Here is a 144,179-nt window from a genome sequence, read left to right on the forward strand (position 1 = left end):
AACAAGAGAAAATCCAGGAAGGGAGAGCAGAAATAATCCTTAAGGATAAAAGCTGTACTTCTGAGAGATCTGGTGTTGAACAGAGGCATACAAATGGAGCACTAGCTATTCTCCTGGGATACGCTGTCGATCGAGCAGAGGCTCTCCTGCAGATCGCCACATTCAAAGTTTCTTTGGGTGCCGCAGGCGAGGAAGAGTTCAACCAGAGTCTATGTGCACCTACTGTAGCAATATCCCCTGGAATTCTGGGTGAAGACTAGGATGAAGATGAAGCAAGGTGCACTCCAAAATTCTCAACCAACCGACGCCTCCTGCAACAACTGCTTCTTTTAACCAAGGCAAGAGGATGCCATAAAAACACAGGTATTGAGATGAACCAGAGGAGAAGATGTTGGATGTCCATTAAGATTGTAAGTTGGTACTTTTCCCTCTACAGCCAGGATATTTAAAATGGTGTGGGGATTGTAGGCAAGTAGTGACATTCCAGATAAAAGTCTAGAAAAGTAGCTCAAAGAACAACAATTTAAGGACCCAAACACAACGGCGCCATCATGCCAGTTTGCCATCTTGCACCCTGATGCACTGAGGCTTCCTGTTCTTCGCAGTCTATCAGAAACAGGAAGAAGAGTATAAAAACACTCCCCAGGCCTATTGGCCAATGTCTCCGCCCCATGCTTGAAGCTGTTGCAGAGCTGGAGACCTCCTTCAGGGAATGACAGAGGAGCGTAACCACAGATCCTCCCAGCAGCTGTTAGACGTTTTAATGATCACTGCTCCCAAAGAATTTAGATCCCTGCTGTTGTTGCACACTTTTTTCATTCTTATAAATAGTATGATGATGTTGCTCTTTATGCATCGATACATATACACATTTTCATTTCCCCCCCTAAATGACCCTACTTGGCAGCAGGTTTCTTCAGCAGGACAATTAAACATTTAAATGGCCTAGTCAAAGCCTAGACCTCAGTCAATTTGAGAGTTAGACTTTTTCACTAGTGAAAACCATCCAAACTCAAGGAGCGAGAGCCATTAAGCCTTGATGAATGGGTAAAAATCCCAGTGGAGAGATGTGACAAGCTCATAAGCCCTTCTCTACCAAAAACATTCCAGTTTAATTCCAGGTTTTGAGGCAACAAGACAAGAAAAAGCCAAGGGGCTGAATACTTTTGCAAGGCACTGACTGTATGTGCATACTCTAAAGAATATATATCTAATTTCTACACATATTTATGATGATAACACACTGTGATGGACCTGATGTTGAGAAAAATCATGTAATAAATAAATAAATGAATAAAAAGAACATTGGTGTGTATGAAATGGGCCCCATGCAGGGCTTTATGTGCAGTTACACTCCTTTCAGGCAGTGATTTTATGCCACAGCCCTACAGATCTGCGACACGCAACTGACTATCATTATCCTTATCTGTCTATCTTTTTTTTTTTGTTGTTTATTGTTTATTATTATTTGAAACAGATTAGCAGCTTTATTTTCATTCTTTTAACACATGGGATTCCACATGTTCGGGAGCCGCACAGGACCCACCCACCTCCCGCGGCCCGTGATTGGTCCCTGCTGCTGTCATTCCCTGATGGCCAACGCCCCTGCCTCTCCTTTATTGTTGCCGGCCACAGAGCAATATCAAAGTCTGATATGGAAAAGGAGCCCAGCGACAGAGGTAAGGCTGACTACCGCTTTAAAACACATTGCTTCAAGCTGCTTCCATGCTGTTTGCTCCAGAGTGAAGTGGCTGTCAGAGAGCTCAGACAGCTGCTCTGTCTCTGTTAGGATGTGAGGCTCAGTTCATTGAGCCAGAACTGCTGCTGCTGCTGCTGGACCATCTGACCTGGCTGTGTGTTTGAAGCTTTGCCTCACCGCTTGGTTACATTTTCTTTATCTATTTGTTCATTTGTCGTATCTACATCTGCAACATCTGAATCATCTAGATACATGTTCCCCAAACATTTGTTTTTGCATCTATGGAGTCTGTGCTGTAAAGTTTAGAATAGGCCACGGCTTATTTGACAGAGAATACAGGGGGGGGAAAAAAGGCAAATTGAGGCGTTTTATGGGACAAGCTTAGCCGGTGTGAAATACAGTGAGGGGAATGGCAGTGTACACAAAGAGCCATGTGGCTGAGAGGACAGGATGGGAGGAGGAGGAGGAGGAGGAGCAGACAGGCAGTGTCTTCCTCCTCCTGCAGCCTGCCTCTAGCATCAGCAGCCCAGCAGGAGGGAGAAGAATGGGGGAGGAGCACTGACCAGCTGGGTCTCCTTCCAACACCCCTCCTCTGTTGTCTGTTACGGGCCAGAAGTCATCATTGAGTAGTTAACAGCAGGGCTATTATGCCAATGATTGGTTTAATTTCATTGTATTTAACTTTACACAGCTTTATTGTAACTTTAGCAGACTGCTTTTTTTTCTCTTAAGGTTTGTTTGTCCTTAGGAGAAAGCACGGGCATCAGCTTATGTGTCTCTCTCCCACCCGATCCACATTTGACTGCAACTGACTGCAAATAAAAGAGGACATTTAAGCAGCTCAGCCATTTTGGATAGATTAGGTTAATCAAACAATGTGCAGACAACTCTTGACATTGAAATGATTTGGCTGGAACTGATGATAGTGTAAAAATACACGTTGGCTCTGCAAAGGGATTTTAGCCAGGCCTTATGCAGCTGAATGTATTCACCCCTGTTTTTTAGCAAGATATACATATTGCCAATGGAATTTGTGTTAGATAGATGCAGGAAACACAAAATATTTACACCCTTTGAACTTTACCCCATTTCTTCCCATTTTAACTACAAGCTTCAATATATTTTATTGGGATTGTATGTAAAAGACCAACACAAAGCAGTGCAAAACTGTTAAGTGGACGGGAAACATTAAGTGTTTTTTTTTTTTTTTTTTACAAACAATAATCTGAGAAGTCTTTTGCAAATATGTATTCAGCTCACTTTACTCTGAGATCCCTGTATAAAAGTCAGTGTAACCAACTGTTTTCAGAAGTCAGCTACTCAGGTGAAGGCCGAGGACCAAAGCAGACAGGTCAGGGAGAGAGCTTTGGAGAAGTTTACAGCAGAGTTAAGTGGAGTTAAGTATGAGGTTCTTACTGAAACTAGAAGCCACCAGAAAACAGATCATCTAATCCTTTTTGTTGTGACAAAGGGGACAAAAAAAATACAAATACATTACGTTAAATTTAAACATTTTTAAATATTTAAAATGAAGGCAGCAGTACATGTCTTTCAGGGTAATTCAACAACACCAAATGTGTACAAAAAATGGTAAATAGACTGATCTTATATAGCAATTTTTCAGTCATACTCACCACTCAAGGCAACATTCACCCAATTGCACAAACATTCATAAACCAACATGCAGATTGATATGTAACTTGAGCTTAAGTGCCTTGCCCAGGGGCACATCAACATGTGACGGGGGAAGCTGGAATTGAACCCTGAATCCTCCAATTACAAGACAACTACTCAACCCATTGAGCCACAGTCACCCAAAAATTTTTGATTTGATTGATTTCAGGTGAGGTCACAAGTCTGCACAAAGGCTAATAATCTGGACTCTTCATACATTTACTGGATGGGTTTCAGTTAGTCTTTTATCCAAGATGCTCATTTAAATTATTTTCCCTCCTCCTGTTCTTGTCATTTCCCCCTTGTTCAAAGATTTGGAAAACAGTGAACAAACAGTGTCCAGAAATAAAAATCTGTCTGCAATGGCTTGCATGTTTTTAGGCAAAACTTTTGACCAACAAGCAAGAAACTCGGGACACCAAAATAAAGGTTTGACAAGTTTCTTTAGACCAGGTTTCTGACTGTATCTGGGTTTGGGGTGACCATTTCATTCTGGCAGGAGAATGGCTGTACAGTCAGATTACCCAGATCGATAACATGCTTATTTCACCAATCCAACCATGGCTTCCTTTTTAAAGAAACATGTATGTATACATATATACAAGAAAATAATTGCTATTTTCCTCTTTTGTATATTTGTACTAAAATGTCTTAATTGAAAGCAAAGCAGAAGCAGAGTCACATTTCTTGTTGAATGAACCTACTTGGTGATCAAAGCTGATTTTGACAATTACTATCAGTCTTTGATAGCTTCTTGAACTAATCCAAGGACATTGTCCTTGGATCCTGTACTGACATTACGGGTGTGACTTTGCATGTAAATTTAACATAATTCCTGGTGTACATTTCACTTCAGAAGTTGCAGCCAAGTAAAACAAGTAGACGTATTCAGAAGGCTGTCACCCCTTCCCAGTCCGTTCTACGTCTTTTTATACCTCAACAACTCTCTGAAATCTTTTTAGCTCTTGAGTTTGATAGATGGGGGATTAGGTTGATCTGCTTGTTCAAACAGGATGCGATGATAAATGCAATGCTCAACAAACATTTCTTTGTACTGTTCCACCAGTTTACTGAGGAATCTTTCAGCATGAGAGACACAGGTTTGGTTGGCTCTGTCAGGGCTCTCCAACGAGAGTATTCCAACCAATTCATCAACAGCAAGTACAAAAGGCCTTAGCATCACCAATGTGAATAATGTGAGAATTCAATATCGTTGTAGTTCCAGTCGGAACAAGCAGCTTTAGTTGTCCATGTTATTCTCAAAGAGCTGAGAGATCCGTGGAATATGATCTGGCATAGCCTGCTGTAATTAGCCAACATTTCATCTGGATATGTTCTAACAGGATCTGGTATTTGCACAACGGAGTAAGATAAGGGTTATTATCAAGGAAATTGCCCAAAGCCATCTTCAAAATGGCAAAATAACTCTCTCTACCACTGATCAAATTAGTTTGTGCATGAGAAGATTGTCGTTGCGGAGAGACTAGCATGGCTGGTAAACCAGCCCTGGAAACTGGCTGCGCATGCAAGGGATATTTGGAAGTCATTAATTATCAATTCCTTAATCATCAATTCATCAAGTTTAGCATGTAGAAGAGTTAAGCCTATTTACGGGAGCAGGAGTGAATATTTTGGGAGGAGGTTACTCATAAAGGGAAAATGTGGTTACATCATGTAAAGAAGAAGGAGAAAAGGCACATCTATCTCTCCAGTGAGATGAATCTCATCTATGGGGCCCTCTGTGGGTTTAGTGCCTTCAGTCCATGTGGTATGTTGTGGAGTTTGTCTAAAAGGACTGTTTTGTTGGAAAATAAATGTTCTGACCCTTTCAAATGTCCCTAAGTTGTTTTTAATGTCCATCAGTTGTAGGGGGGGGGGGGTGGTACCTAGCCAGTGCTGGTGATAGTGCCAGTCCATCACTGGGCAATAGAAACATACAGGACAGGCAACCACACACACCTGCCAGCTAGAGTAAGGCAAGGCAAAACATTTTATATAGCACATTTCAGTTCAAAGACAATGCAAAGTGCTTTACACTGTACCTGAAGAGCACCCACGGCTGCACAGGGTGGACATGCAAACTGTGCAGAAAGACCCCAGTCAGAGGATTCAAATCCAGGACCTTCTTGTTGCAAGGCAATCATGCTACGAGCTGTGGCATCATGCACAACAGCTTCCAATATGTTTTCTATTCTATAATTCTGCAGATGTGTTCTTTATTTCAATCTCCCCAGTCTAATGTGTATGGATCAGTCCCACTCTTTAGGCTGGAAAGGAAGGCTGGACAAGTTTCTGTAAACTTGTCAAAAAAAATTGTGTCAATTTCGGATATTTGTTTTTTAAAAGCTCTTTCAAACCCTGCATCACTTTCCTTCTACTTCACAGTTATGTGTTGCTTTGTGCTGCTCTGTATCATAAAAACTACAAACTAAGTTTGTAACGTGATCAAATTTGACAAAATATGAATGTTTCCCCAGGGATTTATGAAATCTGATGCAAACTGAACATTTCAAATATGAAGTGAAACCATTTCTGTAAAAGGCAATTTTTTTGCACTGTTATTGTGGATTGGATTCCTCATACCAATGCTGCTAAGAGACACAAAAATAACCCAAAGTTTTTTTAGAAACCCAAATGGTTGGTTGGCTGCAGCCAGCACTGATTTAACCTAACAGATAACAGGACCTGCTGAACAGTGCTCTTCTCCTCTGCAGCTTTGACAGACACATACTGGACAAGGAGATATTTTTCTATTTTTCAGTGCTGAACATTCTACCTTAGCTGACCTGAGTTCAAACTGAAACCTTAAACATCTTCAAACGTGTGCAACCTATTGTTTGTTCCTTTCCCAAAGGAACAAACAATAGGTGTGTGTGTGTGTGTGTGTGTGTGTGTGACCTGGTATTTGTTATTTCTGTAAAAGGCCAGGAAAGTTTCTCCACAGTGGACAATAGACAATGGTAGGCAGGCAGATTGTATACATCCTGTGGGTCTGTGTACAGGATGGAGCTGTCCAAACCAACAGCATAACCTGCAGTGTGTGTGTGTGTGTGTGTGTGTGTGTGTGTGTGTGTGTGTGTGTGTGTGTGTGTGTGTGTGTGTGTGTGTGTGTGTGTGTGTGTGTGTGTGTGTGTGTGTGTGTGTGTTCTTGTACTTGCAACTGAGCGAGAAAATGATTTGCTCATTTTACTAGTAAAGTGAGCACCTTTTTTCGGTCCTCACTTTCTTTCTGGGCTCGGGGTCTGGTTTAGGACTAAGGTTTCAATTAGGTTTATGTTAAGGTTAGGAAAATGTTAGGGTTAGGTTGTCCTCCTCTGTGGCAGAGTCATCAGAGAACTTCGGAGGGTGACAACCTGGTGAGGTGATGGAGATCTCTGCAGTGTAGAAGGCGAACAGAAACGGTGCGAGCACAGTGCCCTGCGGTGCTCCCATTCAGACTAGCTTTTTAGAGAGACAGCCCTGTGTTCTCACATACTGCGGTCACTCAGTGAGATAATCCAGTATCTACGTTGGCAGGTGGTGGTCCACTCCTGATTACTCTACTTTGTCCTTCAGAAGTCGTGGTTGGATGGTTCTCTTTCATAGCATTCGTTTCGTGTCTCACTATGGGGAACGCCTCCTGCGTGACCTCATCAGAAGCTCAAATGACATTACGCCAGCCCCGATTGGCTGGCAAAAGTGACAGTCTATGTCAGGAGGGGATGGGACCCTCCTCCTATATAATAGGCCGACATAGCTTCACTCGTCATTCAAAAACCTCTTCTCGCTTCTCACAGAGGCAACAACTGTCCACCTGGGCGCAGAGCTTAACGGTCCACAGAATTGGGTGCGCAACTCAAGTCAACGGGCGCTCCGCTCCTGGACGTACGGTTGTCGGAGAGAAAGAGTAGCAATACTCTTCTATCTGCTTAGTAGAAATACTAAAAAGAGAAAACTCCGGGGAGTAGCAATACTCCTTTAACACGAAGTATCACTACTTCAGACACGAGGTTTCGCTAGCATCGCGGCTACCTGGTAGCAATACCTGATAGCCAAACCAACTAGCAACCTCGCGGGTAGTAATACCTGAGGTGTACAGAGTAGCAATACTTTGTACATCCCGCTAGCTTCTGTCCCCCAGTAGCTGCACAAGCTCCTAGGGATACACACCACGCTAGCCACCCATAGCCCCAATAGCTAACCATGGCTACGGCTATAAACCCCAACGACGGGGGTAACGGCACGAGACTTTGTCCCTGCGGCAAAAAGATCTCAAGCTGGGACACTCACCCTGTGTGTGCGGCGTGCCTGGGTTTACACCATGCCCAGGTTGCGTTGACGTCCACGGATGAGTGCATCCACTGCGCAGCCTTTCCCCGCAAGCTGCTTCGCCGCCGGCTGGCCCGCCAGGCCAACCTGTCAGGGGGCGACCCGCTGATGAACGAAGCAGCCGCGGCGCAGGAAGGTGCGGACATGCCTGAGGTGTTGGCTGCCACACCTGGCCCGAGCTGGGCGGACGCAAGCCCCCAGCTCCTAGCCCCCGTTTCCCCGCTGCATGCGGTGGACGAGGATGACATGGGCGCTGCCGCTTCCTACATGCCGGGAGGAGATGCGGACTATGGGGACGACGAGTCGGCAGGCTCGGAGCTCCTGATGTCCGATGATGACGAGGAAGACTCCATCTTCCTCAGCAGTGCGAGCGGGGCTGCAAAGCCCCCCGCTGCCGACGGAGGTGAACAACCTCCGCCGTCATCTCCTCTAGATATGGACATGCAGGACATGTGCAAACGTGCGGCTGTCAGGCTCAACATCGCGTGGCCAGCTGTCCAAGCGGAGGTTGTGAAATCTCGCTTTGACGGAAAGAAGCTGCCAAAAGCGAAAAAGACGGGGAAACAAGTCCTGCCCATCTTCCCGGAGCTACTGGATGAGTTGGCGATCACGTGGAAGAATAGGCCGTACAGTGAGAAGCATCCCATCGCGGGAAGCTCCCTGTTGGACTGTGACGGGATGGAATCCCACGGCGTGCGCCAGATGCCGCCGATAGAGCCGGTGGTTGCGACCCACCTTCACCCGAAGACGTCCTCCTCGGCTCCGTCACTGCCCGCAAAGGCAGACCGCTTCCAGTCTAGCCTTACTGACAAGTGCTACAAGGCGGCGGCTCTGTCGACGAGAGCCCTCAACGCCTCCTCGATGCTGATGGCCTACCAGGCCGAGCTGGAGGAGGACATGACCAACAGACCAGACTCCGCTCTGTGGGAGGAAATCTGTGTCATAACGGACCACGTCCTCCGTCTCCACAAAGTTGCCATACAGGCTACGGGGAGAGCCATGGGTCTCATGGTTCTCCAGGAGAGGGCGCGCTGGCTCGGGCTCACCAACCTGGCAACCAAGGAGAAAGAGGAGCTCCTTGACACACCCGTCGTCCCCCAGGGTCTCTTCGGTGCTGCTGTCACCAGCATGCAGAAGAGATGTGAGGAGAAGAAACGGGATGATGAGGCGCTGAAGCTCTGCCTGCCGAGGAAACCTCTGCCGGCGGCTCCAGCAGCGCCGCGCCAGTCCTACGCGCAGGCTGCATCTCGCCCCATCCCTGCTTTCAGGATCCCCAAGGTGCCTAAAGCGCAGGCAGCGACTCAGGCCCCCAGAGGTCCCAAGAGTCCATGGGCTAGGAAGCAATCGCCTCAGCCCAGCCCTCTGACAGCACCTCCGCCGCCTCCACCTGCCGCCGCGTTGGGAAGGCGGAAGAAGCGGACAGCCTGACAGCCTCTCCTCAGGGGAAAAGCGAGCCCGTTCTGCCCCGTTCCTGGGCTGCTCGTTCCCCACCCAGCTCCGTTCCGGAGCCAGTTCAACGGGACTCGTTCCACACAGAATGCATGGCCGGGATGGGCATTCATGTTCCGGTGCCCACCCCAGGAAAAAGACAATGTTTGCAGTGTTGTTGCGCAAATGTGTTTCCCTCGCATTCTGTAACAAATATGTCCCGACGAGCGCATCCGGCCTGCGTGCCAAGGGCGCCGTCAAATGTGTTCGTGACAATAAAGAGAAAAGATATGTTGAAAAACAAATCAATCCTTTCTGTCATAACGCAGCCTGCGGGGAACAGCGTCCCCGCAGCTGTGACAACACAGTCCACCCGCGCGCACCCGCGCGCGCTGGTGCCGTCTGCCCGCGCGCACCCGTGCGCGCTGGTGCCGTCCGCCCGCGCGCACCCGTGCGCGCTGGTGCCGTCCGGGCGCGTATGTTGCATGCCACAACCCGGACAAGGCGCCCACAAGGCGGCGGGGACGGAGTTGCCGGTCAGCCCCCTCTCGCTGCACGGCGAGAGCTGGGCTGCCTGCACGCAGTCAAAGTGGGTGCTAAGAACGATAGAGAAGGGCTACAGGCTACAATTCAATGTCGCTCCGCCCCTTTTCAAGGGAATAATATACTCCCATGCTCAAGGCGAGTCCGCCAATATTCTTCTGGAGGAAATTTCCTCTTTGAAGAAGAAAGGAGCTATAAGGGTAGTTCCGCCCGGGGAATCCCACAGCGGCTTCTACTCAAGGTATTTCCTAGTCCCCAAAAAGGGCGGGAGGGGGCGGAGACCCATTCTGGATCTCCGTGCCCTAAACCGCTGTTTAAGGAAATACAAATTCAGGATGTTGACACACACGTCTCTGCTGCGGTTCGTGCGAGCAGACGACTGGTTCACATCAATAGACCTGAAGGACGCGTATTTTCACGTCCCCATATACCCCCCTCACAGGAAATATCTGAGATTTGCCTTCGAGGGGATATCGTACGAGTATGTGGTCCTGCCTTTTGGTCTGTCCCTGAGCCCAAGGGTGTTTGTAAAATGCACCGAGGCGGCAGTGTCTCCACTGAGAGAGCGGGGCATCCGAGTGGCGACATACATAGACGACTGGCTAGTGGCAGCCCCCACATGCCAGGAGGCGGCTCATCATACAGGTGTTCTTACACAACACCTCATGAGTCTGGGGTTTCAGATAAATGTGGAAAAGAGCACACTGATTCCCACTCAGCGAATTACTTATATTGGGCTCACTCTGGACTCTCTCCAGGCCAAGGCATCATTGTCCATGGAAAGAGTGGAGGCAATGCGTGCCAGTCTAGCGCTGTTTGGCAGGGGCAACATAGTTTCCCTCAAACAATGCCAAAGACTTTTAGGCCTGATGGCCTCCTCTATAGTGGCTATTCCTCTCGGACGGCTGTATATGAGAGGCATTCAGCGATGGGTAACCTCTCTGGGTCTGAACCCCCACCGACATGGCCATCGCAGGGTGAGGGTCTCAACAGAATGCTCACTTGCACTGCGGCAGTGGAGGAGCCCAGGTTTCCTGACACAGGGTGTCGCTATGGGAACCATTCAGGCAAGGAAAGTGATCACCACCGACGCCTCCCTGATGGGCTGGGGTGCCACTCACGAGGGGAGAGCGGTGAATGGGAGATGGCATTCTCACATGCGTTCTGCCCACATAAACTGCCTGGAGCTGCTGGCTGTTCACCTGGCTCTGAAACATTTCCTCCCTTGGCTAAGGGGTCACCATGTCTTGGTGAGGACGGACAACTCCACGGTAGTGGCTTACATCAACAGACAGGGGGGGCTACGGTCCCCCCAGTTGCACATGCTGGCACACAGACTGATAGTCTGGAGCAGCAAGCACCTACGGTCACTGAGGGCAACTCATGTACCGGGTGTTCTGAATTACGGGGCAGATCTGCTGTCCAGGGGAAACCCACTGTATGCAGACTGGATGCTTCACCCCCAAGTGGTGAGTCAGATATGGTCACGGTTCGGTCAGGCGACCGTGGACATATATGCAACAGTGGAGAACGCTCAGTGCCCTCTGTTCTTCTCCCTGCACGACCAGAGGGCTCCACTGGGCGTGGATGCACTGGCACACAGGTGGCCGAAGACCCTCCTCTATGCGTTTCCCCCTGTAGCTCTCATTCCCCCGACTCTGGCCAGAGTGAGGGAAGGGGGTCTGACTATGATCCTGATAGCCCCACGTTGGCAAGGAAAGCACTGGCTGGCAGAGATTTTTCAACTTCTCTCCAGCCCACCTTGGCCGTTACCACTACGCAGAGATTTACTGTCTCAGGCACGGGGGGAAATATTCCACCCCCACCCAGAGAGGCTAGCTCTGTGGGCCTGGCCCGTGAGTGGTTCAACCTGAACACGGTGGAGCTCCCTAATAGCGTTATTAACACTATTCAGTGTGCCAGAGCCCCCTCAACTCGGTCACTGTATGATAACAAGTGGCGCGTGTTTGAGAATTGGTGCGCAGGGTCACAGGCTGTACCTTTTCAGTGCTCTGTGACAGTGGTTCTGTCTTTCCTACAGGACCTTATTGAAAAGCGTAAAGCTTTCTCAACCATCAAGGTGTACCTGGCGGCTATTTCTGCTTGCCATATTGGCTTTGAAGGACAGACAGTGGGTCAACATCCTTTGGTGTGCCGATTCATGAAAGGAGCACGTCGTATGTTGCCTACATCTAGACCATTGGCGCCATCCTGGGATCTTCCCACGGTACTGGATGCGCTCTCTTGTTCCCCGTTTGAACCCCTGGAACAAGCAGAGTTGAAACCGTTGTCCCTGAAGACTGCCTTATTGCTCGCTTTGGCCTCAGCTAAGCGCATAGGTGAGATTCATGCACTCTCTACACATCGAGCATGCATCAAGTTTTCTAAAGGGAATGCTAGGGTCAGTCTGCGGCCTAACCCGGCCTTTATTCCAAAGGTGGTTGGCTCGTGCTCCCCCATAATACTGGATGCTTTTTACCCTCCGCCTTTCTCCTCTGAGGAGCAAAGGCGTCTACACACTCTCTGTCCAGTTCGCGCATTGCTGATCTATCTGGACAGAACGAGTGGTTTTAGACAGGGTGACCAGCTGTTTGTGTCGTGGGCGAAACCACACATGGGAAAGCCGGTGTCTAAGCAGCGCCTTTCCCACTGGATAGTGGGGGCTATTGCACTTGCATACACAAGCAAGGGCCTCCAGCCTCCTGCTGGTCTCCGGGCACATTCCACTAGAGGTCTAGCAACCTCCTGGGCTCTTTTTAGGGGAGTCTCTATTCAAGAGGTGTGTTCAGCTGCATGCTGGGCGTCACCCCACACATTTGCTAGATTCTATAGTTTGGATGTCACGGCTCCGACTATGGCACATTCGGTCCTCAGTACTGGTTCTTCTCTGAGTGCAGCTTCTCCAGAGTGAAGCATCAGTGGGGACAGTTGTCATCTTGACAGGCATGTCTGGCAATCCGGGAGTCAGTATTTTCCCCATAGTGAGACACGAAACGAATGCTATGAAAGAGAACTTAAGGTTATGGATATAACCCCGGTTCTCTGATTAGCATGAGTGAGTGTCTCACCAGACCACCCTCCTTGCTATGAAGCGAGGAAGAGGTGAGCTTGTTTTGAATGACGAGTGAAGCTATGTCGGCCTATTATATAGGAGGAGGGTCCCATCCCCTCCTGACATAGACTGTCACTTTTGCCAGCCAATCGGGGCTGGCGTAATGTCATTTGAGCTTCTGATGAGGTCACGCAGGAGGCGTTCCCCATAGTGAGACACTCACTCATGCTAATCAGAGAACCGGGGTTATATCCATAACCTTAAGTTTTGAAAGCGCAAAAAATAAATAAAAAATAAAAATCGAAGAACACCATTCTTACAGTGCTTGAAGGTTTCTTCAAGTGGGTCAGAGGTCGGTGTAGCAGAAAGTTGATTGCAACATTCACCCCGATGCCAGGCTGGCAGGCAAACTGCAGTGGACCCAGTAAAGACTCCAGCAGGGGGCGAAGATGGTTGAGAACCAATCTCTTGAGGGTCTTCAGCAGATGTGATGTTAATGTTACCTGCATGTAGCTGTTGAATTCAAGTAAAGCAGCATTTTTCCAGTAATCTTACTCTTCCTCCATCATGACTCAGAGCTCACCCTCATCCTATTATGCCACCTAGTGGTGAACAATGAAATTCAACTGCATTACCTGTTTGATCTCCTGAACAATAAAATACATCACTGAACATTAACTTTCATCAACTGCCTCTGTATATGATATCATAAGCATACCCTTAACTGTAGTTACCTAAACACTCAAAACCAAACCAAATATTTAAACAGTAAAGATACATTCCATAGCTCTTACATTTGAATTTACTGTGTAACAACATTACCACATGCAAAGTACAAAACCAGTTGTTTTTAACAAGCCTAAGATAAGTTCACCTGAATCTTAAAATGTAAGACACAACCACTTATTTATTTGTTTAACCCGGTTGGAAATCCTTTAACCTCGCAGGTTAAATAACAACTCTTGCACTCTTTCTTTGAACTATAAAGTCATTGTTTTCTGTTTTTGATGTTTTGGGTGGGATGTCTGCTAAATAGCATGACCTCCTGCCAACATTCCACCTCTTATTGTCTCTGAGTGAATAAGCACTTCCTCCAATCTGCTTTTCAACAGACAATAGTGGTGTGTACTTTGATGGGCCTTTTAAGACCTAACCCTAACCAGGTCTCCATGTCTGTACATTAGTTTCTTCTATCATCCATGACGATATCAGTGTACACTTTTGAGTTATCCTGATTTGTTCCACTGTCTCTTGGACCATAGTACATTTTTGGCTGCTTTCTAGAGTCTGGAAGTCTGGGGTGTCGCTCTGTAATTTTGCAGGAAATCTGTCACAGACACTTTTCTGCATGTGTTCGGTAGTCAGGATACTCTCTAGGAACTCAATTTTTCCACTATATCATTGCAATGTAGATTGTAAGCTCTGGTAAGCAGATGACATATTCCCCTTTCCGCACAAAAAATCTACAAAGGAAATGGAGAGGAACTGTGGCCCTCCGTCAGTCACTATCTAGTCAGGGTTCCCTTCTCTGCTTGAAATGGAGAAACATAATAATAGCATCAATAGTTATAATGTGCGAGAAACAACCTATGGCTATTTACTGTAATAGTCCACAAAAAACTTTAAGTAATCTACAAGATGAAGAAGCAGTTTCACAGGGACTCACGTGTCTAGAGACACTTTTTTTATTGTTTTTTTGTCCGCTCATCAGGCTGGTGAGGAGCAGGAGTTGTTCAAGTATCCCTCAGTACAGCTTGTATTAGTTACACTTCTGTGGAAAAGTTGGTGGTATTCAGAGGCCAGCTCTAAGGTGGAAAAGAAAGAAGTGTCTCTGAGCTCACTCAAAAGTTAAAAAGCAAATAACGCATTGCGTTTGCACATACAAGTTCGAACATTTTGGCTACCAAACAAACTCCGCTGTCACTGTAATATGTGTGGAGTGCAGGTAGCAAAAATGAAGGCTCACAGGCTTTGGTTTTTAGGCTTTAAGCCTTAATGTATGTGCCGTACAATGACCAATGCATTTTGTGCCATGTTCAATTGCTCTAATATGGACTTTAAAGGCTTTAACGGTGGCGGAAATAAACGAGCCAGACGAACGCAAAAGATGGACTAAAAGTGTAGGTTTTTGTACACATTTCTAATCATCACTATGTAGGTTATTTAATCTTAAAACCAAGGAAGTTGTCAGGCTCAGATTGGCTGCCCTGTGGGCAATAGCCAACAGAAGAGAGTAAAGAAACATGGAATCAGCCTGACATAAATGTTGTTTTGCTTAAATATTTCAAATGTGTCCAGGAATAACAGAAAAAAGGTGATAAATATAGTAGATGAACTATGAATTAGTGGAATTATATGCCATCGTATCACTTCACTCACGTTAATGTGGCCAAAACTACGCTTTATTCAGGGTTATTGGGTTTTGTTGGCAGTTTCTTAGGGATAACACGTCACAAAGGATTACAGAAATATATTATAATATATAATATATAAGTTTTACAGTAACACCTGATATTGCCTTTAAAACTACACCAATATATTCCTCTTTATCATCACAGTAAGGTGCGCTGTCTAAAAGTATTCATTCAAGCACATATCCCCATGCCCTGAGGCATCTCGAGACCGTCAACCCGTACGGTTGTTCAGAAGTGCTTTTGGGTGGCTGAGAAGCACCACGGCTGGTCATGGACCTAGAACCTAGAACAGGCCCATCTCAAACCTCCCCTTTATCAGTAAGATTATTGAAAAAGCTGTATTTCAACAATTGAACACCTTCTTAACTACGACCAGCCGCTTTGACGTTTTCCAGTCAGGTTTCAGTGCTCACCACAGTACAGAGACCGCCCTTATCAAGGTTTTTAATGACATCCATATAAATACAGACTGTGGAAGAACCACAGTGCTGGTTCTATTGGACCTCAGTGCAGCATTTGATACTGTCGATCACTCCATTCTGTTAAAGCGCTTGGAGAACTGGGTCGGTCTCTCTGGTACAGCTCTCAACTGGTTTAAATCCTACTTAAAGGACAGGGAATTTTTTGTATCAGTAGGTAACTTTACATCAAAGATGACAAAAATTACATGTGGGGTTCCCCAAGGATCCATCCTGGGTCCCCTCCTTTTCAATATCTACATGCTCCCTCTAGCTCAGATCATAAAAAAAACCATCAGTTACCATAACTATGCAGACGACACACAGCTCTACATCACCATGTCACCAGGTGACTATGAACCAGTTCAAGCACTGAATAAATGCCTAGAAGAAATGAATATGTGGATGTGCCAAAATTTTCTTCAACTGAATAGAAACAAAACTGAAGTAATAATTTTTGGACCAATAGAGGAAAGATCAAAAGTTAGCACACAGCTCCAGCTGCTTCAGCTAGGAACCACTGATCAGGCCCGAAATCTGGGAGTAGTGATGGACTCAGACCTGAACCTTCAAAAGCATCTAAAGACAATTACAAGGTCAGCTTTCTATCACCTGAAGAACATTTCTAGGATTAAAGGACTGATGTCTCAGCAGGATCTGGAAAAACTAATGCATGCGTTTATTTTTAGTCGAATTGATTACTGCAACGGTGTTTTCACAGGTCTGCCTAAAAAGTGGATCAGACAGCTGCAGCTGATCCAGAACGCTGCTGCCCGCGTCCTCACTAAGACAAAGAAAGTAGAGAACATCACCCCAGTTCTAAAGTCCTTACACTGGCTCCCTGTATCTCAGAGAATAGACTTTAAAATACTTCTGTTAGTCTATAAATCCCTGAATGGCTTAGCACCTAAATACATCACAGACTTGTTATCAGTGTATCAACCCTCCAGACCACTCAGGTCTTCTGGCTCCAGCCTTCTCTGCAGAACCAGAACCAGAACCAAACACGGAGAAGCAGAATTATTTCCTATGTTCCACTTATCTGGAACAAACTTCCAGAAAACTGTAAAAGTGCGGAAAGCCTGAGTTCTTTTAAATCAAGATTAAAAACACATCTGTTTAAAATTGCCTTTGACTGTTCTAGTTAAACAGTTTTACTGTTTAATGTTCTTTTTTTATTTCTACATTCTATCCCTACTTGCTTTTATTCTATTTTCTATCTACATTTTATTATTTTGCTATATCTTAATCATGTAAAGCACTTTGTATTGTCTTGTACTGAATTGTGCTATATAAATAAATTTGCCTTGCCTTGCCTTGCCTAGAACTTGCCTCCAGCCCCTTCACCCCTTATTGAAGAAAATACATGTCTCTCCCTCATCTTGGAAACAAGATGGCAGCACCTATGTTACAGGTGTAGCTGTAGCTCTTTTTATCTATGTGCTGCTTTCTTGTACCTATACTGACACCAGTCAGTATAGGTACATGGTCTAGATTTAGCACGGCCCGGATGTGTCTGGCATGGTCCAGTTCAGTTTGCAATCCATTTACACTCGAAAGTTATCTCAGTTATCTAGCTCGGACTGGTCTCAGCACGGTAAAAAAAGGGTTGTGTAAACCAGGGTTATCAGTTTAATATGCTCGGTTTATATGCTCACAGGGCATAGGAAAGGAATATAAGATATTGGGGTAATAAACGCAACATTTAGGCTATCACCTCACTTAAAGTGTCAACACAAATGTTAATCCCCCCACCCCACACACACACACACACACACACACACACAGAACCCCTAACTAATACAAGCGTTTTGATAAACAGGCATTTTCTGCTACATATACATCTCTCGTCAACATGCCAACAGAGTTATTAAATACATTTTTAGCCATAGAGATTTTGAAACAAAATAATCTGATTTAAAGACAGGATGATACATTTTTTACTATGCTTACTTCTTAACTTGTGAACTATGTTTCCAGCTGTATCTTAGAAAAAGATTTTTTCCTGTGTTATTTTTTTAATCCTTCTTCTTTGTCCAAGCAGTACAAAAAAACACAACATACGCATTGGATCAAATACTTACTTCCCCTACAGTAAATGTGACTGCTGAACGTACTTGGAACTACTTTTACTCATGTAATATCTTATGCATTTTTAATACTTTTATTATGTTCTGTGTTTTTCCCTTATTTTCCTGATATGCCCAATTGTTGTGGGTGTATTACATTAAATCCAAAATCCTTATGAAAGCATTGGCAGTAGTGATGTGATAAAACAGCTAAAGGCTTTGGGTAGAAAAGGGTACTTTTGCCAGTGACAAAAATGAGCAGGTAGAAGAAGTCATGTAATAAGAACAGACAAAGGTAAACAAACAAAGACTGGTGTCCAGATGAGAACAGAAACACAGCTGGGTTTTTGTGGTCCCCGTGACTGCTCCAGGGCCAGTGGTGTCTGGCATTTCCACTCACTTTTACTGGGGCAGGCGTAAGACGCCTTCATGCTAACTTTCCCACCTGCGTGCCAAACCACCCCTTGGCGCTTTCTTTATCTGTGAGGACAACATTAGGCATGGGTTTTTGAGCCTTGGTGAGGGTGTCAAACCCAAGACACGAGACCCAACAGCCCTCTGCATGGCAATATAGTAAAGAAGGAGGGCGAAGTGATCGTTGCTCTCCATTCGGCCTCCTCCATCCCTTCTGCTTCTGGAGTCAGTGGAAAGCGGTGAAGTAATTTCAGTTCATTCCTTCGCCGGATCCTCCAGGACACGTTGGAGCATGTGGTTTTGATTTTGTGCGCATGTAATTCCTCAGCCATGGAGAATACTGTTGCCTCCCTGTCAGTTAAAAAGGTTTAAAATGTGGCTGATTGGTTTTATCTTTATCCTAAAATAAACAGCGTTTCATAAATGAATCCCCTCTTTCATGGGCCTAATTTAAGTACTTTATCCTATTATTTCTTAAACTGCACCAATGGTGTTTTGTTCCTTTTTAGCATGTAGCAACTGTTCATTGTTGCAACATGCTCATCCAGAAGGAGTAAATGCTGCAACGCAAGGACTTGGAGTCAAGGACTGTATGCATCATAGAAAGAAAAAGCTATTTGAATAATAAACTGAATTTGACTGCATTGTTTAAGAACTGGGATAATTTGGAATCTGTAAGGTGTGATTGAGGAATTTTTGTTGCTTTATAAAATCAAGATAATCAGGGTAATTTGGAACTGCTGGAGGAGTTAACAGGAGGACTATGTGGAACTGAAATAATTAAAATAGGGAGCTGAACACAAACAAAACTAAAAGAGGGAAACAGTAATACTGAAGAAATTCAAAGCATTTGTCATTGTACATGTCCACAACAAAAATGACTGTATACCCTACAGCTTTTAAAAAAAAAAAAAAATACACACACACACACCAACAACAAACACACACACACACACACACTTTTAAAAATGAAAAATGTAGAAGAATTAAAAAACTGAACACAAAAAATATGAAACTCAACAAAAGCAATGGACTCAAACTATGGCAAAACTCTAAAGGCAATGATAAACAATTGGATGTCAAGACCTAACATTAGTACAAAATTCAGAAATGATATACATACATAAATACATAAACACAAATCAAAACCAAAATACCCAAGGATCATGACAACTCCATCGCTTTTCAGTCAGACATTCTCCACAGCATCAGGACCAATTTATTTGTCCTCTGAATGGGAGAAAGTTAACTTTCAGGCACAAGTCCATCCAGCTGGATTCAGACACTAAGGTGGAGATTGTCTTTAACAAAAAAAAAAAAAGCAAGACTTTATTCTAAGTTTTCTAAGTATTCTTTTGTTTTTCCATGGTGACTTTGAATGTGGACACAAACATGCAAGTTCACAGGTTAGTGAGTTTATTCAATTAGGTATGAGAGAATGGCAAGGGAGACCAAGAGAGTGCTGGTCTCCCACTCTGGACAGTGGGACAGATAATAGAGTATTAGGCACTGACAGCATGTAGGAAGGTGGGTAGAGCGCGGCGAAGGCAGACTAACGGGTTGGTGGTTGGTTGAAGCCCGGGGAGGCGGTGAAGCAGTACAGAGAGAGCCGAGGCTGGCAGACAGAGATGGTTTGTGGCGAACAGCTGCTGGTGGAGCATGTTCGCCACAAGCCAGAGCGCACAGATCTGAGTACCTGAAATGGGAAATCTTTTGTCCAAGGAAGAAACAATTAGCAGGGAGAAGCAGTGGTTCATGCAGGTCACATCCTCCATGGCCAGCAAATGGTTCTGTTGCATCTTCCCTCAGTCATTTCATCCAACCAAGCTGCCAAAAACTGCTTGGAACCATAAAAAAAAGTATTTTTTACATACTGTCACTTTAGCAGAAACAGAGAAGGAGTATTTCAAGGTCTGCTGCAGATGTGGGACTGATTCTCGGCAAGCACACAAAACAATCCCAATTTAAGAATGCTACACATTCAAGGTTTCATTGGATAAGACGTAGCAAAGTGAAAATACAGAAGCACTCACAAACACCAGGAAAGCCTGAATACCAAGCAGAGAGACAGGATAGTGAGAACACAATAAAGGGTAAAACTGTCTGAACTATGGAGGGTTATTGAGGAGCCTCTAGGGTATTACTGTTAAGTTGATCTAACTTTAGCAGTCTGCCAGTGTTACAGTTCATCTTGGATAAAGACCACAGGTCCATATGCAGTTTAGGAAAGCACATCATGCAACGTTATGTGTTTTGCAGAAAAAATGAATCTTCAATACACAGACACTTCCTTTGAACAAATTGAAACCTTGTCCAGATTGCAAACTATTTAGTGGATTTTATTGTCATTTATTATTGATTAGCTTCTTTATGATTTTGGTATTATATTTTTAGTTAGATTTGCAAGCAACTGTCCACTGTGATTACACACTTATTCAGAAAGAGTGAATGTTGTGTGTAGACACCTGATGCCATCTGTTGTGTTTCCTTAGAAAACATTTTAACAAATCTGTATGTATGATTTGATTGAACTGACTTTGTAAAACACCTTGAGATGACATCCGTTGTGAATTGGTGCTCTATAAATAATATGTAATTCAATATGATTTATTTCCTGTGTTCCTTCCTCTCAGCCCTTGTTAATCATTCCTGTCTTCCTCAGTTCTCTCAGCCTTTATTTGTCTCAACTATTGCTCATACTCATCTGATTGCTCTCACCTGCTCTCCATGACTTGTCTCCTTACTTTCCCCTGTATATAACTGCCTGTGTTTTCCCCTCTCATTTGCTGGTTTCTCCTGTTGTGCTTCCTCATTAGGTTGTTCTGTTGCATGCCTGTTGCTCCTTTGCAATCTGCTTTAAGTTCCTGCCTACTGGTATGTTCAATGTTCGTTAACTCCAAGTGTGGTGTTAGTTTCTCTGATTTTCATTATCAAATCCTCCACCTACCGCCTACTCTCCTGAAGTTCTGCCTGCCCTTCAGTCTAACTCCAACACTCAGTCTTTGACAAATTCAGTTTATCTACACAGCGGCAACTCACAACACTATCTCAAGCATGTGTTGTGAGTTGGCATACATTAGCAAACTCTGTGGAGGAAACCATTGGCAAGAACCATGGTTGTATCATCATGCGTGCATCTACGCGTGCGTGTGTGTGTGTGTGTAAGTGTGTGCACCTGTGATGAATAAGGTTTACTCCCAGATTTTCATCCGTGACAGCAGAAGGAAGCGAGGAAGAGCCGTATCAGTGTAGTGAGTATATCCTATAACCTACAAAAAAATGTTTTTGCTGCTATCAAAGTATTCGGAATTGCACTTAAAAGTAACAAAAACAAAAGTACAATTTTAACTCTGTGAGGAAAACTTTGGAGCAGACAGATCATAGTCTCGTTTCCCTTTTCCGCTTCTGTCCCCCACACAACACTGCAGTCCCTGCAAAGGCAGAGAGAAGCTGTGCTTTATTTTAATTTATTTATACCAACAGGAGTACAATAGAGTAGAGCCCAGTGGTGTGGCCCTCTCAGCTCTGCACCCTGTTGGAATAAGGCAGGGCCTAAGGAGCTGTAAGGCCTTCAGCTAATTTAGTTGTGCATTCTCCATCCTGTTTCTCCAGAGTCCAGACGAGTGGCAGGAAATGGATACCGCTTCTCTGCATTTGTCTGTTTGACCTATGCTGTCTTCTTGCCCCTGCATTTTTCCTCACAACTTCCCCTTACGTCATTGGGCTGATTTACTCAAACTGCCCCTAGCATATGGAAACGCGTCAAACTTAAAAACTTTAAATCCTGGAACTTGCAATGGAAAGGAGGGCTCATGTGTATCTGGTGAGTTCTGCCTTTTGCATTGAGTTTAAAAAGACTTCTCCTTTTTGGCCAGTTGTTTATTGTTGCACACTCAGTGGAACATGAAAAACGTTATGCTCGTAGTTCAGCTAAGCTCTGTGTTTTAATCACAGGTACAGCATGAGGCAAACTGACCAAATATCAAACTGTATCATGCTTTCCATCCCTAAACAATTCTATAAAACAAAAATCATACAGGCCAGACACCAACTGAAACACTGACTACTAGACACCAGGCAAAATACTTAGTTTACCCCCAAACCTTTTTTTTTTACTAAGAATCTGCACACATGGATGTCTGATAGTACTGTCTATATGTCCTGGTTATTATCATGACAAATTACTGCACAAAGCCATCTGTTTGACACTCATATTCAATGAGTGGACTCGACTTCAATTTCAAATCCGTATTGCTATTGGTTCAAAAGATGTTGTGACGTCACCCAGAAAAACTGACGCCAGTAGCTCTGCTGCTGTGGGGTATAAAAGAGTCTCCGTCTCATACATTTCTCCGTAGCAGCCTGGAGTAGGAATAGTCAGCTATATGATCTATCTATTGATTTTCAAGTTAGTGGTTAACCCTATTAGCGTAGCATTCCATTATTTATTTTGCATTTATTCACCTTGTTCTAGTAGCCCAGATCACATCCAGCCCTCACCTCACACACATTCCCTGATCTGCCAGGCACCGCCTCCTTTTGGTACATTTTTCAAATATTAAATATGGGCAGAGTAAGATGCTGCTACACTATGTTACACTTTGAACTCTCATATTGTGCTTACTATGTCCAGATGCTCTGGTTTTAAGCTGTCAATATAAAGACAGATCCAGTGTCATCCATATTATGATGGCCGGTTCATCATGACTGTAGTCCTGAGCACACACCCTCTAGTGTTTATTTTAGAACATCCACTTACACACTCCACTGCTCAGTGACTTTGGTGAGAACGATGATGGGACTTCCAGATCTGGACATCAGAGCTGGCTTGCTTTTCAACTGTGACGCACTGCCACCTGAGATTTACAACAGCTTGACGTCACCATCCCTCATACGCTTCCCGTAATGAAAAGTGAGACTGCGGTGCGAGCTTGCATGGAATAACATCATTTCCTAGACTGCTCCAGCAATGTGATGGCCGACTGACACTGATTTACCTTCATCTCGCCGAGCCTGCTTTTATTTCATAGTGTTCTCTAGGCCTTAAAAAAAGTATGAAACTGTGCCGTGTGAGTATTTGTTCAACCAAGGGTAATGTGAAGCATCTGGACATTTCAGGAATACTTGCAAGCCCTTACCCAGAAATGATGCATTGTTTCAGGAGGACTAAAACAGAACCAGAGGGGAAAGGAATAATTTCAACTGCCTAGTTTCCACCTAAGACCAGAGATCAGAAATCAAAATCAACATATTTATACATCCTTGGTGTTGAGCACCATTGATGTAATGGAAAACCAACGCGGGGATTTCCTATTCTCTGCTAATTTAATATCACTGGATTGTGTCTGTTCCTCATGGAAAACAGGCACGGACCTCATACACGTCACTTAGTGATTTAGCTGCTACAGGATGTGTCGCTGTGTTTCATGGCAACACTGCAACACTGCCAGCAGCTCTGGGATCTATAGAGGAAACACCTTTATTCACATTTCTAAGCTATAGCTTCACATTTTTGCATTTGACACAAATGAAAAGACAAATGCTTGTCTTCAATAGGTATATAGGTATACACAGCATCCTTTGATTGATGAAACTGCAAACATTACCTCTTGAAGTCCTTCTTTTTGTCCTTTGTCACGAAGTTGGAAAAAAGTTTTCTGAGACAAATAGTAACATGCCGTAGATGTCCTATCAGCTCCATCCGTATATATGTCAGAGAATATTCAGCACACCCAATAAGGTTAGTTTGTAACTTCGAATGGGGCTGTCTTTTAGACTGTTTTACTTCACAACTACAAGCTAGCTACCCAGCTAACATTTGATTTGTTATTTTTGGTAAAGCCAATGAGCACAGACTACACCCTGGTTTGACGAATTTATAAAGAGATTGGAAATTACTAGAAACGGGAGAACGGTGGAGATCATTTCAAGAACATCTGTGAGACCTAAACAGAACCTCTGTTTTGATTACGTTAAGCTTGATTGTGCATTCATTATGATTTCAATGCAATATTGTAAAGTCTTCACAAAACATCTGGTTAAGCACATTGATAGAGGAAATTCTCTCTTTTGATAGCTGCAGAACAGTTGTCAGTATTAGTGCCAATGGGGAAGTCTTTGTAGCCCTGAGTTTTTAAAGGTTCTCGTTACTGGGCCACTTCTCTCCTGGGTTTAACCCAGCTGACTTTTGCGCTCTCCAGGTTTAACAAGAAACAAGAAAATGAACAGCTCACCAATTTCAACAATTCTCCTTTTGTCGGGGTTGAAAAGGAGTCATTGTTATCGGCATTGCAGCATGTCTGAAAGTTTCCTGTATAAACAGCAGTCATTCCAACATTTCTAAGCGTCTCAACCTCAGTGAGGAGAAAACTCCCACGTTCTGATTAAGAGTTGACCCACCGAAGGTCAACGTAACAAGTGCCCAGTTTCGCTTGACAGAGAAATGTGTGCATGTGGTTTAGTGAGCTAGGCGGTTGTCTTTATGCGTGCAGATAGGTGCTCTGATTGGCTGCTGGGGGTGTGTGTGCTCACACAGGCTCCAACACACAGCTGTGTGTTTGCATTCGATTTCCCCCTCATCTGCACACAGACAGCCTTTGTCAGGCCAGGGGGAGTTTGTCCACTTTGCTGACCTCTTAGCCCAGAAACACAACAGAGGGAGGACCAGTTCTCCTCTGGGTTTCCAACGTAGAAGGTCTGTTTACTGGCTTTCCAGAACAGAGACCAGATTCAGCGGTCCAATAAGCCTGCTCATGTTTAGAGTCAGAACCTTTCAGTAGAGGCCAGGTTGTTATCCAGTGCAGCCTTGGCCATATCAGTAAGCCTCACTGAACCCTTCAGTAGGTCCAATAAATGCTACTGGCCTCGTTTAGTGTTTGGAGCAACACTTTCAGCAGTAGAACAGAAAGAGACGACTTAACTATCATCCTCCACCGGTTTATGTTAGCTACGTGATAATGTACTTTCCATCAGTCTCTTACTCAGTGACCACAGTCTGCTTGCTCTCAAACATGGAGATGTAGAGCAGACTGCTCACTATTGGTGAGCATTCTTCTCCTTGAGCATCACCAGGCTGTGGGGGCCTGGTTATACACTTTATACTTGATCAGGGTGCTGTGGGGTCCATTTTTAATGTTCAAGGTAACACAATGAAGCGGCGAAGGACAAACAGTTATCCATTCATTGCTCCATATGCAGTTGGAGTAAATGTTTCATATCACGCAGCAGATTTAGGTGCCACCATATTCTTGTCTCTTATAATTACTTAGTAGCTTTTTGCTTGTTTCCATTGACCTTTTCATTATCTATCTTTGTTAAAGAGAACCAAGTCTTCAGGGTAAGAAGGCCTTTTTGTCATCACCCTAATCTTTATCTCCATCCATATCTCTCTCAGATTCAAGTCAAGACTCTGACTGGATGCTTCAAAGTAATAAATACAACCTCATCTCACAAGAACCATGTAGGTAAAATGAAGATATTACTTTAAACCATAATCTGCCAGATGTATGAATAATCTTGGGCTCAACTGTCAGTAGATTAGCCAAAAACAAAGAAATTACTTCTAACAATACAATCCTATTAACAGTTACCCACTTTACATGCAAAGAAACATAGCCACTTCACAGAGCTTGCTGTCAGCTGAACAGCATCAACAGGTCCACTGGTGCTTCTAAACATCACAGATGCGGTCAATTACTTGAAATGCATAAGAAATCAGTACGGCTAAGTTGACATTTGTGGAGTTATTTGGCTACATAGTCTGTATGTCATCCAGTTGTGTGTTGGAGATGGACCGAAGTGCAGGCAAATGCTCAGAAGCCGGATTATAAAGTGGATGAAAGGTTTAATAAAGCATATGCAAAGTTACAGACTAGGCAGGCAAACACAAGGACCGGGAATAACATGTGAGAGCAATCAGCACAGGTGATAGCTATGACTGTGTCGAGCTGAAGGGTAGGGAGAGAGAGAGATAGCAGAAGACAGAAAGGAAGACTAACTAATGACAGGAACAAGAAGGAAGGAACAGAATCTAAACAATGCTAAAAAGGAGAAAGACAAACAGGATGCACGATCCCCAGCAACTTGAAAAATAATCAAAGACCTGGGGATCGTGGAAGTATAAGGTGAACCCTTTTGGAAGTATTTTTGCACTACTTTGACTGTGTTTATGAAATTTGCATAGAATTTGTCCAGGTACTGTATACTGAAGAATATTATTTTGTTTAGTTTTTTGCTCATGTCTTTTGTATGTTTTTTCAACTAAATATAGTTTTCTGTTCCCCTTTATTTTTTTGTGGCATCAGGAGCCATTTTTTGAAAAAAATAAAAATAAATAAATAACCCTTGCAATCATCACAGCTGGTATGTCCCACCTTAAACCATAATACTGCAACGTGATTGGACAGAACCGTTTTTGCCAGGGGGTCCAAATGGATGAGATGGGAGCGTGAGAAGGAGGATTTTCGTGTGTTTGTGAATGCACAAATATCATGAGAATTCAGCTTGCAGGCAAGGTTAGAGAATTGAAGTATATAATAGAACATCCAGTAGACACCGGTGGAGCTGATTATGGGTCCTCTGGGAGAATTGTGAAACTAAACAGATGTGATATGATGGAGGAGAAGCAATATATGCATACGTGGTTAGCTACTGAATGCAAGCAACTGTCCACTGTGGCTACATGTTTGTCCTGCTAAAAGTATTTCTACCAGTCAATGTCTCGATGCAATCAGCTGGGTTTCCTTGGATAGAAGATTTTTTTTAAGGCCATGAAACATCACCTCATATCCAATTCACATGAGTGCAATTATTTTATTTGAGTGTGGAAATAGCTTTATTTGACAGTTTTTTGTAAATGTTATACTTTGTGTCTATGTTTAATGTAATTATGTGTTGTAACTATGCTGCCAAGTGTCCTGGACGACCTTGGCAGCTAAACTGAAGAAACCATCTTCAGTGCTTCCTGAGTGAGTTCCAGTCTGTGTTAAAGAATATCCAGACACATCCCACAGGACACACGCTGGTGCCAAGTGTGAACAGGGCCCATGGCTTGGTGCGTGTGTGCTAATGGGGAACTATGTAGCGGCACAATCAAGGATTAGGCAAAAACACAGAGATGCTGAACAATTCCACTGATTGGTGGATAAGATCTCCTTTTTAAACCTTAAATGACTCGTAAGGTCAACAGTGAAGCTTTTATCTTCAATCAACTGTCCAATCAGCTTGAGGAAATTAAATCTTGATGTTGTGATAACATTGTAGTTTTGTGTTTTTTTCTTCTTTAGAAAACCTCATGAAGATATTTATAGCAGAAGCAGTTGTTCTTGGTTTCTGTACAAACACCTTTTTCTTTCAAAATCATCAGAATCAGCTTTAATTGCTAAGATTGTGACACAAGCAAGGAATTTGCCTTTAGTTTCATCTTATTCTCAAGATAAGATGCTAAAGGTCCGGGGCCAGTCGTGTGCCAGCGCATCGTGGCCCAGAGGGCTGCTGTCATCCAAGGAGAACCACAGGGGGCAGTGAAATGCGTCCCTTGAGGCAAAGAGGTCCACGTCCGCCCTGCCGAAGACCTTCCAGATATCCTCCACTACCTCTTGGTGAAGCTTCCACTCTCCTGGAAGCGGCTTCTGGCGGGATAGAAAATCTGCTGGCACATTCTCTGGCCCGGGGATGTAGGCTGCTCTGAGGCTGGCCAAGTATGGAGCTGCCCAGGTTAGCAGCTGTTGAGTCAAACACAACAGTTTCCTTGACCTGGTACCCCCTTGGTGTTTGATGTGGAAAAACCACAGCAGTGTTGTCTGACCTCACTAGCACATGCTTTCCCTGCAAGCCTGGGAGAAAGCTCTGATGAGCCAGAAGTACAGCTTGTAATTCCAGGACATTGATGTGTTCCCTGCACTGCCGCTGGGACCATGTCCCTTGTGCCATTTGGCCCCGCCAGGTTGCACCCCAGCCCGTGGAGGATGCATCCGTAAACACAACTTCCCGACGACCCGGGAGGGAGCCGAGCTGAACCCCTGTCGTCATAAACGCCCTGACCCTCCACTGGGACAGAGAATGAAGACACTGAGGCCCCACCCGAAGTCGTCTGAGACGATGAGTGTTCCGTGTGGAGTCCAGACCGAAGCTGTTCAACCACATCTGGAGGGGCCGCAATGACAGCAGTCCCAAGGGCACTACGGCGGATGCGGCTGTGAGCATGCCCAAAAGGCGAAGATACCGCACAAGAGGTGGTGCCATGCCACGCCTGAATTCCGGAAGGATGCTCAATACGCTGTTCACCCGCTGGGGTGACGGGCAAGCGGTCATTGACACAGAATCCATGGCAATGCCCAGGAAGACAGTCTGCTGTGAGGGAGTCAGACTGCTTTTCTCCATGTTTACCTGCAAGCCCAAACATCCCACATGATGGAGCACTAACCGGGTATCTCGGACCGCCTGGTTCCGTGTCGCGGCACAAATGAGCCAGTCGTCCAGGTAAGGGAGGATTCTTATTCCTTGTGCCTGCAGAGGAGAGAGGGCCGCTGCGACACATCGGGTGAACACCCTGGGAGACAGCGAAAGTCCGAACGGGAGGACCTTGAACTGGAAGTGCCTCCCCTGAAAGGCAAAACGAAGAAACCGCCAATGTGGCGGAGCAATTGGAACATGAAAATAGGCATCCTTGAGATCTATTGAAGTGAACCAATCGCCCGGGGAAATTGCCTGCAACACTTCCCTGATGGTCAGCATATGAAAAGGCATGACCTTCAGGTACGCATTCAGGCCTCTGAGGTCCAAGACTGGACGCAGGCCCCCCGTCTTCTTCGGAACCAGAAAATATATTGAATAAAAGCCCCCTGGATCCCGCAGGGGGTCCACAGGCACTATAGCGCCCTTGGCCAGCAAGGTGCAGATTTCCTGGTTTAGTGCCTGTGCCTTCACCGGGTCGCGGATCACAGTCATCCTGACCCGGCCAGGGACGGGTGGCCTGCGGCGGAATTGAACACGGTACCCCCTGGACAGTGTGGACAACACCCACAAATCTGGGGTGTGGGCAGCCCAGAAGCCGAGCTGTCCTGGGGTAAAACAACCGACCGCAGGCCCTAAGGCGTCATCTGCGGGCCCCCCGGCCCCTTGAAGGTTTGGGAGGACGCCGACCAGACTGCGTGGCTCGAAAGGAATGAGATGACCTTGCCCCAGCTTGGTCTTGAGCCTGGTTTCCGTGACCTGGAGCAGGCCTTTGGACCGATGTCTGGGCTGGTACCAGCCCCTGTGGCTCAAGGGAAAGAGATGGACGTGAAGGCCTCCACGAAGGACCCGCAGCTGCCAAAGTGCGGACAGGTTGGCGATCACGTCTTTGAAGGCCTGCCAGCTGCTGCCTTGTTCTAGAGGCCTGAGCTGTATGGTCCAATGCCTCCAGTGCTGCAGAGCCAAAAAGTTCCCCCGGAACGACAGGCAGGGCCCGAAGGGTTCTCCTACAAGGATCAGTAAGAGGCAACTGCGCCAACCAGACCTGGCGGCGAGCATGAACTAGCGTGGACAGTGTGCGTCCAAGCTCTCTAGTCATGAGAGCAAAGGCCTGCAGAGATGCATCAACCAGGCCTTGCGTGGCGTGGTCCAGTGGAACAGACTCCAGTGAGGAAGACAGGGCCAACATAAGATGGGAGAGAGAGTTCCCAATCCGGCCCATGCGGGCCCCAGAGTCATAGGCCTTGCAGAGAAGGTCGTCAGTAATGCGACACTGAGGGCGCGGACAACGCGCATTGGGCCGCAAAACCTCATCAGGTGGGACAATAAGAGAGGCAATGCCAGGTTCCACCGCTGGCATCTGCCCCAAGCCAACCCTGGGTGCCTCCTGCATAGCTGCCAGGACCCTGCCATCTGTTGTCAGACGTGAAAGCGCCTTGGTGTCTGACCAGCAAGCATGCAGCTCCCGTATATACTCCCCAGAGGGAGGAACCACAAAGGCAGTCTCTGATCTACTGCGCTTAAAGAAGGCGCTGGAAGCTGCAGGCTGGGTCTGAGGAACATCAATATGTAAACGGGCAAGAGCCGTTCGGATGGCGGCTGTCACAGACTCCCCCGTATCCTCCTGGGAGGCAATGGAATCAGACCCGGAGGCCCCGGAGCCCAGCTCCTGGAGGTCCTCACAGAAGTGGGTGCCAGAGGCCGCCACAGAAATAGCATCATCATCATCCATGACTGACACTTCATCCTGCTGGGGAGGGAGAGCCGTGCTGCCATCACCCCCAGCCTGAAAGGACTGGAGAAGGGCCTTCATTTCGGCCAGCTCCGAGGTGAGATGATCCACTCTTGTGGACAATCTCCCTGCATCAGTCTGTCTGGCTCGTTTTGGCGGCACCTAAGGTGCCGCCACAGTTGGCCGTTTGCACATCGTCTTTCCCGGTGGCAACAGACTATGCGGTGCAGCGCCCGCCCAGTCAGTAGGCTGCTGCAGCGCAGCCAACCGACTCAGTCTGACCGACCGGGGCATGACGGAGCAGTTGGGGCAGGCGTTATCCGACAGCGCCTCCCGGAGATGTTCCACACCAAGACAGGAGGGACACAAATCATGCCCGTCGTCGGGCTGAAGCGGAGCCAGACAGGTCGAGCAACACAAATTTTCCAGCATCATAATGCTAAAGGCGTGATCAGCCCGCCACCAACAAGAAGTCACCACGAGCAGGAAACGCCACCGGCGACTCTGTGGTAGGAAAACTCCCTTAGAGGTTTCGAACACAGCGTGAGCAGAAACGCCACCAGCGAGTCCGCTTGTTAACTAAGGATGAACTCCACGCGAGCAGAAAACGCCACTGGTGAGTCAAATAAACAAACTTATAGTGAACTCAACGCGAGCAGAAAACGCTACAGGTGAGTCAGATAAACAAATTTATAGTGAACTCAACGCGAGCAGAAAACGCTACTGGTGAGTCAGAAAAAAAAACTTATAGTGAACTCAACGCGAGCAGAAAACGCTACTGGTGAGTCAGATAAACAAACTTATAGTGAACTCAACGCGAGCAGAAAACGCCACTGGTGAGTCAAATAAACAAACTTATAGTGAACTCAACGCGAGCAGAAAACGCTACTGGTGAGTCAGATAAACAAACTTATAGAGAACTCAACGCGAGCAGCAACGCTACTGGTGAGTAAAAAGAACCACAAAATTACCGTGGTAACTCAGCACGAGCAGTAAACTACTGCTGAGAAAAGAACAAAACTTACCAGTTCATGTCGCGGCGACCGCAAATCTGGTAAGGTGAAAGCAGCTTGTGCAGCCCCTGGAGGGCGAAACTTACCCGCAGCTCCGACCAAACCCGGTCACGGGGCTACCAGCAACAAGCAGCTAGATTTAGCACGTGCTAAACACAGAAGCAGTCAGCTTCACACGACCATACCTGCGCGCGAGAAGAACGAAGGGATTGAACGCCGGGTGCCACGTGACTATATAGAGTCACGTGGGTCCCCGGCAGGTCACAGGTGACTTTGTTGTCATTAGTACTCGACCTGCGCATGCGCAAGAATGATCATTCAGTGCTTAAAGCACCGCCTCAGGCGGTCAGTAGGGATGAAATAGAACTAAAAACCTGAATCATTACATCAATGTTGACCTAAAAGTAAAAGTCTACCCGGTTTGTGTGCAGGATGTGTGGGGCCTTCAGAGATTTTAGCTGCCCTTTTCTTGGCTCTTGACCTTTACAAGACCTGGATGAGTCCCCAAATGATCCTCTCTGCAAACTTAATAGTTCATTGTTGTTTGGATCTGTAAAGTTTTGGAGATAGGCCAAACCACACAATGATGGATGTGCACAAAACATACTGAATAATGTTAGTCTGGAAGATGATCAGCAAGTCCTTTGGAAAATCCAAGGGCTCCTACCACACATCCACACCGACTGCTTTACAGCAGTGACCGTTACGGCTTCACAAACGGACATTTTTCCCCCTTAGCTGTCTTTGTCTTGTTTGAAGCTTTATTAAACACTTAATGTAACAGTTACATCTGCCACTACTTCCGTAAACTGCTGGTTGACGACTTCTTTCTCCTTCTGTTATCTGCGCATGTGGGTCACATAGGGGTCTTGAGCCATTCATCTTAATGTCTGATGGTGTTCATATTAAATTAGTATGAATGAAAATGCAAAAAATAAGATTTCAGCAACAAATCGTAATTGAGCATCAAGACCCTCTGTGTGGACATTTAAGACACTTAAATCTGTGCAGTCAGAGCAGGCCTGTATTTTCTCTGTACATCTGCTTTGACTCCAAACAGTCCTAACCATGGGCTTAGAGGTTTGTACATTTTACCTGTAAGTTTAGATGATGATGAAGCAGACAGCGGTCAGAGTCCCTTAGCTGGATCACCGTTTTCATCCCTGGTCAGACACTTTTGCACTATAAAATCCCTAAGAACAATAATCAGAGAGTCTGGGTTTTTTTTCTCCAAGTCTTTCATCAGTTCAGCGGGTTGTTTGTCACCCTCTGATGTGCGAATTAAAATGTTTACAGTCTAAAAAGAAATACTTCAAGTGAAGCGTACTTAACATTTTGACATCAGCACACCAATCTTCATTTATGTAAAAGCAGATTCCAGCTACTCTCTTTTATCCCAAGAGCTCTGCACTATGATCCGCTCAACATAGCCTGTAGTCTGGCATCTGTAAATCCACAGTTCGGGCTGTGCTCACCCGAGCCAGGTTTCGGGGAAACAGGAGGCGGCAGATCCGTGGAAGTCCAAGTTTTTAGAGTTGAGAAGCAGCACTTCATCCGTTTTATTAGCCAGTGAGCAGACATTAGCCAGGGGGATTGAAGGCAAGGGAGTGTGGAGTCTCTGTTGCCCAAGCTTTACTACTCCCCAAATAAAATCTTTCACTTCAGTACGTCTGAAACACATCTGAAAATAATTGACAGGGAAGGGGTGGTATTTTTTTCAGATTCATACCAGGGGGTCTGAATAACATGACAGTTTGATGGCTGGCTGGGGCCAAGAGAGTGTCCATATCATCACACTATCTCAATCTCTATTAGATTTAATAGCATCCACAGGGCCAAATAATGAGGTCACTGTTAACTTTAAAGTAACAGAGCCAAGATTGCATCCATCCAGAGTGAGGTTTCACTCAAACACACACACACACACACTGAGGGATGCTTACCACCATGACGCATGCAGCTTTTCATCACTTATTGTTTCAACAGACACACACTCCCTCGCTGTCATCGTATCTCACTCTGATAAGAGTCCCACAGGCCCAGCTGAAATCCTCCCACAGCAATTATCCAAAGTGGTAAAAAATGTGCAGAGCTGTTTTGTTCGTAGCTAGTTTTTGAAGAACGAGGTTAGTTAGGAAGAATTGTTTGTGTCAAGCTAACAATGCATTTTCAGTGCAACACATTAAATATAAAACATCCATCGTCCGTAGCTACTTGTTGCAGAAGGGGTTGGTGCCCATCTCCAGTATTCATTGGGAATAGACAGGGTACACCCTGGACAGGTCCCTGGTCCAGATCATACAGCTAGTTTTAAACAACAATCATTCAGTGGGACAGTAAAACCAGAAACAATGCTTAGAGTTGTTACAATGTAAAATTACATTGTAACAACGTAACAACAATCACTTCAAATACTTTGTTTCACAGCACAATGAAAAAAATCTCCTAGATTGAAGTAAACACTTCAATTATTACACAATGTGATTATCTTTCAAGAAAAAGATGCTTTTCGCTGATGTGTAAGAAAATGTAGTTTATTACACATAAACTCCTGGTTTTATTAGGTTATCAAAACTAGATGTTAGGCAGAGGGAGGATTCTTTCAAAAGTACTCTCACCTCTTAAACCTTTTCACATTTTGTCTCAATCCAACAATAAGTCCCCAGTACTATGTCTTCTGCAGTCTCTAAAACTAACAGGGTTTCTTCCAGGATTATCCTGGATTTAACTTCTTCTCATCCAGTCTGACCAGCTTCCCTGTCTCTGTTCAAGAAGAGCTTCCCTATAACATGATGCTGCCAACACCACGTTTCACTGTTGGGATGGGTTTACTCACATGATTTTAGTTAGAAGTATCAGAATTAAGGTGGATGGACACATATCTACGAAACACTTTTCCGATTTTTGTTAATTTCATTCCCCTTCATGAGGATGCACTTCTTTCAGTTGCCATTTCTCATAAAATACCAATAACATACATTGTATTTTGATCTTGTAATGTGAGAAAGGATTAAAATAAGTAAGAATACTTTTGAAAGCCACAGCACAACATCGTACTGACAGAACATTTTAACTTTACGATGCTTCATTGAAGAAAGTGCAAAAGATTGAAACTAGGAAATGCCTAACTGCTTTATGATAACTTGAATCAAAAGAGAAGCTGTCCTATATTCACTCTTGCACCGATGCTGTCCTACCCATGAAGACAGTGTTTTCTAACCAGAAACCATGGTTATACAGCATAGTGCAGTCACTGCCAATGGCCTGGGATGCAGCATACAGATTAGGAGACAGCAGGGCTAGAAGTGACCTGAAAAAGGGCATCCCAAAGGCAAAGCACAGATACCAGCAGCACATGGAGAAACCCTTCAACAGCAACAAGCCACATAACATGTGGAGAGGCATCAGGACTATCACAGATTACAAGCACAGCAATCAACAGCTCAGCAATGACTCAGCTCCCCCTGACACTTTGAAAAGCTTCTTCACACGCTTGGACACATCTTCTTCAGCAGAGGTTCAGCATTAGCCTCTCCTCCTGCAGCAGCACCAAGTGACATCTGCCTTAAAGAAGATCAGTATTACCAAAGCTGCAGGCCCAGACATGGTGTCATGCCGGAAGCTAAAATCATGTACCTACCAACCTGTAGGGGTTTTTCTCCCTGCAGCTCTCCATGATTCCTGTCTGACTCCTCCATCATTTAAACTGTTCCCAAAAAAAAAAAAAAAAAAAAATCACCTGCCTGCCTGTTGCTCTTACCCCGTCATCATGAAGTACTTTGAGAGGATCCCCCTATAGTACATCAAGGACGCCACCCCTGCTGGTCCTGGACATTATGCAACTCCTACAAGGAGAATCTCTCTACAGAGGTTGTTGTCTCATTAGCCCTTGATGCAGCTCTGACTCATCTGCAGCATCCCAACATCTATGTTAGGATCCTATCAGTGGACTTCAGCTCAGGCTTCATCACGTGCTCCCAGACATGCTGGGAAGCTCCACAACCTGGTATTATCCACTCCTCTCTGCTCTTGGATCAGTGGCTTCCTCACCAACAGGCCCCAGGTGGGGAGGATAGAGAAACTCACATCTGCCCCACTGATCCTCAACACTAGAACGCCGCAGGGTGGTGTATTCAGCCCTGCTCTCTTCACCCTCTGGTCTGCCTGACTGCTCTGCTATCCACCCCAGAAACATGGCTGTTAAGTTAGCTGACGACACCACTGCGATGGGTCCCATCTCCAACAATGATGAAACCATCTACAGAGAAGAGGTCCACAAATCTGACACAGTGGTGCTTCAGGATTAACCTTATCCTGAACACCAGGAAGACCAAGGAAGTCATAGCAGACTACAGGAGGACTGAACACGCTCCTCCCTGCATACAGGGGGAGGTGGTGGAGCGTGTGGAAATGTGAAAGCCCAGGAGCATGTGAAAGCTCCTGGGCATTAACATTTCCTCTGACCTCTTCTGGTGAAGAAGGCGCAACAATGGCACTTCTATCCCAGGAAATTGAAAAAAAAAAAAAAAAAATATATATATATATATATATATATATATATATATATATATATATATATATATATATATATATATATATATATATATGCCTCTCACTTGTGGAATGTCTGACAGGACAAATTGCTCCCTCCCCCAGTCTCCAACAAGTTCCACACTGGAAGTTTGCAATCCTGAAGGAAAACAAAAAGTATTCTAGCATCAGGTTACCTCAGCCTGTTCCCTATCCCTGTCCCCCAAAAACGTCTCAGATGGACTACTGAGCTAATGCTGTCTCTTTCTTACCCCGAGGGAAAGGGATGAGATTTTCAGCCTATGGCAGTGGTTCTCAGTCCTGGTCCAGGGCCCATTGTCCTTTAACTTTTAGACATGTCTCTGCCAGCACAACTGATTCATATGATTGCATTTCCTCCTCAGTGTACCATGAAGTGCTGCAGAAGCCTCTTAATGACTTTTCAGATAGGTGTGTGGCACAAGGGGAAACCTGACACAAGTAGGACACTAGGCCATGAGGACCAGGACTGAGAGACACAGACCTGGTTTGTGTAAGCAGTGTACGCAATGCGGCTTAAAGTGACATTGAAGGCTACACATACAAGCCAGAAAAAACAGAGAAAGCAGAACTCAATCACTACTTGAAGGGGGCTTTGAATTATTGATTCTTAAATCTTTGGAATGCACTTGAAGAAGATGAGAAGCAATTAAACCTTTTAAAGTCTTTTCTCCTACTTGCTGTTATCTCAGAATCTATATTCAGGGTATATTTAATTCAAAAGCTTCAAAATGTGTACTCTGATAAGTTACAAGTCTTAAACAAAACAAAATGAAACTTCAGGCCCAGCACTCGCATGGTTATCAATCGACATGGATGAAGGAAAGTGGACGTGATTGTGCAACGTTTAGCAGCTGCAGTGCAGCCTCAGATCCATTTCTTGTTCCGCTGTTATCAGTCATGGGTTTTTCAGGATGATTCCAAGCAAAATTTGTCTGAAGTTACATGTGAAAACACCAAATTAAAGCGTAACTATCTGAATTTTAAGTGTTTATTCACCATTTACTAGTGTGTGTTATGTTCAAGTTTCTATATTTTACTAATTGTTCTAAGTTTAGAAACCAGTTAAAACTGTATAGGTTCATGGTCACAGTTCTCAACTAAATTTGGAGTCCGAACAAGAGCAGGTTTATTTTCCCTTTTTCCTATTTTTTAGAATGAAACATCTGCAAAAGTTAGTTTATTATAATGTCATGCAATCTATTAACATACCAATTATTTCCTTAGGACTCTGCTCACATCTTTATTACTGTATTGATAAGGATGTATTTCCTGTGAAAACTGCATTTTAATATGGGCAGATTTACAAAAACGTCTCTTAGTTTCCTGCCTTTTTCCCTGTTTAACTATTGGTAATCAAACTAAGTCAGAACCTGTGAGCTGTTTTCATGCAGCCATTGTGAAGGCCCAACAATATTGTTGTTCCTCTTTGACATCCGTGCTATTTTTGTGGCTGCACTTATTGGACAGTTGCTACCTGAACAAAGCTCCCTCTCTGTGCCAAATGTAACTGGCATGCAGATGTGATGTGTGCGCCAAGAAAGCCGCGTTTACTTGCATCATAGAAGCAGAAAGTATATCCACTGTAGGTGAGATTTTCTAAGAAAATTCAATGCACTCATTTGTAATATGGAGAACTGCAGCTTGTTAAACAATGCAATTTTAGGCAGTGATGCAGAAATCAACGTTGTCAAGGATGTAAAAAAGCAAAAATAATGTTTTAAGGAGTTTCTGAAAACATTTTTATATATTTTTTTCTTTGTGTAAAATGGGAAGTAATGTTTATAAATATCAAAGCAATAACTATGCCAGGCATGTATGTGAAGATGTCCTGTAGTCTCTGAATTATCACACATGCATGTGGTCAAGGCACTAGGTTAAAGGTGAAGCCATGACATCACTGTTTCCTAATCGCTGCCTATTGGTTATCTGAATGAAAATCCAACCTACGCAAGCATCCCTCCTCATATGGGCTTCTAAATTTTCTTTGGAAACTTCAAGTACTGTGTCTGTAAAGTATCAAGGAAAAAATCAAAAACCTTCTCAAGGGCCCTAAAAACAATAATGTGACTTGCTAAAGTCTGACCTTGCTTATCAATACAAATGCAGCTCGCGGTAAACAGCAGGGATGTTAAGATTAACTGATTCATACAGATAGAACACATACACATACGACCCCAGAGCATCTAAAGACGAGTGGGGATTTCTTTTTGATCGCGTCGGCGTCGGATGTTTGTATCGGTGAAATCCTGTTCATTTAAGCAAAAGATGAAAGAGACGTTTGTGAATGAACAAACGTCTCTTTCTCTGCAAAGAAGGGCCCACATCCATTGAAGCTCCGCTGCTCGTATACTTTGAAAATGTCTGAGAGTTGCAAGAAGCATACTGTCTGAAAAGTTTATGAGAAGAGGCAGAAGACCACAGAAGAAAGAAATAAGACCAGAGTGCATTTTGGAGATTTTTACACACAATCTCCCTGAGGAATGGAAGAGCAGGTAGGATGGTCTAGTGCATGTGCACTCATTTAAAAAAACGACTTGGGCGTTTCTTACCTACATTTTCCGGGGACTGTTCGTCAGGCTAATAAAAGCTAGCATTAGCTAATGTTCATAAGATTTATAGCTGCATTGATGCACGTTCAAGAATTTTATTGACTTTTCTATGGTGCTCTCAAGAATCTGTCACAAATCTTGTTTTGGTCTACAGAAAGTGCTCAAGCTCCACATAGTGGTAAAATTTTGCTTATTGCTCCTTTGAGTCAGGTTGAGTCGACCACCACCTGACTTGGTGGTTGGCTCCCCCTAGTGGCCTGGTGTACTTGCATTTTTTTTTGTTTTTGACCAAATGCGCAGCTTTTTAAAAAAAACTTGCTGTTTTTTGGTACTTGCAACACTTTTCATTTTGCTCCTATCTCTTTTCTGTTGTTGCAGTCTTTTTCTTTTGCAGAGTTTTTCCTCCCGCATTTGTTTATTAGTTCCTTTGTGTGTTTTGGAGCTTGCATAATTCTTTTTGTCTGTGTTTGCATCACTTTTCTTTTGCAGCGTTTTTTTTTTTCTGTTGTAGGGCATTCAGTCGTTTTAGTGCATTTGCACCTGTCAGCCACCGTTAGTATTGTTTTATTTGTTGGGCGTTCATATATTTCTGCTTTTATTTTGAATTGTGTCAGTTTCGGTCCTCCATATTTTACTGGCTTCAAACCAGATATCCAACCCTGGTAACATTTCAGTTCATTGCCATCAACAAATGAACCAGATGGGATGTTTATGTCGAGTTCCTTCCATTCAGTTAAAGGAATTCCCTCTTCCTGAGCATTGAAAATTATTTAAAGTAAAAAAAAAAATCCAAACACTACTTTATTTAAAAGGGGACAATGTACAGCTCAAACATAAATGTCATCATGTGATGGCTGTACAGATTATAGCATAAACTAATTCGCATCTGCAGTCCCTTAACAGATAATCAAAAATTTTACACAAAACAATGATAAAAATTAAGAAATATTATTAATTCTATTGTAATCACACTACATAAGAAGACACACATGCACATTTGTTTTTAGTCAGGTGTTCAACTTTCCCTCTGGCAGTCCTTTCTCAAGTAAACAGGTCGAAAAGAGATTGATGAGCTTGGTTAAATCCAGAAGTGTTCTGTCCAAGCAGGCAGCAGTCAGTGGGAGTGGGGAGCAGCGGGAGGTTTGGAGGAACAGAGAGAGGAGGAGAAGTCAGAAAGCAGAGGGAGGGATCAGAAAGATCCGGAGAAAAAAGTTTCAACGGAACAAGGGAGCTCCAGCTGCCGGTTCGACGGAGAGACAAGCGTCAGAACGAGGGAACCGATCCCGGCCGTGTGGATTTGTATCGCTTTTCTGGAGTCGGTGGGTTGGCGCCTGCTGCCGTGTGTACGTGGTCTCGAGGATTAGATGAGTTGGAGCTCGCGATGAGGAGCGAGCCCGTTCTGTTCGCTTCCAGCAGGGGTGAGTAGCCGCTTCTCTTTCCTCTGAGCGCTGCAAAAGACGCTTGATTTTCGCTTTTTCTGGGTCAATACCTGAACCCAATGACGGCCATTTTTACAGTCACGGCTGTTTTCACTTAATCATCATCCAGTCAGACCAGCCCCCTGTTGAACCCCACGAAGAAGTAGAAAAGTTGCCTTTTACAGCCACTCTAGCGCGTGCATCACTCGTTAACGCACGCGCCTACGTGGAGAGGGCGTCGGTAAAAGGTGTGCGGCTGCTTCAGCGGGCTGCCAGGGCTTTGGCTGGAAGGGGGGAAACAGCTGACCCCTCCTCAACGTCTGGGGCCAGAGTCCTCTCAGTCCACCGGTAGCTGAATATGGATGCCTAAGATGCAAAAACAAAAAAATAAGTCAAATAAACCTTTAAACTTTGTTTTCCCTGTCTGTCACCTCTGCAGTAATGTATCACTTTGTGTTAGTTATGTCTGGGTCTGGTTTTCATCAGTTCTTTACCTTATCTGCCCCAGCTTAAAAACATCAAGACACAATTCAAACATCCCTGCTGACGTACAGCAGAAGCGTTCATATGCCATTACATTTTCACATTTTGTATGGGTGTGCATCAGACACCGCAATGTTTTAGAGCCCTAGTCTGTTTATGTTCCGATGACCAAAACAGGAAGCCTTGCAAAAATATTTGTTAAATTAATTTATTTTTAAATGGTCCATATCAAGGTAGAAATTTTACATATGCCCCATTATGAGTGATGTGGCAGTTTGGCTGCTTTTTTTGCTGGTATAAATGATATATTTTGCTATGGCAATGAAGCCTAATTAGGTAGCCTACTACTGACACATTTACACAATTGGCATGATGAATTCATAATCTAGCAATAATTTCACAAATCATAGTTTACTGTTTGTGTCACTGATACTGAACCAGGTAATGGTTACTTCCCCAAAGTCAAGTGACGATGGTCATTGCATGTTCTATAGCTTAATGAAATCACAGAATCAGATAACAGTTGTGACAAAATCATGTAGCCTACCACACAATCAGTCAGGCTGTGCCAGCGAGGGCAGTGAGGGCAGTGAGGGCAATGCAGAGACACCTCTGGTACCTCACATCTGAAATAATGCCTCTAGCACTCTTCAGCGATATTGTGCCTGCTGATGATAAACGAGCACTGGTGGACAACGTCCTAGCAGTGAAACCTGATGTTGAGTTAAAGACGCCATAGCGTCGCTTCGCAGCACTCTTTGGGAACCCAGGATTCCTGGAAAATACCAACCATACAACGACTGTGCCTCGGGGTTCTTGCCAGCGCATTTCAGCGCAATGGACCGTTACACCGAAAGTTGTCAAAGTTACGCTGGAATTAGACCGTTATGCTCATGTTTTATCAGTTCTGAACTTTGACTAGGCCATTCTAACACATGAATATGCTTTGATCTATACCATTCCATCATAGCTCTGGTGGGATATTTAGGGTGGTTGTACTGATGAAACCCAAACCCCCACCCTAGTGTTCTAGTGTTCTGCAACCTCTAACAGTTTTCCCCCTGGATTGTATTAAGCTTCATCCATCTTCTCGCTACCTTGGACCAGCCTCCCTTTCTCTGCTAAAGAAAAAAGCCCACAGCATGGTCCCTCCAACACTATGGCACACCAATGGGGATGGTGTGTTGATTGTTTTTCAAGGTTCTTGAGAAAAACGGTTCTTACCCAGCTTCTAACGTTTTTGGAAGACCTCTGTATTTATAAAAAAAATAGTTTGGTTTTAGTATCACAGCACTGAAACTGTTCCCTTAAGGGTTTGCAATGATCGTATTATGGCTGTTGACTGCTCTTCTGATGCTTTTAGATCTAAGTGCAACATTTAACCCTGCAGGTCATGCTTTTATCAAGGCGTGAGCATTGTTTTGGCATTAAAGGAACTGCTCTACAGTGATTACAAAAAGGAGCTTCTTAGTCCAGATAGATTCTTATTCCTCAGACTGCAGCACCTCTTACTTTGGGAATTTCACATAGAGCCATCCTAGGACCAGTCTTATTTTCCGTATATAGCATGTTGCCCCTAGGGTCTATTTTTAAGAAATATGATATCTCTTTCCACCGGTTTGCTGATGACATGCAGGTCTATCTGCCAATGCATAAGAAAATCAACTGTTTTAATATGTTAAGAGACCATCTTTGACATCTCCTTTTAAGAAAAACAAAAAAAAAACAAAGCAAATCAGGTCAGTTGTTTAGACTTTTTTCAGTGATGACTTCTTGCTAAAGTAAATCCCTATTTTTTAAGAATCAATCCATGTTTTTATATCAACTGGTTCAGATTATTATAATCCTATTTATGTCAGTTTAAATTAGTCATCCCCTCACCGCTTGCAGTTTGGCTGATAATAACTCCAGTTCTTCCCTTCACAGGCTTCCTGTTTGTTACAGGATTGATTTTAAAAATATTTGCTGGTTTTTACAGTTCTTAAACCCCATAAGGTGGTCTTGTCCCATCATATTTAAAGTATCTCATAATGCCATACATCCACAAAAAATCTATATCTATCTTTTAAACTGATGAATTCTTATATTCCTAACTTTTCTTTTGTTTAACTATCAATTACTTTGTTCTTGCTGTGCGTGACTTTGGAGCATTTATGTAAAGTGCTATATAAATATAAATAAAGTTGACTGTTGTCCTTCTCAGCCATCTTATGACATTAATATAACCTTCGTCTCTAGTATTTTACATTCTAGGTGGCCTTATTGTAGATTTAGCTCCACTCTGTTCCCAATAGCTACCCTACATAGTCCTGGCGTGACAGTACAGCAGCCCCCTATCTTTTCATTTCTCCTGCCCGTGGGCGTGAATGCTGTTCCACAATAACAGAAGCAGTGCTGGCAGCTGGAGGGTATCAGGTGGCCCAGCGGTGCTTCTCTGTCTGGTGTTTGGTGCAGAACTTACAGTCACCCATTGTGCAGGAGCAGTGGTGGAATCCCAGCTCAGTGGCTCACCAGCCTGTGTTGGTGTTTGCCTTCGTTTCAGAGCTCAATTATTTTAAAACTCTTAATTGGTAAATGTGAAATATTGACTTGCATCAACAGAGGAAGCTCATGGCATAAGCAGTGATGGCCAAAGGTTTTAGCTATAAAATAAATGGTTGATTGTTAACATTTTTAATGTTAATTTAATTGTTTCTATAGGATTTAGTTGCATTTTTCCAAACAGTGAAATTGTATCTGTTTGTGGACCAAATCCTGTCTGATAGTGACAATTCTTATGTTGTTGGGTTTGATTCTTTTTTTAAATTTAAAGTAATCCCAGGTTCAAAACAGAACTGGGATCTGAGTGTTCTGGCCACTGGTCCAATATTTCAGTGTTCAGATGCGCATAAGAGCTTAATAACATAAGAGCATAATAACTCTGGTGGAGTACTCTTGTGTTCATCCCTGTACTGACCGCAGAAATTCAAGCCAAGCCAACTTTATTTATAAAACAGCAGGCACTGACCAAAGTGCTGAACAAACAGAGTGAATGATTAAAATAGATAAAACATTACAATTTAGAACAAATAAGCTAATAATTAAAAGTATAAATAAATATTCCCAGTAAATGTAGCCACATGAAATACAACACTGACAAGAAGAACATAAAATTGATTAACACCTCATGCCCGTTCAAAAGCCATAGGAAAAAAGTAGGTCTTTAAAGGAGCATATAGTGTAAATTTCAGTTTTTGCTTAAGTCTGCCCTCTCTGGCGACATGTTGAACTGAAACCAGTGTTGCCAGGCAGCAAGAGCACGCAGCGCGTCACATCCACGCACATGCCCAAAGAACGCGGCCCAAATCACCATCTCATAAACTGACTAATCTAGCCTATATAGGCAACTAAATAGAGGGAAACTAATTTTATACGGTGGGCAATTGGGAAGGCATGTATAGGGAAGAGAATAAATAATATTTAACTTCAAAACGTGTACCATGCACCTTTTAAAGCAGATTTAAAAATGTCTGTTAAAGAGTCTTTTCACTTTAAGGTGTATGCAGGTGCACTCATCCTCACCTGGCTTCATGTTGGTAAGCTCCTGTAGTTCACTTTCCAGACCTTATAAATCTCTCAGCTGTATACTACACACTGGGATTTCTGTACAAAAACTTAACTGCTAAGACTCACTTAGCCATTTTTCAGTTTTTTTCTTCAACAACCACGTTGCACTTTTCCTCGTATCAGCTCAGTTTTAGTCAGGCTTATAATTTTGAGCTACTTGCTGATGGGCTGGTAAATAGGTGTTGATTAAGGGGCACCAAAGGATGGTTATTTACATACCTCCTATTCACAACAACTATCATCTCAAGGCACTTTGCAAAAAAAGTCAATTCGAACCAATCATATAGACAGATTCCAAGTCCATACCTTCCATTGATACCAGTTATTAAACAATGCAGTCAATTTTATCTGCAGAGAGGAAGTGGCTGGATAAGATCATTAGGAGGGCAAGCTCTGTCCTTGGATGCCCCCTGGACCCAGTGCAGGTGTTAGGAGACAGAAGAACTGTAAAACAAATAACACTTATGGACAATGTCTACCACCCCATGCATGGAGCTGTTGTAGAGCTGAGTAGCTCTTTCAGTGACAGACTGCTGCATCCTAGATGCTCTAAGGAGCGCTTCCACAGGTCCTTCCTTCCAGCTGCTGTTAGACTTTATAATCTCTGCTGCTCACAACAGACTCTGTTTACATCATGCTAATGGTTGCACAGGTTCTCATTCAACCATTAATTGTTTACAGTGTTTCCCAGATACCAAGGTAACTTCTACATACGAGGGATTCTGCTCCACTATCATATTTGCTTTTTATCATCTACTCTTGGAGTTTATTTAGAGCTAATTTTAGATTAGACTAGTTTGTTAGTTTTTCCTTCTTCTTGTCATTGCTGATAATTGTGTGTAACTGTGTGTGTGTTTGCCACTGTCACACCCAAATTTCCCCGTTGCGGGACAATAAAGAAATCCATATCTTATCCTAGTTTATCAATAAAATTGGTTAAAAAGTTCTCTATTGAAAAAAAAGAAGTTTTCTATCGAGTCACTGATTTGTGGCATTCGCTCCTAGATGAGCATGAAATGAAAGTGAGCATTGGCTCAGTGACTTTGCAGCGATCCCTCATACTGAGCATGTATGTAGGGAAATTGGAAAAGAAAACTCCCCTTGAACAGGAAGAAACCTCAAACAGAACCAGAACCTGGCTCAGTGTGGTTTCACAGAATTTGGATCAGCCGAAGGTTTCACCTGCCTTTTGTGGACTTCCTAGTGGGAGAGATTTACAAAAGTCATGGAGTGGAAATGCCCACATACTCTGGAATTACCCAGCTGTAATTGTTTTTTGGACGTCCCTTGGAAACAAGATCTTCTGTTCATATTCCTTTTTCCACATACAGAGCACAGTCCGAGCAAGGATTCATCCCCAGTATGTAAGCCCACTGTGGCTATGGGATCTGGCCAAATACCTAAGTCATTACTGTTAAAACATGGCACAAAATATCCTGGTTTCTTTTATGCATCGATATGCACTGTGTGCACAATTATTAAGCAAGCTGCAATTGTAAAGATTTGTTTTATGATTGAACAAACGCAGCAGTGTATCCAAAGTGTTACCAAATGGCATACCTGAACGTTTGAGAAAGAAAAAGTCAGATTTTGGCTGGTTTAGGAGAATGTATGTGGGGGCAGCATCTGCTAAAATGAGCCGAAACAGTTTTGAATGCACCTCTACTTTGGACTTTATAATGTGCCAGTGAGACGTTTTGTCCCCTCAAGTAGAAGGAAACTGGACGAACACACCTCTACTCTGGCAGCTACTGGCTCCTTAGCAGCTAATGCTAATGCAGAGTATGTAAACGTGTAGCTGGGTGTTTGCAGCAGTAGTCTGATTTGTCTGCTTAAGTCCTCACCAGCTTGTCAGATGTGCTGGACTACAGGCCTTGTATCAATTTGTTTTTGGCAGGCCAACTATAATAACACATAATGGTTTATGCTCTCTGGTTTCTAGCATCAGCATGGCAAACCTCAGTTAGAACCTTAATTATATGTAAAGCTTCAAGTAGTGTTCTTTAAATAGAAAAAAACAGCTTCCAGCATTCTCTCTGCTCAGTTAAACAGTATAAATGCTGTTTGCATTGTTTGTTCAGGCTTAAGACTTTATCTTTAAAAGGTAAGCAATGCGGCACACGTTCTGTATGTGTTCATGGGAGAGAGATACAATGATGACACTATTGCAGCTACTTAAACAATCACTAATAATGTTGTTTGAGCTAAAGTTAAATAAACTTTGATATAGCAAATAGTAATGATAGAACAATTAGAAAATGTTCTATCCCCTTTATGTTTCCTAGGGGACTCCAATGTGGGACCCAGGGCCTTATGCAACCCCTGAAATTGTTTTGTGTGACCATCGAACCTAGTTCAAGATCCAGCAAAGATGAACATCTTTTGTGATTTTTAGGGGCCTTTAAATGACAATATCTTAAACAGAATTTATTGGGCACAATACAATGAATTACAAAATTTTTTATAATAATTGCCATTTTTGTTTGGGATAAAACACTGCCCCTGAGGGCTCTCAACATGGCGGTTTTGGCCTGCTGTGCTGAGAGTGGCCTTTACCTGATTGGTGATGTCACGGTTTTTTTTTTTTTTTTTTTTTTTTTTTATAAATACTCTGATACTATTTTCTTGAGTAGATGGGTTATATAACCTTTGTATCAAAATATTTTACCTATACAACGACAAACTGGTAATTTCAAGGGTGATGCATCCCTCTGAAATATTTTTTTTCAGACAGATCTTATGTTTAGCCCATTATGCCTGAGATCTGAGACATAGAAGCTGACTAATAATAATGGACATCTTGATATTTGGTCTTGATCTCTTTAGGCCACAGCCTCCTTAGTCACACAATTCTTCATATTCTTACACATTCTTCATAAATTAAGGAATATTAGGGACAATCCTGAGCATCCTCGTCCTCAGATTACCATACAAAAACATGTCCATCTCAACTATGATAGCAATGGTTGAAAGTGATACATCTTCCTGTTTTTCTTAGAAGTCGCTTCTGCCAAACTATCAAATGAAGATTGTCTAAATTCCCTAACAGAAGATTGTGAAAGTATTATACATACTTCTCGCTAGAAATGTCATCAGAGTACATATACAAATGTTGAGTTTTCCACATAACTTACAAGGAATAGCGGTCATGTTCTTTCTTTCTTTTTTTTTACTGGGAGAAATTCAATAGTGACATGACCGGGTTAGAAGACAATGTAAACAAATAGGCTAAATAAAACTTAGGACTGAAACGGTTTAAAGAGCCAAATTGTGACACTATGTGTCCACCTTTGGATCAATGTGGCTACAAGTTTTTCAGTGAGGTTGGGTTGAATATAAACAGTAGGGAGGTTGGCATTTTTGTGAAGAATTTATGGAGTAGAAAGAAAAAACGGAGGTTGTAAAAGTGCAATATAGCAGCAAATTACAAAAGAAATGCATACATGAAAACAAAGTGCAAGCTAGCATTGTACCAAGGCAGCCATGCACAGCGCCATCTTGGCATCTCTTTATGGCAACAAACATAGCATTTTACATCCTGATGTGATAGAAGCACGGAACCCCGTGACGTCATGGAGTTTGCACAGAGGCAAGAACTTGCCTTCTGCTGACAGTTCTCACTTTTGGTAGATAATTGTCATGACATGACTGACTTGCCACGTGAAGGACTTCCCCATCTTCAAAAAACTTTGGAGCCAAACCAGAGATCAGCTGCATATGTAGCCAGTGGTTAATTGCCTGCAGAAGGAAAAGTTGAACCCAGATCTTTGAAGGAGATTTCAATTTCTTTTTTTCTTTTTTTTCTTTGCCTTTCACGTCCTGTATCCCAACTGCCCAGGAAACCAGCCGAGGTTAGTTGTTTTTGGATCTGAATGATATTTTGGCCAAAATGTTCAGTATCAGGATCATCTGACCAGGGCACCTTCCTCCATACAATTTGGGAGTCGCCCATATGCCTTTTGGCAAACTCAGAACATGCCTTCTTAATTCTAATACTAAGTAAAGGCTTATTGTGGTCCTCTGGACATATCTTCCAGTCTCTATAAAATCTATTTTTTACAGTGTGAACAACAATCTGCTCAATGCAAATGTGTTCAGCAGCAGCCTTGTTCAGTTTCTGCATTTCTGATCATTATATTATTATATTGATCATCATATTAGATTGGGCGACCAACTAAAGTAAGTTTTTAACTGAGTTGGAGTTTAACTGGTGGACATGTTTTGATTCATTGGTTTGTACTACAGAGTTGATAGAAAGCCTCTTGCACAGAGCCAGTTTGTGTTGGGGGTTTCCTCGGGTTAAAGGGGAGTTCCCCTGCCACTGTCTCCACATGTCTGCTCAGTATCAGGGATTGGTGCAAATGACTCAATACAATCAACTTCTTCTGTTGATTTATTTTTGTTCATGGTCAGGGCATGCTGCACTGCAAAGTCAGCGTCTCAGTGCAATTGTGGGGGTTTCTTGGATAGAGAACCTTTCACCAACTGGAATAATAAACTTAATTAATCTAACTGCATCGTTTCATAACTAAAATTGAATTGGAATGCATTTCTCTCAGTCTGTCTATATGATTGGAATGAGCTTAAGGCAGTTTTTATGGTGCCTTAAGACATTTGTTGTGAATTGGCATTGCATAAATTACCCGTAATTGACATGATTAAATTTGCTTGGCGTCTTACCAAGCTAAGTTAAATTATGTAAAATATTTGATTTGCATAGAGCGGATATCGGTGTCCTGATGTTGGAACAAGACACAGGGAAATTCCACTCTGTTGCAAAGAGTAACTTACCCCACCCCCAGTCCGCATACCAGGTGACTGCAACCTGCTTTCGTTCAAGCCAATATTTTGGCAAATTTCATCAAGTGCTTGTAATGCCATGTGATCCGTCTTTGTCCATCCTGTATGTCTGCTGCTGACTCAGGAGATTGCAGCCTCAGTCGTTCAGACTTCTGCTCCACTCCCAATGTAACATGAGAATTGTGATTTTATAGCAATGACAATAAACTGTAATTGATCATCTCTATAAACATTTTAAACGGATCATTGACCTGTTGGGATTGTTTAATTTCATGTTATAACTAGTCTCTCCACCATTGTTGTCACCATCTCATCGGTATGAGAAACATGTTTGAACTTATGAAAAAATACATTTGTTTAGTTTGGTTTCTTTGTACAATCAACATACATCGGCCAGCTGATAATGTTCTTTGACATTATTGCGTTTTTTTTTCTTTTTTCCTGTATCGGTCTCGGCCGATACGTGAATACGTTCGCGTTCTATTAGCAGATTCAGCAGCCATGCTTTGAGATCACATGAAATACATTGCCATTCCCTCCCTGGCAGAGAGCGGCTGCCAATGTTGTAAGACTGGGTGCCAACAACAAGTTTTTTTTGTTACTTTTGATATTGTCTAATTTTGCTGTATCTGGCCTTTAAAATTATTTTTCCGTCTCACTGTGAACAGCAGTGTGTGTCCATTTCTGTGTCTAAAAACCCACGTCTGATCTCCAGCTGTGTGTGTTCAATCCTGTGGAGAATCATATATTCATAAAAATAGTTACCAATCACTACTAACTTTACCTTAAATAATGTCTATACACTGAAGCGGTGGTCAGTGTTTTTTTTCTCCTCCCCATTGAACGAAAGAAGCTCTATTCTCGTTGTGACACCTTCATTAAGTGCGAGCGATGCGCTGCCATAAGAGTCGTGACGCATGTTTTTTCTTTGTGCCTTTCAAACTGTGGTCTGAAGCTGATTGTTCATATCACCTCGCTTAAACGCAAGTTTTGAGACTTGTATAACATTTGTTATCATTTTGTCATTTTTATCATGTTAATGGAAAAGGAAAAAAACAAGAGAAGGCTGCAATGATTCTGCAGCACATATCGGGTATCGGTCAGACTGATGTCAGGATAATCGGTATCGACCTTAAAAACATGTATTGTCGATCTCTTATTAAGGTGTACTGGTGTAGGCTACTTGTTGTGGGTTGGTTTTATTGTTTATGGGTGGGTTGGTAAAAATTGATGGGAGGAGGGAGCTAAATCCAGGACAATCATGGAAGAAAACCTATTAAAAGCTGAAGAAGACTTCAGACGGAGATGGAGGTTCACCTTCCAGCAAGACAACAACCCTAAATATACCACCAGGTCTTCTCTGGGATGATTTAGGTCAAAGCATATCCTTGGGTTAGAATGGTCTAGTCAAAGTATATGCCTAAATTCATCTTAAAATCTATTGTTTTTTTCCATGACTGTGTAGGTATATGTCTTTAATAATGGTTTGACCTAGAATGTTTCCAGAATTAATATAATTTTTTTAATGAGGCTCTCACTTCTGCAGTTCAGCTGCGGTTCCAAGGCCAGTCAGAGAAACCACTTTCCGCCAGCAGAAGTTAGAATCTCTATGCCGGAGCTTCTCTACAGTCTCCGTCGGCCCCTTAACCGCTGCTCTCTAATTATCTTTTCAAAAGAAATACCAAAAGGAGTATCCTCTCTCTGCCCAAGCCTGTCTTTAGCTTGCTTGCGAACGTGCCCGCTCTCTCCCAAGCTCGCACTCTTAAATCTTCTGAAAGTGTTTGTCAGTGCTGGCCTATCCCTCTACATCCACAAGCCTTTCTTCTTCCCCTCTTCACTGCAGATCAGGGTTTTACGTATGTGTGTTTGTGGTCTGGAAAACATCTGCTCATATGGCAAACCACCTGTACTGTTCGATAGCAATCAGTTCCCGCTCTGTAATGTTCGCTTGGCATGGCCAGTGGAATGAAAGGGGTGGGGGGTGGGGGGGAGAAAGTAACAAACCTCATAATTACAGCCCTGAGAATTGGGCCGCGAGTCAGACGGCTTGTCTTTCATCATAAACTAATGCTGCGTCTCCCATCCTCTGATCTGGTCATAACTCTCTCCCCTCCCTTGGGGCTCATCCAAGTTCAAACCTTTTGAAACATTTCATGTTGTAGGACCTTCACCAGCAAAGCAGATCAAAAATATTCTCCAAATGTAAATTTGTTATTCTAGAAACTAAACTTTTTAAAGTTTAACAGGGGAACATTTTTTAAAATACTTACATCTTAGCTTGGTTATGCAAATGAGGTAAATCTCTACTAGTTTAACTTAGTTTGCATGAAACTCCCAAGTCAGATTGCAAGAGTCTTAACTTTCTTGAGAGATTTTCTGTCCCTGGAACAAAACACAGTAGATACTAGAGGTGTAGTATTTTGTAGTATTTTGTAGTATTTTGCCAGATTTGGTCCGCTGTAAACGGACCAGAGCTCGGTTGCCCCCTTGGTCCAGACCTTTAGTGCAGGTGTGAATATACTAAAGCGAACCCTGGTCCAGACCAAACAACCGGACTTAACAAGCCACTTTAACTAGTACTAAAATCATATGTGTTGCTTAGCAAGGCTGTTGCCATTGCATGCTGTGTCCCTCCTATGTAATGTGCACAAAATCTGCTAAAAACTACGTCAAAGAAAAGAAAATGTAGCTATAACAAAGACTGCAGGGTTTCTAACTGGGTGAGGCCAGTGAAAGGTGATTCTCGGAGAGCTTTTTGTGACGTTTGCCAAAGTTATTTTTCAATTTCACACAGAGGGGAGCATGATGTGAAGCAGCCCTGTTAAAGTGAGTCACACAAGAAACGCACAGCTGAGAAAGCCTCCTGCTGATCTATGAACTCATTTTTACTCCAACCCAAAGATGCCTGCCAGAGAGACGATGCAACAGCAGCCAAGATTAACTTAAGCAATATTTAACTTTACACAAAAGTTTAATAACGTTCTTCTGACCAACTTTAAAAAAAACTGTTAAGCTTTTTAAAAAAATCCAATAAACTTAGAACAACTTTATTAAACCTCCAAAAAAAATTAAATAATGCTTTATAAACCTGTACTAATTAATTATTGTGCACCAACTTACAAAATAGAGATTGATTAATGTAATGTGAGATCTGTGTTAAATAAACATTTAGGGCGTCATAATAGTGTTGGTAATGAGTAATTGTCCCTCATAAGCATCCTTGTTGTCACACTTCTATCTTTTTAAATCTGGTCACCCTTTTTTATCACCGACAGCAGCAAAATACATACTATTTACAATAAGCGAAACAGGTCAGCTTCTATACAACAGAGCAAATAACTCGACGTATATAAAGTGCTAAGTCTCTGAAAAGGTTCGGGATAGGTCAGGTTACTGCAGCTGCAGCTTCTTCCTCAGGTTGTGCTTCTAGAGATTGTAGACTACCACATGTAGTTTATTAAACATTATCATAATGAGAGTGATAGGTGGCATTCCTTTACTTTCCATGACATGAAAACTTTTCACACCCAGACAGATATAGGTCCAGCTGAAAGAGCATTTTCTGGTAAGATAAGGACAAAGACCAGCAATGTGAAGCAGCAGATGGGAGAGGTGTAGCACCGTGTTACTCTGTGCTCCAGACAAACTCCAGTCACCATACTACTTCCTCTGGGATGTCTTTGAAAAGACTGATCCTTTAGATCAATATGAAATAAAAAGTTTTAGCCGTTTTCAAACCAAAACTTTTAAAACTTGACCACCTTGACCTCACCAGCCTTGATGCTGGTGACCAGTCCAGTATGTTCAGACAAGAATGTAAGAATGTCAGCTGTTTGTTGAATTTATCTACTGGCCAATACAGATACACCTTGAAAAATCTGAATATCTAATTAAAATGTTGAATATGTTTTGTCTATTTTAGAAAGTGAAAGTTGTATATTTGCAGTTATACGTTGACTCATAAATTGCACATTATATTTATAATATAACAACTCATATAACTTGTATATTATAATCTATAAAATTGTGGGGGTAGTTATACTAAGCCATGGTGATGCCAGTAACAATGATCAACACTGAAAATCAGGACATTTTTTATGCCATTCTGAAGCGTGTCAATGCAACTAAAGCTCAGTATTACAGAATATCATCAGGGACTGACTTGAAGTTCCATTCAGGAAAAAGAACCGCGTTGGTATCGCTATCAAAGCAACCTGCGCCTCTATCACACCTCAGCAGAATGACAGACAAATGTCCTCCATGCCACGCTGCATTGATTTAGTAATTCATGCCAAAGGAGCCCCAACCAAGTACTGACTGGAAGGAACATACTTTTGAGAAGCCTGACATTTCTGTTTAAACTTAAAACTTTCTTTGTGGATCTTATGCAATCGTCAAATGTTCCGAGTCTCTGACATTTGGATTTTCACTAACTGAAAGCCCTAATCATCACAAGGAAAATGAAAAAAGGCTTGAAACTTTTCACACTATGTGTAATGAATCTATTTCATGAATGAGTTTCCTCTTCTGAAATGAGTGACAGATATATTCATCAGTTTGCCGTCTGCTTCTTGTTGCTTCGTATACAGGGACGTTTCTGTTTGATTTGCCGACAGCTTCTGTTGTTGCAGAATTATGGCTTTGGCATTTTTTTCATGTGCGCTTGCTTCTTCGAGCCTGACAAATGTAAATGTTCAGAATCGGAATGAATGCAGGTTGCAATTCAGTACTGCTGGTACTGAAATGCTTTTTGGAACCCAGGAATCCGCAGCTCTGGCTAAGAAGTTCTTTGATGCATGTAAAAGCCGCTGATAGAAGTCAACTGAGAACAGAGCCACGATTTTCCTGAGGGGAAAAAAACAACAGGACATAACTTGGTGAGAGAAACCAAGACCGTCAACTTGTTGATATTTGATGTTGGAGGCTCTTATTTTTTATTCAGAGGCGTGTGTGTGTGTGTGGATCTCATTCTGAACGCATGCCAAACACCGAGACTGAACACATCCCCAAAGTGCTAAAGATGCTGTTGGGCTCGGTGGGTTGGTGTGAAAGCTGTCAGTCCCAGCAGCTGTATTCTGGGAAGAAGGAACAAAGACCTCCCTCTAACCTGGCCAAGCATTTCTAGACCAACAGTCAGAGCTGCAGCAGACCCAAACATGACCTCGGTTTCTTTTTACACACACACACACTGGTGTCTCAGGCAGGAGGGGGAAAAAAAAAACACCCTTTTCTGCTGAGCTGTGGGAAGTGTGAATACCTGGCAGGGAAAACCTCTCCCTCACTTGCCCAGGTGTTATAGGCTGTGCGGAATAATTGCCGCGTTTGGAATGCGCTCCTGATGTTCCTCACGTGGGCTCGGTGTTTACATCTTAAATGGGTCCAAGATGAAGAAGAATCCCTGGAAATATCCAAACCACGGTAGTCTGACTTACAGGGGATGTTTGCAGACGTAACCCGCCGAGAGGTGTACCGTATGGGGATGTGTTTGACGCAGATGTCTCTAGAGTACAATGAAAGAAAGGAATTAGGGAAAAGGAAGCAAAAAAAAAAACAAATCACAGAAACCAAGAATTAGGATATTTTTCCATTTCTTTGTTTTTGGAAGTGATGGTGAAGAAATGACATGTTGCCGCTAGGACTTCTTTGTTTTTGTCCCCAGGCCTTGTTTGAGGGTGGTCCCGTTCCATGCCAGTTTGTTTTTTCGTAATCATGTGTGGAGAGCGATCTTGGTGTTGTTAATGACTCCCAAACACACACAGGGGTGTAGCATTTCGACCACCCATTTAGAAGTAAAGTATTGCGCAGGTTTTAAAGAAGCTGGACGAGGCAGAGGCTGAAAATAGAGCAGCAAAGACTTGCTTTCTGTGCAAGATGTGAAAAAAGGCTGTAGAGAAAGTGACCCAGACTGCATGGAGAATCAGAATCAGCTTTATTGACCAGGATTGAGTGCAGTTTTAAATGCTTACAGTGTAGAGACATTAAGAATGAAATTCAAACTAGTAAAAGCACAATAAAAGCTATTTATTTAAGTAAATGTCCATTGTTTCCATCAGAGAGAAAGCCTGGGCAAAGAAACTGTCTCTGTGGCGGCTGGTTTTTTTTTTGCAAAAAGAGCTCTGTAGCGCCGACCTGAAGGTAAAAGTCTAAACATGCTGGGGAAGATTCTCAGTCATCCAGGACCTGGCAGATCCAGAAGGGGTTTTTAAAAAGCAAAACAACAGGACTCGTAGATGAAATAGTTTCACTCTTCATCCAAAAGGGCTTTCGTAATTCAAAGCCAGTGAGGGAGACGTTCCAAGCTTTTAAGCTGCGGGGATGTGTTGCTCTGCAGATCTAAATGAACATGAAGATTAGATTCCTTTAACAACAGGGCGTTGTTTGTGCTGATGGCGGCCTGGATCACTGGGAGATGTTTGGTCATAAGGTGTGGTGCTGAACTCTGTGTGTTTGGAAGTTCTGTTTGGAGATGGTGTTTCTCGTTCAAGGTAAATGGCTTCCATCACTCCTCTCTGGTGTGTTTTCTGGATTTCCATGCTGTGTCGATAAAAGCCCAGTTAGAATATCCACGGGTTTGGAGAGCGTTTTTGTGTGGTTTTCTTGTTTTTACTCCCCTTTTGTCTTTGTGGGAATGAGTTCAGCCTGACGGTATAAAGTTGTGATGGCAGCGAGTTTGTGATCCATTAGGTGGTGTGAGTCGAACAGAAGTCACTGATCTGTGTGGGCTGGTTTCCTGTAAACTTCAACATCGAGGCTTCCATCTATTGCCATGTGCACCAAACAGTTCAACATGATGTTGTCTTGAGACTTAACGTTTCTAAACCAGTGACTTGGTTGGGTTTCTTTGAAAGAGTTCAGAGCTATCTTTTCCACTTCCTAGTCCAACCGCTTTGTATGCAGCATGCGTGTGATCTGCAGAGATGTCAGCTGCCCTCTTCCTGACCTTAGATTTGTACAAGACACTGACGGAGGGAAGGTCAGCCCTGAATATTCTCTCTGCGGACCTTGTTGTTCCTTCAAGTCCTTACACTGGTTCCCTGCAGCTCAGAGAATAGACTTTAAAATGCTTCTGTTAGTTTTTAAATCACTGTACAGCTTAGCGCCAACAGAGCTGTTGTTGCTGTATCAACCTTCCAGACCTCTCAGATCTTCTAGTTCTAGTCAATTCTGCATACCCAGAACCAGAACAAAACATGGAGAAGCAACATTCAGCTTCTATGCTCCACAAATCTGGAACAAACTTCCAGAAAACTGCAAAACACAGCGTTCCTTTAAGTCAGGAATGAAAACCCACCTGTTTAGAGTTGCTTTGGACCCATAATAACAGGCACTTACCAACATATTTATTGTGTATGGATGTTTTTACTTGCAGGTGTGCACATGTGGTTGACTTGCAGTGAGTCGTGCACAGGACAGACTGAATGATAGCTGTATTAAAGATGATCAGCTGTCATTCAGTCTAAGCTAAATTGAAATTCTCCCGGCAGGAATCACAATAAAGCTATTTACATGCACAAATCAAGCGGAGCATTATGGCGAAAGCTGTTTGCTCCACTTGTGAAAGCAAAATCTGTCGAGCTCTATTTGGCATTAAGATATCAATTTTTATTGCCACATTGCTAGACAGGACACTGGGGAAAAAAAAAAAGGATGATAAGCAAGGTTGTATTTTCTGACTTGCTGGAGGAGGTACAGTTTCTGCTGAGCTTACTTCTGAACAGTGTCTGTCAGTGAAGACTACCTCAGGCCTCAATATAGGGTGCCTCCAAGTAACCGAAAGTGTTGCCCAGGATGGTGAGGATATAATCTCAGCATTTTCAGACTGACAGCGGTACTAACTTCAGGAGTTTCACAGCTTCTTATAATTTTTACAGCCTTCTCCCTGCTGTTCCACAGGTTCAGTTTAAGTGGTTTCTCAGGCCTAGCAGTTATCTGGGCCAGACATGACCAGTAAAAGGTGTTGACACACAGGGCCAGGTTGGTTTGGTTAGCTTTTTTGCCCCTTTTATAAATGAAATCATTCTTTCAAGTTTAGAAAATGTTGAATTGTTGAAATTAGAATCTATTGTATTTGACAAGTATGTGTATACGTAATAGGAACGTGACTCTGGATTGTACAATGCTCCTGATGCACTTATATAATGATATAATAATAATAATAATAATAATAATAATAATAATAATAATAATAATAATAATAATAATATTGATGATGATGATGATTGATATCTACCAATTTTCATCTCTTTCCCATCTTTGTTTCCATCTCTCTGACCTTTTTCATGTTGAGCAATGTCATTTGTGTCTAACATGAGCATCTGTTGCCGTGAGACTTTTCCATCTGTCAAAATTTCACATTAACATGTGATATAAAATACAAGTTCATAACACGTGTTCTATGTTATCCAACGATTATCGGTCTCTAAACAGTACTTTGCGATATGAATATTTCACACACTGATATCGGACATGATCATTATATTGTTGATGTTTTTGTGCAGCCTTAAACCCAGAACCCTCTTGTTGCACGGGCAACTGGCCAGTCGAGAAAAGAAAGACCATTTGGCCAATCGGATTTTAATAACTTTGGGAAATTTAATACAATACATCAAGTACATTCAGTCTGAGACTATTGCCTTACTCAACTCTGCTGGATATGCACTCTGGCTACATAAACTGTGCTGAATGAACTCAAGGAAAAAGGAAGGTGACAACTTGTTCTCTGCAAAATGAATATAGTTGGACTTTTGTTGGAAGTTGCATCTGAGGTGCAATCAAAACTCTTGATTATGGTGATTTCCTTTGGACCAGTGAGCTCAGATGTTTAGCCTTTTTAACCATGTGATCACAACAGGTGAGAGTTTTATCAGATGCTCTTATTCAGGGTCAGGGGAGGCCTTATAAATTGGGCTTGGGGTTTTACACCCACAGGGTGTGGTCACTTGGTCGACACTTCTCAGTATAATGTTGTACAGACCAATATAGGACTACTTACTGATCTCCCTGTAACTTTATAATTGCCCTTTTGGCTCAGTTGAAGTCGCTGCTGCGGGCTGGTTTATCCTCTCCTGTTCCTCTGTCCAATGGCACCCTGTGCCCTGCTCTGCCGCTGGATAATAGGATTATATGAGGAATGTGCTAACGTGCTTATGCGTCCATCCTCAGCTTCTCCTCGATCTCTGCGAAGGAACCTTTAGCTGTGTTGCAAAGCTACAAAATGTCTCTTTGATGTAGTGCTGCAGTGTTCCTGAGAAAAATGTTGGCATCAGTCTTTTCCATTGCTTCCCAGCTAGCAGTGGTCTCAGGTGCTGGCAGTCCAAGTGCTGACTGGGCTGATTCCATGCGATTACATAATGAACAGAGCACGCATCGCATGAAGCCTTGCTAGGAGAGGAGCTCCTCCGCTGCACGCTGATGTTGCCGCTCGTCACTCCTGACCACATGTCATGTGCCGCTGCTGTGAGCCGCCTTTCTCTCTCGCTGATTCTACATTCCAGAGCTTTTGGAACAGCTTGCTAGATGGCAAGCATTGGAAAGGTTTGTGTCCGAGACTTAGAGCCTGAACTACTGGTTATGGGACTGTCCATCGTGAATGTGAGGGTAGTTGGAGCACGAAAAAAAAAAAAAAGGCCCAGTTGCTTCTCGATTTGACGTTAAATGATCTCAGATTCATTTGGGATCATTAACTCTGGTTGCCCTATTCCATCGCAGCTGCTCTGTGTTGTGATGTGCGATACGATCAGATGTTTACAGGAAGCTCCAGTTGCCTCTAAAGGACCCGCATAATCAGAGAGGCTCTTGGGTAGAGAGTTTGGGGCATGTGTGGTATACACCCCTCAGCTGCTGGCTTTGGTGCTGCTGAACACATGGAGCTCTACCTATACATCTGTCAGTGGGATTCCAGCACAGCTTTGCCCAGCAGCTGTTATGCTGCCCTGTGTTCTTGGCACATGTGAGGGTTAACACTTTTACATCACTTCACCTTCAAACTTATGTAATTTTTTTCTTTTTTTTTGGGGGGGGGGGGGGGGTCGTGGCTCTAGTGGCTCACTTTTTAGCACAGTAGACTGACAGGAAGGGGGGATGGAAGAGGGAGAGACCGCATCGAGGACTAAGGCCTCTGTACATGGGTCACGCTACACATTGCACCACCAGCGCGCCCCGAACTTATGTAGTTCTTACGGAACAGCAAACCATATACTACAAAAAAAAAATTGATAAGTGAGTTATTAAAGCTAGGGTCTGCGATTTATTTTTTATTTATTTTTTTTACGACTGTCTTCTGGCTCCAGCCTACTCTGCATACCTAGAACCAGAACTAAACAAGGAGAAGCAGCATTCAGTTCCTATGCTCCACTTATCTGGAACAAACTTCCAGAAAACTGTAAAAGTGCGGAAAGCCTGAGTTCCTTTAAATCGAGATTAAAAACACATTTGTTTGAAATTGCCTTTGAATGTTCTAGTTAAACTGTTTTACTGATTTTAATGTTCTTTTTTGTTTCTACATTCTATCCCTACTTGCTTTTATAACCATGTAAAGCACTTTGCATTGTCTCTGTACTGAATTGTGCTATATAAATAAATTTGCCTTGCCTTGCCTTGCCTTGTTCTTCCGCTCTTCAGGGAAATCGCATGAAAATAATCTCCCAAATCCCCTCTGGTCTTATTTCTATCTACTGAGGCCCTCCTCTTCGTCTCATCAACATGAACGCGGTTCCCTTCTTTTGACTCTCAGCCATATTCAAAGTGTACGGTGAGAGCAGCGGAGCAACAAAGAACTGCTGACACCGAAGCTAACCGCTAACCTAATTGCTAAGCTAACCGGATACATAAACGCATAGCCATACCTCTCAACTTTTTTGACGACAGTTGAGAGTGAGATTGTGGTCGGGGGGGGGGGGGGGGGTGGTGCTGTTGGTCGATTCAAGACGGTCCAACGGGGGTGGGGGGGGGGGGGTTGTGCTGTTGGTCGATTCAAGACGGTCACTATTTTAAACGGACTTTGCTTTCATGTGACAGTTTGTAATAAAACATGACGACTTACCATTTAATTAGCATGCAACACGGACCGTACAAGTGTTTCACTTTGGATGAGGGAAACTTGTTTGCGCGGCGGCGGTCCTTGCAGCTGTGTTCCCTCTACTACTGGACGTGCGGAAACCATTGTACCGCTAATTGGTTCCGCCATGACGCGAAGCGTCCGTACGCGTGCGTTTCAAGAGTGAGATTTTCATTGTAAGATTGAGATTTTCAAAGTAATGCGTGTGAGCGTGTGCAATTGATGAAATGCGTGTGTCACACGGTCAATGCGTGAGAGTTGAGAGCTATGCGCATAGTCCGTTTAAAATAGTGACCGTCTTGAATCGACCAACACCGCCTACCCCCCCCTAATCATTTCCTGATGCATTTGTCCTTAACGTTTTGGACGACACAAAACTGTAGTTTTTAAAAGAAACCTCATGTCAGCATTGTTTTTGTTCTGCAGCGATGGAGGAGCTGGTGACTGAGCTTCGTCTGTTCCTGGACCTGCTGGACAGGGAGTACCTGAGTGCCGGGGTGCGAGAGAAAAAGGTTCACCTCTCCAACATCCTGCACCGTGTCCTTTTGGACAAAGGTGAGACCAACCTCTTTATGTTGTGTGGAAATCCTCCGTACTCTGTTACAGTTTCACTGTGCCTTGTCCTTCCTGCCATTTGCCTGACTGGTGCTGATGTGAGCTGTTCTTCTTTGCAGAACCTTCATTTAAGTCGGAGATCCACAGTGGTCTGCCAGCCCCACCTCAGATGCCCCTCCCAGAGATTCCCCACCCATGGCTGGTAAGTTTCACATCATCCATGTTTGACTCCAAATTTCACACGCATCAACTAAGGCCACAACTACTGCAACTCCCGCCATGTCGGTGTCCCCAGTCATTCCTCACTTGTCTTCATCGCATCCTTTTAACTCACACTCCCAGACAAGAATGCATTACGTCATTCATAAAAATTAGTGTAACGGTCTAATTTCATATTATGTCTGCAATCTGAAGTGGTTTTGGTTTGATCAGGGGTCGTCATCTGTCATATTATATAGGAGTCAATTGGTCCAAATCAGGGATTAAAACTAAAAGAAATAAAAATAGAGTTCATCCTTGAAATAGTTTATAATTAAATTATACATGACATCTAAATGCTTTAAATGAGTATTGATCCTCATAATACATGAAAATACTTAACTACAAAGATGCGAGGGTTCCACTACATAATTAAAATGGTATTGTTTATGGGAACGAAACAGCACTAGGACGGAAAGCAATGGCAATGCCTGGGTAAAAAATGGGTATGCAAACTGGTGAGGGAAGCAGCTCAGAATCTAAGTTTGGTGTCTAGAGGCGTTCAATTTGCTGACAAACTCAATGTCTATTACTCATTTAGGAAGAGGATAAAGTAAAGCAACAGTAAGGGGGGATTTCTGTTTTGCTCTTGGGTGAGCTTGTGGTCAGACGTTCTTTCAGTCAAAGGTGATTTCTTTCAGTTCTTTAGTTTCTTCAGCGAATCATTTAAAATGTCTCTCCTAAAAAGCTAAAACCCAGAGAAAAAAAAGCTGCTGGCTTATATATGTAGGCTGGTCTGTTGATTGTGTTAGCTCTATTGGCTGCTCCAATTGCTTGCAGCCAGCGTTCCAGTCACATCATCAGTGGGGTCCTGTGGGGCATTGGAGGCTCTGGAGCATGCCTGCCCAACCAGAATGTGGACCACTCCTCCTGCTTGTAGAAACACAAATGATTTCCATCTGTGTTGATGTTGGAGAGCAGAGCGGACCTCCCCCACCACCTCCACCCTTTCCACCCTCCCCTCTTTTTCTTCATCTTCCCCTAAACATACCTTCCCTTCCTATGCTGTGTTGCTGTATATGCACATTCGCTTTAATCATGTAAGTTTTCTTCTTTGCACTTGGAGCACTTGTATAGCTGTAATTATAGGAGCTTACTATCTGGGTGGCGTTATCTGAGGAAGACTGGGTCTCATTTAGAGTTAGGTTCCTCTTTTCATTCTAAGACAGAGGACCCTCTTACCCTATCCTTTAGTAGCAGTCTTTTGGTAAATCCTGCAGTGTACTGTCAGTAGTTTTTCAAGCAGTCCTACCTTGTCAAGGAAGGTTGTCCCTAGCTGGGAGATTGCCTTCAAAAATAAAATGAAGCCCCATATCTCGGTGCACGGACACATGTTGCTTATTGCAACTCATCAGCAAAGAAAGTCGCTATTGGCTGCCATAAAGGTCGCTCAATGACGTCATCGCCCAATTTGCTGATGTACTTGTGATCAAGGCTGTTGGAAAAAGAACGTTTTGGCAAGATGCTGGTGAAGATTCTCAGTCATCCAGGTCATGGATAGGAAGCGAAACGTCTTCAAACTACGGAAAACAAGTCCAGTTGCTTTGTTTTTTGGCAAGACCAAAAATGATTCCAAACACTCTAAATATGCTTGGACCCACAAATCAACTTCATGAAATAATTTATGACTTTTTATACATTGCCGCACTGCATTCAACAAATTTTACCAAAAAGACAGTAATTAGACGCAGACACAGTTGAACGAGGTGAATAAGTGATTCAAGCTGTGTGTGAATCACATTCAGGATTTTTTTTTTAATTGCAACAGTTTCAGAGCAAAAAGACACTAGATTAAAAACTACATTTACATTATAGTCATGTACCGCTTTGTGATCCAGGGCGGAATCGCGGACAGCTTTGTGCATGCGTTATACATTTGCAATGGGAAAACGGGGTGTAGTGAGTCTCCCCTCTGCTCTCTTTGCTCGGACTGCAGGCGGGACTTTCAGGACGAGACAGCTGCATCTGTCTGTGTTCTGTCTGATGCAGCGTTTAGGGAAGAGGGGAGGGATTCACAGCAGCACTCGCTGCTCCGTTAAGACAGTAATGGCAGACTGATTGGTTCGTGAAGTTGCTAAAGTCACCAAAAACACAGAGGCTGCATTCAAAAAGGTCTAATTGATATGGACTCTTTAGTCAAAGCGGATGTGCAGCAGCATTCTGCATGATAAGTGCTGTCTGAAGAGTGCAGTCAGTAAGGAAGGAGGTAGGAAAAGGAGCCTGTATGCTTCCTGTCATAGCTCCGTCAGCATAGGGAGCTCGTAATGTCCCTTACAGGCGCTAATGGTGCCAGGAAGAAGTTGCTAGGCTTGTTGTTGGTTGCTTTTCTGAAAAGGAGTTGCTAGAGGTGTGTGAAAAGTCACTAAATATTGCAACAAAATCACTAAATATAGCAACAAAGTCGCTAAGTTGGCAACACTGACTGTGCTTGGTTTGCTAGGTGAGGGGCTGGGCTTTCTAGGTAACAGTCCCCACCGATTGTGATGCAATAATTGAGAGGTTCTTGAAACAGCTCAGTTTTAGACACCTACAAATCATTTACGTATTGGCAAAAATGGCTGGACGGTGTTATTTAGCACTTGGACTGTTTCTAGTCAGTAGAGGCCCAAATGGATGTACAAAAACCTGAATTTCTATAATAAGTCACCTTTAATGTTTGTCAGGTATGGTTAAAATTAGCCTTTTTGTTGGAAACTGTTTTTTTCCCCCATTTATTTCCTACCAACATTTCAGATGGTTGCCATACTTTTCCATTGTGAGAGATAACGTTACCATGATGGTGGCCACAACTCAGCAGCATTGTACAGCTTTTTTGCAGCTATAAAAATTATTTAATTCATTCATGGAAATTTGTGCCTTAAAAAAAACCTTCAACGTTTTCAGATTTTCCACAATATGGATTTGATTTTGTTTGTTATGTCTAAATTCTTTGGAAATGCTTCTTCCATAGCTTTCATAAGTTTTTGGGAAATATGCCAGTGCTGTTTATTTATTCTGTGTGTATAGTTTAGAGCTGAAAACTTCAGATGTTGTTGTGCTGTGATAAAATATAGAATCCATGAATGAGGGCAGCAAAAAAGTTGAAAAGGATTTATTGTCGGACATTTTCCCCTCCCTATGAATCCATAAAAGAATTCTACTCCTGAAAATGGGTCAGTGTGGTTAGTTTAGGAAATTAAAATCTTGTTCACTTTTGTACAGCATATTTAGTATATAGTTGATATTGGTTGGTGGGTTTAATTAACTCAATGAGTATTATAAAACTAAATGTATACTTTTTTTCAGATACCTTAAGATAAATATAAAGTTGCAACCAGATGTGTTCTATTACACATACACTGTGTAAAAAGACAAATAACCTTTGTTTTATCTCTGCCTGACATGGCATCACACAATTTTCCTGTTTTTAGTCAGTTAGGATTACCATCTGAGTTAAATGGATTCACACCTGTGGATGTACATCAAGGCAACGCCTCAAACACACTCCTTGTGTGGCATAATGGGAAATCAAAAGAAATCAGCCATGACTTCAGGAGGAGATTTGTGCACCTTCACAAGTCTATCATCATTGAGTAGAATTTTCAGACGCCTGTAGGCAGCATATTTATCTGTTCAAACAATTATATGCAATTATAAGCATGGGAATGTACAGCCATCAATACTATTCTGGAGGGAGATGGGTTATGTTTCCCAGAAATGTGCAGGTATTGGTGAGAAATGTGCAAGTCAACCCCAGAAAAACAGACCTTGTGAAAATGCTGACCTAAGCTGGTAAGAGGGTGTCCATAGTAAAATGAGTCTTGGACAAACATGGTCCAAAATACCATTCTGAGAGGAAGAAGCCATGTCTTGTACTCAGATGAATTAAAACTAATTGTTTTAGACTGTTTTTGGTCATAATGACCTTTGTTAGAAGAAAGGTTCCAATCCTGAGAACTTTATCTCATCTGTGAAGTACAGCGGTGGGAGCACAATGTTGTGGAGCCGTTTTTACCACTGGAAGGACTGATGAGTTTCACAAAGTAGGTGACTTCATGTGGAAAGAACATCATGGGGAAATATAGAAGCAGTATATTAAAATACCAGCCACTACATTAAAGCGGACACAAATGGGTTCTTCCAAATGGACAATAACCGTGAGTGTGCCACCAAGTGAGTTATAAAGGGGCTGAAGGACAATAGAGTTTTGGAAGGTTACAACAATCCCTTGCTAAAACTTGCAGAAATTATGATGAAAACGGAGCTCAATAAAGGATGCTGGTTTTATTTAGCTAAACCAAGCATTTTTCAACCTATACAGGAAGCCTCCCTTAGAAGGTAAAAATGTTGCTCCGTGTCGAGCTTCAGAGTACATTAGCAACATTAGTTGGCTCCCAGACACACACTCTGAGTAAAACCAGATCTACATTCATGTGTCTGTTGAAGTGATTGGTCCTTTGTGTTTTTCTGCACCGCTCGCTTCGACATGATGTTGAAATTTGGTATTTGCTTTATATGTGATTCGACTCCTCTGTGTGGATCCCCTGCTTTTGGCACGGCCAACCGCAGCCAAACCTTTGGTGACATAAGCAAGTTTGTGTCACTGTCCCAAGGAAGGAAATGGGTTGTTTTAACAGATTGCATTAACAGCTGTTGCCGGTCCACGTGTTAACCAAACAAATGGCATGTTGGGACTTCATAGAGCTGCAAGAAGTAGGACTTGACTAATTGACACATGTCGGCAGCATGCTCGGTGTCAGGGCCAGAACTGTTTCTCCTTACTCACACTTGTTGGATAAATTCCCTGCAGGGAAACTGAAGCATGAATGGAAAACCCTTTTTTTACAGCTTTTTCCCTGTTCCATGGCGTTGAGAAGGCCAAGTTATTTTTTTTTTCTTGCCACATGATGTGATAGCGTTGACTCAATAAAGCACAAAAGAAGAACCACAAGCATTTTCCCAGTCTGGTGTAAAACTAATGCAGTTCACAGTGGAAGTAAATGGAATTTAATGGTTCGGGTTGGGTAAAAAAAAAAAATTATACCAAGGTCTGGGTGAATACTCGGATTCTGATTGGCTTCAGGGTGTTCGTTAAAAAGTGATACAGGACAACTATAAAAGAAGTTCCGGTCAAATAGCCCGATTGATCTAAACTATTGCGCTGGCTCAACCGGCAAGAGAGTTGACCGTTGAAATTATACTTTATAGGTTCTGTGGCTTGAGCTGCGTACCTTGGCAACGTGTCACAACCAGATATATTAAATAGTTCTCTCAGCCACTACTTCTGAAAAAGTTACACTTTTAACTGAAAAAACCCCATTAGAGCATTAATGATTTTAATTTTTTACCGTAAGTGACCATTGTATAAGCAGGATAATGCCCTTCGAGGTGCCCATTATCAGAAATTAATGGACTTCAAGGAACCAACCGTCCTCCGCTTCGTGTCGTGTCTCGGCATCGACCATTCATTTCTGATAATGGACACCTCATCGGGCATTATCCCTTACTTATACTCTGTCACACTGAAGGCATACACATAATGATGCAGTGTTGTTTACAGCAACGAGTGGGTATGTTTGGGTGCTACATTAAACTGGTTTTATGTCTTATACGACAGATGGAATAATGTCAGTTAGAATAATAATATCAATCCCTCCACTTGCAATTTTGGTAAAAAGTTGGTGAGTTTGAATTCACTGTTTGTGCATTCTTTATCTAAAAATAGGCCATTAAGCAACCTCATAAAATGACCAGGGCTGCAGTTAATATCCATCCATCCATCCATCCATCCATCCATCCATCCATCCATCCATCCATCCATCCATCTTCTAACACGTCTATCCCTTGTGGGGTCACAAGGGGTGCTGGTGCCTATCTCCAGCTGTTAATGGGCGAGAGGTGGGGTACACCTTAGACAGGTCTATCGCAGTGCACTTAATAAATGTATTGATTTTAAAAAATATATAATTATCAATATCTATCAATATGATTTTTAGTTTATCGATATGCCTTTTTTCTATATCATCCAGCCCTACTCAGAAAGCATAGAATCGTTTTTCATTGTTACGCTGATGACAGACAGACATATATGGCATTAAAAAAGGAAGTCCTTGTATTCAAACTGCTTTTGTTGTGTCTTGTAGACATCAAAGCCTGGATGGCCTTAAGCTTCTTAAATTTGAACAAAAAAATAAAAGCAAAACAGAAGTGATTGTTTTTGGTCTTAGTTGCTCCTGTAATTCTCCACCTATTGATTTGGGCTCCTTAGCACAATATCTAATGCAGAAAGTTTCTAACTTGGGCTTTAAAAGGGAAAGTGATTTTAAATTAGATTGTCAGGTTGGAGCAGTGGTAAAGTCCAATTTCTATCAACCTAGGCAGCTGGCAAAGTAAAGCCCATTCTTTCTAAACAACACCTTGAAACAGCAGTTCATGCCTTCATTACATCTTGGCTTGACTACTGTAATAGACTCTACCTCAGACTCATCTTTCTTCCCTGAAACGTCTCGAGCAGGGCCAGAACGCAGGCTTCTAACTGGAGTTGGTAAGAGGGAATAAAAGGGTTGCTTGTTTTATGTTTTCAATGTTTCCTCTTTTTATATGTGCAGCACTTTGTCTCAGTTATGATTGTTTTAAAGTGCTTTAAAAACAAAATAAAGTAAGTTTTAGGTGTTGTTTGGCTGCTAGGTGGAAATTAGTACATTTGGCTGCTGGGTGGACCAGAGTCACTCCACAGAACTCACTTTTCAGCAAAAATTCAAATTTAGCTACCCAGGCATGGGACAGGAAAGTCAATGTTATGTAGATCAGTGTTTCTTAAAGCCTGTTGCATACTCAACTAGAACTGAGAAAAATGTTCTTGTTTTTGAGGGAACAACAGCAAAGTTAGATTTGGCTTTGACTATTCATACTTCACAAGAAACTCAGCTGCTGAGCTTTGAGGAAGTCCCGCCTACTGCAGCATACATCACACCCTTGCTAAAATAGTGGAGATTTTACAGGCAACACAACACCACCACAATGACAGACAGGGCGGTTTTTGAATTGATGAAGGAAGAGGAACTACCCACATCCAGATCCTGACCAATCACATAATGGTTGTCAAACCCCCTGCGAGAAAAAACTTCTGTCCAGATGTTGTGTTTAAAACATGCTGCCAGAACTCCCAGAGAAGGACGTCATTTTGTTCCCACAGCGGTGGGAGGGAGAACAAATTTTGCGCTTCTCGCAGATTATGCAACAGCCTTTAACCCTGGTCCTCAGGACCCACTGTCACTTTTTTCTCTGTTGCCACACAACTGACTTAAATAAAGGGGTGATGAACATCACTTGATTGCATGCAGGAGGTAATGCTCAGGTGCACTGGATCAGGTGCGTCTAAAACATGAAGGACTGTGGGCACTGTAGACCAGGGTTAGAAAGTACTGATGTAGAAGAAGAGAAAGGGAATCTTCACCATTGGAAGTGGTGAGTAAGTTTTGTTTTGTCAGAGGTTACTCTTAGCATAGATGGTTCATGTATAAACAGAGATCTGAATCACTTAAATGTGTAATCCCAATATTACACGTTTTTCAGCGAGACTGGGTTGGTAATACAGATTATAAATTAGATAGGGTCCACATAGTTAAACTGTTGCCATAGTACACACACACTGATTTACATACATACATATAGGCACTCTTTAAAGTACTGTTGTGATGTCAAGCATTCCTTTAACTGACCGGGTTGTGAGGTTATCCTGGGACAAAGGCAGGATGTGTTGGGTCAACTTAAAGCTGATGACTAGGAATGCTCTGCTCGCTGTTCTTCCATCTTCTCCTGGTGTCTGGCATTAATTTAGAGCTCACTGACTTTGGAGCTCAAACGTCAGTTTTAAAGAATGTGTGGGGGAAGGGTTCCATCCACATGTTGCCCCTCTCTGCCCTTTCTATGCCACTGAATTAAATTAGAAAGAAGCAACTTTGGCTACTCTCTGGCAAACTGATGTAAGGTATATTCATCTTTATGAACAGGTGAATATTTGCTCAGTCTCTCATTTATTTCACTCACGATGGAAAAGGGTACACATGCCGGTATGAATCTGGATGGTGATGGTGTTCCAGATGCAAAAATCTCCTCAGGAAAAGTGGAACAGTGGCATTCCGCCTTTCCTGAAATAATCACCATCCAGTTGACCTTGGGCAATGCACTTAGCTGTAAGAGTAGACAGATGACCTGAGGCCAATGTTTGGCGGCTGTGGTTAGGGTATATGGTCCCAAATATAAATATATCTGGAAATAAGCCATCATGGTGATCTGTACGGTCTTTTCTGGATAAAAAGGGCTTCAAGGAATTCTCACAAAGCCCATTACCACAAGTGTTTCACATTTATAGCATCATACTCAAAATTAAATATTTTTTTAATGCTGTTAGGTTTCAGCTGAAAAATGCAAAGAATAAACCTGTGACTATAACCTGCTGTCTTGTATAGTAAGAAATCTTTGATCAGTCTGTTAAAACTTGCTCTTCTCCCCTCTTAAATCCTTTCTGAAACCAGCAGGTTTTCTATGTCCTCATAGTTTATCCACTCTGAGGTCCCACACACTATGAGGAAGAAACGTTTATTCTGGTATATTTCTCCTACTTTGGACAAAATGTGTAAATTGGCACGAATGTTTAGATGAACGTTTAAGGTCAGAGTAGCAGACAAACCAACCACTCAGTGTCTAAACCAAGGCCAATACTTCTATACCGCTACATAATTATGCGTCATGGCTGTGGATTTCTGGCATTTCTCATCTGCGTCTGCTGATTTGACCCGTGCAAACTGTTCAGTTCACGGTGGTAGCAGAAATGCATTCTTTTCTTAGAGAAACAGCATTTAGACCACGGCAGTACTGGGAAATGTCCTTTACACTGAGAATGTAATGTATTTCAAGCAGGAAATGCATTTCTTTCAATTCCCAGTCGATTCAGACTAAGTTACATAAAAAAATGGTGTGACCCAGGTAGACAGAGAAAAAGAAAGGCAGAACAGGTTAACAAAAAGAAAAGAGTGAGAAGAAATAATTTGAGCACAGAGGCGAGCAGAAAAACATATACTGTTTCAGCTAATACTAGCAAACGGTGTCTCAGAGTGAATGCAGAACATTAGCCCTTTATTTTGACAGAATAGAACATTGAGATAACATTTGTGAATCTGTGCTTTATAAATAAACAGAATTTTAATTTATTCTTACTGCATTTTGATTAATATTGCAAAACCAAGTAGTTGGAAAGTCGGAGCCATTTAGATAGACCCAGAGTACAGTATTGCAAGTATTACAGTATTGCAAAATAGTTGAAAACATACCGCTTGCTGGAAGTCTTAACGTCCTTGACAGAAGTAAGGACCTTTGATTCAGATCAACAAGTAATGAAGAACAGGTTTCTTTACGCCATGAAAAGGAACCTGGTCGGTGTAAATGTAAAGATTGGATTAATTTCTGTATCATTCGTAGGTTTTTGCCAAATTGTGGCTACCAACCAAAGCCAGCAGGGTAGGCTGCGGTGGTTATTGACTTGTTTCCGGTCATCTTCCGTCAGCATCAGTAGGTCTGTTATAAGTTACAATACAAATGTGTCTGAACTTATTGAATTAAGAAAATATGTTATCAATGAAATGTGTAGCCCTTGTAACATTTATTTACTTACTGTATTGCTTTGCGACAGAACAAGGAGTGGAAGGATTTGGTTGTTTTTGCTGTCTGTCGTCATACCAACCATGCCAATTCCCACTTCATGAAGTTGTAGCGGGGCTATCAGCAAGTTGCCAATATTTAAACTGATAATGTTATCTAATATCGTTGCATGTAATATTATTTAGCTGTAGCAAGTACAGGAACTTTACAGAACAAGTTAAAAAAGGCTATTTACAAATGAGTGACTAAAAATAATTTTTTTCAGTAATGCAAATATTTCTATATTGATTATAGTGAGCACTAGTAGCAACCAGGCTATCCTTGCTCCAATTACAGCTGGCTAATTCTTAAAAAGGCATATGTCTATCGTCCATTCATTACATATACGCTCATTTCCTGATGAAATCCGGAATCAGTCTGATTCCTGATTCCTGATTTCATCCAAAGCTTATGACGGTTATCTCCAAAGGTCACTGGATGAGAGGCTGGGTACACCGTGGACAAGAAACCAATCCATCACAGGATAAGACATAGACACACAGCACAAACAATTAGGCATATATATGCTTAGCCCTGAGGAGAATCTAGAGTGACCAGATAACCTAATGTGTATGTTTGTGAACTGTGAGGAATGCATGGTAACCCAGAGAGAACCCAAACCCATGCTCATCCAGTCCATGACTCGATGCAATCTGCTGGATTTCCTTAGATAGAAAATGTTTTAACCAATCTGTCTGGATAATTCAATGGAATTAACTTTGTAGAGTGCCTTGAGATGACATGTGTTGTGTTGTAAATAAACTAAATTCAAACGTACATGGGGAGAAAGCACAAACTGTCCAGAAAGACCCCCTGCCAGGATTTGAACCCAGGACCTCCTTGCTGTGAAACAACAATTCTAACCACTGCAACCCAATTCGGTTTATGTACCGAAACACAGTCATACATAAACTCACAGAGATGTTATAGTTCCCAACATTTTTATGGGCTTTGCAGGGGCGGTCTGAGTCAGAGTTTAATTCTTGGAAATAAAAAGCAAAATTAATATTGTAGCATTTAGTTCACTATTACACCGTAAAAGTACAACTGACGGTAATAATCGTGAAGGCTGCTCAGATCTACACTGGACGCCGTGAGCGGTTCAGTTTATTTTTATGCTGCTTTGTCCGAGAAGGACCATCTGTTTTGTGGTCAACACGGGCTGTGTGCAACTCTGGTTAGTTTGAGGACGCAGCAGTCTGCCCATGATAAATGCTGTGAGGCCAGGGTGTTGTGTTGTGGAATGAAAAGAAGAAAAAAAAGTGTGTGTGTGTGTGTGTGTGTGTGTGTGTGAGATGGTATGTCTAAGCTTGAAGTCATTGCATAGCAAAGCGGTGGGGTCACATTCTCTGGAGCATGATATTATCCATTCTGCTGCACTCATGAGAAACGCTTACCTATACAGTCGGCTCCTGCAATGAGCTCCTCCTCGTTCTGTTTTTGAGAGGAAATCTCTGCAAAGCAAGATATGGAGCAGCAGCCATTTTATTAGCCGAGTATTTCCATCCACGCAAACGAGTCCAGTTTTGTCTAAGCAGCCATCGTGGCGTAAAGTTTGACCCTTCAGGCTGAGTTCTTTTGTTCTCTTTAGTTCTCTTCCTTTCTTTCTTCCTCCCATCTTCCTCTCAAGGGAAATATGTTTTTCTCCCCTTTCAGGCAGGGACTGGGAGGAGAACTCTGGCGGCGCTCATGTTTAGCCGTATGAATATCTCTGCCAAGAAGTGAGTTCACGAACTGCTGTTTCCCTCAAAGGATACGCGATAAGGTTTCTGCTAGAGGTCCAGTCTGATGCTCGCATTAAAGATTAGGAGAAGAAGAGGAGCAGACGGGATGGAAGGGGAATAGAACCACAAAGGATGGGGCTTAATGGCAAACAAAGAAAATTTGGCTGAACAAAGAAACTCTCACATGACAGTTTGGGTAGCATTATTCTCTCTAGAAACATCTAAAATTCAATGCTTTATTTCATGTATAGTGCTAACCCTAGGGATTAGTAAATAAACCTTGACACTACTGATGACAGATAGCTGATCCGGGAGTGACGCTGTGGCAGTTGGCTCAAAAAATGAGAAGGAAGAAGGAGTGTGCAGAGTTGTCTCTGGGAATAGTGACATCTTCAATGGACTGTTGTAAAACTGACGAGTTGTTCATCAGTGTCGATCGTTCATCTGGAAGACTTGTCTGCTTTGAAAGCTCCACCCCGACATCATATTCAGTGGTCGGCTGCACTTATGAAATAACAAATTGTCTGCTGCTTTGAGGCTAACTTAACAAAATGAAAAACGCACGCGGGGCGTTGAGCGGTGGTGGCTGGTAAAGAAATTACATAAGCAATGATTTACTGAGACAATGTATGATGTTTGCTGTGTGGGTAAGCTTACTTTTGAGACTTTCTGTATGTCTTTTACAGTAAGAGACTTGTGAACTGGAACAGCTACAATCCTGAACATTTTATTCCAGCTCAGTACACTTGAAATGCCCGTAATGGAGAAGTTAACGTCATGTGGGTACTGATCACATTGTATCAGCACTTTGATCCCTCCATTGTGGCCTAGCTCAAATTAATGAGTGGCAGTGGAGAAAGAAGGAGCCAGCAGAACCAGTCTTTGGAGAAAGGCCTGCCAGTAACCACCACTTTGTGTGTGTGTCGTTATGAGGACCATAACATAGTAGTAGATCAACGTTGTGTGAACAATTGGCGTTGTAAGGACATTTTGCAAGATGCAAATGCTTAGGTTTATGGCTAAGGTGTGAATTGAGTTTAGGTTAGGGTTAGGTATGTACCTGTGACGTTAGGTTCAGGGTTAGGGCATTGAAAGCAATAGAAGACGAATGGAAGTCAATGAAAGGGCCTCATAAACATGTACCTACCAATGAGAGAGAGAGGGAGAGAAGGATTACAGAGCTTATATTTTTATATTAATTCCCAAAAGGCTGCTAACATTTCCAAATTCTGTAGGCTCAAAACAGTGCACATGGTCTGAACTGTGTTTAGCCTTCCTAATCAATTCATTTTAGCTCATTTATATATTGTATATTCACATCAAATATGGTCTCAAGACATTAAAAAACTGTTAATTCAAGTCAACTGAATCCAATTATGCAGTCAAGGTCAGTTTATCATTCAAATTGGTTAAAAAAAGAAGAAGATTAGTTTTATCGTCCACATCAGTGAAAATGTATCTTTGGTTTGCCTTCACAATCACAACCACATTACATCACATTAAAACACACAACAATAAGTTCATGATAAAAATAACTACTTGCAATGTGGTATGTACTCAATTCTCAGGCTCTGTAGCTCTGGCTGACTTCATTTGGCACAAACAAACCCTTATACACCACCTTTGTTGTACCGACGCCCGGAGGGCATCAGTCTAAACTCATCAGATAAGGGATGGTCCACATCGCTGATAATAGACCTGGTCATGCTGCTCACTGCTGTAAAGAACGGCCAGTGATTGTTGCTCAGAGTCGATCGCCTTTCCTTTCCTTCTCGAGAATCTGTGAGCTCACTCCAAAACCTCTAAGCTTCCTCATGACAAGTGTCCGATTGGCTTTCTTAGAAATCTCATCCACACGACAGAAAACCCAGCAGATTGTATCGAGTTGTTGACTTGCAGCAATCCCTCATACCCTCTTCAACATGAACAAACGGAAATGAAAGAGGAATAAGATGAGGAAGAAAGGGAAGTGAAGCCAAAGGTTAAAGAGGAGAGAAGGGAGGCAAGGAAAAAATAAATACAAGATAACATCCTAGGATGGTGCTGTCAGTTGCCCAATAGCAAATTTTCTATTATCTAGTCACAGAATTCTTAAAATAAGAATAATAAAAAAAAAGTGACAGAAATGGTTTCATCACAGATCTTAATCTCTGAGTTAAAAAAAAGTCTGTTGATCCCAGATGGGATCAGAATATCATCGGTATAAGGTGGAATAAGTCTTGTGAAAATAATCCAGTTAGTTTCATTGTGATTTGTCTCCATTAATCATCAAATAATAACTAACCAAAGGCAATAAAATTATGTGTAAATGTTCGGTTCAAAGTTAAGGGAGGATATGCGCTGTGTCTTTCTATGAATTGTTAATGCTCTATCTATGGGCACTGGCCTCTTTAGCCAACTCAGGTCACATTGAAAGGAGTCCTGTTAGGTTTCATGGCAGTTACAGTTTTCAGTCGGCCCTCTTAAAAAAACAGACAGTTGTTTCAGCTTTTGGGAAATACAATAAAAAAAAGGTTTTTGATAAACGGGAAAGAAGTCTATAGAGTTCACAGCCTGGCAAAGTGTTTCTGGATAAGCCTCTTTGGCAGCTTACAGTCAGCGTTTTAGGGTCTTCCCAGCTCCCCAGCATTTCTTATGGTGTATGGTTATGACTTTATGTGTGGGCTGCTCACTGGACTCAAACCAGCAGAACACCAGAGGATAAACAAAGTTGTCAATTGGCAAACAGGGGTTTGAAAGACTATTTTTGCAGAAAAAACTGAAAATATAATTGTTATTGCTGACGCAGACGCTTGTTATAACACATCACTGCCACCGACGGAGAAGTAAGACATTTTCCACAAGCATTCCTGCTCTGTCTCCAGTGCTTCTGTACAGTGTCGCCTTTGTTTTGCACCAACACTTCCAAGAATCGTTCACTGATGATAATAAAAAACGACTTTCTAGCATGTTGTCCTTCCCCTTACTGAACGGGTGCCTCCTCTTCCATGACACAGAAGCCACGTATTAAAGCTAATCCTGTCCTGTCTTGCAGTCCTGACACTAATTACAGGCATTCGTGGAGATCCATCACTCTTTATCAACGCCCCCACCACCATCCAACACTCCTAAGATAAAATCCCTTTCAGAGGAGATCTCCTCTCTGTTTTTTTACTTATGGTGGAAATGTTTTAAGGGAGACACATTTATGGGACCTAAATGTTGCTGAGCACTTAGGAATGCTGCTTGAATCCCAGACCGAACCCCTGTTTAGAAAAATAAGCTTTTTTTTCCATACATCTCACACTTTTGGGATTGGGATTACAGAAGCAGGGGGAAGTACCAAATCCAAATTTCATATTCGAAGCAACTGAAATTGTATTATTAAGCACTTATTAAATAGTGGGGATTTCTCAGTGTGCTCATTGGAAACTTTTTCTCTATGTAGGCTCCAAACAGCGACCCTCCTCCTCTGCCCAGCTCCTCTCTTCCAGAAGGCTACTATGAGGAAGCAGTTCCTTTAAGTCCTGGAAAGGCTCCTGAGTACATTACCTCCAGTGAGTAATAAGCTACTATATATCGTTAGTACAATAAGAATCTTTATAACACGGAGTCTAGTAGATGTTCTGCCATAGAGAAACCCTAACCCAGTTCATCAAAATTAAAAACAGTCTTTGTGCCCTCTCAGACTATGATTCAGATGCCATGAGCAGCTCCTATGAGTCGTATGATGAAGAAGAGGAAGATGGTAAGAGTCAGAAGATGCGTCACCAGTGGCCGTCTGAAGAGGCATCCATGGACCTGGTGAAAGATGCTCGTATCTGCGCTTTTCTGCTGCGCAAGAAACGCTTCGGCCAGTGGAGCAAACTCCTGTGTGTCATCAAAGACAACAAACTGCTGGTGAGAGATTGTTCAGGAGAGCTACAGGCACACTGGAAACAATTTGAACATTGTGAAATAGTGCAAAGCTTTTTGTCCCTTGTCATTTCTGAAAGTGAAGCTCACATATTATATGGATTCATTACACTTCTAATTATTCTGTCAGCTTTTTCCTTTCAGGAGTCGCCACAGTCATCTGTCTCCAGTTTACCCTATCTTCTGCATCTTCTTCTCTAACACAAACCATGTTCCCTTTCACTCCATCAAAATCTCGTCCTTCTGCTGCCCTGCTGTCCAGCAGTCCAAGCCTCCACAGCCTTCTACCAATGTACTCACTATCCCTCCTCTACAGATGTCCAAACCATCTCAGTCTGGCCTCTCTGGCTTTATCTCCAAAACATCTAACATGAGCGGTCCCTCTGATGAACTCATTACTGGACCTATCCATCCTCATCTCTTCCAAAGAGAACTTCAACATCTTCATCTTTGCGACCTCCAGCTCTGCCTCCTGTCTCTTCTGCAGAGCCACTGTCTCACCACCGTCTTTTATTCTCTTTTATCCCACAACACACCTGACACATTTCTCCACCCTTGGACATGTGTCTTAACCTCTTTTCCACACTCACCGTTGCTCTGAACTCTTGACCCTAATTCCCTAAAATCCTCCTCCTGCTTCTTTATCTCTGCTCCTGTAACCTCACGGCTCCACTTGGGTGTGTGCAGGACGGAAGTTTGTTAACGGTATATGACAACCATGTCCTTTAGTAATAGAAATCAATTTCAGCAAAGCCCTCACAAAGGATGTACAAGTAGGTCTGCTTTTTAGCTGCTTTATATTCTGGTAAAGTTATTCCTAAGGAAACAGTAAAAGGAGCAAGTGTGTAATGATCCCTTATGATCCAAAAACTGAAGAAAAGTCAGTAGGCAAATGTTTTGTAGAATTCCCCTTGGTTGTTTTTGTGTAAATGATTGTTGGCTGGTGCTATATTTGTGAAAATCTAGTAAAAATGATGTTTTTGGTTCTATTTCTGCTGGTGATGTTGGTGATCTGCACCAACAATGTCAAACCATATTTTTATTCACCATGCAGTAACCCCCCCCCCCCCCCTCCCCACAACTCCTATCTACTTGTAGTGCTACAAATCATCTAAAGACCAGACCCCACAGATGGAGCTTACCCTGTCAGGATGCAGCATCATGCACATCCCCAAAGATGGCAAGAAGAAGAAGCACGAGCTGAAGATTGTCCACCAGGGGGCAGATGCCCTGGTGCTGGCGGTGCAGAGCAAAGAACAAGCAGAGGAGTGGCTCAAGGTAACACAGTGGGGCTTATGAGTGTTTACTACCAGCTGGATTAGAATCTAGGTCATGGTGTCAAATCAGTCAGTCAAATTTTATTTCTAAAGCGCTTTACGACAACCACAGATCGATCAAAGTGATGTACAGAATTAAAAACACAAGTAAAAATAGTGATAGTAAATCAAAAAAGAAATAAATCAACTGCAGTTGTTACTAAAATCTGCTTGCAAAGAAGATATGATGCAGAATGACAACAAACAACAGGGCTGTTGTTTAATACATACGTGTTGGACCAGATTTTTTTATTAATTGCGCAACTGCATCCAAAGTAGATGCTTTCCTAAAGGATTTTAACACTTCTAAGTATTATCTTGTCTACTGTTTTGTTGTATTGGGAAGCAACATTTTAAAATTGTCTTGTTTTTTTTTTTCTAAATGGTTGCTGAATTGCTCCTTATTTCTACTGATTGGTTTGTTATAATCCAGCTAATAACAACAAATTCTCAATCGCTAATACATTCTATTTTTATTAGACAGAAAGTTCCTTCAAAAAGGTTGCCTCAGCATCAAAGATGGCATCAAGTGTTTTTCTTAGTAAGTTTGACATTTTAGTGTCTTAAACCACGCCATGCCATAACTAACTGCTATGTGAGGAAGATTTAACAAAAGAACGGAGCAGCTGGAATCCGTCCCACCAGCCGTCAGCTGTGTATAATGCATCTCTGTTGTACCTGGACAAGTTTACACCCAATCAGATGATCTGAAGCCTGACCTGAAACCTGATCTGAAAGTTTTTAAAAAATGAGCTGAATGTACCACTGATTTTTAATAAAGCTTTATTTGGGATGATGTCTTTTGCTTTAAAAAAATGTATTTGCAATGTTATTGAGGGGAAACCTTGTTTTTTTCACAGCAAACTCCACAGGTCACAGCTAGAGATATTCTGATCCAGATTTTGATCAAGCCTGGGTTCTGATATTATAATTTAGATACCTTGTCTCTGATGTGCTGGGGGACTGTGCTCCCCACTGATGGGGATTCCTTCCTCTTGGCCTCCCTGGTCTACCTCACCAGGCAGGATGACGCTGAACCCTCCCTGCCTTGGTCTTCTGACCGCGTTTGCAGGCTGGGATTCTGGGTGTTCTACTTTTTCTGCTGGACGGTCTTGCTGCCAGGGCCTTATGCAGGCTCTGGGCTGGTTCTCGGTGTCCTGTGTCTCACCCTGCGACTCTTTGCCCCGAGGACTGCAGCACCCGAGCAGGGCGGCAGACCTACGGCTGTCTCTGGTTGTTACAGAGTCTCTACCCTTCTCACCTTTCTGGCAACCTCACACCCGTAGGTGACAGATTCACACACGGACCTACATCATAATCACCCTCAAACACACAGCAGTACACACTATCTATGGCTGAAGATCATATGAACATGTTGTACCTGTTTCATTATCATTTGAATTCCTCATAAGTACCTTTATCATAAATTAGTAAAATCAACCACACCATAAGATAGCCTGACACATCTAGCAACCCACAGTTCCTCGCTGTGTTCCTGAAATGCTGAGACGGCAGTTAAGGAACGTTTCCTGACATTTTCACTTCTGGAATGCTTTCACTTAAATATTTCTGGTCCAAGTGCTGAAGATGAGTATAAAGAAAACACATTTACTGCTGTTTGTACCCATATCTATGTTGTTTTAAATGTACAAGATTTAAGAATACCTACAAGCCTCAGAGCCATCCTTTCATACCCCTAACATTATGCTACAGAGCTGTCAAATCTGATTATGGAGACTTGGTGGGAAGATAGACTGCAGAACATATCACTAGTTAAACATAACTAGGATTGCTGCTGTTGCCTCTTACTCTTGTTTAGGCTGTAAACAAGGGCTGTAAATGCAGCTGTGCATTTAACCTGGCCTCTTTTATCTGAATGAGCCTTTCCCTGATAACGTGTGGATGTTTTTGTTGCTTCTGCTGGCTTCTGGCCATGTCAAGATGTCCGGGTTAGTCTTCCTCTGATCCCTCTATTCCGGGTCTATTACATGTTCTGTCTCTGTTCTTGCTTTCTGTGTAGCTCAGTGATCTTTCTGTCCTTCCGCTCAACAGGCCTCTATTCTGCTATTTGATTTCTGCTGCCTTTGGTTCTAGAGTTTAAAAGAGACTCTCTCAGCACCCTATTCCTGTTCACCGTTGCAGAGACTCTTCTGAAATACGTTGTTCATCATAATTGCACAATATTTTAGGATCCCTTTTAAACATTTGTGTTATGCTTGGTCACAGTCACTGCAAAATGAACGGAAACGGCTTACAGCCAGCGTTTCCTCCACCTTTTGAGAAGACTCGGGTCCTTTAATGTGTGCAGGGCTCTGCTCAGGGCGTTCTACAACGCTGCGGCCCCTTCAGCAGCACGCTGCAGCTGCCACAAGGGAGGAAGGAATGCTTCTTTAGAAGGTCCTTCCTCCAATCAGGAACAAGACTACAATAAACACCTAGAATGGTACAATACTACCAACACATTTATGTTTGTACTTAATTTCTAAATATATAGAATTTCATTTTTGTTTTAACATTATTTTAGATAATAGCATTGATTCTGTATATTTGTTTTTATTGATCATTTCCTTTAAGCTATGTTCCTAGATGTGCACCTTTTGCTCTTTCTACTGCTGTAACAACCCCATTTCCGTCTTGGGGAGTGAATTAAGTCTTAACATCGGAAACTACGGACTGTGCCATTTAGATAAGGCAGTGTGAAACCTTGGCATACGTCCGTATTTTAGTTTCAGCGCATCCTATTATCCAAAGTGACTCAAAAGTCTGGACTGAATGTGTTTTGAAGCCAAGCTAAACAGAACTAAGGTAAACACAAGTGTTCGGAGGAAGAAATACGAACTTACGGTTCAGTCAACTTGCACAATGTAAATATTGGTGATTGTCGGGGGGATATGGCTGTTTAAATCCAAGAACTGCCTTGCTGTGTTATGGCTGAAAAAAATCTGCTTGATAAACATCTTCAAAAAGGTTCAGAGCATTTGTAAAGAAAAGCCTGGAAGCTGAAAACGGTCAAGAAAGCAAAATAGATTAGAAGCTCACACAGAGCTTGCTCGCCACCCCATGCATGAAGCTGTTGCAGAGCTGGAGAGCAAATTCTGTGACTGACTGCTGCATCCTAACTACACAAGGAGCGCTGTCGCAGATCCTTTCTCCCAGCAGCTATTGGACTTTAACATCCCAGCTCCCAACAAACTCAGTTAGCTGTTTACATCCCTGCTGCTAATTGCACAGGGTTTTGGTATATAGCCTAGTGTATTTTTAATGCACAATGATACATCTGCATTATGTGCTCCTTTGCGTCACCCTACTCAGTTACACATTTCATTTGATCTGAGTTTGCCATTTTTTAAATAATTGTACTGTATTTTATCTTCTGTTGTGGACTTTTTCCCATACATCCTGTGCTGCACATGAATTTCCTCAAACTGTAAAGGATTATTCTATTCTATTCAAACTTCTCACAGGATGCATTAAGGCTCTAATAGGTGTAATTGGCCCTGTTCTGGAGGGGCGACCTCTCCAGGGTGTACTCCTCTCTAACCTAATGATAGCTACAGATGAGGACCAGGCTACTACTGTAAGTCCTAAAGTAGAATATGTAGATCTAACTACACTAAAATAATTTGAGTGATGTAATATCACATGTAAAAAAGTAACTTATTGGCTAATGACCACTTAAAATGTGATTTTTATTTTAACAGGAAATAAATATGACCTTCCCAGAGCTGAATATTGCCTCAAACTACAATTCAGAATTTCAGAAAATGTTACCAGTTTAATGTAAATATAGTATTTTTTAATCAAGCTACTTTAATTAAAATGAAGTAGTTCAGTATATCGATACCTCTAAAATGCCTTTCTCACAGACTAAACATACCTGTAGGGGTGGGTGGCAGTGTAACTCCTTATATCATCCTATGACACAGAGCATCCACAGATAGAATCACAGATACAAGCACCAGTTTGTATTTGGCTGCGTCACACACCGACCAACACGTCAATCAGCAGTATGTTATTTCTTTGATTGAAAGTCATATTTAGCACCCACACCCTGACATCAGTTTGCTTTGTACTGCATGAAGCAGTCTTAGTGGCTGGCTCTTTCCAGCCGAAGATTCACAGTCAACTCCCGCCCCCTCAGCCTCTGAGACGCTCTCCTAGCCAGACCCATGGAGCCACAGCCTGTCATTTCCCCCACCAAACCCAATTATGCTTTCTGCGTGCCAAAACCATTGAGCTTAGGACTCCGCTCAGCTGCCTGAGCTGGTAAAGAGTGCTTGTGGACAGGACATAAGGGAGTTTTTGTGGGTCAAAGAGTGCATTGGCTGACTTTCACATTTCCCACTACCCACCGTTCGGTTTGTGCGTGTACATCCCTTTCACCACCAAGACCAGATTTAATATGCAGGGACCGCCTACTGCCCCTGCAGTTGCTAAGACTGCAGGCTCTGCATTTTCTTTTGATCCCTTTGCTACCATAAGGAAGGATGATGGGATATTAGAGATGGGGTAGAGACCATACATGCGGCCCACATTAGCCCAGGAATTCTTTCTAGACTGAGGTGCTTAATTTTGTGGTAACGGTGCAAGGAAATATTTCAGATATTTTTAAATGGGGGATCCACCCATTTGTAATGACCTTGGTTGTTGGTGAACATTCTGCCAACCTTGGAAGAAATTTTGATGTATAAACCAAAGTCACTCTACCATCAGTCATCATATGGATTTTTTCTCTTATCCAAAGTACACAGCAGTCTGATTAAAATATCATTTCCTTCTGTTTTCAAGGTGATGAGGGAGGTGTGTGTTAATGGGAGTGCAGACCTGGATGGGGCTGCATCTGGATTACCTGTCTTCAAAACAGAACTGGAGAAGGTAAAAACAATAACGCTCGTGTTCTAAAGGACCGCACCAGTGCGCTACTTGTCTTTCTGTTTGTTTTATTTGCTGTTAAGATGTCCCAGTGCATCCATGTCAGGAGATCAGACAAGGTATCACATTGGGTTAACGGTTAACCCAATAATTCTCAAATAGTGTGTGTGTGTGTGTGTGTGTGTGGTGGTGAAATGGGTGGGGGGGGGGGGGGGGGGGGGTTACAGACCTTCTACATAAGTGCTTCTCAAGTATTTTTTGTCAGTCACGCCCCAAAAACAGCCCTCACTGTCAGCCGTGACTGTAAATGGTACGATAAATGGTGCTTAAAAATATTTTTAGGCTTATAATGGAAGAAGGTTACACCTCTGCATAACATTGTATCCTCGTTATCATTAAATAAAACAAAAAAAGTAAAAAAAAAAAAATATATAGATATTTTTACAACAAAGAATACCTTTATTATTCATTGTTATTTAGTACCTTAAAGAAAAAAGACTTGAGAGTATAAAAGTGCTTGCAATGTGCAAAATGAAAAAAAAAAAAATACATGTTTCTGTGCCTTCATCTTTATGGTAAATATGTTAATAGTGATATATTTACAAAAAGGTAGATCCTCACACAGGGAGTTTGTCATATCAGAACATACATAAGCAATAAAGTCTTTGTTGCTGTCAGTTGCTTAAGTTGCTATCAGGCAGTGGGTTGATAGATCCCTCTGCCTGATAGCAACACATTACTTTTATTAAATGTGTGATCCATGCTAGTTTCCAACCTCTGCTTCCTGTTTGTTACAGCCATGCGTAACGTCATTTACCGAAATTACACTTTGCGTAGCCTGGTTAATTCGCTCCATCAAACTCACATTTTCTTGTTTTTGAGACATTTTAAATGTTCATTCAAAACTTGCATGACAATTGGATGTAAATGAAACCAATGTTTGCCGTTAAGTTTTCAAACTGCAGTACTCTTGAGTGCTTAAACATTGCTCAGATCTCATCTGTCATATTATCATCCTGTTTTTTTTCTACAGGATGAATGCTTCCAGATAAAATTTTAAAAGGCCTTTCAGTGATTTAATAACCAGCCAGTCTGATAATCAGTCTTTAATAATCATCTGTCTCAGCACACCAAAGCACCTCTTTCTCAAAAAGAAGAATTCCAAGTAAAGATACTTGATGCTCAGTTTAAAAGACGTGCCTTCATGTCCGCCGTTCCTAGTAATACGCCAGCTTGCTCTTACTTTACCAGATGAAGTCACATGCTCACTTGAATGTGGCCAGAAATAATGTGGGAATTTGAGGGTTCTAGATCTTGTGCTATGAGATCTAGTTACATCCCCTTTTAGGGTTGGCTCAAAATCCAGATATGTTTAAGTCATAGGAGAACACGTCTTACTTTGGGATGGTAGATGTTGTTAAAGGCAACCCACACAGGAAGCTACAAAATGCATTGGCCTTGAGTAATTAAAGTGTAATGTTTCCCTTAACAGAAGTTAATATGAACATTAATTGAAGGAACTATAACTGAAAGAACATATCCTTTCCCATAACATTTATATAAACTTTATTGACAGTTGTATGGATATGATGTTTCAGTAATTTTGCAATTGATGTAGATGTTCCATGATCAGTTTTTTCAAATAATTTCTTTGTGCATAAACTGGCGTAGGGTACATTTATCTCTATTTTGACCCACTGCGGAAAATCAAAACAACTTTACCATCATGGGGGAAAAACTTAAGTAAACTGTTGCTGCCTCTGTAGGATTACAGAGGAAAAAAAGCAGGGAGCTGTTTGAATAACTGACCATAGGAAAGTGAGAACGTAAGAAGTCTCTCAAATCTAATACCTCTTTCACGCCATTGGGTATCTGCCTTTAATTTCACTGGTGTTGGAAGACATGATGTTGTAGGAGAGCAATGTCCCAACTGTGTTATATAATGGGTGGGATATTGTTCCAAACACTATTTCATGGCCTGGCTGATCAGGTGAACACATGTGGTTCTGCTACACAATCAGCACAAATGAAACTCAAATAGCACAGCAACGACCCAAAGATAGCGTTACTTTATCGCACTAAACTCTATGAGAATGTGTTGTTTGCCTCAGCATTAAGCATGGGAGAACTGACTGCAACTGACCCACTACATGTTTAATTCAGCTAATATTAAAAATTAAATCCCAGAGGCTCAGTTGATCCTTCAATATAAAAACATAATTAAAGTAGACGGTGATATTACAGAAAATAAACCTTCCAAGTCATGATGCAGTGGAACACTGAGTTCCTTGTTCACGGCGCTTTTTCAGAGTGCATCAAAAGTAAAAACCCATTTGACAGATAACATTTCTTTCTCTTGGATGAGCAGAGAAAATTCATAAACCCTGAAGAGAAAAACTTCCACATTGTTCGTCAACAAGAGCAGCTGGAACTTATGTGTATTAGGTGATACTGAGACTCGGCCTAATCAGCCAGCTCTAACCAGCTACAGATGTTCCTGGAATTTCTCTTTTGTACAACGTTATTCGATAGCCACGCTTGTGCTGTTCGACCCGTCAATCTTCAGGAACCTTCAGGTTTCTGTACTGTACGCTCATCTGTGAAGCCAATCGTCTGCTTGGGTGTTTTTCTGTTGCCAGAGAGCATCGTGTGACCGCCCGAGCTCAGACGGCGAAGCAACCCACGAGAATGGACACAGTGACAGCAAAGACCAAGGTGAGAGTCCCAGCAAGTTAACGACGAAGAAGGCATCCTCTGATTTTTGGCAGCATGTAAACACACAGTCCAGGTCTTTACTGGGCGCGCACACTTTCACTGTTTAAGTTTGACATCTGAGGAAAGGTAACAACCAGAAACCTTATGTTGTCACGGAGCTCTGCTGATACCAGCTGCTGAATTTCAATGCTCTGGTGATTACTTGAATTGTTTTATTCTACGTAGTTAAGTACAAATGGGTTCCTACCAGTGGCTCTTGACTTAAACTGTCATCTTAGAGCTTTTGTTAGTTTTTTTCCTCTTGTTGCTAAATCGTTGTCTACAACGTCTCAGCTCATCATCCAGAAACAAACCAAACAAAGCTCATTCTCTCTTTCACATCCCACCGTGATCAGCCACATTCTTTTTGTGGAGCTGAGCTGATCAGCTCAGATTCAAAATAAATAAATAGCTTTCGGTACAATATACAGTGGCCTGCAAAAGTATGCACCCCCCTCAGCATTTTTCAGGTTTTGTTGCCTCACAACCTGGAATGAAAATGGATTGTTTGCAGCAGTATGGTTCGGGTCATTGTCCTGCTGGAAGGTGAACCTTTGCCCCAGTCTTAATATCCCATTATTTAATACCATCCATCTTTCCCTCGACTAACTTTCCCAGTCCCTGCTGCTGAAAAAACATCCCCACAGCATGATGGCGCCACCACCATGTTTCACTGTGGGGATGGTGTTCTTGCGGTTATGGGTGACTTCTGGGTTTGCATCATACAGTGTTTTCCTTGGTGGCTAAAAAGTTCAATTTTAGTCTCATCGGACCACAGCGCTGTGCTCTATACATTTGGGATGTCGCCCATGTGCTTTTTGGAAAACTCAAAAGGAGGCCTTCTTATTTTTAAGTAACGTCTTTTTTTCTGGGACCTTTTTAGAAAGGGTGTGTTTATACGGACAGATCATGTGGCACACATTTCACTAATTGTTGACTTCATTTCACTAATTATGGGAGTTTTGAAGGTACCGTATTTTTCGGACTATAAGGCGCACTCCAGATTCTTAAATTTTCTTAAAAAATGATGGTGCACCTTATAATCCGGTGCTCCTTATATATGATTACCGTTGCGCTTACTGATCGATTTTATGTGGTACAATGTGCTCAAAAATCTGTTAAAATATGTAAGCACGACTTTGGTTAAACAACAAAGCCGCTCCGCTCAATGTATATTCGGAGCATTACGGTAGGCTGTGTCACTACCTGATTGGACCCCTGAGCTGTCTACAAAACTGCCTGACTGTAATGTCAAAACTAGTAGTGCATTCATGCAAAGGCCCCCCACATACTCTGGTGTAGTTCACTCCTTGGAGGTCCACGAGTACTCAAGGCGGACTCTAAGCGGGCTCCACACATACAGGTTCATGTCAGACTATAAACTTCTCAGAGCCAAGAAGTCTTTACATCGAACTGTTTTATATGTGACACCGAGCTTGATACACTGAGCTGCTCCAAGCATCACAGTCCCTCTCTGTTCTCACTGACAGGTGGGAGTCTGCTGGAGAAGAAACGGCTCTAGGTGCTCAGCTAGCTAATCGCACATTTTACCATCCGTTCCGCCGCTTCGTCTCATTAGCAGAAAGTGTGGGAATTGTAGGAATTTCCCACAAGAAATGTAGGCAACAGTACGCTCAACTAAGAAGACTAAAACGTCCACGGAGAATCATCGTGGAGTCCGTGCAGCTCACAGTATGCACACATTACACCTGAGTATGTAGGAGGCTTTAGGCAGCCTGTGCCCGGAGTACCCACTAACAACAATAAACCTATTAAAAGTTAATTCTATATAAAATTTATGTTTATTTTGGCCTTATGTTAGAAACAGGGCAGTGTAGTTCAACTACTCTGTCCTACCGACAGAGACACATAGCTCTCCCTCTCAGGAGAGAGCTGTGTACGTGAAGGGGTGGAGTGATATTACACACTAGGGAAGAATATTTAGTGCGCCTTATAATCCGATGCACCTTATGGTCTGAAGAATACGGTAATTGGTTGCACCAGAACTTTTTAGGGCCCTCATGGCAAAGTGGGAGGAAAGTACACACAGGATCATTTTAAAGTTTTTATTTTTCATTCATTTATATATCTATATTTTTCTCATTTTGTTTCACCAACTTTAACTATTTTGTGCATAAAATAACGATTTAAATAACAGGTTGGAATGTAACAATATGTAAAAAGCCAAGGGGGCGTGAATATGTATGCAAGGCGTTGTATATGCAGTGAAAGATGCATGGGTAGAGCATTTTTGTAATCCCAATGTGTACATTAAAAAAAGATGCATTTTTGTTTTTTTATAAAGTCAAAATCAATGCAGCTGAAATGAAAGATATGCAAAACAGTATTGTTAGCTAAATCAGTAGGAGATTCACATTGTGTGATAACTTAAAGTAAAAGTATCTTCACACAAATTGAAAGTAAAAATACAGAACACGATCTAATCTTCTTTTTTCATGACAGAAAAGTGTTCATTAGTTCTGCTAAAAATTATGGGTTAATTACACCAGTTATGATCGTTTCATCTGGAACTTAATGTGCACAATATGTTGGCTTTTGCTTTTTATGGAGCAACACGGGAATAACAAGAGGGGCAAGCGCACCGTAGGGTTTCTGTTTTGCATAAGATCCATATAAGTTTGGACTATACCTGAAAGTTGGACCTTCTGTCCTCCGCCTCCTTTGCCTCCTGCTTTAAATGCCATTATGCTAAAACGTCTGGGTTAGCACATCCATACTCTCTAAAAAATTATTGGATTCACCATATTTCTCACTTCTGCATGCTAATGTCTACTTACCAGAGTTTAGATTATTTGCCATCAGGGTTCATTGTTACAAAGTGTATATTTCTGTGAGCACGTGTTTGTCTAGAGTTAGTCATGACATAATGCAAGAAAGATTCTCTTTTCCTCCCCCGCTGTCTGTTTTTCCTCCGTATTTGGCAGCTTGGAAAGGTTAAAAGTCAAAACTGTTGTATTTCCTTCTAATGCGCACCTTCTCAGAGTAATGTACAGTGTAGATCTTCTGTTTTCTCTCCTTGTCAGACACTCCACTGTCCTCTAAACAAGTGGGTCAAGCTTGTCTCTTAAGACCTGGTTTACCGAATGTCTGTCCTCCCTCAAGCAGAGTGAACCCGTTGTTCTTATCTTTCTTCTCTCTTCAAATCAAAGCAAGAGCAAACCAACAATAATCTCATGCTGGAGATTAAAGGATTTAAAATGAGCAGATTTCACCAATAATGAACCCATGAGAATCTGATTAGCCTCCAATGACGAACGTATGCTCCTTGTTTATGGTAATATCTAAGGTTGCTGGTTCTCTCCCTATTATCCTCCAGTGCTGCTGTACAATCCAGACATAACTGAATCCACAGAAATAAGACTTTAACATCTTTCAATGTTTGAATTATGGCACTGCAGGACATTAGGTCTGCAGAAGTATTTCAACAAAGACAATACTGTGTTTATATTAATTCTGTTTTTTTTTTAATTGTAAACAATGAATTATGACACATGAGCCTTGGGTCTTACAGGAAAAGCAAAGAAAAATTCCAAATCGGAGCAGAAAACTGGGACTGTTGGGAAGGGAGCCAGCAAGAAGATCACCAAGATCATCAGTCTGGGGAAGAAGAAACCCTCCACGGATGAACAGACTTCATCTGCAGAGGAAGATGTTCCTACCTGTGGTAAGATAGTCACCATCAGCCTTGGCTTTGGTCAATCGCATTCACGACTAATGTTGATTCCATGTTGCCACTGGAAGGCTGTGTTCAGCAATACACTGCTGATGGTTTGGTACCACGAAAATGTAGAATTTTATATTATTGACGTACATTATCGATCTCAGCATTCTATATCCGTCTGCTTTTGTTGGAGCATTGCTGTTTGGTACTGAGTTGGTTTAAACTGGACGTTTTGTGTTGAAAATAAAAATGACAGCAATGTAGAAGCTTAACTCAACATTGAACTTTGTCTTAAAGGTATATAGCCACATTATATGCTTAAAAAAGACCAAAAACCATTTAATCATGATAAATAAGGTTATATACAACAAGACTACTTTTTGATAATGTTTTGATGGTTCTTTTTGTGGATAAATATAGCCCCAGCGTGGGGGCGCGATTAGCAGGTATAAACAGGTGTGGCGCCATCTAGCAACAATATCGCAGAACTATCATAATGCCTGTTTGCTTAATTAATAAATTAAAATTAAATTATGCCGTCCGAGCCTGACCCTCTGAAATGCCTCGCAGTAAAGCAGCAGCTCTGCGTGATCGAAGACCAACCCTTATTAATTAAGTAAAACAATCTAACAGCAACTTTAAGAGCCTCACTTCAGAACATTTGCTCACGTCAGTCAGCTCTGCGGTCACATCTGAGCTATTGGCAGTTTTAGCGTCTGCTTCAGTGAACTGAAGACTATATTTTTTTGTGTTTTTTTTTTTTTTTTTTTTTTCACTAGATCTTAGAAAATTCTTCATTGTTTCGCTGGGAGATGCTAATAGCCGTTAGCCGCTTCCTTGTTTTAACCCCTGCTACGCATGCGCAGTATGTACTTCCATTAAAATCGTAAATAAACACGAAAGGCTTTATTTACTAACAAACTGAGCACAAAGAAAGCATAAATCACCAAAATAACAACTAATACGCCAGCAGGATGTGATAATCTTTTCATAAAAACTTTGTATGCAACCAGAGTGAGCTGCTATAAATAAAAAACAAACGTCTAAATTAAAAAGAAGTCAAATAACATGGCCATGCACCTTTAAAAAAAGCGAAGAACACAGCATGTTTTTCATTAGCAGCGATGCTGACAAAACACTCTTAGAGGGCAGACGGAAAAATAATAAAGTTGAAACAGAAACTGCACTTCCTGTTTGAATTCCAGCTAATGTTAGCCCAGTGTCACTACCCAATCTGTACCAGAAGCATGATCAGTACCATCAGCTCGAATAGCTACTGGGTTGCCGTTGAATGCGCTTTACTATTTTAAACAGGACTTTCTTACAAAATGCTATAATTCACTTGAGAATAATTGTTGTTATTTTGTCCGTTATTTTGTCTACAAAAAATATATTGTTGTAGAAAATGGTTTATTAAACTTATTGATTGTGCTGTAACGTATTTATACTGTCAATGCGCCCTCTGGTGGAGCCATCACAGACAAGAGAAGCCCTTATTTATATAGTTATAGAGGCCACATCTTTTATTTCTTACAAAAACATAATTGCAGGTGACGGAAAACTCTAAACTGATACATTCTGTGATCAACACTGTTGGAGTGCACAGTTAAGTACAGAGAAAATGAAATATTCAAATCAATTTTAATCTTCGCTCTGTGTGATGTAGTCAATGCACATGTACAGAGCACTCAAAGCATCCATTAAAATGCTATTTAACTACTTTGTTCTGTACACTGCAAAACGAAAACTAAAAATGTTGTTGAAATTAGTGTATTTGCCCCTAATCTGCGCAGGTAAATAAGATTATCTGCCAATGGAATGAACATTTTCACCCAGAAATAAGACTATTAGATATACAGCACTTGTAACGAGATGATGGCGATGAGTTGTTCCCGTTTTAAGTGCAAAAATCTTATTCCATTTGCAGATATTGTTATTTACGTGCTCAAATCAACACACTGATTTTAAGAACATTTCACTTACTTTTAGTTCCCTTTTTGTCTTGTATTTTTCTATTCCTTTTAAATCATGCAATGTTCACATGATTATAACGAAATGCAAAAGGAACCTCCCACTCAAAAAAGATAAAAGCAGAATAAAGTAAGAAAAAAAATGTGTTATTCTGTTTACGTTTTTCCAGTACAGATCCTGTAATGATGTAGCCCAGCTAAGTGCTACAGGAAGACGAAGCAGTCTGTTGATTTGTTAACAAGCTATAGCCTCTGGCATTTTGGATTGCTTATAAATGTTTCCCACACCTGTGGCATCAATTAAGCAAACAACTGTTCTAGAAAGAGGTCTTTGGTCTAGATGATGTCACTGCGATCTTCGCTATTAACAAGTTCCTTTTAACCCAACCAGCCAGATTGATAATGTGTAGAACTCTAGTTCTACACATTATCAATCTGGGATTGCTCCATTTGAATTTGTTTGGGGAAAGAAGGGCCGTTCAGCAGAACTCTCTGAGCTGATTGGGTGAAGCGACACCTAGTGGCCCCCTACCAAAGGTTGGTTTTAGCAAATCACGGTATCAAATTAAAAGGTAAGCAGCAGACGTCATGAGAAACCACAAGAAGGTAAGCTAGTCAAAGCACTTCTTGCTGTTCTGACAAAACAGTTCTGACAAAACAGATGTGAATGCAGTAGCTACACGTCTGTCCTCCTACGCTGCCATGTTTGTGTTGGTTCAGCTGTGGGCTCAGCCGTTCTTGCTATCGTCACACCGGTATATCCCGCCTTAAACCTCAACACTGCAATGTGATTGGCCTGAACCATTTTTGGTTCGGACACAAATGTTTTTAGCCGGAGCGGTACAAGATCGATTCTCATGTGTTTGAGAATGCACAAATACACAGAGAATTCATCTGGCAGGCAAGGTTAAGTTCCTTTGGCAATCAGTCAATGCTTTAAAAAAGTAAGTAAGTAGGTTTACTTAATATTATATAGTAAGGCAAAAAAAAACAAAAAAACATAAAAACCAACCTGACCCATGTGAAATTATAGTTGCTCCTTTGTTAAATCATGCATTCGCTGTGATTAACCACATATTACCGGTTCGCCACTGATACCCAGGCCTGTTTATTGAAAACCTGACCTAGAGAATAGCAGTCTTTTAAGTCAAACCTGTCGGACAACAGGAAGCAGGCTAAGAGATGTCAAAAAGCAACTCAAAGTTTTCTGATGTGAAGAAATTAAAGATGAGATGAGATGAGCTGTTGCCATTTATTGGTCTGTAAAGAGGCTCTAGAGAACCAGAGCAAGAGACAAGATTCACGCATGAAGAAAACACCGAGCAATTTAGTTCAAACTATTTATGCACAACATATGTCTCTGGTAAGACTGATGGTTACATATTCAGCTTGACGTTGTTCCAGTTTAGAAATTCAGTCAAGAGCAGAGCAAGCTACATACCTTATAGAAAAATGTGTGTACTGACATGAAGTTCTAGTTCGGTCCACCTTCCTTTCTCCACTGTATCTCCATGAGGAAGCAGAGTTTAGTGACGGCTGGGAGGCCTCTCTGTTTTGTTTTGGCGTCGCTTTTTAAAGCCGCCCTACAGAACGTTGGGTCGTGGACTCTTAGCCGTTCATGTGAGGGCATGAGGATTATGTATGTGTTCAGGTACAAAACAGGACATCTGAGGGGAAAAAAGCATGAAATCTGATGTGGACTGTCTGTGTTGTGACTGACAGGCTACCTGAACGTGCTGTCCAATAACCGCTGGAGGGAGCGCTGGTGCCGCCTGAAAGACAACCAGCTGCTCCTCCACAAGGACAGGGATGACCTGAAGAGCCACATCGCCTCGCTGCCCCTGCGAGGCTGCGAGGTCAGCCCCGGCCTTGACCACAAACACCGCTTCGCCTTCCGCCTGCTTCGCAACGGCCAGGAGGTGGCGGTGCTGGAGGTGAGCCGCTGCTGCTGGTAGGACTCTGGCAAACAGAGCTTTGCACTGCGCTCCCCCGTCACTCATACTCTTGCTTTAATCCAGGCCTCCTCCTCTGAGGAGATGGGGCGCTGGTTGGGAGTGTTACTGGCTGAGACCGGCTCCAACACCGACCCGGCCAACCTGCACTACGACTACATTGATGTGGAGACCACTGCCAACGTCATCCAGCTGGCCAAGCAGTCCTTTTGGTGAGGAGAGCAGCGTTTGGCTTTCTCTCCCTAGGCTTACTCACTCACCATCAACAGCCATCTGACTCTGTGTTTCGGTCTCCTCAGTTTCACCAGCAAGCGTGCGGTCTCTCCCAGCCCGTACCGGGACAGCCAAGTCAATGGCTACGCCTGCCCCTCTGGTATGGCGCTGCACTATGACGATGTGCCCATTAATGGGATGGTAAGGATGTCTGCTCCCACTTATAAAAATGATTTCTAATCTTGAGCTTTCTCTCTATTTTCTCCCTTTGCACCAAACTTCAGCGTGTCTTACTGGGATCTATGGGAGAGAAAACACGTTGCTCCATGGTTTTCAACATTTTATACGGATAAAAATCTGAAAAGTGTGCCGTACATTTGTACTCAGACCAAATTTAGCCCTAATTAAAATCCAGCACAACCAATTTCCATCAGAAGTCATTTAACTATTATGGACAGCCCCCTCTAATCTGAGTCTAAATGCAGCTGTTCTGTAAAGGCCTTTACAGGTTTGGGAGAGAACATTACAGAACAAGCTGCATCATGAGAAACACAGCAGACAGAAGCCGCAGGCAGGGGAAGCTTTCCACAGAACCACCTGCTGGTCGTGCACTCCACAAATCTGGTTTAGATCGGTGCATGTCCAGGAGTTAGAACGGCCCAGTCAAAGTCCAGACCTATGTCCAGACTCCAAAACTCAGGTTCACAGACACTCTTTGTGGGGCTAAATACAAGCACACACTGCACTTTTCAGATTATTATCTACGATAAATGTTGAACAGAATCCATCTTCTTCCTTCCACTGCACACTTTATGGATTGCTCTCTGTTGGTCTGTCACATAAATCTTGATGAAATACGTCTGTGGTCAGAATCTGACCCGCAGCAAGGGGTATGAATACTTTTGCAGTGCAATGACTTCCTGCTAATACTAACAGTGACCTCTCCTCCATTCTGTCGTCCTTTTATTTATGTTTCCTTTTTATTACTTTTCTTTACCTTGTTTGCATGCTTGCCTGTTCTAACCCCAGGAGCCTGAGTCGCAGTCTTCCGCTGCGAGCACAGGGGGGCGCCAGATGAAAGAGGATTTGCAGTATAAGAACGCAAACCTGTATGAGAACATGCCCTCACCTAAGCTGGCCAAGCGCTGTCCTGCCAAGGTTTCCTCTGCTCCTGCTTCGTCCTCCTCCTCTTCTTCTGCCGGTCACTACAAAACTCCTGTTTCTAAAATCTCCTCTCAGTTCCTCTCCGCTGACCGTAAACCTTCCGACTCTTCTCAGGTGACTAACACTCTGTTGCTTAACTGCTCCAATCTTTGCAGCTTCACAGCGTCTCCTAACTCGTCGTCCAATTTGTTTTACGTTTGTTCCTTTTTTGTTCCAGTTAGTTTTCATGCAGCTTGATATCAATAATATGCAGGTCATCATTACACTGTGGGGCGGCTCCTATATTCATATACAGAAACGTTATTGTAAGATTGTGAAATCATGGAACTTGTCTCATTAGTTTTATTTAGACGGAAATCAGTACTACCAAATCAGAACCAGTACTTATGGCTTCATAGATAGAAGGTCTTGGCCTTTGTACTGCTGGAAGGAGAACCTGCACCCCAGTCTAAGCTTCTGCAGCCTCTCTCCTTCCCACAGCCTGATGCTGCCACCGTCATGTTTCACTGCGGGTATGATGCGTTCAGTGAGAAGTGCACTGTTAGTTTTCTGTTTTGTACGTATGTCACATGACCAGAACGCCTCCTTCCACAAACCAAACCTTTTACTGGTTCTTCCACCAATGACTTTTGTTCTTGCGTCTCTTCCTCCATGCTTTCTTTGTCCTTCAGATCCACTCTGAGATAATTTGGCATTCACATTATTTATGAATTTGATCTAAGTGTTGTGGTGGTGTGGTTATCCTACATAGTGTGTTTCTTTTGCTTCCTTTCTCCAAGCTGCCCAGTCTGTGAGTGTAATGGATATTTTCACATTGGCAGTCTGCCTCTGCTACCATATAAGGCTCCACATATGTTATTATGTTATTACCTCTGCCCCTGCCCACCACCCTTTGATGTGTGTTCAAGTGTTAACATTGACCACAGACCACAAAATGCTGCTAGGTTACATAAAGGATTTCGTTCATAGAGGTGTACAACCGTTTTTATCCCCTGAGAATTCACCTAATTTATTACATTTAGATGATATTATTATTAATATTCAAAGACTAAATCAACTGAAATTGTGGAATAATCAAAATAATCATTTATAAAATAGCTAAGTATCCTAAAGATTTTTATAACTGTAAACATTCATTATAGTGGATGAAAAATCTGCTTCAGCTCCCTCAGCAGTTGGTTCTGGTTTTATGGTGCACTTATGTATAGTTGTGGTTAATTCTCCCTTCAATTGGTTGCAATTTACAGCAACAGTGTTCTTACTAAAAGCTTTGATCATTTCATTTTACAACACTGTACACATTGTACAGAAAAGGGGGGTGCTGTGAAGCACAGCAGGAAGCGAAAGAACAGGAAGAGGCTGGCCTGTGTGGAGCCCACCAAAAGACATTTTATCTTAATTTTGGGGCAAATAGTTCAACAGTTATAAATTGATAGGTTTGTAAACTCCTCATCTTCTCTGCTCCTAAGTCTGCCCTTGTGGTGGACAGTTTTTCTTACTGCACACAACCCCACCCCCTCAAGTCCCAAGAAAGCAGACCAAAGTACTGGGTGACTTGAAGGACCAAAGTCCCAGGAAAGTAAAGTGCAGGGAAACTGAAAATAGTCGGGTAAATGTGTATGGAAACGCTCCCCGTGATTTAAGTGGCAATGGAAAAGGGGCTCTTAACATAGCAGCTAACATCTAATTGTTAGCCAGCTGTAGTGTTCTTAGAGTGCTTGAAAAGCATCTGTCCCTTGTCTTTTATTCTGTCACAGTAGGCCTTGGTTGCACAACATAATTTTTGGTCATTTTGTTGTATTTCTGCTGTCTCTGTAAACCATGTTGCATGTATTCTCTGAAAACGACAGGATTTAAAAAGATCCCAGTCGCCATTGTCTGCCTGTATGGGGAATCCCTGGCAAATTCACGTTGCACAGTAACCGAGTGGGGAGTGTTTGTATGCATGTGCTTTTTGAATAGGAACATACTGCCTGCTAGTGGCATGGCATGGAAATTGTACCGTTTTTAACAATTCTACTAATGTTTGCACTTCGTAATCAAAAAACTGTCAGTAGATGTATTAGAAATTCTATTCTGTTCTTCTTATTTGTTCTATTCAGTAACCTGATAGGTTCCTGTTTTGTTATATCTTTTACATATAATTTGTGAGAAAAGCCTTTTTCTTGTTTATTCAGTCAATATTTAATACAGGTAGCACAATAAATTGATAAAATATAACGATGTGCCCTTTTTTAAAGGCTGTGTATTGTAAAAATTAAAATAAATAAAAATTGCCATTCATATTATGGAAAAATCTTTGTGATACAAGAGAAAACCCAGGTTTTTAAGAAAATGGCTGCTAATCTATTAATCGTTAGTCAATTATGAAATCATTAAACTTTTGATTAACTCATTAATGGATAACTTGCATCCATTGTCAAGACATTATTTAGATTGGTTGAGTTTAGTCTTAATCTTTGATTTTTATTCTGTTGTTCATACTTGATATCTTTCATCCAGTTTTACAGGTATACTTAGTGTCTGAGTTATAGCTTTAAGTGGCTGAGAAGAAACTGAATTGCTTTTTAATTTCAAGGGTTTTATGATGAGATATTAAAACAGTCATTTAAAAAAGTCTCCCTCATCCCTGTTTTTTTTTTTATTGCTATAGTTCAAGGGAAAGAAGGGCACAAGCAGCAACGGAATGGGATCCAAACAGAAAGCGGAGCCAAAGAGTCATGCCAAGAAGAACGGAGTCAGTGGGGCGAATGGGACGGCTACTTTGAAACGCAACAACTCCAGTAAGTGGTGTGACCACAGGACCATCTCTGGTTTCTCCTGTGGAACATCACGAACTCACGTTAAGTTAAAAGGCAGTGAACGACAGGGTGTCTGGCTCCTCTGTTTATTCTAGCTGAACAATTTCTCTAAATTACAGTTGGTTTAAGTAGGGGGAGTAAATCAGCTGAAAACCTAAAAGTTGTCCTAACTCGTGTGACGCAAAGATTTGCATTGAAAGTATTTCTACGTTTTTCTGTTGGATGTGTGAATGAGCAGGTTTGTAACCCCTCCTGTAACCATTCCTGCAAATGTCAGAAAAAACGTACTGCAGCCCTCACGTCATTTTTTTACTGAGAACACCAGCGGCAGCATTTTGATCCAGGCTTTCTTCCTGAACTTAGCTCTCACAGGAAAAAAAAAAAAAAAGGTTACCATTACTCAGGTTTCCAGGAATGCATGGGTTAGCTCTGCTAATTAAGGATGATTGAAGCCTGCGGCTGAGAGTTCACTGGGTTGCTGGGCGGTTGACATCATACTGCCTTCTCAATGTCCTCTATTAGACAGTTTAACAGCCAGTCTTCGTTGTGCAGACGGGGAGCAGTGCAAGTATGGCAAGAACCGCGTCGAGGCTGACGCCAAGCGACTGCAGGCCAAAGAGGAGGAGCTGATGAAGAAGAAGCAGGAGATCAGGAACCATCTGATCCAGCTGAAGAAGGAGAGGAGAGACCTGCGCACTGCTGTGGAGGCTGCTGCAGGTCAGGAACTAATAACACGGGAAATTTGTCTGAGTACGTTTTACTCAGTTTGAGTAAATTTGACTCGGACATATTAACTGTGAAACAGGGGAAGTTTTGCTTTTCAATTCAATTAAATTTTATTTATATAGCGGCAATTCATAAAACATGTCATCTCAAGGCATTTTCCAAAGACAAATTCAATCAGATTATACAGACTGGTCAAAAAAAATTCCTATCTAAGGAAACCCAGCAGATTACATCAACTCTTGACAAGCAGCATTCACTCCTCCTGAAGGAACGTAGTGCCACAGGGAGAGTCGTCTGCATTGTCCATGGCTTTGCAGCAATCCTTCATACTCAGCAAGCATGATGCGACAGTGGAAAGAAAAACTCCCCATTAACAGGAAGGAAAACCTCCAGCAGAACCAGAACCGGGCTCAGTATGAACGGTCATCTGCCTCGACTGACTGGGGGTTACAGAAGACAGAGCAGAGACACAATAAGAGAGACAAAAAAGCATAAAAGCAAACATTGATCCAGTAATCTGTTCTATATTAGATGATAATAGCGGGTAATCTGTCTTCTCTAGCTGATGTCACAGCTAACAGAATGCCAGACCAGGTGTACCTACTGTGATGAAAAAAGAGAGAGAACAAAAAGTTAAAAGCTGAAATAACAACAAGCAATGCAAACTAGAGAACAGTAGAAATCATTAGCGTGAGAGAAATAGACCCCAATGTCCTCCAGTAGCCTAAGGCTATAGCAGCATAACTATAGAGATAGCTCAGAGTAACATGAGCCACTCTAGTTATAAGCTTTGTCAAAAAGGAAAGTTTTAAGATTAGTCTTAAAAGTAGACAGGGTGTCTGCCTCACGGACCAAAACTGGGAGTTGGTTCCACAGGAGAGGAGCCTGATAGCTAAAGGATCTGCCTCCCATTCTACTTTTAGAGACTCTAGGAACCACCAGTAGACCTGCAGTCTGAGAGCGAAGTGCTCTGTTAGGAACATACGGGGTAATCAGAGCTCTGATATATGATGGAGCTTGATTATTAAGGGCTTTATACGTTAGAAGTAGAATTTTAAATTCTATTCTTGATTTAACAGGAAGCCAATGAAGGGAAGCTAAAATTGGAGAAATATGATCCCTCTTGTTGATTTTTATCAGAACTCTTGCTGCAGCATTTTGGATCAGCTGAAGACTTTTAACTGCATTTTGTGGACTTCCTGATAGTAAAGAATTACAATAGTCCAGCCTTGAATTAACAAATGCATGGACTAGTTTTTCAGCATCACCCCTGGACAGAATATTTCTAATTTTGGCAATATTCCACACGTGAAAAAAGGAAACTCTGATAGTGAGGAAATTAAAAGGGGGACAGACTCTTTAAAGTTTGATAAAGCATTATCTGATAAAGATCTACTATAATGGAAACCTCTTTTGGGGGTAAGGAACTCAGATTAAACTAAAATGTTATTAAAAATGATCAGATAGGACAGGGATGTGAGGAAATACTGTTAATTCTTCAAAATTGATGCCATATGTCAGCACAAGGTCTAAAGTATGGAGCCAAGAGTGTGTCGGTTTATGCACATTTTGAGCAAAACCTATTGAATCTAGGATAGTTTTAAAGGCTACGCTAAGGTTATCATATTCAGTGTCAACATGAATGTTGAAATCCCCCACTGTAATATCCTTGTCAGTGTTTATCACCAAATCAGATAAGAAGTCTGAGAACTGATCCAGAAACTGAGAGTAAGGGCCTGGTGAACAATACAAAACAACAAACAGAAGAGGTTTTATTGCTTTGCCGTTTGGATGAGGGAAATTGAGGGTTAAATGTTCAAAATAATTGTACTTAGTTATTAATTGGCTTGGGACTAATTAATAAATCAGACTGAAAGATGGTTGCTACTCCTCCTCTTCTCGTAGATCTGGGAATGTGGAAATTTAAATAATTGGAGGGAGTTGACTCATTTATACTAACGTAGTCCTCTTGTAGCCAGGTTTCTGTGAGACAAAATAAATCAATCTGATTATCAGATTGATTTAACAGAATTCATTAACAAAGTCTTTGGAGGGAGAGACCTTATATTTAATAGACCACATTTAATTCTTTTATTGTTTGGTTCAAGTTGATTTGTATTGATTTTTATTCGATTTTTATGATTTAGTCCTTTTAGATCAGTTTTTGATCTGTTCAGTTTTGGCCGTGGGAAAGACACCCTCTCAATAGGGTTTAATGGGTGGGTAACAGTACAGAAGCTGCAGAGAGGTGTGTTAAACTACGGCTCTGCTTCCTGGTCTGGACCCTGGGTTGTCAGCTTTGGGAAGAAGCCTCCTCTTAGTGTGACTTTGTTAAACTTGTAATTGCTGTGTCTGACCCGACCAGGCAAACGTTCACAGGCGTCGCTGCTGGAACGCCTGAAGAAGGTGGAAGAGGACTGCAAGCTGAGGGAAGAGGAGCGAGTGAACCTTGAGCTGGAGCTCACTGAGGTCAAGGAGAGTCTGAAGAAAGCTCTGAGCGGGGGTGTGACCCTGGGCCTAACCATCGAACCCAAAGCTGCCTCCTCCGGCCCGCAGGTCAGAATTCAGCTTCATTTGTCATCCTCCACTTCTTCACTGACAGCTGACCAAGGTGGCAGCCTAAACCTTCTATATTTCCCTCCTCAATGCATGTTACTGTAGTCTCCAGCCATGCTGCGGCGAACCCAGGAGTCCTCTCCCTTCTCCAGCTGCGATACCAGTGACACAGAGTCCTGCACACTGCCGGTCAACAGCGCATCGCTGCTGCGCCGGCAGCAGAGCAGCCAGAAGCCCTCGCCGGTCAGAGGACATGTCCTCAGGAAGGCTAAGGTCAGAGTTCACTCTGCAGACTGACTTCACCACTGGTCTTCCTGTAGCTCAGCTAAAGAGGGGGCGGGAAAGTGGAGCATACAGCGTAAACTAACCTGAAGTAGCTCAAATTCTCTGCTCGCCAAATGGACCGGACTGCAGAGATGCCAGAAAAGCAACTTTTATTTGTAAGATGAGTAGCAAATTATTACTTAACCAGGTCAATTGCATATCATTATTATTAACAACTGCTGTCTTTGATCTAGCTCGGTGTATTTAAAAATTCTGGAACATGATGAAAGCAACGCATTGAAAAAATGTTGGGAGCAGTTTACATATATAGAGACGTGTGGTACATATAGCAGCATTAGAGCAGTCTTTGAGCAGGTTACCTGGGTTAAAGTTAGGATGTCATGATTGGATTCATAAGTAAATAAACCAAATACTGTACATTATATTGTATACATAGACGCCTCATTACATGCTGGAGCTCATCCTGCATCACCGCCATATTGGATGGGTATCGCCTACTCAAGGCTGGCAGTAAACACACAGGGAGCAACTTTAGCTGTATTTTCTGCAGCTCACCTCTGCAATAACCGAGATAACTATTGGAAGTAGAACACGTGGTGCAGATCAGCATTTTCGGCTCAGATTGGTTCTGAAGCTGAGTTTCTATTTGGTGCGAACAATGCAAAAAACCCAACAGATGGACCAAAATTTTATACTTATTAATCTGTTTTCGCTGTATTTCACAAACTAAGGCTGAATCATGCTGTCAAATTAAGTACCCTGGAGTTACAGAGTACAAACACATGCAAGAAGCTGTTCAAAACCGTTCACGGGTCTGAAGCTCCAGCCATAGTTGCAAGCAGGGTAGTGTAAGACACTGGAATGATCTGGAAATTTTAATAAACACTTTCTAGGCCTTTAAATAATGTGTGTTTGCATGCACAGTAAGCAAAATATGAAGAAATTATTGTTGGTGTGTAGAAAAGGCTCAGGCTTGTACATGTGAGAGAGTGAAATACATTTAAATTAACAAACCAACTTGTTTTTTATTAAAATATAAACTGTATTAATGTATACATGTATTGATTTGTGATACCACCTTTCTCTTTGTTTAAGAGCATAAAACAAAGTATTTCAGTATGAAAGCATGTATTTATTTATATAATTAATAATATGCCATACTACATGTCTTTCTTTCAGTATGAAATCACATATTTATACATTAATATACCATATGTCTGTCTGTTGAAGAGCATACATTTATGAAATATGTTGTTTGAACAACGTATTTCAGCATTACAACATTATATGTGTAACAGCGTGCTGTATCATAACCACATCTCTGCTGTTAGTAACAAACCAAACCGTGTGAAAATCAGGTACAATTTCAGGGAGTTATGATTTATTTTAGTTGGGCAAACAGCTTCCTCAGGACTAATAAATGCACTGGGATCATGAGAGAGACCCATCCAAAATGGCGGCGGCACTGAAACGTCAGCTCCAATAGGCAGTGCCAGTCCATGGGGCGTATATACCTATATAATGTCTATGGTCCATGAAAATAGACTGAGGATGGAAACTGTAAGCCTAAGGAGACATGGCCGTCTACCTGCTCTTGTGGACAGGCCAGTGAGTCTTTTTGGGTATGTCTGGACCCAAGCCATGTCTACCCACTCACCGTCTGCTTTGTTAAATTGCTCAGGCTCAGTCAAATTGGATGGAGATCATCTGTGAGGCTGCTCACTCTGTTCTGTCTTGGCCACAGATTCTCATGTGGTTTAGCTCTGGTTTTAGCATTCTGACACTTGAATACGCTTTGACCTAAACCATCCCGTTGTAGCTCCAGCTGGATGTTTAGGCCATCCCCACACCACCAATCCCTCCTGAACCCGCAAGTGCTGCAACTTTTTCAGATCTGTTGGAGCCTACATTTTCCTTGACTTGGAACCAATTGAAGCACTGTCCATTCCAGATCCGGACCAGAGTCTGGATTTTAAAAAAGGCTGAACTAGAGAGTTAACTGAATGCCCAAATTCAAAAACAAAATAGTCCCGGTGTGACTATACCACGCAATGTCTAGTTGCTTGACGAAGATGACGAAGGCCCTGAACTATTGGAGCCACAAACTGACTAATGCCCAAGTTAGCATTTCAAGTTTTCTCTGTCTCTGCAGGTTGAATCTTACCGCTGGTTCATTTGTCTTTTTGATTGAAACCTACTGACTAAAAACAATTAAATTAAAGATTTTAAAGAAGAGGTGAGCGGTGATAGTCCATCCAATTCTACCCCAGTAAATCACACGGGTTTTTGGGTTTAATGGGATTCAATGTGAAAAAGCACAAGGGTCATGAATACGTTTGCAAGGCACTGAACAAGCAAAACTATCATGGCAGATTATCTTTGAAGAGGTGAGAGGTGTGAGGACTTTTTAGCAAACAATGAGTGTGTCAGCGGTGCAGAAACAGACAGCAGGAGATGCAGCATTTCACGAAAATACAGCCTTTGACTTCTAGTCCTAAGTACTACGTTCACGTTTTGATGCTGCAGCTAGCTGCTTTACATCAGTCCAAGTCTAGATCACCATAATGGACTGAAACTTACAACAATCCAATGTGTGCTTCTGTTTTGCAGGAATGGGAGCAGAAGAGCGGCACATAAACCCCCGGAACCCTCACAACGCCGGCCTTACTTTCCCTCCTTTCTGCTGCAGACATTGTGTATATATTTATTTAAAACTGCTCATACAGTCAGAGTGTGCACAAGACACAGGCATAGTATTATCACCAGCTACAGCAACAATCTAGGTTACATATACTGTACAGACCACTGCATACTGCCACGGGCGGGGGGGGACTTTGATGCTTCTTAGCATGATCAGCATGCTGAGTGATCTCTTCTTACATTTAAAGCTTTTCTTTAAAAAAAATTGTTGCCGCAGTTTTTAAGGAAAGAAATCCAAGTATTTATTTGTATATTTTTAAAGGAAGTTCAGACTTTCCCTTTTTTATTTATGCTGGTTATTTTTAAGGTATTTTTATTTTATTTTTTAGAATTTGTGACTCTTGACGAGCAATGTTTTGCCTTCTTGGAGCTGTGTCCATCACAGTCACGCTAACAAACACACACCAGATAACAACAGAACCTCTTTAAAGAGCACGAAGAGAAGCTGGATTACTCCAGGCTGTCACAACACTAATGGCTGTAAGGTTGGTTTTTTTTTGTTTTTTTTACCAGAGGTGCTTCAGTTTTACAACACAGGGTGACAGACGACTTGGTACAAAGCACATCAGGATTTCAGCTTCAAATAAGACCCTGGGCTTTGGATTGCTTCCAAAAGTAGCACGATACAGCAGAGGGAGCTACGTTTAGGCCGGCTCCCCAAAACTGGGAGTATAGTGCAAGTGAGGCATCTATGAGTCACTTTTTTTATTGTATCAAATCTTTTTCTCCAACTATTTGACTTGTTTTAGAACAAAAGTTCAGCTGTAAATCAGTTCTTGTCCTCTCACAACAGCTCCTCATTCCTAAATCCAATAAACGAGGAAGGTGCAGCTAAGAAGCCTCTGATGGCTTCATTTGGAGCAGGCTGAAACCTCCGTTGGTGTTTTTATGTCTAATTGCCTAAAACCTTTGATTCAACTTGAAAAAAGCCGGTGTGTAGGGAACGGGCCCAGGAGGGCGTCAGCAGGGGCAGGATGACTGGACGGATAGTGCTCCAGGCATCTAACGGAGCGTCCAACAGCGTGGAAGAAATTAGTTTTGTTCTCAAAGTCTTTAAAACAACTTGCACCCTGCTAAATACTAACTTTTCAAACATAGTGAACTTTTCAAACAGTCAATAGTACACTGAGTCCAACTGTGACCGTAACTTCCATCCTTAGTTCAATTCGTTATGACCTGTGTCATATTTAAATGGTGCATTTGCTGATGCTGGTTGTATTGTCTCAGCTTTCCTGCCATTCATATGTCTACAAGCTGCTTTAGTGAAATTTGACAGACGCCGCCTTAGCATCCACAATGCTCAGAGCTACAGAAATGAGCATAGCTTTTTTGTTTTTTTTCCTGCTCCACCTGGTTAGGGTACATACGGGGAGATCATGAGAGGAAAGTTCAGTCAGGTCTCCGGAGGGTATCCTTCATTTCTGCAAGCCACTCACTGTGTTAGCAACAAGACAGCAGCGTATACGGACTTAAATCTTCCAATATTAGGCCATGTTCACCAGTGGGAGCACATGGCAACCTACTGGGTGTTGCAGGAGGCGGGTCTGAAGATGTAGAGGGTAACTTGGAATGAGGGTGCAGATCGATTCATCTGTGTGTGTTTATGCAGCACCTTATATATAGTTTTTTTTCTGTTGTATATCTCAGACAGTCTCCAACTCGGGGACACACATGCTTGTACATAAGAGAATAAACTCCTGTGACCATCACGCATGACTGTGCATTTTATTCTACATAAAATACTGTTTGATGTTGCAATGGGGAAACATAGGAGTATAGACGTATACATGTGGCACCATGGGGCACATCCAGCATCAGTCTGAAGCAGGGGAGAGGACCACAGCTGGAAAGACCTCAACAGCTACAGGCCGGTAGCGCCTAACACCTGATGAAAACCATTGAGAGGCTGATCCTCTACCCTGGGTGAGGCCTTTTTTGAATCCACTGCAGTTTGCCCACCAGCCTGGCATCGGGGTGGATGATGCCATCATCTACCTGCTCCATCGAGTTCTGGCCCATCTGGAGAATCCTGGAAGCATGTGAGGATCATGTTCTTTGATTTCTCCAGCGCTGAGGTAATCCAGCATCCACCTGTCCCAGTGGATACTGGATTACCTCACTGGTCGACTGCAGCATGTGAGGTCACGGGGCTGTGGTTCTGACAAGCTGACCTGCAGTACACGAGCACCATAGGAAAGTCCTGGCACTGTTTCTGTTCTCCATCTACACTGCAGACATACATTCTCCATCAGCTCACCAGGTTGCCACCTTCAGAAGTTCTCTGATGACTCTGCCACAGTGGGTCTGATCACAGATGAGGACGGGTCCGGGTATAGACAGGGGATACAGAGCTTTGAAGAGTGGTGCCAGCAGAACCACCTTATGTTAAATGCAGGGAAAACAAAGGAGCTGGTAGTGGACTTTCACAGACATAGACCCACCTCACTGACACCGGTCAGCATCCAGGGAACTGATGTGAAGATGGTGGACTGCTCTAAGTACCTGGGTGTTCACCTGAACAATAACTGGACTGGACTCATAATACTGATGCTCTTTACAGGAAGGCTCAGAGCAGACTCTACCTGCTGAGGAGGCTGAGGTCTTCAGGAGTGCAATGGCTGCTCCTGAAGACCTTCTTTGACTCTGTGGTGGCATCAGCCATCTTCTATGGCGTGATCTGTTGGAGGAGCAGCTGGATAAGATCATTAGGAGGACCAGCTCTGTCCTGGGATGCCCCCTGGACTCAGTGCAGGTGGTGGGAGACAGAAGGACTGTAAGAAAAATCACATCACTGATGGACAATGTCTACAACCCACGCATGGAGCTGTTGCTGAGCTGGAGAGCTCTTTTGGTGATAGACTGCTGCGTCCTAGATGCTCAAAGGAGCGCTTCTACAGGTTGTTTCTCCCAGCTGCTGTTAGACTTTATTACCTCTGCTGCTCACAACAGACTCATTAACTGTTTACACCATGCTAATGGTTGGACGGGTTCTGATTTGATCATTAATTGCTTACATGCTGATATACTATCATGTATATTGCAGATTATCTCATATTGTTCAGTATATAGTCTTTCTGTGCTGTTTTTTTTTCCACAGTTGAATATTTCATCTCTTTTTTTATCTGAGTATGCCATATTATCATTAATAATTCATTAATTTTTTTTTATTTATATTGGCCCTTCTGATAAAGGTCGTTCTCTGTTGCTTTAGAACTAACATCTTATAAATGCTCTGAATTAACCGGACTGCAGAACCAGACCTGTGATCAAAACCATTCAGGTTTGGACTGAGGAGGCCTGCTCTGCTTTACAGGACTGCTTTGAACACTGACTGGGAAATGTTGACCTGGAGAATTATTCATCGTCTGTGCTGTCCTATATTCACTTCTGCACTGATGCTGTCCTACCCACAAAGACAGAGTAGTCCCTGCTGAAGGCTCGTGATGCAGCATTTGGATCAGGAGACAGACTGGCCTACAGCATGGCTGGAAGTAAAATGCATCCAGAAGGCAAAGCACAGAATGAAGCAGCTTATTGAGGACCACTTTGGCAGCAACAACCTATGTGACATGTGGAGAGGCATCAGGACGGTTATGCACTATTAGAGCAGAGACCAGCAGGCCAGCGATGACCCAGCTCTCCCTGAAACCTTAAACAGCTTCTTCACACGCTTTGACTCTCCAAGCAGCAGGGAGTCTGAACATCTTCCCCAGCCAGAAGTGCAGCATCAGCCTCTCATCCTGCAGCTGCACCAAGTGACCTCCTCCTTAAAGAAGGTTAACACCAACAAAGCTGCAGGTCCACACATGGTGTCAGGTTGGACGCTCAAATCATGTTGACCCACTAGCAGGGTTCTTTTGGACATCTTTAAGCATCTCCACAACCTGGGATTATCTCCACTCCTCTCTGCTCCTGGATCAGTGACTTCCTCACCAGCAGACCCCAGGTGGGGAGGATAGGGAAACTCACATCTGCTCAACTGATCCTCAACACAGGAATGCTGCAGGATTGTGTGCTCAGCCCTGCTCTCTTCACCCATGGCTGCTCTTCTATCCACCCCACAAACATGGTGGTGAAGTTTGCGGACGAAACCACTGTGTGGTGGGTCTCATATCCAACAATGATGAGATCTAATACAGAGAGGAGTCCCACCACACAGCGGGGCTCCAAGGACAACCTCATTCTGAACACCAGCTAGACCAAGGAGGTAATGATAGATTACAGGAGGTCCAGGAGGACTGAACACGCTCCACTCTGCATGCAGGGAGAGGTGGTGGAGGGTGCGGACAGAATTAGATTCCTGGGCATTCTCAGTAATATCGAATTGCTCATTTCTGTTATAAAGCCTTAGGATCACAGCACAAAATTGATTCATTACTTCAAATTCACTAAAGGAGGGATTCAGTCATGTAACATGGTTTACATCATTCACAAAGGGACAGAATCAGAATCAAGTTTATTGCCAAGTAGGTTTGCACACAAGGAACTTGACTTGGTGTTGATGGTGCAGACAAAACAATATATATATATATATATATATATATATATATATATATATATATATATATATATATATATATATATATATATATATATATATATATATATAATCTAGAGCTATATACACGGTAGACTGTGCGTTAATGTAACGGAGAAGGTCTGGAGATGCTACGTTGGTGTAGCTTGTAGGTCCTGAACGGGGGAGAGAGAGAGGCAGTGTCAAGTGTCACGGGCGGCTCTTAGCCTTGTTGATAAAGCTGGTAGTGGATGGGAAGAAACTGTTCTTGTGGCGTGAGGTTTTGGTCCTGATGGACTGCAGCCTCCTGCCAGAGGGAAGTGACTGAAATAGTCTGTGACTGGGGTGCGAGGGATCAGCCACAATCTTCCTGCACGCCTCAGAGTCCTGGAGGCGTACAGGTCCTGGAGAGATGGCAGATTACAGCCAATCACCTTCTCTGCAGACCAGATGACACGCTGCAGTCTGCCCTTGTTCTGAGCGGTGGCACCAGCGTACCAGATGGTGATGGAGGAGGTGAGGATGGACTCAATGATGGAGGAGTAGAACTGCACCATCATTGTCCTTGGCAGGTTGAATTTCTTCAGCTGCCTTCTTCAGGAAGTCCATCCTCTTCTGGGCTTTCTTGGTGAGGGAGTTGATGTTCAGCTCCCACTTTAGGTCCTGGGAGATGATAGTTCCCAGGAAGCGGAAAGACTCCACAGTGTCAATGGTGGAGTCCCAGGGGTGATGAGGGTAGCTGGGGCTGAGTTCTTCCTGAAGTCCACAACCATCTCTACAACAGGTGGGAGACTGACCCAGATGGTCAGCCTCCCACCTGTAGGCGGACTCATCAACATCAGAGATAAGTCCCATGAGAGTGGTGTCATCCGTGAACTTCAGGAGCTTGACAGACTGATGACTGAAGGTGCAGCTGTTGGTGTACAGGGAAAAGAGCAGAGGAGAAAGAACACAGCCCTGAGGGGAACCAGTGCTGATGATCAGACCTCTTGCATGCTTTAATGTAAAAAAAAAAAAAAAAAAAAAAAAAACTTTTTCTGTGTGTCCTGTTATCTGTGTACATCTGAAGTCAGTGTCTTAAAGGAATTTTAAATATGGTAACACATGGTGACAATAAAAGCTTCTCGATTCTTGATGGTGCAATATCGCCACCTAGTGGGCAAGACATGTACATTGTGTTTCCATTCAGAAAAACATCAAGTCCAAACCTGAATCTTGATCTGCAGGCCAGTAAATGATCCAAATGATGTTCAGACGATGGAAACAGACACATTTTACTTTGCTGGTGTGTACACTTGACATAAATCCATATTACACATTCTTAGTTCATAACAGAAACTGGTACGTTGAACTTTGTGATAATACATCACATTGTGTTTTTAACATATTTTTCAAAGACTGGTTTGGAAGGGCTCTAGAGTTGCAGAGAGGTTGGTGTTACTGAACAACAAATATGGAAAGGGCTAATTAGTCCAGAGATCCCCACCAGATATAACCTGACTCTAGGCAGATGTATGTCACTCCACCTAGCTTCACTCACATCCATCTGGGACACCGCCATAGGAATTGCCTTTATTGAAGGCTGGGCCTTATCAAAAATTCTTGCATATGATTGGATAAGCCACTTGTCTGTCATCTTTATCGACGTGCTATTTCAACCACTCACACCGAAGCTAACCCGTGACGCTGATGAGAGCGACGCAGGAAAAAACTAAACTTTTTTTTTTTTAAATCTGTTTGTGGCTCTAGTGGCACGTGTTTTATTGACAGTGAGCTGACAGGAAGAGAGGGGAAGACAGGCGGCAAAGCGCCGCGGGTCTGAGTCGATCCCGGGCCGACCGCGTTGAGGACTAAAGGCCTCCTAATATGGTTTGCGCTAACCGCTAACTGCTCCTCCGCGGGTGGCCCCGGAAAGCAAAACTTGCCAAATCCGGTCGGGAGAAGGGCGAAAACATGGTTTCCACCAACAAAAGCCTTCAGAGCCGTTCTCTGATGTTCTTTTAATGAAACAATATTAGGTAGATTGGACGACACGGAAGAAATAGCAGCATCAATGTTAACGCTTGCTTCCTTGATGCGAGCCGCCATTGCTATCTAAACAGTTCCACGTCACGGTCGCTTCTCCACTACGTCACATCTATGAAACTCCAGCCCTGCGTCCTGATTGGCTAGACAATAAAATTGGTTGGAGAAATCACTCTCTATGGGAGATGTCCCAGATGGATGTGAGTGAAGCTAGGCGGAGCGACATCCGTCTGGCAAGGGTCAGGTTACACCAGATAGGGTTGGGGTCCTTGATGGATAGTTTTATATGCTATCATCCATCCATCAATCTATACCCGTTTAATAGTACAGGGCCCCCACCCCCCAGGTGCTGTGTAAATAAAGCCAAGCTCCTCCAGGCTTATCTTTCTTTTTGCCTGTGGATTCTGGAGGAGAGAGGAGCCCACACTGGATAGACCTACAAACATGCTGGGATCGGCCAAGCTGAGTACATCCCTGCCCTTTTCTAACATTGGAACTTGAAAAGACGACTGCCATGAAACAGGCTGTTTATGATCTTTCTAACCTGTACAGGACAAAAGCTGACCCGGGAGTGAGCCACACCTCTGCCGTGCAGAGATCCACATGCAGCAGCCATGCAGTGCTGAGCTTCCTACGGCCTGAGACCAGAATGAAGGAGTCTGAGCCGCCTCCTCACAGGCCAGCATGGAGCTAGCTGCCTGCTCACTGTCGCTGCTCAGACAACCAGCCTTCACCGTGCTTCAACTGCTTCCAGCTGGATGCCCCAAAGTGAACCAAACAGACACAGAGGCACAGAGGTTTGGCAGAGTTAGGCAGGGAAAGTCAAATGGTTTTGCTGTTTTGTTGTAAGCTATGATCGAAGTAAATTTCCTGGAGTTACAGGCATAGCTCCCGCTAGCTTCTTTGAAACCAAACTTTGCAGATGTGGTTTGACGGTATTTACGGTTATGACAAACTTTATTTCCATAAGGGTTTTATACACCAATGGCATATTAATGTTTGTGTTGTCTGGTCTGCTCATTATGACCAAATAGAACTTCTAAGTATTTTAAAATGATGGCCAAATGTCTACTAGAATAGCGCTATTAGCTTCCCAGATGACATTAATGCTACCACCGAGTCAACACAACTATGGTGCTTGTTTTTGTTTCACTCCGCCAATCTTCTATAAAGCTATGAGCGTTATTGCTACATTAATATAGAACATTAATATACCTATTTAATGGTGTTTTGTATAACTTTAGGATCAACTCATCAAATCACCAATCTATACAGCGCCCCTAGCTTCCCGGAGAAATAATTGCATTAATAAAATCAAGTGTCCTAAAGATATTTATTTTATTTTACTGAGTAAATCCTTCTTAAAATTATATTTTCTCAAATACTGTTTTGCCAAAATGTTATTTTGTGTTGAAAGACATACCAAATGTTCTAAATTAGTCAAGCTAATTTTATCTTATTCTTTAAGATGAACTTTAATTCTCTAACTTGGATCTGCAGTGAACCAGGATTCACTGAATCATTCTGATGATGAGCAACCATTTTATTTTGTCCTTTTGTTTCTTTTGTAAGTTGTTTCTTCGTTTCATGTTATCTTACTTTTGCTTAGTAGTGTAGTTAAATTTCACTAGCTTAGCAGAGAGGATTTGTTGATTGAAATATTGTGTTAATTTAGATAAATAACATTCTATAGTGAGGTTTTCTGGATGTTCATTTTATTTCTGTTAATAAATTCTTGAACTTGAAGACAAGTTGTCACTCCTTTATATTATATGTGTGCAGAGTTTGCTGTTAAAAGAATGGCAGTGCACGAATCATCCCTTTTAACTATTGTCCTGATATCAGCGGTTTGGGCTGATATTCAGGCAATATCTAACAGACAGAGAGTTCTTTATTAAACAATAAATAACTTAAACAGTGCGTAATAGCCCAACACATGATAAACTATAGGTCTCTGAATGGTTCAGCTTGATCAGAGTTATACAGGTATCTGGTGCAGATTTTGATAGACAAAATCTGTGCAGCTTGCTCTCAAAACAAAAAGTGTATTTTGGCTCCCGCTTATCAAAACTCCCCTGGATGTTATGGCCCAAAACTGCCGCATGGAAGGCACACATATCCCAAATGTGGCTCCTATCTTTCCACAGAGTTAAAGGCAACGCCCTAAGGAAACTGCGTCAGGCGGGATCCTTGGCAGTCGAAGGAATGCACTGTAGTGGGTCTCATCTCCAACAATGATGAGTCCCACTATAGGGATAAGGTCAGTAATCTCCCACAGTGGTGCTCCAGGAACAACCTGATCCTGAACACCAGTAAGACTAAGGAGGTAATAACAGACTACAGGAGGTCCAGGAGGACTGAAGACGTTTCTCTCTACATACAGGGGAACAGTATCAGGTTCCTGGGAATCCACATCTACTCAGACGTCTCCTGGTCTGTGAACACCTCTTACCTGGTGAAGAAAGCTTTCCTTATTCCTCAGGAAACGGACTGGACTATGCACCAAATTGTTTAAAACTTCTACAGAGCTACTATAGAAAATATTTTATGTCTCAGCTTAACTGTATGATTGGAGCTGCCCAGTGCAGGAGAGGAAGGATTTAGCACGGATGGTGGGAACAGTGCAGGGGATTGTGGGATGCTGTCTACATTTACATTTAGATTTAGACTCAGTTTATGAAGCATGTTCCAGAGAAGAACCAGACGCATCTCCACTGATCTTACACATCTGGGCAATGCACTGTTTCAGGTAAACGCTTCAGAAACCTCAAATCCAGAACTAATAAACCAACAAAAGAATAAAAAATAAATAAAAAAAACAGTGGTGGAACAAGGAAACTTTGAGCTGCAGATGAAAAAGGAATAAAGATTATTTTCCATGAAATTAGAAGATGTCCAGAAGTGTCATCAGCTCTGAACTGGCAGAAATCAAGGGGGAGTCGGGCAAACGTATCTACTGTCTGGAGTAGTCTAGTCAGAAGTTGTCATTATGGAAGAGTTGCAGTCAAAAAGCTATACCTCCAATGTGGAAACTAGGCAGAGCGTCTCAACTATGCAAGACAACAGAACTGTGTAGAAAAGGGCAGCAGGTGCTCTGGACTGGTGAGTCAAAATTTAAAATCATTGATTGTAGGTGAAGGCAGGTCCACATATCTCCCACAGAATCGTTACAATATACAGGGACCTGTCTAAAAACAAGAAATGCAAAATGCATTTAGCATATTCAAATAAAGGCCGACACAAATCCTGTTCTTATCGCAGAGAATAGACAATTTTTCAACTTTTTTCAAATGAGCGCAAAATAATTAGCTAATTGGATGGCCGTCGTTAAATAAGGTTAATGAGCAAAACCCTTTTTTTGGTTTTAGATCTACAATGATTTTACATATTTCCTACAGAACATCTGAAACATATGTTTAACATATTGCAGGCGCTTTATTTTATGGGGAGAATTATTAAAAAACACATGTATTTGGTAAATGCATATTGTAAATTAATTAATTTATTATTAATATATTTTTAAATTATTATTATTATTATTATTATTATATTATTAGTATTATTGTTGTTGTTATTATTATTACTGATTTAGTTTGGCTTTCGAGTAACCTGCCTTCAGCGTAAATATTTGATGACGTGATGAATCTGGAGTTTATTCTGAAAGGCAGCAGGAAGTGGCGTAATGCGGGAGTGTCTCTGAATGCGGCTCTTGCACGCACCTGCCTGCTCGGCTTCACATTGAAAATCCCGTTATTCCCTCCCGGTTTAGACCTTGAAGCAGCGTGAGAGCCATGCTGATGGAGCGCTCTGTGTGGGCCCTGTGCGTCCTGCTGCTGCTGCAGCCGCTCCAAGGTAAGCATGCTCCGTCACGTCGGAGGACGCAGCTGGCGCGTCTGCGCCCCTTGCGCTGCGGGTTGGCTGCAGGCTGGTGAGGTTAACGGTCCTGCAGCGTGTGTGAATCTATGCATTTTGCAGGGAACTGTGTTTGACCCGCATGCAATTTGTATTTGACTGTTATTAAACATGATATTAATATTTATTATTCGATTGCAATAATGTTTAATAATTTGTTTCCGTGTTGTAGCAGATGGATAAGGAGACAAGCAGCGGGGACAGCCCCTTCCTCCTGCCGTTGTGCAGTTAAAAAAATCCACCTATGCCTCAGAGTGTTGTATTGCAGTGATTGTTGGACCCAACACCTCCCATCTCTCTCATTCTCTCGCAGCGTTCTATTCTCCTGCTGGGAATTGATGCTGAAAACCAGCACAAGAGAATGGATGTGACTGAATGGCAGAGGATGCTCTGTGCTGGCAGAGGAAACTGGATTAGCAAATGGTTAAAATGTTGAAACCTAATTAGTAAATTGGTTGTGTCCCCACTGTCCATTTCTGCTTGCATGTCAACTGTATTGTTGTATAATTGCTGCTTAGTAAGTGCAACACATCGGGACGTTTAGGAGCATTGATGGAGACAAAAGATTCGCTGGGGCTTTAGTTACTGCTGTGCTGCTGGCATCCCTGCCCATTGTTTCCAACGCGGTGGCATTCAGACGCCTCCATTTTATTTCCCAGCATACAACAGGATGCTACTGGCAACTGTACCAACCACACACAGCCTGAGTACCATATTCTAAAGGATAAAGATTGAAACTGGCTGTAGAGTAACTTAAAACAATTAATTAATAGTTTGTTAAGGTTTAATTGGATTGAACCTGTAAAAACAGGTGCTATGCCACTGATGACAATAAAACTGCAAATGTCTGTTGTTCAGGTATTTTGAGTCTGGTGCTTAAGAGCAAGTCCTATTAATATAATGTAATTCTCAGACAGTGCCATAAAAACCAATAGAACCAATAGAAAACAATTTGTTTGACTTCTGCAGCTAGTGAGTCTTGATGTTAGAAAAAAGACACAGCAAATTAAAATCTGGATTAATTTCAGATGCTATTAACATCAGGTTTTCCCAATATTTTATAGGCCTGTTCTGTACCAACCTAATCCTTTTCAGGAAAAATGGTTCCTTGTGTGAGGAGAACATGTCAGTCACACAAAAGCTCAGTGACTTCTATCTTTAAATGACCGCCTTCATTTTTTATGAGATCTCCTCTTGTGTTGATAGTTGTTGCATAACCTGACTGCTTGAGTTCAGGGTATGAAAGAGAAACAATTAGAGTAGTTTAGACCTGGACCTTTTGTCTTTATGAGTTAACACAATTGGCCTGGCGTCCTGAGCATTAACCACCATGATTAAGAGCTTTAAAACGCTCACACAATGTTTCATTTGTCTGTTCTTCTCTTTCCCTGTTCTTGCTGTACAGGAGTCCTTTCTCAGGCTGACTTTGACCTGGCTGATGCTTTCGATGGTGAAGACAGTAAAGCAAGTAAGTTCACTCTTAACTCTTAACTAGAACCATTGACCATGTTTGAGATTTTTTTTTTATATAAAATAAATGTTTTATTTAGTTATCTCTGTAATATCTAATTTTTATACTCATAATTAACTATAAAAAATACTAAGTTGTGTATGCACGTTTCTGCTTTTTAGTGCAATGGGGTGGTCATTCAGATAATATCTTAATTACTAAATAAAATACTTTTATTATTTTAATCTGGTTTCTAATAAATTGTTCCAAACAAATATTTTCCGTAAGCTGCTCTGGTAACGCTAAAATGAAAGACAGCTCTGGACATTTCTGGATCAGCATTCATGTGGTACTGCTAACTTCAGCCAGAGTTATGCCAACTCTTGCTGTGCGCACACATGCAGCAGACTCCCCTCTTGCCTCCGCGACTGCTCTGAAATGAGCTGCGTCCCTATATTGTAGCCCAGTTTGAGTAATGAACGCGGCAGGCTGACACCCTGGACTGCCAGTCCATCCCTGCCTGTGTGTGGCCGTGTGTAGTTGCGCAGCTGTGGTGCCCCTTGTTTTTATTCCATCTTTCTTTTTCTCTTGACTCATTGTCAGGTTATGGTGGAGTGGGTAGGTATAATTAAGTGGTCCATTTTGTTCATGCTTCCCTGTGGCTTGTAGCTAGAGCCTGGCCAGTGGTCCGAGTAACGCACAGTTTTTAGTCTGACCGAAAAAAATTGCATGATGAAGGAGCCGCAGGTCCATGGGAATGCTTTTTTTCCATTTAACATGTGGCACAGATCCAGGGCCAGTTTGATAGACATGAGAGCACACTGAACAGATGTGAAAGCTGCGTTTTGATCTGACTTTGAATCAGTTAAACAACCAACCACAAAATATGAATCTATAATCATCAACAATCCTGGGCATGGGAGGGGGGTATACGCAGCCATTTTCAGGAAGGTCTTATGACCTTCCATGCACCCCCCCCTCTCACCACCATTGATCATATTGAACAGCAGGCAGTCACCACAGAGGCCTAGGAGCGCGAATATCCCATATTCAACTTCAAACTAACTTCACAGCGGTTACTAAAAAGGAGAGCTGATATGTCCATGGGTGCTAAAAATGGCTTGAGGTTTCCACTTACTCCTGAAGGACGAGAGAATCACAGAAGAGTGGCTGAAGTTAATTTATGGGGACTTCACTAAAGACTGTGTCCTTAATTCAATTCAGCTCTATGTATATAGCACCAATTCACAACCCATGTCATTTCCAGGCACTTTCCAAAGTCAAATTCAACCAAATTATACAGATTGGTCAAAAAGTTTCCAATCTAAGGAAATCCATCAGATTGCAGTAGTGTTGGCAAGCAGCATTCACAGCTCCTGAAAGAGCATAGAGCCACAATGGACAGTCATCTGCATTGTCGATGGGTTTTGTCAGGTTCAAACACCTAAAACATTCATTAAACAAACACAAAGAGGAGAGACAACAGAAAAGTTAGTTTTCAATCTTGCAAGGAGAACGAACAGAGATGCTTAACACAGATCTCCTACTCGCTCTAAAGCATACTCCGCCGCCTCCTCTTTTTATTATCCAAAAGGAATCCCTGGTTACATTGTCAAGCTAAGGGGTAGGGATAAGCAAAACACTCTATGACCTTGGAGATAATACCAAGCAGTCCACACAGTACAGTTATGCGTAAGCGCTCCAGATGGCTGTATACAGTTCATAACAGTTTCAGACATATTTAGAAAAACACTTGTTATCGTCACAACATTTTTCTCATTCATCAGCATCTAGCAAGCTTAACAAAAAAGCTGAGTCATATAAGGTATGTTGATTGGCACTGGGTGGAAGTAAAAACATAAAGGACCCGCTCAGTGTAAACATTTCATGAGATGGATTAATGACAATTTTCAGACAAAGTTGGGCTTTGTTGAGCCAGATGTAATTTTCTTACTCTGCATAATCCACCAGGAAGTGCTATGTAAGTCTGTATTGAAGCTCGACCATGTAGCGATAACAGTTGAAATACTTTTTGACATTATAAGAGTGAGGGGTCTTTGTCCGTTTATTATTCTTGAAGAAACGGATGCAGACCACCGGGACTTGCTTTACCACTGTCATGTCCACGGATTAGGTTTCAGGAAAGTATGTCGCGTTTCGGAGCAAAACATGAGATTATGTCCTTTTTGGATTGTCTTGAAAAGTTGAACATTTTCCTGAGCAGAGGAACATGGATTGGCTGGGTGATTTATCGTTTGCTGTGGACTTTATGGCACACATGAAGTAACTGAACCTAAAGGAACAAAGACAGATTGAGCTGCAAAAGCTAAGTTCACTCTATTTTCAAGACAAATGTCACATAGATCTTTTGCTCATTTCCCCACACTCACGATGCCAAAAGGCTGATGACCCCTGGACACGTGAAAACATATAGGTCATCACTGGATGATATTTTTTTTCTTCAGTCAAGAAGAAGAAGAAATCATACTCTGTCTATTGTAAAAACTGTTACGCCAACTGTCTCATTCTGCGGAGGTAAAACCTCTGCTGGTGCTGCTGGTTCCAATAATCTGGCACAATTAAACTGTTAATAGTACACACCAAGCCACAGCCTTTCACTGCAGTGTTTATAAAGCACATTGTCTTATTCCAACAGCACCCTCCGTTCCAACGAGGCCAGGAAAACGTGGTCAAGGAACAGGACAAGGTAAGATGTGTTTGACTGCAATAAATGTGTGAAATACTAAAGCTAGATAAAGATGCCAAACAATTACTCTAGGAATATTTCGGAAGCGTTGAGATGCCAGAAATTATTTGTGCTTCCTTTAAAAAGATGTGTCACGGGTGCATAGAAGTACAATCCTTGTGCTTAAGTTAAAGGCAACTGGATTTCTTCTCTTGTTGCTTCATGACGTTGCCTCACGATGCCTCACATCCAAAAGGTTTTTTTTCAGTTCTCAACATTGTTGCCTCTAACACACTTATAAATTGTAGTCAGAAACTGTAGCCCATGCATCGGGAGCGCACATTAGGCAGGTTAAGCGATCCAGTTGACTCTCATTTTCAACCAACTAGACATGGAAGTAAAGATGTTTGTTTGTTTAAAAAAATTAAACAAAATGTTGTCACTTCATCATTGAGTAAGTAGGTTAATATGGGGATGATCATGTCTGTTTAAACTATATTCATATAAACATTAACGTTTAACATCCACGTTCTCAACAACAAAACGGCTCTGTGGTCGTTTCCAGATGTCTGACGAATAGAAGTTCTGTCTGCTGAAATTAAAAATCCACCTTCCTGGCTCCATCACTGAAAACAGCTGTCTGCTCTATTGCAAAACATAGTTTTGTTTCTAGATAAATCCGTGGGAATGAATCGTGTGAAAAAGATCCCAAATGTGATCAAATAAATAATGAATAAAGTCAAACCCAAAATGAGTCTTCACTCTGGCAGATCTAGGTTTAAAGAGATAGAACAAAATGAGGCAGCTGTGTTTCAAAAATAACAATGTATAAGGAGTTAAAAAACTATTGTATTTACAATTTATTAGAATGGCATGTTGAAATTAATTTATAGAACCTCTCAATAATAAGTTAAAAGTTTTACTTATTTTATAACACATTTAAGGAGTGCTGACCATCATTTTGCACCTTTTTAATGTTATTCTGACATCATACAGGCTGGAAGTCCTTCTTACCATCACCATAATTTCCAACTATGTATGTGTTCTAACATCAGGTCTCTTATTTCCTTTTACACTGCCAGAATCTGTGTCGCACGTCTGTAGTATTTTCATTTACATATTGTTCAGATTATGACTGTTATAGAATTTGTCTTTTAAAATCCCATGCTACACTAAGCAGATGCTCAGTCTGTACAAATTTGTTTCGCTGTGCTGTTATTGTAATAAAAGTATCCTGCATTCTTGATTTTTGTTCCTCACAAACACTTCTTAGGGTTATCACGTCCTGAAGGACTTAAAATCTACACCGGTGTATAGAAGGAAGGCTCATTCCCAGGAAACACAGATAAAGCTCAGACAGGCTCTTGAGATTGCAGTGTTGGTGGCTGAACAGTGTGCTGAAGTTAAACGTGAACACTTTCTGTCTCTTAACTACTATTGTGTTTTTACAGACTTTTCTTTAGAGGATTTGATAAACCTGGATGCCACAGTGAGCACTACTACCACCAAGGCCCCAGCAAAGGTCAGGCCAAAGCTCCCTACAAGTACTGCAGCTTCAAAGAAGCCAAGACCTAAGCCAAGTGAGTGAGACAACTCTACCATGGTTGTTATTTTTGCTTTAAATGCTGAAAGAAACTTTAGAAATATGATTTGGTTTTCTTTGAAACATTTTAGATTACTGAAGCAGACACTGCAGTCTTAGCTGCACACAAATAGCTTTCTGTCCATGTTGTTAAAACAGTCACGTCTTTCTATTTATTTGCTGTTTTCTGGCATTACTGAATTCAGTTCTCTTAAGCTGGCGACGCACTACACAACCTTTGCAGTCTTCACAAAAGGAGCTTGGATTTTAGACAGGTAACCGTTAAATACATGTCACTGCTTGGCTCAATAATCAGATCACATTATTCAACGAAATCTGACTCAGACATTTTTTAAACACGTTTGATTGACTGCAGTCCATGAAGTCCATGACCTTGTCTGTCTATTGGTTTTCAACTCCGGTCATCAGGACCCACTGTCCTAAATGTCTTAGATGCGTCTCTTCTCCAGTACACCTGAATCAAATGACTGCATGAGGCCTCTTCAGCCATTTTATTTAAGACTGGCGTATGAAGCAGGGGCGTAGGTTTGTATAGGGACCATAGGGACATGTCCCTACCAATAATTCGATGTGAATAACATGTTTATAATTTACAATACATCGTTGTTACAGCAGTCGCTTATTTTCCTCTCGCAGCTCCGCTGCTTGGCGGCGGCTGCTGCTGCAGCTCCGTCTGCCAGCCTGCGTGTCCAGTCGGTCTTTCCTGTCGCTTTAACTCAGCAGCGCACGTACCTGTGCTGTGTGCTGTTTAACTCCACTCTCATTGGTTGTTTTGCCTTAAGTCCCGCCTTCTGTCTCCTTGGTTGGCTGTTTTCTAGTGCGTGCATGTGCGTGCATGCTTGCAGCGCGAAATTTAAATTTAATTCACACTAGAATACTGCGGTTACGACAACGAATATTAGACTACGAAACTAGTCCCAATTAAAAATATATATGTTATCCACGCTATAACAGGCGATAGAAGAAGCAGGAGAGAGTAGTTTTCATTTGTGGAACTTAAGAAATGTAAGTAACCAACGTTAGCATCTTAAAATAATATGTAATTCTGAAGTATAATACATTTTATCAACAAAAATATTCAGTGTCAGGCAGGAGTTCTGAAGACTGCTGGAAAAATCGACAAGCAAAGAATGTAAGCTTTCAAAAAATCCCTTTGAGGCGGTTCAGATATAAATAGCAGGTGTTATTTGTTTTATAGATACGAGATGGTGCCTAAACATTGCTATTTTTTGTTTAGAAAGCATAATTAGGATTCAACATAATAATAGTGCTATTTAATTATTTCTACTTTTAGAAATAGGATAAAGTACAAACAGAGGAACACATTGGTTTGATTTTACATAGATTTCCACACAGTCCATAAGTAAATTAGTACAAACATTAGTGTCCGGTAAAAATGCTTGAATCTGGCTGTTTATTTTGGATATTATTACATTACGGATAAGATAGTGTTATATTTTCTTTTAATAATTGTTAAAAGCGATTTTATATTTGAATAAACTTAGGCTCATGCTTAGTGTTGTGATTGTAGATAATGCCACCAAAAAAGAAAAGAGACATAAGGAGCTATTTTAACACTCAGACAGTAAGTATCATAGGATGATATAAAAGGTTGTGTTACATTTAATCCTTTAATACTAAAAACACACTTGTATAATAGTAACATTATATGATTATAGGAAACACAGATATCCAGTAATAATGATGCAGGGCAGCTTGGAGGTGAAGCAGCTGGCCCTTCAGTGCTTCAGGTGATGTCTAATTGATTTTAATTACAAATTAAGGAGCAGCTTTTTATTTATATACAATGTATATAGTGCTTATAAAATTTGTATTAATGTAGAAAAAAATGCTGCTTTTCTCTTTAAACGAAATGTCCCCTGATGCTCACGTCAAGTATAAAAAAATAGGGGCATGCATACTGCGTAGGACCAATGACATCAAACCAATGAAACTTGAGACCAGTAGTGTCCCTACCAAAGTTGAAATCAAACCTACGCCCATGGTATGAAGGCAGGGAAACACCATAAAACATGCACGACAGTGGGTCCTGAGGACTGGTATTGGATACCACTGGTCTAGAAGCAAATACTGTGACACAATTATTTAAAAAAAAAACGCAATAGAGAACAAATATGACCAGAATATAAAGATACCTATGCAGCTCCTGGAGAGAATAAATTAAACTTTTCTGCTCTCTTACAGACACCAAGTACACAACAAAATGTATTTAAGGGCTAAAATGTGGATTTTATAGCCCCTTTAAAGTTATTAAAAATATTTAACCTCAACACAATTGTGTACAGTGTAAATATGGAAGGGATTATAATTCTATTTTTTATTCCCTTTTTGATCATCTGAAATTTGATTAATGTTGGGAACCTTTTTTTTAAATAGTGTTGGATATCGATATTCAGTCTGTCAGTAAAGGAAAGATGTTTCAGTCTTGATATTACTATGTACAATATAACCAGACAAAGCTGGTACTTCTTCCAGATATGTATAACTCAAATACTGAACTAATCTTGTCTGAAGCAGGTTATAATTTCTACACATAATAGCAGCTGGAGGCCTGTTATGTAACACTGAACCTTGGGCTTCACCTTAACATTACAGCTCAGCTCTGTATCGCTTTGTGGTGCAGCTTGGAGGTCAGTGCTTAATTTAACTTCTATGAACTAGCTGTGTTTGTCAGCACTGGATGCATGAGGATGGAATAGACATGGACTGTGAAAGAACCAATGGCTGTCAGTCTATTTCCATGGGTAGAGGAGTGGTTAAATTGTCAAATTTAAATTTATTCAAATAAAACCTTGTCAGTAAATGTAAATAGTATTTTTTGTTGTAATCCCTTGGATTATTTTGCTGTAATCCCTTAGGTTATAGATGAAATGGTTCATATTGTATAGAAATAAAAGCAATGGATGTTGTATGAAAAATAGACATGGACAAGTTTAAAAGTGCTCATTCTGTTTTTCTTTTCTTTTTTCTATCAAATTAACAACATAATTGATACTTACTCTTATGGTCTTTTCAGTTGGGAATGACTTTAACCTGGCAGATGCCTTGGATGAAAACCAGAAACCAGGAGGTAGGTTTTCTTTGGTGGTGGCACCATTGCTCTGGAACCAGCTTCCTTTGGATCGCTGTGCCATCGCTGGACTTTTTTTTAACAAACTGAACACTGGTTCATTCTGAAAGGCTTTAAATATTCCTGTCGTGCTCCTTTTTACCTAAATTATTCTGTTATCTCTTATTAATTTTAGTGTTTTTATTATTTTATTTTATTACCTGAAAAGACTACTCATTCTCTGGGGTCTATGATTGCTAAGAACCAAAGCAAAAAATGTATAATTTTTAATAATTTGTTAGTGTCAATAAGTGTTGGATGTATTTGAAATGGTGTGACCCATCACTACCTAATGCACCATTTGTTACGAGCCAGGGATCCAGTCAAAACCTATTTCTTCAACAACCTTTTTCTATGCGGCCCTTTTAACTCTATGTTCCATTCAAGTCAAATTGTGCATCATATTATCTAAATCGAAACGACACCTTAATGAATAAATTCATAGTTTTTACTATGAAATGTCACAAAGTCAACTGACTACACGACATTGGGAGTCTTTTTGTAAATCAATCTCTGTGGCATTGGTTAAATCTAAACTCTGGTCACTGCTAAATAAAAGTCTGCAATGTAATAAAATGACATTTTTTATCAGAAAAGTAAACATTCTGAATTCCTGTGAAAGTAATAAGATCAGGACTGGCTCCTTTCACAGTATAGGCAACTATTACCGTCATTGATATTTTGATTTTATTATGGTTTTGTTTCTCGGCTAGTGGTAGTATGATCTGAACATCAAACATGAGAATCCTTTCCTACCCGTACCATTGACTGCAGGTCCAGACTAAGCAGCAGACGGTGTTGTGTTCACATTTAGCAGAATTTAGAAGGTCCCCATGGACCTTTGTAACCATAACCCCTGTGCTGTATTTTATCTACAAAAAAGCAAGACCTTTTTTATCCAGAATCACACAGATCATACAGAATTATTTAAAGTCAGTTTGATTCCAGTTATCAAGCAACACAGTCAACTTTTATGAGGTTCTCTATTTAAAGAAACCCAACCAATTGCGTCGAGTCACTGACTTTGCAGCAGTCACTTCTCCTGATTAAGCATGCATTGTCAGCAGACAGGAAAACTGACTTTACCATGAAGAAACCTCCAGCAGAACCTGGCTCATTGTGAGGGGCCAGAGTTGGTTTGAAAAGACAGAGCATACACACAAAAAAAGACAGAAGTAATGATCCAGGAATACTTTCACTGTTATAAAAATGTAGCCTGATAATGACAGTAGTTTTAGCTTCATCTTAGACAGAAACAGATAAGCGCTGAGTCAGTTTTAAAGTTTGTAGGGTGAAAGAAAGCAATAACCCATTCCATTTTCAGAGAAAAGGCCTAGCCTATCGCTTTGTCTTGGAGAGAGACAGGGGTTAAACACAGAAAGCAGGGCCAAGTGTGTCATCTATAGAAAGAAAATGCAGTATTTTTTGCAGTAGCAGCTGATCCGACAACAACTAACACCCACCCAACCCTCTTGGGGCTAGTGTCACAGCTAAACACAACAGCATGCAATGCAAAATTGGAGAGTAGTAGGAAAATGTAGCGGAGTTAAGAAACATGGTCAGTATGTCATCCAGCAAAATTTGCCCTGCCATTCTTCTTTTATAAACTCTAGCAGCCGCCTATAAATTCTCGGACTGAAAGCAAAGTGCTCTGTTGGGAACGAATGGAACAATCAGATATCTCATATATTATGGAGCTTGATTATTAAGACTTTATGTGAGAATGAGAAGGTTAAATTATATCTGCCTGGGACATATTATAGTTTTTCTGCATCATTGTGATGTTGGCAAATATTCCAAGTGTGAAAGAAAGAAGCCATAAAAAAAACTATTTAATATGGGATTTAAATGAAATATCCTTGTCAAAGATAACACCATGTTTCTACACTTTATTAGCAGAGGCCAGTTTAATGCCATCCAGAGTAAATGTCTAACTAAACTCGGATTTGCAACGGCTCTGTTCCAAAGATGTCAACTTCTGTGTTATCTAGAATTAAAAGCAGAAAATTGAGTCATTGAGGTTTTTATGTCGTCACGCCTGTAGTCTACCTAACTGATTTGATTCATTAAGATTACAAACAAGTGAGTATTATCGGCATATCCCATGCTGCCTGATAATTTTATCAAGTGGAAGCATTTTGCACAGATGGCGACTGAACTTGGTCTTGTGCCCTTAAGACTTAAGACTTATCTGCTTTAACCCCTTTTTCTATGCACAGGCACATAGACAATACATGTCCTGCCATATTTGGCAACCCTCAGTATGTGGCTCTAACATGGGACTCCATAAACTATAATGGTTTCCCAACGTTACAAAAAAATCTCCAGGTCAGGTTGGAATGGGAAGAAGAAGACTCTCAAAACCCTGTTTAGGGCTATATATAAAAATGAAATACCAATATGCAGCTTCATCTTATCTGATGCTTTGTTCAGCTGAAAGGCTGTGCTGCAGGCTGGGCTGCTGCTGGTGCTGGTGACCTCATGTTCTCCTATAAATGATACTCTCGATCTTGTGTATCATCGTGACTCTGAATTCAAGTGAAACACTTAGGACTTGATTTGGGAAAATGACTTGTGAATATCTCTTGCATACAGCTAAAATAATTGGCATACGAGCATACGGCTGTGGTGCTCCAAAAGTAACCCTGGATGGAAGATTTATCTTTGGACTGAAATAAGTGGAATCTGTCGGACAGATGTGATTTTAAGCCGCCTATTGCTGCTCCCTTGCTTCCTACAACAGTTTTGAGCCTTTTTAGAGAGAATGGTGTGATGGGTATTGTCAAACGCAGCGCTGAAATCTAACAGGACAAGCACAGAAGCAAGTCATGAAAATAGGCTTGCAGACATTTACAGCACTATTTCAGTGCTTTGATGGGTCCTAAACCCTCACTGTAACTCTTCAAAAAGGTCATAAAACAATAAATGCTCACAAAAGAGATGTGAAAAGGTTTTTTTTGTATTTTAGATAATAAAAGAAGGTTAGTTATTTTTCTGTAATTTATTACGGCATCCTAGTTCTCTGTGTTTCCTTTTTAAATTGGCTCAGAGACTCTTTCCTCACCCGTGTCTCCTTCCTGGACTGAAGGAGCGGAATTAGGTGTAGTCTCTTGTCTTTTATCCCATAGAAAGTTCCACTGACTCTATACTTCCGTCTTTGGCTGTGTTTCTCTCAGCTACGTACTAACAGAGCTATTGCTGCCATGAACTGGATTGCTTTACCAACCATAATATTCCTGGATTTTTGCTGTCATGTTTTTTTCCCCTGTGTGCTTTCTGTCATTTCCGTGGCTGTCAGCCTGGTTCTGCTAAATGTTCCTGCTTTTTAAAATGTAGTTGGTTCCTTCCAGACTCACCACAAGAAAGCCAATGACTCTGATATCATCTTGGTTTCCTGAGGCAGATTTATTGACTCACCATGTTATTTTATGCATTTTCTGACTTAGACTGTTTTGTATTTTAGTTATCTGCAGACATATGTAATCTATTTATATGATGTGCATATTGCATATTTCTATATAACGGGATATGAATTGTACTGCTTTGTCTTGTAAAACATGAAACAAAGCTGGACTAAAATTAATAAACAACAAAACCGTGGCAGAGCACGGCTGGTGCTGAACACGCGGTAACGGCGGCGGTAACCTCTCGGCCCCAGAGGTCGGGCCTCTGCCTCGTCACTCAGCACCTTTCTTCATTACCTTCCCTCTACGGAGAGAGCTTCATCTGGAGCTGCATCTCCATCTCTCAGCGCAGTTCAATCCTCACTTTTCCAGGAGGCTTGGCTGAGACAAAAAATATATATATATGTACTTCGAAAAACTGTCACTCGACGGCCACTTTATTAGGTACACCTCTCGCTTGGTAACAAGTCATGCAGCAGCTCAAAGCGGTTTAGGCCTCTAGATGTGGAGGTGGGTGACTTGCTGAAGTTCTAAGAAAGCCTCAGAATGGGGAAGATGGTGGATTAAATGACGTTTTACAGAGAACGGCTACAAAAAACCCACGCCATGTGCCACTCCTGCCAGTTAAGCTTAGGAAAGTGAGACTACAAGTCCCAGAGTGGAAACTCCAGCAGCAACATTCAGGAAGTGGGGTCAGATCAGACCCTCGAGTCACTGGTCCAGGCTGATTGTGGTGGGGCGTCCTGGCACACTTCGGACACCTCGGCACCAAATGAGCCTTGTTTGAATGCAACAGCCTCCCCAAGTATTGCTGTTGAGCTTCTTCATTAACCTGCAGCTGCAAATGTAGCTAGTAGTTGAATCTAATCTAATCTAGTAAAGCGGCCGGTGAGAGCATGTTGAGCCGAGATTCTGTTGTCGCTGAGCGGGATCTCTGTCTACCTTCTTCTCTCTCCCCGCTCCATGTCCTGCCCTCGTAGGCGAGGGGAGAATTCAAGCGGGGCGGGGGCTTTCCCCAGGAAGAACGGCCGCATTGTCCCACGAGGGACGAGGCCATAGGCTGACAGAAAGTCTGGCAACCCCTGACCAGGCGGGGAGGGAGCGAGGGAAGGAAGGAAAGGAGAGCCTATGAGACGTAATCATAGCTCAGGAGATGTCAGCTCACAGCTTAGCTCCACTAAGTGCTGAGGGGGGACTTAAAAATAACCAGAAGACTTTGGAGTCCACCTGATCTTCCTCCCTTTTAAGTAGAATCCAAGAATCTCTAAAAATCCCTGAGTGAAATCTGCATGGTTACTAGAACATCTGTCCTGCGTTCTCAGAGGGAAGAAGAAACATTTTGTTTCCTGTTCGACCCTCTTTGTTCTGCTGCGTGTTCGGGCTCCTCTCATCTAGTTCGGCAATTCAAACCTGGTCTAAAGTCATCGTCGGCCGAGGTTCGGCGCGGGCGGCTCTGACGAGCAGGCCTCGTTTTCTCTGGCTAAAGAACCGGATCAACCCATTTCTGGACGCCCTGACCGGACTGAAGCCAGTTCAGGCGGACAGCCTGGGAGAGCAGAGGAGCTCGTGACGAGGAAAGCAGAGATGCCGTATTTTAGGAAATTGCTAGTTAGCGAGGTTATGAGGTTTAGTGAGGAACGCGTCCCAAAGCGTTGTTTAAAAGAAAAAGGGGGAATGACAACTCTTTTGCCCTCCTCAACCTGAGCACCAGAATTGGGAATGTGTCAACTGAAGAAGCCCGACCCTTTATTAGCAGCACATCTTGCAGCTGATAAAGGGTCCAGACATCCAGAGAGAGTTTCACAAGGGAAAGCTGCCGTTTCATTCAAACACCTCCATGGAGGAGGCAGTCTCAGGATGGTCACTTGAGTTGCAACCCATCAGAAAGAGAACATTTCACTTATAGAAGGGAATGATTACTAGTTAGCACGCTTACAAATGGACAAGACAGCTACAGACGAGAAGAAAAATCAGCCGGCCAAACGTGCCAACCTTTAGGAAGAGAAGAAAACAGTGAATTTCTCAGAATACCAAGATCTCTACAGCAGAATTCAATTCAATTCAATTTTATTTATATAGCGCCAAATCATGAAACATGTCATCTCAAGGCACTTTACAAAATCAAGTTCAATCATATTATACAGATTGCGTCAGATTATACAGATTGGTCAAAAATGTCCTATATAAGGAAACCAGTTGATTGCATCAAAGTCCCGACAAGCAGCATTCACTCCTGGGGAACCGTAGAGCCACAGGGAGAGTCGTCTGCATTGTACATGGCTTTGCTGCAATCCCTCATACTGAGCAAGCATGAAGCGACAGTGGGAAGAAAAACTCCCCATTAACGGGAAGGAAAACGTCCGGCAGAACCGGGCTCAGTATGAACGGTCATCTGCCTCGACCGACTGGGGTTACAGAAGACAGAGCAGAGACACAACAAGAGAGACAAAAAAGCACAGAAGCACACATTGATCTAGTAATCTGTTCTACATTAGATGGTAGTAGCGGGTGAGCCGTCTTCTCTGGATGATGTCACAGTTAACAGAACGCCAGACCACGTGTACCTACTATGAAGAAAAAGAGAGAGAGCAAAAAGTTAAAAGCTGAAATGACGACAGTCATTTCAATGTAATACAATGCAAAACTGGAGAACAGTAGACTGAAGAACAGTAGAAATCAGTAGAGTAAGAAAATTAGACCCTGATGTCCTCCAGCAGCCTAGGCCTATCACAGCACAACTATAGAGATAGCTCAGGGTAACATGAGCCACTCTAACTATAAGCTTTGTCAAAAAGGAAAGTTTTAAGATTAGTCTTAAAAATAAATAGGGTGTCTGCCTCACGGACCAAAACTGGGAGTTGGTTCCACAGGAGAGGAGCCTGATAACTAAAGGATCTGCCTCCCATTGTACTTTTAGAGACTCTGGGAACCACCAGTAGACCTGCAGTCTGAGAGCAAAGTGCTCTGTTAGGAACATACGGGGTAATCAGAGCTCTGATATATGATGGAGCTTGATTATTAAGGGCTTTATACGTTAGAAGGAGAATTTTAAATTTTTAAATTTGATTTAACAGGAAGCCAATGAAGGGAAGCTAAAATTGGAGAAATATGATCCCTCTTGTTGATTTTCATCAGAACTCTTGCTGCAGCATTTTGGATCAGCTGAAGACTTCAAACTGCATTTTGTGGACTTCCTGATAGTAAAGAATTACAATAGTCCAGCCTTGAAGTAACAAATGCATGGACTAGTTTTTCAGCATCACCCCTGGACAGAATGTTTCTAATTTTGGCGATATTCCGGAGGTGAAAAAAGGAAACTCTGGAAACCTGTTTAATATGGGATTTAAATGACATGTCTTGGTCGAAAACAACACCAAGATTTTTAACTTTATTACCAGAGGCCAAGTTAATGCCATCCAGATTAAGTGATTGATTAAGAACTTTATTTTTGAAGACTCTGGCCCAAAGATTACAACTTCTGTCTTGTCAGAATTTAAATGCAGGAAATTTAAAGTCATCCAGCTTTTGATGTCATCAAGACATGACCGCAGTCGAAGTAACTGATTGGATTCATCAGGATTTATGGATAAATATAGCTGAGTGTCATCAGCATAACAGTGGAAATTAATCCCATGCTGTCTGATAATTTTGCCAATCGGAAGCATATATATAGTAAATAGAATTGGTCCAAGGACTGAACCCTGTGGTACTCCACAAGTGACCCTAGAGTTTGAGGAAGATTTATTATTAACATGAACAAACTGGAATCTGTCCGACAGATAAGATTTAAACCAGCCTAATGCTTTTCCCTTAATCCCTACAGTATGCTCAAGTCTTTGTAGGAGAATATTGTGATCAACTGTATCAAATGCAGCACTGAGATCTAACAGGACAAGTATAGACACAAGTCCATTATCTGAGGCCATGAGAATATCATTGGTGACCTTCACCAGAGCTGTTTCAGTGCTATGATGAGCTCTAAAGCCTGACTGAAACACCTCAAGTAGGTCATTACTTTGTAAATGTTCACATAGTTGATTAGCAACTACTTTCTCAAGAATTTTAGATAAGAAAAGAAGATTAGATATAGGTCTGTAATTTACTAACTCATCTTGATCAAGAGATGGTTTCTTAAGTAAAGGTTTAATAACAGCTACTTTAAAAGCCTGTGGTACATATCCATTTACCAAGGATAGATTAATCATGTCTAAAATAGGACCACTGATCAGAGGGAATACCTCCTTAAACAACTTGGTTGGGATTGGGTCTAACATACAGGTAGAAGGTTTAGATGAAGCTAAACTTTTAGATAGCTCAGAAAGCTCTACTGCTTTTAAACAGTTCAGACACTGCGCAGGGTTCTAAGGATTCCTCCAATGCTGCCTCACTTACTGAGGATGAGGTAATCATGTTTGGGAGGATGCCAATTATTTTATTTTTAATGGAATCAATTTTATTTATGAAGAATCCCATAAAATCATTACTGCTAAGAGCTAAGGGAATGGAATGGATGGATCAACAGAGCTGTCGCTCTGGGTAAATTTGGCAACTGTACTGAAGAGAAATCTAGGATTATTCTTATTCTCCTCAATTAATGATGAAAAATATGCTGTTCTAACTCTGCGAAGGGTCTTGTTATACAACAATAGACTGTCCCTCCAGATTAGGTAGGATTCCTCTTGGTGTGTAGAGCGCCATTTTCTCTCCAATTTCCTAACATTGTGCTTCAAGGAACGCAGCTCTGAATTAAACTAAGGAACCATCTTCCTGTGAATAATCACCTTTTTCAAGGGAGCTACATTGTCTAATGCAGAACGCAATGACGAAGTCATACCGTTTACAAAGACATCTATTTGTGAATTGGAAGAAACAACATTGCTGCCATCTACAGGGCATTTCTGCAATACGGAGGATATTAAAAAGGGGACAGACTCTTTAAGTTTTGATACAGCATTATCCGATAAAGATCTACTATAACGGAACCCTGTTTTGGGGGTGAAGAACTCAGTTAGATTAAACTCAAATGTTATTAAAAAATGATCAGATAGGACAGGGTTGTGAGGAAATACTGTTAATTCTTCACAATCAATGCCATATGTCAGCACAAGGTCTAAAGTATGGAGCCAAGAGTGCGTCGGTTTATGCACATTTTGAGCAAAACCAATTGAATCTAGGATAGTTTTAAAGGCTACACTAAGGTTATCACATTCTGTGTCAACATGGATGTTAAAATCACCCACTATAATAACCTTATCAGTATTTAACACCAAATCAGATAAGAAATCAACTCATCCAAAAACTGAGTGTAAGGGCCTGGTGGACGATACAAAACAACAAACAGAAGAGGTTTTATTGCTTTGCAGTTTGGATGAGGGAAACTGAGGGTTAAATGTTCAAAAGAACTGTAGTTATTAATTGGCCTTGGACTAATTAATAAATCAGACTGAAAGATGGTTGCCACTCCTCCTCCTCTTCCCACAGATCTGGGAATGTGAAAATTTGAATAATTGGAGGGAGTTGACTCATTTATACTAATGTAGTCCTCTTGTAGCCAGGTTTCTGTGAGATAAAACAAATCAATCTGAAGAAACCACTTCCTGCTGTGTAGTGCACTGGAACACGTTAAAATAGAACAGGAAACTTTTTAAACCAAGCAACCAGCCAGCATTCAAATCAGAGATGAAGCCGTGTGTTTTTTTTTTTTTTTTTGAGCCAAATCTCAAACTGCCTGTAAAACAAACGAGAACAAGAAAGCAAACCTGATGAGAAGGGCTGGGTATCGACTCAGATTTCAAACATCCATTCTGATTCCCATTCTCAAGATTTAGAAGCGATTCTTTTCGAGCCGATCTGAAGTTTTTCAGCTGTGTAGTTATGCAACGCATTGATGCTAGTATCATACTAACATCCAACGACAAATAAATAAAGTAATGGTCGTTAATGTAAGGACAGAACCCGCTCCCTGAATGTCTCCCAAACACGTTGAGGGGCAGAATCCCCAATTAGATCCAGCCTAGAAAACAGACACCAGAGAAATCCACAGCTGCTATTTGGACACCAACCTGGAGGCATTATTAAAAATATGACATCCTAGAGTGGAGTGTGAGCCAGAAATTCACAGCGGAAAATGTTTTTGTTTCTTTTAAATCGACCTTTGGTTTTATGAATCGCCCTACTGACAGGTTTTTTTTAACACGGCGCAGAAACAGCTGGAGCTTACGCCGAACGCAGACGTACTTCCAGACCTGGCTTCATGATTAACCGGCCCAGTAATGGGGTCTCCATCAGCAACAATAAAGCGCGTCCTTAAAAGCTGGGCGGGTCAGACAAAAAACTAATTTAATGGCAGCAGTACATTTGCAAACCTGGGGAGTACCAAAAAGGTCTGTATTTACTTCTAATAGTGTCATCTCGCGTATTTTTATCACTAGAAAGTTCTGCATCAAAGAGTGTTTTGAAAAAAATACTCCTAAATTATTTCTTATTGACATTTTCAGAAGTCAGTGCATTTACAGCATACTCTCTGCTATAATGTAAAATAAAACAAATTTGCAGATGGATGCAATTGTTTTTTTTTACTTTTTGTTTTACATATGTCCTTTAGAGCTGGGCCATCGCATTACTGCTATTCAAACAATAGTGAAAACCCCATTTCTAACCACTCTATATTCTAATTGCTCTTAATTCAGTGATATCCAGCAGATGAAAATCAACAAGAGGGATCATATGTCTCCAATTTTAGCTTCCCTTCATTGGCTTCCTGTTAAATCAAGAATAGAATTTAAAATTCTCCTTCTAACGTATAAAGCCCTTAATAATCAAGCTCCACCATATATCAGAGCTCTGATTACCCCGTATGTTCCTAACAGAGCACTTCGCTCTCAGACTGCAGGTCTGCTGCTGGTTCCTAGAGTCTCTAAAAGTAGAATGGGAGGCAGATCCTTTAGCTATCAGGCTCCTCTCCTGTGGAACCAACTCCCAGTTTTGGTCCGTGAGGCAGACACCCTATCTATTTTTAAGACTAATGTTAAAACTTTCCTTTTTGACAAAGCTTATAGTTAGAGTGGCTCATACCCTGAGCTATCTCTATAGTTGTGCTGTGATAGGCCTAGGCTGCTGGAGGACATCAGGGTCTAATTTTCTCACTCTACTGATTTCTACTGTTCTTCAGTCTACTGTTCTTCAGTTATGCATTGTATTACATTGAAATGACTGTCGTCATTTCAGCTTTTAACTTTTTGCTCTCTCTCTTTTTCTTCATAGTAGGTACACCTGGTCTGGCGTTCTGGTAACTGTGACATCATCCAGAGAAGACGGCTCACCCGCTACTACCATCTAATGTAGAACAGATTACTAGATCAATGTGTGCTTCTGTGCTTGTTTGTCTGTCTTGTTGTGTCTCTGTTCTGTCTTCTGTAACCCCAGTCGGTCGAGGCAGATGACGTTCATACTGAGCCCGGTTCTGCCGGAGGTTTTTCCTTCCCGTTAATGGGTGGTTTTTCTTCCCACTGTCGCTTCATGCTTGCTCAGTATGAGGGATTGCAGCAAAGCCATGTACAATGCAGATGACTCTCCCTGTAGCTCTACGGTTCCCCAGGAGTGACTGCTGCTTGTCGGGACTTTGATGCAATCAACTGGTTTCCTTATATAGGACATTTTTGACCAATCTGTATAATCTGACCCAATCTGTATAATATGATTGAACTTGACTTTGTAAAGTGCCTTGAGATGACATGTTTCATGATTTGGCGCTATATAAATAAAATTGAATTGAAAATTGAATATTCTTTGCTTTCTTTACAGTGAATATTTTACCTCAGTTTCATTTTGAATTCTTCAGCAAGCAGCTAGTAGTAGGGATATGCTGTATCTAAGGACTCCAGTGAGTTACCTTCAGTGCAGTGTTGCGTTTTTGTTTTCTCTCAGGTGTATTTTCTGACAGCGACCTGGAGGGTGTGAGCCGAGATGCCGACTACAAACCTGACAAAGGAAAAGGTCACTTGTTCGCCTTTCCTATGAATTGGGGTGAAAGTAAAATAATTGCAGCTTTTATATAAGATTCTGAACATTGTTTCCTCAGGAGGGCATCAAAAAGGCGACACCAATCAGAATACCTATGATGAAAACAGTGGTGAGTTTTCAGCCTCTGCTCTGTTTGTCCTAAAATGTATGAAAGAATGGCTTCCAGAACACATCGTCTCATTCTCTATCTATGTGTGTGTGTGTGTGTGTGTGTGTGTGTGTGTGTGTGTGTGTGTTAGCAGAGACCACTGCAGAGGTTGGAACCATAGCAGGAATTATTAGTGCTGTTGGCGTGGCACTGGTTGGTGCCATCAGCAGCTACATCTCCTACCAGAAGAAGAAGTTGTGCTTCGGTATACAACGTAAGGTTCCTTACTAAAATCATCTTGGGCTGCCATCATGTTTGATGCTTTGGTAATTGTGTATTATAAATCTGCCATCAGCGCAGCATCAATGGCATTACTGATGAGCAGGGAGAGTAGTTTCAGGAACCCTGTTGATGAAAGATGCTCTTACATTCACAAAGCTGAGAGCTAAACTAATCCAACTTGGAGTAATTAGCTTATTTTAATCGGTATACAGCTGTGTTTGAAAACATTTAATGCCGAGCCCCCTTTAAAGGAATGACATTTTCCAGGCTGCTTTGCCTGAAAAAAATTTAAAAAAATGTTGAAATATATCCAGAAAAGGGAACGTACAGTATTATTTGCTGAATTGTGTATGTCTTTCAAAAGAAAGACTCAATAACATAAGAACTAACCCCTCTTGCACCCAAAGTCCCAGGATTGAAATACCTGGGGTGTTTTTGTACCCTGGTAATTTGTGTAGTTTCTGTTGCCACTGCTCTGAAAGGCAGAGGGACATTTCTTTAAATCAGCCTGACGACATTATGGGGAAGTTGTGACTGCTCTGCACCTCCAGTCCAGCAGGTGGCTGTAATAAGAAACTAAAGGCACAAACAAGCATCCTGCTATATCCTGCCATTCAATTCAACAGTTCAACACTCGTCATGTGTGTAAAGGACCTTTACAAAGTCAAATTCATTCCAATCATACAGATTGGTCAAAAAGTTTCCTCTCTACTGAAACCCTGCAGATTGCATTGATTCTTGACTAGCAGCATTCACTCCTCCTGAAAGAGCGAATATATAAGTAGAAGGTTTAGATGAAGCTAAAATTTTATATACCTCAGAAAGCGCTACTGCATCTAAACAGTTCAAACACTGCGCAGGTTCTAGAGATTCCTCCAACGCTGCCTCACTTACTGAGGACGAGGTAATCATGTTTGGGAGGATGCCAATGATTTGATTTTTAATGGAATCAATTTTATTCATGAAGAATCCCATAAAGTGATTACTGCTGAGAGCTAAGGGAATGGATGGATCAATGGAGCTATGATTCTGTAAGTTTGGCAACTGTTCTAAAGAGAAACCTAGGATTGTTTTTTATTGTCCTCTATTAATGATCGATTGATGCTCTAACTCTGCAAAGTGTCTTTTTGTACAACACTAGACTAGAGTAGGATTCCTCTAGATGTGTAGCACACCATCATGTTTGTTCCCAAAACATGATGGAGACTGTAAAGCTACGTCCTTTAACCCATTCTCAATTACAAAAAGTATGCTTAAATGATAACAACAACATGAGTCTCATATAAAGTAGAAAACAACAACAAGCCAGGCATAAATATGACAGGTGAGCGTGAGAAGTCAGAACACTTTAAGGAAAGGGCCAAATTATTATCATTGCTGAGCACATAACCCTGGCCCTCAACATCCCAGGGAGATCAGAAAGTCCTACCTCTAGAGCTGGAGCTTTTATCTGGGAACGTGTGGACTTTGAAATTACTTGGGTAAAATTTTGTTGCAATGTGCAGAGGGCTGTCAGAATAGGTAATGGTTGAAAGTCCTTGTAATTGAAATTCGCCATAGTCCATACATGGTCACAGGGATTCGAATGGAACAGACCAACTACACTATATTTGGTTGTAATTTCTTTGTAACGATTGTCCTCTTTTTACAGAGAGCCTGAACGCTGATATTAATAAGGCTGAAGTTCCTGAGGGAGTGGTGGCCACAGAACCTCATGGTACTCATCTCTACCTGATTTCACTTACATGCACCATTCAGTATGCTTTTATTCTCCTACACACAAACATGCAGTCATATCCAGTACATTGGAACATGTCTTTTGTTGAGGCGCGTTTTTCAGATTAACAGCAGCTTCTGAAAATAACGTTTAGGCAGTTATTAAACATACTTTTTTACGAAGCACACATGTTCATGTTATTTTTTCATGCATCTGATGTAATATTATAATCCTCCAAGAAATGAAATGTTTTGTGTTCTTGTATCAGTTTTTTTTTTTACCCTTTTTTGCCGTTCTGTGTTATTGTTCATAACTGAAAGTCTCCTTTATTTACTTTTCTCTCAGCAGCACAACAGACCCTCCTGGACCAACCAAAGACCGGACCACCTAGTGATGAGAATGCAGTTTAGAACCCAGTCAGCATAAACACGCATTCTAACTATCCTTTCATGCACATGTAGGGTATTTACATAGAAACATGCGTTGCACTCTCATTTTTATACTTTTATACACTGAATGTGTACAACATCATTTTCATGTGGTTGTAAGTAGACCCACTCAAATTCATTTCATCATCTTAGATTTAGATTTTTCAGTAGGGGATGAAAACTAGCTTTGTGTGTGAATTTAATTTAATTGTGTACAGAAAGTTGCTGTTTCCTCACGGATAGGCATAACAAATGAACTTTTTTGAATGATTTAGTCTGTAGTTTGTCTCTGTGGTTGACCAGCAGGCTTTGAAGGTGGTACCTGTGCCTCTATCAGGATAAGAGCTTAGATAAACTTCATGCCTTGCTAAGTAGAAAAGAAATTCTGTTGGATCTCGCATATGCTGTAGAAACATCACTTCTAATCAATGTGTTGCAGAAGGAATGAAGAAAAGGTCTAGGATAACGATGTAGAAGCGTCCTCGGTTCTCCTTTGTCGTTTATTTAATTATAATTACTGTGAAAACTGAAACTATGTCTCACTCACTGTAGGTTGCAAACACTGCTGCTCTTTGAGATTTAGACAATTTGTGCTGTCTATAATCATGTAGTTATTAGGAAATACCAGCACCACCAGCCTCCCAGACAAGATGGAGTTTAATGGAGGGGCTAGAGGGCTGATGCGCAGCTGGCCCTTTTTAAAACAGCGGGCCATGACACATCACCACGGCTCCCAGCATCACGCCAGTGGGACGTTTGTACGCTCCACATGCCTGGCAGCCTGGATTCAGGAAACATACAAACAACTCATCTAAAACTCTGTTTGGTGCTGCCTGGTAATGCTGCCTCATGTTCTCGGTGTGCCACCGTCCACCTCTGGTGACCTCCACCAGCTGTTGGACGCTCCGACAGCGGCCTGGAGCACCGTCACTTCACCTGTGATGCCTGTAGCTTTGCTCTTCTGTGCCTGTTCTAGACGTGAATGCTTCTTCTTCCAAATCAAGTGATTTGAATCACTTTGCTTCTGTGTATGCAGACAAAATGATGTCCAAATCGGACAGTTCCTTTGGGAAAGTTGAACCTTAATCAGATGAAGGAAACCTGCTTTGTACTTCGACTCAGTGCTGTTTTGATTCTGTATCTGAGACTGTTCCTTTGTACTTTCTGATGCATGTTTTTTCTCTATATCCTGTATACTGTTAGCCATTCAGTCATTGTAATGGACAGAAAGGACACCCTTTGTCAATTCTAGGGCTCTTTTGATGTGGCCTTTAGCAGGTTTTTAGTTATTCAAAGTACAACCAAACCAGATTTGTAAAGAAAATCTCAGTGCAGCGCCCCAAAACCCTAGAATTTAGAGGGAGTGTACTTTTTGTTACCACAACGTTATCTAAATATTTAACCCTAATGTTTGTTTGTAGCTAAACTCTGCTTAAGATGTGGTAGTTAACTGATTTCACGTGTATTCCTACATAATAATGCTCCAGTTATTTCCGATATAAACTTGTAAAATAAAGAATAAATAAAGAAAATCGGCTTCCAGTGAAATGTCTAGAGTGAATAAAGCTCATAGGATTTTAATCCAAGTAATGTCTGCTAATTTTAAAGAGCTGGATCATGTTTAGTTTTTTCTCTCTCTCTCTCTCTCTCTCTCTCTCTCTCTCTCTCTCTCTCTCTCTCTCTCTCTCTCTCTCTCTCTCTCTCTCTAAGTCATTAAAACAGTATGGATGGCGCTTTGATTCTTTGGAGCATCTGAAACTAATCAGAACGAATTGGGATGGAGCAGTTCTCCTGTTCTAAATATTAAATCATTAAATAAATCATCAAATATTAAATCACCAATCCGTAACAGGCCATAAAACAGCAAAAGTTTCTGCATTAAATTTACCATTACACTTCAAATAGCTGTAACTGAGCCACTGGACTTCAGCAACGACCCAGGAACTATGCCAACTTATCAATGGACAAGTGGAGGTGGGGGGTGTTCAGTCATTGGCTGAGAGAGGAGGGGTCCACCCTGGACAGGTTGCCAGTTTTTCACATGCCATCATTGAGATAACACATGCTCATACGTATAGGGCAATTTGGAGAGACAACCCAACAGTCATTTTTTACCAGGAGGGAACCCACACATGCATGGGACAATATGCTAACTCCATGCAGGAAGAAGCTTTCTCAGGATTTGAACCCAGGACCTTCTTGCTACAAGGGAACAGTGCAACACTTTTCGGCCAACAACCCAGGTAATCCAAATAACTGTTAAGTTTTGGGTAAAACCTTGCGATAACACACAATGACTATAAACACCTGAAGAATGTGAATGATGGACATTCAGTGAAACCTCATTATTGCTGCTGTTTGCAGATCAATGTCACCTAGTTTTTACACTGGATGGCCTTCCTGACACAACCGAGGTGCAAACCTCATATCTTAGTCCACTGCACCACATAGGGACCTGCTTTAATATCAACTGATGTCCTATAAAATGTTTATCATTACCAAAGTATTACTGACCACAAAAAAACATTGTTAACATTGTAACACATGCTAATGGCAATGATTTCAGGAGCATTTCTGAACTTCTGAGTGTTCCAGTAACCACCATTGGAACCATAATACAGAGGTGGAAATTTGACCATAAACTAGCCTTGGGCAGGTGTCCCTTACAAGATTTTAGACAGAGGAGTTTAGATGAGTTGATTTTAAACCTGGTCCTTTTTGTGGTGCAGTGGACTAATGCTGTGTCTTTGATTTTGAACCTCATATCAGCTGAGAGAGCATTAGCAAAGAGCTTCAGAAAAAGCTGGAAATAGCAGGCATAGTTTTTCCAATGAAAATAATAGCAATGCGCTCAGCCACAAAGGCCTGTTTGCGCACTCGCTGTCCACGACTCAAGTGCTGAAATGTTGGAAAGTGATCATTAACAAGAAAGGCTTTTACAAAAAGCATTTAATACGTTTCTGTAAGTTTCTGTAAGTGTGGGCTCCACACCCGTTCATCGCAGGGTAACACAAAGACGGACAGGGGGCAACAACCAGGCTCACACTCACACCTAGGGGCAGTTTAGAGAGACCGAATAACGTAGCAGGGATGTTTTTGGACCAGTGACATGCAGTGAGATTCATAACTGATGAGACTCTTGTGTCTCTGAGGCAGAAGTACAAATACATTAAGAGACCTTTGCTTTTAACTTCAGCAGTCTTGAGTTAGAGCCTTGTAGAGCAGATGGTGTTCCTTAGTTGTATTATTTTATATTTTGGCATTTACTGTTTTATACTTTTCGGCTGATGTACAAAAATAAAGGTAAATGTCATCACATAAAGCAGAATCCACCGAGGGTATGAATATGTGTTTGGTTTAACTGTGCAAGCATTGAACCACATCTTCTACAAAGACATCAGCCACACCCAACTAGATGTTGTAAATTTATTTTAACATATCCTGCAAGCCTTTCCTTTTTTATAAATTAAAGTCACGTCTACAATATGTATAGTGTTACGCTGATGTTTACTGCTATTCACATTTTTACTTCACATGAACGCTGTTGTTCCAGAGGGTCAGAAAAAGGCAAATTCATTCACTTTAGCTGGAAGATGTTGTGAAATATGAACGCCTCCAGTCATTTTTGTGTTGTTTTCTAAATAAAATTTATTAAGACTATCAATGCAGAAAGTTGTTTTTATTTTTCGTTCAGGTCAGAGAATTACAAAGTAGCTAATCATGGTAAATAGAAGAGGCATCAACACAATTAAGATTTCAAATAAAACGGTACTTATGAAGCAGTTGTATATGACAGCAACATATGATTGCCGACTTTCCGTTTCCCTCATAATTTCTGAAAATACTGCAGTGACAGAAAAAAAACATAAAGCTTTGTTCAGAGATGACGAAGATATGGTTAAAAGCTTAATTAAAATGAAAAAAAAAAACGACTGACTGTCAAGGAAAACAGACCTCGCTCTCTCTCACATACATACACACACACACACACATACACACATATATATATATATATATATATATATATATACATATACATATACATATATATATAGTTCTCACATAGTTTTTGTTACTTGACAATTAACATTGGTCAGGCTGGGAAAAAAAACTTTGAAACATATGATGAACAAAAGCAGCACTAGACCCAGTATTTCATTTGCTGGTTTAACACTGTGGAAGGGACACTTGAGAGTCCTAAAAAGCAGAGTGAAGTGGGGTTCCTGTGGGGCACGCGTGGGGGGTTGGATGTTCAGAGGAAGATGGGTAGCAGGAGGGCATCTGTACGTTCAGCTCGTCCACCCTTCTCTGGAGCTCTGCTCTAAGGAACAGTAAGTCCTTCAGCGTCTGATGCACTGGTGCCTGGAAAGCAGAACCATAGAGTGAACAACCTCAGTGGTCCACCATAAACTCACAGAAACTCATATTGAGTCCAGAAATTTGTTCAAAGGAGAAAAACAGGACAACACAATTAAAAAAAAGCTTGGAGAAAGTTTTTGGCTAATATATGAAACAGAAGCGAACACATTTAGATTAGATTTTTGGTTGTAAAATTATGCAAAAAGTTGTAGAATGAGTGACTGCTCCCGCATAAGACAACGTCAACCTGCACTGTTCGGTCTGCGCTGACCTGATGGTAACAAGGTGGTTAAAAGGGATGAAAGTTTCAAAGGTAGTCTAACTGGAACACTTTACAGTCAACATTTTCTGTTGATACAAAGCATTAAAACAAGTGAATAAGAGCAGCTTTTCTATTTATTCAGTGCATATAAAACAAAGGATCTTAGCAAAGACAACAGGCAAGAATAAAAACAGAAGCCAGGCGACAGCGTTCCCCTATAATACTGAGATTTATGCTATTTGCAAATGACTTCATAACCGACAAAGAAAATAAACAGCTTCCTTAAATCAACGTTTATTTTTGGTATCTGGAGAAACTAGAGAAAAAAACCTTTAGAATTCTTCTACGCATATCATATAAACATTTATTGCCAATCTGCTAAACTGAAACAAAGAGCCGCGTTACCTGTGGTCTCATGCAGGGGTTCCAGCGGGCGTAGTAGCTGGTCCACAGCTCGAGGTGTCTGGAGGACAGCAACGGATAGAGGACGTGGTTCTCATAGTCCACATAGAACGGGTTGGTGAACTCGTGGGGCTGGCTGGGGCAAGACATCGGGCGAACAACAGGTAAAGCTTTCGGTTACGAGCTACATGCAGTCATGTTTCAGTGGGCCGGATGTTACCTGTTGATGTAGGACCACAGGGACACCGTCTTGCTTTGAACCTCCTAAACAGGACAGAAGAACAATTCCAGCTTACACTTCAAATTAACTCATAGTTTCGGGACATTAAGAGCACAGAGAAGGTCCTTCAAATGTTGAGACGCTGGACTACCTATCACACTATCACTATTGGATACGTGGTATAAAAATATTTGGGCAAACTCTAGATAGCATCACTCAGACCGACTGCTTTGGTTGTAGAGCTGCCTTAGTTTTGTTTTCACAAGCATAATGAAACCCTTAGGTGGGGAGGATTCCCCGCTGGAACATTTAGTCTACTTTACAGTCTTCACCATGTGCCCACCTGGTCTACCCTCTCTCGCTCACTGTTACAGAGGAAGGTGCCAAAGAGGCAGCTGTAGAGATGGTCCAGGATGGTGACGAGGAACAGCTCGTTGAACTCAAAGGCAGTAGGGAACTGCAACGCATAAAAGATAGGACAATGCGTGGCACGTTAAAGTACAAAACCTTTCAGAATAATAGTCTCTGCTTCTGCAGTGTCATTAAAGGGTTCTATAGAAAATGCTCTGACCTGTCGGGTCATCTGCCAGACACAGTCGATAAACTGGACGAACAGGGGGGCGCGCTCGTCATTATCATGGCTCTCGCTGCCGTGTCCAACGCGCTGTGGAGCAGGAAGACGCCAAACCATGAACAGATAGATGGACATACAGCGGGAAAGTTTGATGAGAAAAGAAAAAGACAAATCTTACGGTAGCAAACTTGTGTCCGAAGCTAATCCACTCCTTTTCCAGCAGAACCTGAACAAACAAACAAAACATTCAACTAAATATTATAAATGTACACAACACTATTACAGGAGGAGTAAGTAGCAGGCTGCTGCTCTTTTGCCAACATAAAACACCAAATGCTGCGCTTTGTTTTGGGAACCTGGGAACTCTCATGTGATTGGCTCAGGGACCAGGAAGTTCGGCCGCAACAAGGTACTTCTGCACCGGATCTCTAATTTTGAAAGGTGAAGACGTTAAGGAGTTCAAATATTTCCAATGAAACAACATCTAGACTCATTTCATCCAAAGTCATTTATGTGAAGCGTTTGTTTCAGTTCATTTCAGGGTTCAACTAATAAACCAAAGATGTCCGTATTCTGTACAGTACAAGCATTCAGTACTTGTTAAGGGAGGTGTGAACGTCTGAGAGGAATCATGGTGCAGTGTGGCTGCATTTCACCATCTGCGCCTCCAGTTTCCCCCGCCTCCAAAAGGAGCGTACACAGGGGTCAGAGTCGGCGCGAGGTGCCGCACATTCTGACGTCAACTTTGCCTTTATAGGTCACAGCCTTTGCGTAGAAAAGATTTAATCTGGCAGATTAGCTTTGCTCAGCAAAGTCATAACTGCGTTGGTGTCTGGTTCTCTACTGAAAGGGTCAATTTGTAATTGTACAGGTTTGGGTGGTGACTAAGAGTTGTAGTTCAGGACCCAAGATGACTCCCAAGTCCAGGATTAAGAATTGTATGTGCTACTATCAATATGCATTTGCCATCACAATTAATAGAACTCTTCATTTTGCAACATGATCAGATATATGGGGAAATCATTGGGTTGAAGTTTTAGAGGTGTCAGGTAACACATAATGACACCCCCTTCAGACCTGCTCTATAAGTGTCATATGAATCATTAAAAAAGGGACATCACAGAAAACTATTGAGATTTTTTATAGATCGCTCTACTATAAGCATGTAAGGCTGTAAAACACATCTGCCGTGTTCATATCTAGGTTTCAAGATTGCCCCGAAACGTGACAGAGACTCAGATTTGAAACTGAAAAAAGAAACATGGCATTAGAAAGAAACTGCATCAAAATGAAGATCCAGAACATCTGTTTCAGACAGTCAGGGCTGCTTTTATCAAAGCAGAGGTATGTGCCGTAAAGACTGAGATGAGTAGCGTTTTCTAGGCTTCAATCTGACCACAGAGTGTGACTGCCTGCCAAAGAAAGCCTCCGCTGTGTATCTTCACTGATCATGAGCAGGAGAACAAAGCTAGCAGCAGTACTATGGTCATACAGGTCAGGCTTAGGGTTTAGGCTGAAACAAAAACCACTCTATCTCGTGTTGTGCTGATCTTGGGTAGAGACCATAGTGGCAGCCTGTCACACTGCTGACCAATGAACTAGGAATAGTAAGCAACTTTAGCCTGCCCCTCTCACTGTGCCTCTCTGGCTGTCTGCTGCTCCTGTGATTCGCTGCCGACCTGTCTTTGTGTCGGGCATATGGCTGCGCTGTGGGGGGGCGCCTGTGTCTGCCCAGGGCTGCTACAGCATGTAGGCAACTAGCGTCTTCATATGGTATGCTCTAAATGCTCCAACAGGACATGTGAGAAAGAAACGGGTGCAATCCCCTCTCCTCTGCAGCACCTGAAGGGTGTGTGTGTATAATCAAAGCAAACTACTTAGTGAATCAAGTACAAAGAAAAAGACAATAATAGGTGCAAAAGAGGGGCCAAGATCTATTAAGGTGTGCTAATGGCACACCTTAATAGATTTGAGCCTTGGTGTTTTACCGTCCTTGGGTTTCCCACCACGCAGATAGTCTGAGATCAAATTAATTTGTAAATAAGACGAATAAATGAGAGCAAGCGTCACCTGAAATCCTCGTAGCGTCCGGTAGTAGCTGTCCAGCATCAGCATGGAGAGAGACGTGAGCTGGACGGTTCTGTCCCAGCCACCACTGCAGTGAACCACTACGGATGTTTTTCCAGATTCCAGCTTATCAGCTATCTTCATTGCTCCTGATAATAACAGCTACATACAACAGGGACATGTATTGTATCC

At 42.0% G+C, this 144,179-nt stretch overlaps 3 protein-coding genes across 12 annotated transcripts in view; 2 read left to right on the forward strand and 1 right to left on the reverse strand.

Annotated features, from left to right (window-relative positions):
* Positions 1–1,521: 1,521 nt before the first annotated feature.
* Positions 1,522–104,549, forward strand: afap1 (actin filament associated protein 1). 3 transcript variants are annotated; one of them, XM_021315831.2, is made up of 18 exons: positions 1,522–1,679; positions 60,167–60,295; positions 60,415–60,497; positions 75,383–75,491; positions 75,623–75,834; positions 76,948–77,127; positions 81,954–82,040; positions 84,677–84,752; positions 88,324–88,476; positions 92,166–92,377; positions 92,462–92,607; positions 92,695–92,809; positions 93,638–93,886; positions 96,426–96,555; positions 97,126–97,290; positions 99,665–99,855; positions 99,961–100,128; positions 102,751–104,549. In XM_021315831.2, the coding sequence occupies exons 1-18, from the start codon at positions 1,655–1,657 to the stop codon at positions 102,775–102,777; spliced, it is 2,457 nt and encodes an 818-aa protein (XP_021171506.2). In that variant the 5' UTR covers positions 1,522–1,654; the 3' UTR covers positions 102,778–104,549. The 3 variants fall into 3 exon arrangements, with proteins under 3 accessions (XP_021171506.2, XP_021171507.2, XP_012716940.2); XM_012861486.3 differs by lacking the exon at positions 1,522–1,679 and adding an exon at positions 39,462–39,795; XM_021315832.2 differs by lacking the exon at positions 93,638–93,886 and having other exon boundaries at positions 1,558–1,679.
* An 8,491-nt stretch (positions 104,550–113,040) lies between these two features.
* Positions 113,041–137,635, forward strand: cd99l2 (CD99 molecule-like 2). 6 transcript variants are annotated; one of them, XM_036146192.1, is made up of 10 exons: positions 113,041–113,233; positions 114,699–114,761; positions 117,400–117,450; positions 118,881–119,009; positions 122,070–122,123; positions 133,493–133,561; positions 133,647–133,697; positions 133,828–133,950; positions 135,610–135,675; positions 136,024–137,635. In XM_036146192.1, exons 1-10 carry the CDS (start codon positions 113,173–113,175, stop codon positions 136,083–136,085), a joined length of 729 nt encoding a protein of 242 aa, XP_036002085.1. In that variant the 5' UTR covers positions 113,041–113,172; the 3' UTR covers positions 136,086–137,635. The 6 variants fall into 6 exon arrangements, with proteins under 6 accessions (XP_036002085.1, XP_036002086.1, XP_036002083.1 ...); XM_036146193.1 differs by having other exon boundaries at positions 133,831–133,950; XM_036146190.1 differs by having other exon boundaries at positions 113,042–113,233; positions 136,021–137,635.
* Positions 137,636–140,163: 2,528 nt separating this feature from the next.
* LOC105925562 (myotubularin-related protein 1) overlaps positions 140,164–144,179 on the reverse strand; it is a 25,079-nt gene continuing 21,063 nt past the window's right edge. For all 3 annotated transcript variants that reach the window (XM_012861478.3, XM_012861479.3, XM_021315884.2), the window contains 7 exons: positions 143,991–144,149; positions 142,099–142,146; positions 141,918–142,010; positions 141,690–141,803; positions 141,347–141,390; positions 141,130–141,262; positions 140,164–140,465 (listed from right to left, as the gene is read on the reverse strand). In XM_012861478.3, the coding sequence (XP_012716932.2) occupies positions 140,301–140,465; positions 141,130–141,262; positions 141,347–141,390; positions 141,690–141,803; positions 141,918–142,010; positions 142,099–142,146; positions 143,991–144,149 (756 nt within the window). In that variant the 3' untranslated portion in view covers positions 140,164–140,300. The remainder of the gene's footprint in view (positions 140,466–141,129; positions 141,263–141,346; positions 141,391–141,689; positions 141,804–141,917; positions 142,011–142,098; positions 142,147–143,990; positions 144,150–144,179) is intronic.

Source organism: Fundulus heteroclitus, chromosome 14, assembly GCF_011125445.2.
Source record: "Fundulus heteroclitus isolate FHET01 chromosome 14, MU-UCD_Fhet_4.1, whole genome shotgun sequence".
Lineage (NCBI taxonomy): Eukaryota > Metazoa > Chordata > Actinopteri > Cyprinodontiformes > Fundulidae > Fundulus > Fundulus heteroclitus.

Bases quoted from the DNA above. Each gene is read 5' to 3' on its own strand.
- afap1 (XM_012861486.3), top strand. From the start codon at position 39,759: ATGAGGAGCGAGCCCGTTCTGTTCGCTTCCAGCAGGG. The intron at 60,498-75,382 runs GTAAGTTTCACA...TTCTCTATGTAG, and splicing joins AGATTCCCCACCCATGGCTG to GCTCCAAACAGCGACCCTCC. The intron at 96,556-97,125 runs GTAAGTGGTGTG...TTCGTTGTGCAG, and splicing joins TTTGAAACGCAACAACTCCA to ACGGGGAGCAGTGCAAGTAT.
- cd99l2 (XM_036146190.1), top strand. From the start codon at position 113,173: ATGCTGATGGAGCGCTCTGTGTGGGCCCTGTGCGTCCTGCTGCTGCTG. The intron at 117,451-118,880 runs GTAAGATGTGTT...GTGTTTTTACAG, and splicing joins TGGTCAAGGAACAGGACAAG to ACTTTTCTTTAGAGGATTTG. The intron at 133,698-133,827 runs GTGAGTTTTCAG...TGTGTGTGTTAG, and splicing joins TACCTATGATGAAAACAGTG to CAGAGACCACTGCAGAGGTT.